At 43.6% G+C, this 144,179-nt stretch overlaps 1 protein-coding gene across 1 annotated transcript; it reads right to left on the reverse strand.

The window, feature by feature from the left end:
- Positions 1-30,469: 30,469 nt before the first annotated feature.
- FNDC1 (fibronectin type III domain containing 1) lies at positions 30,470-105,373 on the reverse strand. Its single transcript, XM_012451383.2, has 23 exons — positions 105,211-105,373; positions 102,752-102,838; positions 102,261-102,329; positions 86,690-86,896; positions 79,718-79,816; positions 77,782-77,899; positions 75,720-75,907; positions 74,898-75,005; positions 71,027-71,215; positions 67,408-69,467; positions 66,858-67,365; positions 65,050-65,150; positions 62,738-62,849; positions 61,151-61,591; positions 54,443-54,511; positions 51,961-52,104; positions 49,358-49,588; positions 45,162-45,270; positions 40,451-40,530; positions 37,226-37,255; positions 36,322-36,483; positions 34,631-34,753; positions 30,470-31,099 (listed from the first exon to the last, which is right to left on the reverse strand). Exons 1-23 carry the CDS (start codon positions 105,356-105,358, stop codon positions 30,984-30,986), a joined length of 5,499 nt encoding a protein of 1,832 aa, XP_012306806.2. The 5' UTR covers positions 105,359-105,373; the 3' UTR covers positions 30,470-30,983.
- Positions 105,374-144,179: the final 38,806 nt, after the last annotated feature.

Here is a 144,179-nt window from a genome sequence, read left to right on the forward strand (position 1 = left end):
GTTGTGTTATAACATTGTTATCACTTATATTTGGGTTCGCTAGAGGGACAGAACTAATAGGACAGAATGAATAAAGGGGAGTTTATTAAGGAATATTAACTCACACAGTCACAAGGTGCAGTCCCACAGTAGGCCATCTGCAGGCTGAGGAGCAAGGGAGCCAGTCCGGGTCCCAAGGCTGAAGAAACTGGACTCTGATGTTCGAGGGCGGGAAGCATCCAGCGTGGGAGAAAGATGTAGGCTGGAGGCTGAGCCAGTCGAGTCTTCTCACGTTCTTCTACATGCTTTATTCTGGGGGGTAGTGGCAGCTGATTAGATGGTGCCCACCCAGAACGCGGGTGGGTCTGCCTTTCGCGGTCCACTGACTCAAATGTTAATCTCCTTTGGCAACACAGACACACCCAGGAACAATACTCTGCGATCTTCAATCCAATCCATTTGATGCTCAGTATTAAGCATCACATCATTATACGAGCTCCTCGGTAACTATGGTGGTTTTTGAGACATAGGATAAGATAAGAAAGACAAGAATCTGGCTCACAGCTTGGGTAGTATCAGCCTCCTGGTTGCCCCTGTTAGGCTGCAAAGTGATGAAGTGGTCCCTGTTCAGAGCAAGTTTAACATACATACATCCCATGATAAGGAGTATGCTGCTAGCAGAGATCAGAAAAGCTAATCTGTAAATGGGACTTTTATCCCCAGTAGTATTTCCCAAGCTTGGCTGCTCATTTATTTGTTTCCTTGACCTTCACTTATTCACTTACCCATCCATTCATTTATGTGTGCACTCAACAGACATTTATTCAATACTGGGATGCCCCAGGCACCCCGTGCTGCAGAGTCAGCGAAGCAGTACTTAAGCCAAACTCTGGCAGACAAGTAGAAGTCCACTAGGCAAGATGTCAAAATAGCACGGGCAGCTTAAACACTTTTCTCTAGGACCTGCCCTCTGATATTCTCATTCAAAAGGTCTGAGGTGGCCCCAAAGATGTTTCCTAAAAGCACACTTGAAAGCTGCTTTCAGCTGTGTGCACCTTAAAGGAGGGAAGGCCCCATGACCCTGAAATGGCCCAGTGCCCTGAGAAGGTCAGACAGGGTGCTGGAGAGCTGTAAACATGTCACTCTGAGGCCACGCGAAGGGAATGCAAGTTGGAATAAATCTGGTACATTCACAACTTCTAAACTCCTCTTCCTAAGCTGGAAGGCCAATGTATGCCAATTCTCTTTTACTTTGCTCCTTTTAAAGATAATTATCATTCAAAAAATAAATGTCAAAAATTTGAATGTTAATCTCCTCCAGCATAGGTTAAAGATGGTGATGCAGGTTTCTGGTCCTGTTGGGTTTTGGCCAAACTTAGTTATCTGGGTGGACTTTCTGCCATTTGCATGCCCAGCTGAGGCCCTAGATTCCCTATAGCTGATCCCATTTCTTCAGAATCCTTGAGCTTGGAAAATTCATTGTGAGTGTTTTTCCCAGGAGGGATGTCCCAGGTTGCATTTAGCTATTTAGGAACAAGCAATCAAAAAGCAGGATGGTGTTTGATGATTTAATTTGCATTTTTTTCTTGTGTGATTACAACTTCAAATCCAGCAGGACTGAATCCATAAACAGTCAGAGTTAGTAACCTATAGACGCCTCCAGCTCTCCCCATTTATGTCAAGGCCCATGCAACTCTAGACCCTGGATGCAAGAACCACATCGACAGATACCTGTTCTTCTATTATTTGAACACAAAGATTCTGCTTCTTTTTTATAAAAATTGTCTCACCTTTACATATACCAACTTTAAATAAGTGTTAGCCAAACAGTGAGTTTCAGAGACCTGAACTGAGAACTCGATGGCTCAAGGAGGTGCAGGAGCCAATTAATCAATTTCTCAGCATTATAATAAACTTAAAGCTTGGGAAAGCTTTCAATGTGTTACTCAACTGGTGTCAAGAAGAAAATGTCAAAATACTAAAAACAGACTGGAGTTAAAAATCTGGCCTCCAATTCCATGAGAAGTTTATTCATCACTCTTATTTTGTATACACAGAGGTGATCTCACAGCATCACATGGCAGTGAGAGCAAAGTTGACATAAAATCAACCAGGCAGGCTGCACAGAATTTCCAAAACCAGGACCCCATGAATGAGGGGGGAAGTACGATGCCCTAAATGGAGCAAAGCACATTCTGCTTCCTCTGCTCAACGTTCCCCCAATATAACTGATTTCCAGAGGTTGTCATTTAATCAATGCCCAGCACAACCATACTGAATTAGACCTATCTGATTTACAATCATGAAAGTGTTGAACTGGAAGAGCATGCTAAGAATCCCTCATCTAGGGGTTTTCCAAATTAGTTCCTCAAATTGCAGATATTCCAGGGACTTCCATAAGACTGAGCTAGAGGGTAAAGGGAAGGATGGCAGTCAGGACCCAGGCTCCAAACGTCAACTTCAAGCATAGCTGTTAGATTTTCACCTATCATTTATATTAGTATGCTGAAAAAAAATAGCTTTTAAAATATTACTTACACTCCCCACCCCTACCATGAAGCTGAAATGCACAGAAGGGTGGAGAATTGCCCCAGACGGCATAATTAGTGAGTGGCAAAGTACAATGGAATCTTTTCATCCTGGGTCTCAATACAGTTTGCAGATTTATCTAAATTTCAGATTTCAAAACTCTGATTAATTTCTCAAATGCTTCCTTTGCAATAGTGTATAAATTTATGCTGTGAGTTGACTGGAAAAAATTCAGTAAAGATTCATGCTGTTTTAATTCATCCTTGACCAACGAGTCCTTGTAATTACCAAGCTACTTTATTTTCTTAAGCACAAAACCTACAGGCACAGTCCCAAAGGAAATTCTCCAGTTTGGAATCTCTCTGCGCATTTATGTAATTTATTCCAGGAATGAATAAGAGGCCTAGCTAGCATGCCACTACTCATCGATTGGTAGTGACTGAGAAAGATCCTGAAGCCACCACTGGCCACAGAGATTATGCAGCAATGATTAGCAATGTCTGCCATGGATGTGGGAGGGGGAAATATGTAATGGTTGCTCCGTGTTTGTCATCCCTGGCCTCTCCTAAGAACTATACTTTGGTTTACAAATTATTTTGGAATTATCAATTTTTTCTGATTAGACTAATATTAGTTTAGAAGTTTAGGGACCATGAATGAAATGCCTAGCAAATTGCTATATGTAAATATAGGTGTTAATAAATATTAATAAGCACAATATAATTAAGCTGAGTTTGACTGAATCAAATCAAGTTTACTCAAATTGAACCAAACGGTTTATCTCCAAAGGATCATCAAAGAAAATATGACCAGAGAATGTACATCTACACAGAAACCAGAAATATTTTCAGTAATATTTTAAAACAAAAAACATATTCTAGATTTCACTTGAGAATATTTTTCAACAAGTTAATATAAATTGACACACAGCTTCCAAAAAAACTTGTGTCGGTAGAGTATTAAAGCATAGGGTCTTGGAACAAAGTTAAATCTAAACAAAATTAAGTGTATTTTACTATTGTGCTGTCCTTGGCTGCTGGAGTTATCAGTAGTCATGAAAAATGGGAATGTAGTTAATGGGAAAATTATTCCTTGAACATTTCTAAAGGAACAATTAGAAACAGGAATAGATTAGATTACAGAAAAGAAACAAATCCAGAGATTTGCAAGCATCACGAGGATTGGGTATTATCTCTCCTAGGAGTTATTTTTGAGTAAATGACCTCCTTTTCCATGGAGCTTTGCTCTCAGCTGCCTCTGCTGCATGCACAGCTGTGATTGGGAAGCAGAGGAGAGTGTGAGAACAGGGTGGGCTGGCCTCAGAGGCAGACTACCCTTGCCTGACTCCCTGGAAGGGGGAGTGTCTGCACAGGGGCAGGCGAGGAGCTGCCACAGAGGTGGGAGGGAAACAGAACAATGCAAGCCCTGCAGTCCAGTAGAGAAGCTCACCATTTCCCTCGGCCCAGTGGAGCCAACTGGCTAAGGTCCCTGCCTGTGCCACCCGTCTTCCGCCTGATCAGTGGTGAGGCCAAGCCTTGTGGCTTATTTTCACTCACAGAGGTGCTAGGTTTGCATTACTGCTCTCCAGCATGGGTTGCTAGTACAGACTATCTCTAGAAAGAATCTTAAGAATCGCAGTCCGCTGTGTGAACAAAAATATAATTTAGATTTTAAGCCCTACTGTCCCCATTCCTCTGGGCAGCCAAAATGAAATCTCAGTTCATTAGATTCCTCCTCTCCTTTCTCTGGGGTTTTGGTTAAGCTCTATGTGGTATACATTGTCCCAAGCCATCATGCATGTGGGAGGGGACAGGGGACAGGGGACAGGTTAGCCTCAATGTGGTCATCTAGGTGGTGTCTGCCGAGATCTCTATCTTCCCAAAGGGTCTGTAGTTATGAGTCTATGTGGGTCCCTGTCTCCCAGGCCCCCTTCAGGCCCAGGATCTCAGTATAACTCCTGGGCCTCACCCTGGAGCACAGGGGTTATTCTGGTCCTAGGACATGGGAACCTTAATAAGACTTGCCCTGCCTGTCCGGACTTACTGAGGCCTCCCCAGGGTCACCATGTACATCCCCCAAGACTCCGCCAATCTGCCCTAGGCTTTGCTACCCTGCCAGGAGGCAGGACGCAGGGCCTCTCCGTAAATCTATTCCATAAATCTCTGGCTGCCCAGCATTTTGTGGATGTTTGCACCCTCTCATTCCATCCACTGGAGACTCTGGAAACACAAAGCCAGAAGAGTGTAATGGGCTCCATCGTTAACAGCCTGGTCATCATGGTTGAGATCTGTGTCCAGCATGAAGCACAGTACGTATTTGTGAAATGATTTGATAGCTGCATAAATTAATGGACATATGCATTTCACACCTCCATATCCCCGTCCTGAGACAATGAGCACAGCAGCACCAGCTCCTACAACGGAAGGGAAAGAGGGAGAAAGGAATCTTGGGGTGGGGGGTGTAATTAATATAATATTTCCAAAAGAGTATCTCGACATGTGTTCTCTGACCTGAATTTGTAAGGAACTCAAAAACAAGCGTCTGCAATTTAAGATCTGTACTTTGAAAATAAATTAGGCCCTGCTTAGAAAATGGCTCTCTTTGGGCTGGGATTTGCAGTTAGCTGAATTGGGTGCTAATCCTCCATGTATGAAATATGGGAGATTTGAGTGAAATGCTTTTGCCCCTAACCACCTGTTTGAGCCCCTTGGATCGGAGACTCCTCGTTTGTAAATAAGAGAGTTGGACTCTTTCACTTGCTCTTTCAGTAAATATTGGTTGACTGCTGAAACCTCCAGGCACTGGGCTGGAGGCTGATAGTCTAGGGAGGACATCAGACATTAAACAAACATCTCATTGCAAATCCTGCTGAGTGCCAGGAAGTTCAGAGGACGCTGAAGGTTCAACGTCCCTTCCAGCGCCAGTAACCTGTGATTTTATAGTGGTTTGTTTTTTTCCCATCCCGGAGTGTCCACATTCCGACAGGAGCTCTTTCTGGGGAGTTGTGGGTAGGCACAATGAAAGGCATGAAGAGATACTGGGCCTGGAGTCCTGCCTCGATTTTGCCATAGGCAGGTCTCAGGAGTCCTCTTGTCCCCCTTTCCTCAGAGCTCTGCAAAGAAGATGAAAGTCCTTATCCCACATACAGGTGAAGGGGAGGAAGGCAGCAAATCACACTGCCACATATGCACCTATGCAACAATCTTGCATGTTCTTCACATGTACCCCAAAACCTAAAATGCAATTTAAAAAAATAAATAAAAAATAAAAATAAAAAAGACAAAAAAAAAAAAAGAAAGAAGTCCTTATCCTTAAAATATTTTCTTGGATGAGAATGCAGTTTTCTTAGAAGTGCCGTTTGCCGTTAAATTCTTCCTTGGCTCAAATCTGTCTTTCTTGTCCCTCCTGAGATGGAGAACCCCTGGCTGGCAGCCTGCCACCACCAGCCCCCCACAAGATGCTTGAAGCCAGTCAATGTCACAGCTTTGCCTCCTCTCCCGCAGAGAGATGCTCTCATCTCCATGAAACCAACTCCACAGGTTTTCTTATCTCTTCCTTTTAGACACCTTTTCTCCTGAATTATTCCCCTGAATTATTTCGAAGTCTCTTCCAATGGGACAAAACTAGGCCCAATCCCTTGGAAAGGGTCTCACCAAGAATAAAAAGAGTCTTAATTTATTAACTCTCAGCTGTCTTTTCTGTCCTTGTCCTTTTTCACCTTTGGGGCAACAAGTATTTCTTGATCTTATTAGATCTCAGATAACATTTGTACTAGTTGGACTATCATCCGTTTACTCATACGTAGGCTCCTAGACATTAGGATTCTGTGTTTAAGACTTCAAAGTAACATTAAAAAGCATAATAACCATAATGCTAACCATAATGGGATTGGCTTGGTGAGCAGAAGGCTCTCTGGCCAGGTCTATGTTACATTTCTCAGGTAATTCATGCATGTGGAAGTTATCCTCTGTCTATAAAGCTAACCCAAATTTGCCCTCCAGAAACTTATCCAAGTCATTTAAGGTAACAAACACAAGGGACCTTGGTTCAGCACTGATTTGCTGATTTCATTATGAAATGCAACACTTATGCCTTCTTAAAAAACGTTTCCAGATCAAACAGAATATTTTCTTAGTCTGTTATTTTTATAAAATCATACTCAAAACTTGGACATTTCTATGATTTCATATTAGTCCTTTCCTAATACTTCTTTACCATTTTTCTAAAAATATTAATACTAGACAAAAGTAAAGTCTGTAGAGATTTTTGAAGATTTATTTAAGTCAAAACAAAAGTTATAAACAGAGGAATTGAAATTGAGAAGAAAGAAAGTGTCCCACTGAAACAGTCCTACAAACCGCACTCTACAAATAGACATACCAAATTTATAAACCCAGAAACCCACATGGCTCGGAAACAGAGCACTCGCAAGTTCAAGAAGCTCAGTTTAAAGGCCAAATGTCATTGAAAATGACTTCTTCTATTGTCTGATAGCTCTTGGAGGACATTCCAGAAGCTGTAAATATGTGGTTTCAGACTCTAGGATCATTTACTAAAACCCTGTGCCTAGCCTGGCCCCTCCTCCCTCACCCCTCCTCCCTCACCTCTCCTCCCTCACTCCTCCACAGCCAGACACCTCTTCCTTACCTCACTAAACAAGAGCTCCCAACTTCTGATCCTTCCACCCCATTCCCCTCTCACTTAGCACTTATGGTGCAGAAGGATGGTCTTAGGGGAAGTCTAAGAGATGGGTGCGTCTATGAATTCCCCGTTATTCATTTTTTCCCTAAGTTTTGGGGTTCTTTCAGGTCCGAGTTTCAGAAACCCAACTCAAACTGGCTTCTCCATAAAAGCAACATTACTGACTTACGTAACTGTGATGTTACTGAGGGTGTTATTTCAGGCATAGCTGGACCCAAGGACTCAAATTATGTCCCCGGGAACTCATTTCTCTCCTACATTGGATCTGTTTTCTTTTGCATTTGCTTTGATATCTTCCAGCTGGTGGCAAGATGAGCACTATGAGCATTAGCCTAGCAACCCAGGAGCACAGGGAGCACCTCTTTCCACAGCACTGCATAAAGAGTCCCGGGGGGATGCTCTTTCACCGACCTCAAATCGTGGACATCCTGAGTTTTAAAAGGATGGGGTACTCTGAGGGGCCTGACCTTTCACGTGGATCCATTCCCAGAGCTGGAGGAAAGATCAGCTCCACTCAAATCAAACTGGAGTGGGTGGGTCCCCTGGTTCTTTTTCAGGGAAGACAGAGAGGCATTTATCCAAGTTGGGGAAACAGGTTGGGCAAACCAAAACAGCAGACGGTGGTCAGGACAGGCTGGGGAACCACAGGAGCAACATGACAGGGCTGGACTGTCGTGGGCATGCTGAACTGGCTGGCAGCTCTGCTCCTGGTGCTCACCCAGAGCCCGGAGGGTCAGGGATCCTCCACCATACTTGCCTCCTAACCCCCAAAGCAGGAAAAGAGGGTACTAGAGTGCCTCTCACTGGCAGTGAGATGGTCCTGCCAGGAGCTGGTGCACATCACTTCCACTGGAAGGACAGAATTACAGTCAGACTGTGCTTGGAAAGAGAACCATTGAAAGGCCCAGGTGGGCAGATCACTGGTAGTCAGGAGTTCAAGACCAGCCTGGCCAACATGGTGAAACTATGTCAGGCGTGGGGAGGTATGCCTATAGTCCCAGCTACTTGGGAGGCTGAGGCAGGAGAACTGCTTGAATCCAGGAGACTGAGGGTGCTGTAAGCCGAGATCACATCACTGCACTCCAACCTGGACAACAGAGAGATACTCTGTCTCAAAAAGAAAAGATGAGAGAGAGAGAGAGAGAGAGAGAGAGAGGACCAGAATATCTGATGACAGTCCCAGTAACATCCCCTGCTCATTCATTAATAAGACAGCAATGTCTCCCACAGGGAAGAGCTCTACACACTATGGACATCTTTCTGCAAAGGGCACACAGGCCATTCACATCCTACTGACAGATCCAAGTCAGCCTTCACAGCTGCAGACACAACTTAGAGGGTGTGACAACCCTCAGTGGCCAAGGCTCTCCAACTGTCCCTCTTTCCTTGCCTTTATTTCCACCTGTAGCTTCCCTCCCAAGTTTCTAAGAAGATTCTCAATGCTTTATGATATCTAATTCTTCTCCTAACTCCAAAAGAGAAAAACAACTTTGGAGTGGATGTGGCTTAAGACGCTCCTTGCGATGCCTGTGTGTGGAAGGGCCTGCGTGTCCCTTACGGCTACGGCTGACAGGGCCCTGGGTCTGCTCCACAGGGAAGACAAATGCAGTCACTTGTCCTGGGACATTTGAGTTACTTCATATGTTTAATAAGCAAAATACTCTATATCTTCTCATATATGTGAAAATTAACAGTTTTATGTTTAAATGTTTAACCCATCTGGAGTTAATTTTTGTATAAGGTGTAAGGAAGGGATCCAGTTTCGGCTCTCTGCCTATGGCTAGCAGAAAGCTGGTGGATCACCTGAAATCAGGAGTTCAAGACCAGCCTGACCGACGTGGTTTTCCCAACACCATTATTAAATAGGGAATTGTTTCTCCATTGCTTGTTTTTGTCAGGTTCTTTGGCGGTCTACACAATATTACATGCATAATTATAACAGCTCAGTCTTCATTTTCTTTGACAGTATCTACAAACACCCTGAAGCAGGCATCATTAAACATAAGCACCGAAAAGTTACCCAAGGGGGAAGGCTGTCTGCATGTGTGTTTACAATGCTGAATAAAGCCGCAGAGGCATATTCACTCAGAAGGCGCTTTCCCCTAAAATACACTGTACAACTACCTCACTTTTACCACAGAAACAGACATATGTAACTTTTAATAATTTCTATAAATCTGTAAGACACTTAGGATGCTTTGATGGCAGTCACAAAATTCAAGTGGTTTTCTTTAAGGAGACTTGTATCAGGAACATTAGACAAGCCTTTTGGAAAAGGCTTACATTTCTCCTCTTCAGGAGAAATGAATTTAGGAATGTTTGGTTTGCGCTGGTGATCACGACACACACAGGGAAGATGAACTCTTCGCTATGAATCTTTCACAAGCTGAGGGTTACTCGTATTGGCCCAGAGCAAAATCCATGGAAAATTAGTGATGTAGTGTTTCAGATTGAATTAAGGTTTTTGTTGTTTTCCACTTGAAAAATGTGACTTTTGGCATTTGTTTTGCAAGAAAAAGACAGTCTTCTTGGCTCTGACTGAAGACCATTTTAGTCAATGATCTACAGCATAGACCAGCAATATAGGATCATGCTTCCATTCAACATGCGGGTGGCGTTCAAAATTGAGGAAAAGGGGCCACAAATGCATTTGAGGTTTTAATCAAACCCACAGCATTTTCAGCAATGGTTCTGTGTGATTAATGAGCCCAGAACAACACCGGGGTTTCATGCCGTGACTAAACAACTTAGCAAACAACATGCATTTATGAGTGTGGTTGTTTCTCAGCAAGCAGAGAACCAAGGAGCAGTCTGTTTGTCACGTAAAAATTGGTGTAATGTGGCCGGGTGCCATGGCTCACACCTGTAATCCCAGCGCTATGAGAGGCTGAGGCGGATGGATCACCTGAGATCAGGAGTTCAAGACCAGCCTGACCGACATGGTGAAACCCCATCTCTACTAAAAATACACACACACAAAAATAATTAGGTGGGTATGGTGGTGCATGCCTGTAATCCCAACTACTTGGGAGGCTGAGGCTGGAGGATCACTTGAACCAGGGAGGCGGAAGTTGCAGCGAAGCGAGATCGCGCCATTGCACTCCAGCCTGGGCAACAAGAGTGAAACTCTGTCTCAAAAAAAAAAAACGGTTGCAATGTATTGAATATTTACTGCACACAAGACATTGTCCTAATCACTTTAAACAGTTTATCTCACTCAGCCCTCACACTGGTCTTATGTGTAATTATCACAATTTTACCTCCAACTGTGTAACTTCGAGAAAGTTACTTAACCTCTCATGCCTTAGTTTTTGTAAACCAGGGATAAGAACAGACAGATCTCAGGAGGCAGTGCATACAAATGATGTAGATCAGAAATAGGCCTCAAGGAGAAGGGACATTTAAGCAAGGACTTGAAGGAGGGGAGAATGCTAACCTTGCAGATACTGAAAAGAAGAATGTTCCAGAAAAAGGCAGCAGCCAGTGCAAGGCAGGACTGATCTGCTCAAGGCCCCATGCGTTAGAGGCCCTCATGTATCACAAGCACACACATCAGAATAAATTCTCTGACACAACGCATGGGTGTTCAGGCCATTGAGAATCTGGGGCTCAGACCCGGTACAGTGCACCCAGAGTCTTAAACACTCACTCTTCTAAGTAACTCCTCTAGAAACATGTGTTTGTGTCTCTCGCCTACTGTTCTGGAAACTCGAGGTGACTGTTGCAAAGCCCAAAGTTTGGTCTTTGTGCTTCAGCCAACATCAGTGCAGAGAGAGTTGAGCAGCAGAAGTGCATAGGCAAGAGAAAAGACAAATTAATGAACTTACCAAATCCGCAACATAAATACATAGACTCTTGCATAATGAATTGTTTTTCTTTTCCTAGTGAAGTGAAATGTCTACCTCATTCCTTCTCTTCATATGCTAATTATTGATTTGAAGGGTGTTACAAACTGATGTGGTATTTCCAACAGTTACACATGGAGGTTGAAGAATATTTTGCAACATTAGAAAATTCGCCTGACTCAGGTTTACATATATTTAGGTGTAAGCAAAGCATGCATGGAGCATTGTACCAATTCTTTCCATTGGCACATAAATAGATTTTGAATCTTAAGTTGCAAAATAATTCAATAGTTTTAAAAATATTTATTGTGCTTTAATTAAAATCCCAAACTAAAACTTTTGGTTGTATGTAAATATTATTTATTTTCAACTGTGTATCAATAATTATATTTTATATTTTGCTCTATATTTTAATAGATAATTATAAATAATTTTTAAAAACTTTTAGAAATGTGAAAAAACTTTTAATTTTTAATTGTTTACATTTAATTTAACTTTTCAGGAAGATCTATTAAAATTTTGTCTACTTTGACTATATTCATATTTTAATTTTAATGCTTAAATTACAACTGTCAACAGAACACAAATGATGTAAAAATTATTATAACAATGATGTTTCTGAAATGGGGGCCAAAAACATGGAATAAATACAAAACAATTCATGAATGATTTTATAACGCATCCAAATATCTCCAGTCCATCAGCAGTGCACTAAGATGTCACAGGAATTGTGAAATGTTGTCATCTTTAATATTTTCCAGACGTTTAGACATGTACAACCATAGCTTTGTACATTTTTTATGTGCACATACTTATTTTTACATGTATTTTAGTCACTTTTTCCATGCCATTTTTAGTTCTGAGGTGTATCTGTCAAGGTAGGAGGAGAGAAGAGGTTTTGCTGATTATCAAGGTTATCTTGGTTTGTAAATGCACATTCGGACCCTAGTGTGGGGCCTCCATTTGCCTTCTCCCTGGACTCCCTGGGAGTTTGTGGAGGACCTGGTCTGAGACTGGGTGGTGAGGCCTGATCATACATGATGGCGAAGGTTCTCTTGGCAGGCTGCGTGGGGACAGCTGGCCCTCCCGACACCGGACTTGGTGCACAGCCCAGGTGCTGCAGTCTATCAAGGGAGCTGCAGTCAGAACTCCGGCCCCAGCAGGTCGTGCTCTTAGGTGCCCCTCTGCATAAAGGCCCAGCTGCTGGGGGCCTCTGATGGAGGCCTTCCCTAGGCATCTCTGCTGAGCCTCCTCATCGGGGAAGGGGGCTCTGAGGACACTTTTCTCCACCCTGACTGAGTACTCAGAGTTTTTTCTCTCCTAGTCCTTCCTCCTCTTCTTCCCCCAACCCCTCGCTCCATAAAATCTCAGGAGTCTTTGGCCAGGCATGGTAGCTCACACCTGTAATCCCAGCACATTGGGAGGTCAAAGCAGGCACACCTGAGGTCAGAAATTCACGACCAGCCTGGCCAACATGGTGAAACCCTGTCTCTACTAAAAATACAAAAATTAGCTAGGCGTGGTGGCAGGCGCCTGTGATCCCAGCTATGTGGGAGCCTGAGGCAGCAGGATGGCCTCCTTGGGAGGCAGAGGTTGCAGTGAGCCGAGATTGCACCAATGCACTCCAGCCTGGTGGATTAAAGCAAGACTGAGTCTTAAAAAAAAAAAATCTCAGGAGCCTTTTAAGATAGGCTCCTTCTGCACTGGTGGGTCCCCACATCTGCACCGACCCACTGGCGTGGTGCAGTCTCATGGGGACAAATGGGACAGGAGGGAACCAGTGCTTTTCTGGTGTTGCCCTTGCTTACACCATCGCACAGGGTAGCGAAAGGCTCGCCTGTGCCTCACTGCTGCTGGCTGTCTCCACCAGCCATTTCAATACCTGTAAGCTCTGCTCTCAGCTCAGCCAACTCTTGACGTTCAGGAGGTCTTGGAGATCCTGTAGGCCAGCAGTCCCCAACCTTTTGGGGACAAGGGACCCATTTCATGGCAGGTAATTTTTTCATGGATGGAGGTGGATGGTTTTGGGATGAGACTGTTCCACCTCAGATCATCAGGCTTTAGATTCTCATAAGGAGCACACAGCCTGGATCCCTCGCATGTGCAGTTCACAACAGAGAGACTCTAGTGCTGCAGCAGATCTGACAGGAGGCGGCACTCAGGTGATCATGCTCAGTCACCTGTTGCTTACCCCTGCTGCACCGCCCAGTTCCTAACAGGCCATAGACTGGCACAGTGTAGGCCACTTGGAAGCTGATGAGCAAAGAAATGACAGTATCTGACTTTCGTTGTAAAAGGATGACTCTGGGTGCCATGCTGAGAGCACAAGGAACAGAAGGAGAAGCAGGGAGATGAGCTTGGAGGCTCCTGCAGTGCCCAGGGGAGCAGGAGAGAGGCTCTGAGGGAGGTGGTAGCCATGGAGCTTCAGGAATTATTTTGAAGATAAACCAAAGTGACTTCCTGACAGATCAGATGTGGTGTGTGTGAGACAGGAGTCAAGGGTGACTCCGAAGCATGCAGTGACTTCCCAACAAATGTTAGCTGTTATGTCAATATCCTGATTTTATGAATGGAGAAAAGAAGACTTAGAGAGGGTTCCCATTGACAAAGGAAAGCAAGGTTCCCAGCCCACTAAGTGGGTCTCAAATCACAAGCGTAGCTACTCTGCTCTGAAAGTGGTTCATTGTTTATAGAATATTGTTTTGTAAGTATTTCTGAATAATATCTTGTAAATAAAACATTACAAAATTATGAAATTCCACAACTAATTTAATTCCTTCAAGATATCTTAATAGAATTTCAGCACAAACTGAGAGGTGATCAATCTCAGGTTTTTCCACGTAACCGATGTTCACGGAACAACCTTCTTTGTGCCTTTATCCTTCTTCAGGATCTGCATTCTCAAGTGTCCAAAATTCACCATCTATTCTGATGCCATGGTTCTTATTTGATGGTCTATTTAAATTAGTCCAGCCAAAGACTGTGGACATCTTTCTTCAGGGACTGTTAACAAGGGACATAGGAGTTGCCTTGGCCACGCATCAACTTACAACCATAGGCGGAATCAAAGGAGAAAATGTCTAGCCTCTTACCCTCAGATGAAGTCAATAAATTCCACAGATGCTGCTTTAGGGTGAATAACAGCTCCAAAGTACATTCACACCCGATCCTCAGAACCTGCGTATGTTACCTTACACGGCAAAAAGGATTTTGCGGATGTGATTAACGTAAGGGTCTCGAGAGGGGGTGATTTTTCCTGGATTATCTGAGTGAGCCCAGTGTAATCAAAATGGTTATCAACGGGATGCCAGTGGGATTCAGAGGCAAAGGAAAAGGCAGAAATAAAGCTTGAGAGTGTTAACTTTGCAGGTGGAGGAAGGGGCCGCAAGCCCAGGAACACAGGCAGCCACTAGACACGGAAGAAGGCGAGGAAACGGATTCTTCCTGAGCCTCCAGGAACCAGCCTGCCGACACCTTGACCTCAGCCCAATGCAACTGATTTCAAACTTTCGTTCTCCAGAATTGTTAAGAGAATAAATTTGTACCGTTTTAAGTCATCACGTTTGTGGTAATTTGTTATTGTATCCAAAGAAGACTATTAGAGATACAGAGACTGAAAAACATATTTTAAAAAATTATATGTAATCATTAATATGTAGAATTGTTGAGCATCCATAGTCAAGATTTTTAAAAATATCTCTTTTGCCAGTCTCTTCATTAGCTTTCATTATGTAGAGAAGAATAATGGTAGTGAATTCTGCATTTTAGACAGAATTACCTAAGGCACAGTGTAAGCTACTATGCCCCAAATACCCTAAAATATAACAGGCTAGCCAAGACAGGACTTCTCCCCTCTCTCACATAGCAGCAGTCCAAAGAAAGCAACCGGGGCTGTTAGGGCCCATCTGCCAACTTCTACACCAGCTTCTAGAGTCTAAAGCTGCTTTGAATTCACCATTACATTTGAGTTGCAGCTAAAGAGGAGGTGAAAGTTTCAAGGAGAGCAAATACCCATTCTCTGTTATGTCATGATCTTTGGGGGTACTTATCATTTCCGTTCCTATCCCATTGGCCATAACTTAGTGAGATGGCTCTAAGGGAGGCATGTGTCCTACTAGAACGTGGGAGTACTGTGGCTAAAGGAAAGGGGAGGGTAAATGTTGCCAGAGCTCCACCCCTCCTTGCTGCATCCTGTGTACAGCAAGGGAGTGAAAAACCTGGACTCTGAGGTCGGGCCTCCCGGGTTCAAATCCTCAGTCTCCCCTTCGCCATCTAGCATTCTGCCATTACTGTTAGTTTTGATCTCCGTAAACTAAAGAGATTAGGAGCATCCAGCTAAAGCTGCGTTGTGAGGATTAAATGAGAGTACTTAGAACAGCGCTTCATACCAAGTAAGTACCTCAAACACATTAATGATTATGAAAATCAATCCATATGTTGAAATCCTTTAACATTTTAATAAACTATTATTAATTCTTGCATTCAATGTTTTTATTAAAATTATTAAAATCAGGAGACAGTCTTGAGAGTAAAAGTGGATGCTTTTAATGATCATGCTGGGCCAATAAGCTTAAATCAGGATCCTTCGGTCAAAACAGGGACATCTGATCACCCTAATTATACAGCACAGACAAATAGCATCATCACTTCTGCTTCCTAGATGCCAAAGGAATTAAGAGAAAGAAGAAAAGAGACAGTGATATAGAAGGTATTTTGAAGAATTGTATTCCAAATACAAATTCCATCTTTTCAGAAATTCTTTAGCGTTAGTTTCTGGAGATGCCTTCCACTTTTAAGTTACAATAGTCAAATTGCTTCTCAGAGTTTCTATTTTCTGGAAACTAGACACCATCTCTAAAGTTTCCTGTTTTTTTGTTTTGTTTCTTTTTCAGTGAATTGATATGAGACCAGTCAAGAGAAACGAAATAAGAAGTAGATATCAGCAGCAATGTTTCAGTACAGCCAAAATTCACAACTCATCTTCTATTTTCTGAATTAGAGAGTTTAGTATAGCGTATAAGGCTAAGGCCCAAAGAAAAATAATTTGAGAAGATATTTAACCCCACTATGATGTGAAGAACTGAAAATTGAAACCATAGGCAGGTACTTCTTAGGCCTATAGAATTGACAAAAGTTTTATGAAAACTGAGAAAATCTAGTGTTGGTGAGATTTTCAGGAAATGAGAAGACTCACGTATTGTAGGTGGGAAAGTAAGCCATTAAAATTTTGTAGAGGAACATGCAGACCCTCTGACTCATTTATTACATTTCTAGGACTTTAAAGGGAAGAAAACAGATAAGTGAAAAAAGATGCATTAAGAGTTGTGTTTATTATGGTGAGAGATTGGAACTAAGGCTCTAACTAACCAACTCTCTCATGACAGAAAATTAAGTAAATTACGTTGCACCCATATATCAGAAAACTAGTATATGAGAAGACATTGACAATATATTGTTAATGAAAAAAAGAAGTTACAAAACAGCTTCAAGTATAGTATAATTGCATTTTTTTAAAGGAACTCAGATGCAACCATTAAATTGAACAAATCTGACTCATGGAATAAAATCACAGAGTAACTCTCTCTCTCTTTTTTCTTTTTCCTTGACATTTATTTAATAGACCTGGATCTTTCTCTTTCCTTGGATAAAAATGTCATCAGACTTCATGATATCTCTGGTCACTCTTAAGTAACAGAAAAGCATTAAGTTAGTCCTAGGAAAAGTAGCCTCAATTATTAATGAACATATGCAGTTTCAAGCTTGATTTAGAGTTAAATCCTTTCCCGATGTTCGAATCATACCTGAGGCTTACAGCCTGGAATGGAGTTATATTTCACGTCTTTTCTCTGCTTCTTGTTGCCTTCGCTCCTACTCTCCCTAAACCCCTTGCCACCTTCTGATTCCCTGCGGGTTGGAGCATAGGCTGGAGAAGGGTGGGGTGCAAGCATCTCCTGACTGAGCCACTAATAGCACAGTGGCCTAGGAGCAGAGTTCTCTGGGCTTGTCTTTGTTTTTCAGTGGCTCCTCTTCTGGACATTTCTTTGTATGTCAGGTAGTTGTGGATTGTATCCTGGACATTGTGAGGATTGTGTTGTGGAGATTTTCATTCTTATGTCCCTTTATAATTCTCTGAAGAATGTTGATTTTTTAGAGTAAGTCAATTAACCTATTTAGATTTAGACAGAAAATTCTCTCTCTCCTTCTGCAGGTAGTAGTCTTAATCTTATGCCAGTTTCCGAAATCTTAGCTACGCTGCTCTGTGTCTGTTCATGCATGTTCAGGCTTCAGATGTTAGCTTGAGACTTAGATGGTGGTTAAATCTTAGGTCAGTTTTCAAAGCCTTTGCAATGTTGCTTTGGTCTTGTGCGTGTATATCATGGAGGTGAGCCTAGAACTTGTACAGGTTTCTATAGGGAAATAAGGAAGCCCCTTCTCCAGCTGTGTCTTATATAGGATTCCTCCCACATTCTCCAGACTTTGAAATCCCTATAGTATACTATAATTTCACATTTTAAGGAAATATTTGGAATTTAGGCCAATCACTTCTAAATAACCTGAGGATCAAAGAGAAAATTCGAAATAAAATTTAACATATACTATAAATTAAATGAAAATAAAAACACGTCAGAATTTGTGAGATTCAGCTAAAGCAGTGTTTAGAGGTAAATTTACAGCATTAAAATGTTCATATTAAAAAAGAAAAATTTCTCAAGTCAATGATTTAAGCTTCTACCTTTTTAGAACAAGATAAGTAAATTAAAGCTAAAGCAAGAAGAAGACAGAACATAATAAAGATTAGAGCAGAAACCAATGAAGCTGAAAACATCAAAACTATTAAAATTAAAACCAAAGCTGATACTTTGAAAAAGTAATGAAATTGGTAAGCATCTGTTCAGACTAACCAAAAGAATGAAAGTAAAAGTTGCCCATGTCAGAAATTAAGGAGGGGACATCACCACAGACTGTACAGATATTAAAACAATAATAAGTTAATAATTTAGAAAGCTTTATACTATCAATCAGACAACTTAAATGAAATGGACCAATTTTTCTGAAAGACACAAACTACCAAAATTTATTTAAGATGAAATAGGCATGCCTGAATAGGCCTGTCTATTACAGAATTTGAACACGTAGTTTAAAAAGTCTTGTAAAAAAGTCTTCTCACAAAGAAAATTCTAGGTCCAAAATGCTTTACTGGGGAATTCTACTAAACATTTAGGGAAGAATGAGAGCAATTCTGCACAAATTCTTCAAGAAGATAGAAGAGAAGGCAACACTTAACAACTTATTTTATGAGGCCAAAATCTCACTGGTACCAAAAGAAAACCCAAGTTGATTATCTCTAGTGAACATAGATGCAAGAATGCTCAATAAAAATATTAGCAAATTAAAGCTAACAATACATTTTTAAAATAAAAATAATTAATAGTAATAATAGGTAATGCCCAAGTGTGGTTTATCCTGAGAATGCAAGATTGGTTTTACACTCAAAAATCTAATGAAGTAATTCATGATATCAATAAATTGAATAATAAAAACTATTTAGCTATCTCAATAGATGCAGTAAAAGCTTTTGACAAAATTTAATATCCACTCTTCATAAAAACTCAGAGGAAACCAGGAATAAGAAGGAACATTCTTAACCTAATAAAGAGAATCTAGAGAAAAAGCTTACAGCCAACATCATACTCAGTGGTAAAAGACCGAATGCTTTCTTCCTAAGATCAGGAACAAGACAAGGATGTCTTCTTTCACCATTCCTATTCAACATCATCCTGGAAGTTCAAGATAGAGTGATAGGCAAGAAGAAATGAGGTATGTATAGACTGGAAACAAAGAAACAGAGCTGTCTATATTCACAGATGACATGATTGTCTATGCAGAAAGTCTCAAGATGCCAACTACAAAGTAATTTCCTCATACCAATAAGCGAGTTTAGCAAGGTTGAGGATACAAAGTGCACATACAGCTAGCAATAAACTATTAGAAATCAAAACCTTTAAAAAGCACCATTTACAGAAGTGCCAAAAAAGTACAGGAAGTGCTTAGGTATAAGTTCAACAAAATATATGCAGGATTTGCATACTAAAAACTAAAAACACTGATAAAAGAAATCATTCAAGAGCTAAAGAAATCAAAAGATTATACTATATTCATGGATTGGGAGGCACTATTGTTAAGATGTGAAATCTTCCCAAACCCATTGAATTTAAAAATTCAATGCAATGCCAATTAAAATCTCACAGGAATTTCTGGTTTTTTATAAATTGGCAAGCTGATTGTAAAATTTACATGGAAAGGCAAAGGAACTTGAATAGTCAAAATAATTTTGCAAAAAGAAGAAAAAAATCTGGATAACTCACATTACCTAATTTTCAGATTTACTATAAACCTACAAAAACAAATGAACAAAAAGGACAGTGTGGTATTGGCATAAAGATGGCCCAGTAGACTAGTGGAAGAGAACAGAGAACAGATAGGCCATAAATAGACCTTCATTTATATGATCAATTGATTTTCAACAAAGGTAAGTGGGTTAAGAAAGGCTAGTTTTTTCAACAAATGGTCCTGCAACACCACTCATACGCAGGAAAAAAAATGACCTCAACTTGTACTTTATGCCTTAGAAAAAAATTAACTCAAAATGGATTATAGGCCTATAAGTAAGAGACAAAATTATAAAATTTCTGTAAGAAAACATAGGAGAAAGTCTTCGTAATTTCATAAATATTTCATCCAACTCACAATCCATGAAAGTAAAGAATTGATAAGCTGGGCCTTAGCAAAATTAAAAACTTCTGCTATATACAAGACACTCTTAAGGAATTAAAAAGATAAGCCACAAACTGGGATAAAATATATGTTGATAATATGCCTGAAAAAGAACAGATTTCCAAACTATATTAAACACTTTTACAACTCAATAATAAGAAAACAAGGAACCCAATTAAAATAAATGGGCAAAATATTTTTTTAAAACACTTCACCAAAGACGATATCTGGATGGCAGATAAGCACAAAAGATGGTTAAAATCATTAATCATTAGGGAAATGCAAACTAAAACCACAATGTGATACCACACCACATCTGCTAGAATAGCTAAATTAAAAAAAAACAAACTGACAAATCCAGATGCTGGCAAGGATGTGGAAAAACTGAAACTCTCATAAATTACTGGTAAGAATGCAAAATAATATAGCCACTTTGGAAAGCAGTTGTTTGGCAATTTTTTTCAAGGTTAAACATACATACACATAGTATGTGAAATTCCAGTCCTGAGTATTTACCAAGAGAAATAAAAACTTACGTCTATACAAAATCCTGTAAATGAGGGTTTATAGCTGCTTTATTCATAGTCACTCAAAACTGGATACCACCCTAACGTCTTCCTCCTAGTGAATCCATCACCAAACCGTGGCACATTTGTGCAATGGACTACTACTCAGGAATTAAAGGGAATAAACTCTCGATGCATGCAACAATATACAGTCATCTCAAACGCATTATACTTTTGAGAACAAAGGCAGACTTGAAAGTCTGTATGACTCAGAACTCAGAACAAAGTCAGACTCGAAAATCTATGATTCCTTTTATATAGTATTCTGGAAAAAGGGAAATTTTAGAGACAAACACATCAGTGGTTGACACGCTTGGGGTAGGGAGCAGGGATTTTGCAGGTGAGGTAACTTCTCTATTTAAATGTTAGCAGTAGTTACATGACCATGCATTTGTCAAGACCAGTACGCCAAAAGAGTTAATTCTACTCTACATACATTTTCAAAAGGAAATAAAAAGAAGAAATAAATCTGCACTTAGAAGTGTCCCTGGTACTTAGTAAGCGCTTATGGAAATTGGCTATTACTGATGTATTGGTGAATACATTAATAATATTTACCTTGTATTTGAGATGTGAACCACGATACAAACTATTTTCCAACTCAGTAATTACAGATTAACTCTGAAATATCCTGACTACAGATGAAGCCCTGAATTTTCACCAAGAAAATCTCCAGGGCTAGTGTTTTGAGAACTCCCACCTAGACTGGGGTTTTAGTACCAAAACAGCTGTCAGCAGCATCCTAGTGGGAAATGAAGGGGAGCCGAACGTCGGTGTTTCCAGTGTGCCTTTCACAGGATATTTTGTTTTTCCTGAAGAACTGTCTAATGCCTAGTCGTCCTACCTGAGACCAGGGGTCCCTTACACGGGATACCCATTTATGCTGGCAGACACCCTCATGGCTGTTGCGTGACCTGTGTCTAGTTTATGTCTTCATGGCACCGCTGTGGCACTGAGAGCCCAGCCTTGTGCTCTCCTTGGTGTTCAAAAAAAAACCTGGCCTGGGGCAACCCTTGGTTGTTCAGATGGAAGGCACAAATTTAGTACAGCAGCACAACGGGAAACAAATTCAAAGACTCATGCAAGTCAAGAATGAAGAGTCAGGCAGAGAGAGTGACAACTAGCAGTACAGTAGTCCCCCACTTACCCCTGGGGAATATATATCCAGACCCCCAGTGGATACCTGAAACGATGGATGGTACCAAACCCTAGATATATACAGTTATATATATGTATTTATATACACATACACATATATGCACCATATATACATATGCACCATAGCTGTATGCATGTGTATTTATGTATATATATACACATATAGGTATATATATCTATACATATGTGCCTGCCACCACACTCAGCTAATTTTTTGTATTTTTAGTAGGACAAGGTTTCACCATGTTGGCCATGCTGGTCTCAAACTCATGACCTCAGGTGATCCACTTGCCTCGGCTCTCAAAGAGCTGGAGTTATACTCACACACACATACAAACACACACACACATGTGTGTATATATATATATACACACACACGTATATATAGACATATATACATATGCATACAGCTATGGTGCATACACATATATGGTGTGTGTCTATATATATGTATATATACACATATATACACCATATGTGGTGTCTATATATGTGTGTATTCATAAAATAGAATAATTATTACCATTCACTATAATAAAAGTTAAGTGAATGTGCTCTCTCATGCTCTGTCTCAAAATATCTTCTACTGTATCACAGATAATGAAACTGCAGAAAGCAAGACCTTGGCTAAGGAGGGCTGCTGGATGCATAAGGGACTAGGGTGTGGACCACACTGAGTTATCCAGTAAATGCCTTCAGGAAGCGGTGGGAATGCAGGGAGCCCAGTCTGCTGGCCAGGAGAGGTGCCTCTTAGTTTTTAATCTCTGGCCACCAGCTTAAGCCATTTGGCTGTGACATAAAACTGGAAACTGTGTCAAAAACACAGCTAAGCCCTGCTTCTGGTACGAGAGAGTTAAACCTGTATTCAAAATGGAGGCTGAGGCAACAGAAAATTATAAAAATTGACTAAAACGAGTCAAGTTTTGTACCTCTCAGACCACCATTTGTTTCTCATTAACTAGAGCATTCTTGATGGATAGACAGCATTTTCCGATTCAGCATCAAAAAGAGAAAGGAGCTGTGGTCACCAAATAAATATTTCCTATACAACAGGCCAACCCAAAAATGTTGTAAATGGAATTTAGAGTCTCAAAGCAGCTGCACTTCACATGGAAACAGAACAATTGAGATGGCAGCGCACAGAGAAACAAATAAACAGAAAGTGCCCAACATTTACACAGAATTCCCCAATCCTATAGTAAGTCCAGCTTAGCCAGTCCTGTGTTAATGTCAGCTGCGAACCGTGAGATGGGCACGAGCTGGATTCGCTCATCACCCTGTGGCACTCGCTGGCTCAGCGTCTGCTAAATTAAAGGAAGGATGGGTAAAGAGCCATGAAGAAAGCCCATCAGGGCCAAGCGTGGTAGCTCATGCCTGTAACCCCAGCATTTTGGGAGCCGAGGCAAGTGGATCACCTGAGGTTATGAGTTTGAGACTTGAGACCAGCCTGGTCAGCATGGTGAAATCTCGTCTCTACTAAAAATACAAAAAATTAGCTGAGCGTGGTGGCAAGTACCTGTAATCCCAGCTACTTGGGAGGTTGAGGCAGGAGAATCACTTGAACCCAGGAGGCAGACGTTGTAGTAAGCCAAGATTGTGCCACTGCACTCCAGCCTGGGCAACGAGAGCAAAACTCCATCTCAGAAGGAAAGGAAGGAAGGAAGGAAGGAAGGAAGGAAGGAAGGAGGGAAGGAGGGAGGGAGGGAGGGAGGGAGAGGAAGGGGAAGGGGAGGGAAGGAAGAAGGAAGGAAGGAAGTGAAGAAGGAAGGAAGGAAGGGAGGAAGGGAGGGGAAGGGGAAGGGGAAGGGGAAGGGGAGGGAGGGAAGATGGAAGGAAGGAAGGAAGGAAGCCCATAATTGCTTCTGAAAATCCTCAAATGTTGAGGGCACAAGTTTGGTTGCATCCATAATCCCAACATCACCCTAACTCTGACCTTGGGGCCCACAAAGACCTGTGCCTGAGTGAGGAGCTGGTGCTGCCATCACCTCACCCCAGGGAGCTCACACGCATTCATCCCTGAATGAACTCAGACTTGGACCAAGCAGGACTAACTCTCTCTCACATTAAACTTCCCACACCCATCCATCTTTAAATCCCTCTACTAAATTCACATACTTTTCATCCTGAAGCAAATCTACAAATTTCCAAACCTTCCAAGGAGGTGACAGTGGGGTGGGCTTATTAGGGTCTTGTTAGTTTGAGCAGATGAAACACGAGCTATGCTGTCTAGGGCTATGAGGTGGCCTTGGAGAGAAAGAAAGCGCATCCACACCGAGGGAGGGGACGAGGGGGAAACACGGTTCCTCCAGAGCCAGTTCCCAGGAGCAGGTGCAGAGCAAAGCTGGGTGACGGGACCTCCCCCTGACCCTGGTCAGCCCAGGCTGTGGAGGATAGCATGGCTGTCTTTTTCCCTAACTTTGATTAAACATTTTGAAGGTAACAAATACCCAACTAGACAGCACTGAGTATGCAATAGAGGCTGACCAAATCCTTGATGAATGGAACCACAGGAGAACTTAGTTCTGAAGGAAGCCAAAATTTGTCAGCTTAAACAAAAACAGTGGACCCCCTAGGGTAGAAAACACTGATTTCCTTGAAACTATCATTCCTCCTCTATTCTGATGACATGTCATGGGTCCTTGAGTGTAGACAGTTCTTTCCAGGAATCAAAATTGAGACGTTTGCAGTGAAGACAGCAGCAGAGTGCAGAGTTAGTGAGTAGATTTGGACTTGACTCCAGGCGCTTTTCGACGAGAGAAAGACGAAGAAGTCAGTGTTGACAGGGAGGGCAAATTCCATGGAGAAAAATGGCTTGACTGATTAGCGATGTGTGTCCCAGCTCAGGGAAAGAGGAGTGAAGGCCCAGGGCCGTATTTGCCATCTCTGCGGTGGAAACGACAGGGGTCCGAAGTTCTCTTCCCAGACCTAAAACTAGCTCTGTGACTTCCATGGGTTATTTCAGCCTTCTGGGTCTCAGTTTCCCTAACTGTATACAATTGACAAGACAAAATACCCTTTAAAACTTTCTACCATCTCCGGGAAGAGAAGGGACTCTGAAGTCCCTTTCTTTTGAAATGAGCTCTCTAAACATTGTTCTCAACTTGTGTTTGCTCACAGTGTCATAACGCACTAGATGGAACTAACGATTGTGGAAAATGCATTATCAGTTCCCAGATGTGGCGGATGCTTTGATTTTGTTCCTCCAGATCTGCTCTCTTCCTTTCTCCACTCTGCTCTGCTGCAGAGCCTGATCTATGTCAGCCTCGTCCACCAGCTTCCTTGCCACCTGGCTTCCAGATGGATTTGACCATTGGAGACACTGGCAGGAAATAGGAGGGGGAGGGGAGAAAGCCAGGAGGGGTGTGGGACTAAGGAAGCCCAGACCAACTCCCTGCAGCACTGCCTCAGGTTGGTGCGGTCTCTTGAGTGAGATCATCATTTCTCTAAAACTGGACTTCTCTGTAAGACTCTCCCTCTACATTCTGACAACCACTACTTCCTCTGGCCCTTCAGGCTCCCGGTATTCCTATGGTACCCGTCCACACCTGCATACATAGCTTCCGATAACCTGCAGGTCACTTTCGGCAGATTTCCAAATGAGCCGCCTGGGGAAGGTCTTATGATTCATGGCTTACATCCCGTCCCTGCGCAGAGTCCTGTCATGAATCCATCAAATTGTATCATGAGACTTACTGACTAATATGCAGCCAGCTCACGTTGAAAAGGACACATATTTGTTTCTGAATGATGGAGTTTTGCTGACTCTCTTGCTTGTGAAGCATTTTAGCCTATCTGTTGTCATCTGCAGCCAATGATTGTAACTTCTGCATCCTACCCTCCAGTGGGCAGCCCCGATAACAGAAGCCCCTCTCCCCTCTCCTAAACTGTCTTATAAAAGCATTCCAACTTGTAGCAGATCTGGGGACGTACCCCTTCGTTGGTGTGACTTCCTAGGTCGACTCTCGCTTTTGGTTTCCAATAAGCCTTGATCAAATGGTCTCTGCCTCAATGGCCTTAATTTTGGTTGACTCTCCTTTATAAAGTCTCCCTGAATTTCCCTAGTGTGAATGGGACGTCTGATTACTGTCGGGCTGTTCATCTCCCATCACAGCACCACCTCATGTAGTTAGTAAATAAAAAATGTCTGCTTAATCTATGCGTACAAGATCCGCATCTGTTCAGGTGGTTTTACTGCCTCTGTGCAAGTGTGACTAAGGTTGTGGAAAGCAGGGATAGAGAAGAGTCACGGAGCTGACTCACTCCAGTCACTTCCAGTGCTCCCGCCATGCTCGCCTCCCTTCTCCTGGCCCCACGGTGTGTGAGGCCTCTGCAGGACCCGAGCATTTCCGGGGCCTCTTTGTTGTCTTCAGGGCCATCTTGCCTATGGTACGATCATCTGTTCTACTCACCTTCATTCATTTGCACCGCCTGACCCCTGGCACACTGGCCACGTGTTTTCCTTCTGCTCCCACCTGGACACAGTCTCCATGAAGGCAGGGGCCTGTGTATTTCTGTGCCACAGTATCTCCAAATGTGTCTGGCATATATTTTGGAGTCAGTGGACCCTTGCTCGGTGAATTAGAGAAGTAACGTGTCACCAGTTCTGTGTTCACTGCCGGAGCCTCTATGGCCCCCTGACAGAAGGCAGGCACCCTCCTGCTCCACGACAAGGGGGTGGGGAGTAAGAATAAGGATGGGGTGAGCCGGGAGCCTCTGCATGCCCAGGCCCAGCCTGAGGGGCTCACCACAGCCATCTGCATTCTGCCCCATCCCGGAGAGGCGGGAAGGAGTGGTCTACAGGGCCCCCTCCCCAGAAGCCCATCCTGGCATCCACTGCACAGTCTTCGGGGAAATGTCTCCTCGTCCACTGCTCTTTGCAAGTCTTGCCCCCACAACAACCCCAAAAGCACTCACTTACCCCAAATTCCGCCCTTACACATTCTCCTCAGTGTGTTTTGGCTTTTGAAAGAAAAGTCCAAGGAGAAAGAAGCATTCAGGTACTATGTTTTCACCCCAACGCACCACATCCCCTTAAACAAAGGGTGAGAAGGCCGGGCTGCTATTCTGGAGCAGGGAAGGGAAAAATCCAGGCAAGAGAAAGTCCAAGAGGACAAGCTGGTGAACGCTGCCAGGTGCTGCTGAAAGACCGAGACAGAACGGATTGCCCAGCAGCCACCCGATTCAGCCCCTGGGAGTGACTGGGGACCTGGGAGAGTGAGGGTGTGAGGAGGGGGCCCTGGAAGTCATGGTGCGGAGGAGTGAGAAATGAATGGAATGCGGAGGAGACGCAGATCTAAAACAAGGGTGATTATTCCAGAAGCTCAGCTCGAAGTGGAGGACAGTGTGATGGGAGCTGAAGGGGCAGGAGTGATGGGGAGACTCGAGCACGTCTGAGTGTTGGGAGAGAATCTTTAAAGAGGGAGACGCTGACGTCACAGGGGATCAAAGTGTCTGAGTCTCCCCTGGGAGCAGGCACTCATCTTGGCCTGAAGGGGCAGCTTTCTGCAAGAAGGTTCAGGGATGACCACAGATGCAGTTTCCGCCGAGGAGAAATACAATTTGGTGGCTCCAATTTGCTTTGCAAAGTGAGGTCATCTCCTGGAATTTAGAAGGGAAGTAAGGGATGGAGGAGAGGGTGACAGAGTAGAGCTGGAGGACGGGGGAACAGAGAGACAAACCCTCGTGGAAACTACAGGGAGTTGATGGGGAATCAGAGAAGGCATGGCAGGATTTTAAGGCATCCACAACACATGAGGTATGGCAGCAACATGGGCCAATTCTATGCGTGGAATCATTTTGTCATTGTGCCCAGTCGACTAGGAACTCTTTCCAAAGAGGCAAACCCATTCTAACCCACTCCTCCTCACATTCTCAAACCCCCCACCTGCTCTAACCAACCAAGATATGTAGCTTGAATAGATCAAAGGAGAAAAAATAAGTCAAAACTCATCTGGTAAAAGCTGGAAATTATCAACCATTATGAACAAAATGGTTATATGAGAGACACACGATGCCTCCAGAAGAGCCCACCACTTCCTGAGACCGCCCCTCAGGCCAGGGACCGGCCAAACAGGAACCTGGCAACCCAGGATCCAACCACGAAATGCAGAGTTCAGGTGTTCGGCACTGAGAGGTGATGGTGAAGATAAAGATAACTGAAGTAAGAGGAGAGGGAACAGACATCTATTAAGTAGTTTGTGCTCATTTTTTAATTAGGACATAGTTTAAACTTTTTTCAAACCACAAGAAAATGCTAATCTATGGGTACAAAAACTTTTTTCTAAAGGACCAAACAGTAAATACATTAGGCATTTACATTAGGCCTTGTGAATCTCACGTGGCCCTGTTGAACACTGTTGGGTTTCTGTTTAACTGCTTTGCCTACAACCCTTTAGACAGGAAACAAAACAAGAAAACATCCTGAGCTCACAGGCCAGGGGCGTTAAGTTGAAAGTTTAGACATTTCCAGTTACGGTTAGTTTTTCAGGGACAGACATCTCACTGGTTCCCAATGAGGCTCACTTGATAGTTGGATCCTTCTAAAATTCTTTGTCATATTGAGACAAATTTTGTTTTCCTGATTCCCACTTGTATCTACTTCTGACCTCAAGAGTTGGCAAACTCTCCTTTCTCACAGGCTTTTTAAATAGGTGAGGTTTTTCCCTCTTTGGGTACACTTTCCAATCAAGTTCATTCTAATTTGATACGAAATGGTTTTCAAACTTCTTACTAACGTGAATGCCTCCTTCTTGGCATATCCCTGCAAATAGACTTCCTAAAATGTGGCTTCCAGAACTTACGCAGTTCTAGAGAGTTTGATTAACTTGGGCAGAATGTTGGTCATCAATCTTACCACCTATGCTTGGATGCATCGTTTTTGTTTTTGTTTTGGCAGCTCTTGTTATCTGGGAATTATGGTAATTTTCATCTAAAATTGCAAACATTTATTTTTAATAAACGTTCAAATTTCTGTAATCAAATACAGCCTAAAGATTTCAGGCAGAGCTCAAAAATCATTGCATGAGTGCATGCCAGTGAATTCTTTGTAATTCCGTGAAGTGAGCGTAAACTTCTCTGAGGGGCGGCGAACCACAGAGGAGCAGTCACTTCTATCTCTATATTGAGCCCTAATGCTGACCTCTTCCAGTGGGGCCCCATAACCGAGACAGGCTTGTAGGACAGACCAAACGGCTCTTTTCTCATGCATTCTGAGTTATTTACACCCAAGAAAACATTTGCAGGAAATGAGCGATCTGCTGGTTCTCTTCGCTTAACAGCTCATGCTAACATCTTTTCCTTTGGCTCTGTGTCCCCACCAAAATCTCATAGCTGCCACAATTCCCATGTGTTGCAGGAGAGACCCTGTGGGAGATTATTGAATCAAGGGGCGAGTCTTTCCCATGCTGTTCTCGTGAGAGTGGATGAGTCTCGCAAGATCTGATGGTTTTAAAAATGGGAGTTTCCTGCGCAATCTCTCTTCTCTTGTCTACTGTTCTGTGAGACGTGCCTTTCACCTTCCACCGTGATTGTGAGGCACCCCCAGCCATATGGAACTGTAAGTCCAATAAACCTCTTTCTTTTGTAAATTACCCAGTCTCAGGTATGTCTTTATCAGCAGTGTGAAAACAGAATAATACAGATACTGACAGAAATTTGAAGGGAGAGGAGATGAAGGAAGCAAGTTATGTGCTTATTAGGAAATTCAGTTATATTTACAGATCTTATCTTTGGCTTGGCATTGTAAAGCATATTTGAATGTTGATCAGTGTGAAAAACAGGGCATCTCCTTCTCGAGTTCCCTTTTTATATATGAGACCCCAAAGCTGCTTAAAAACTTCTACCCTGTTTTGCAAACTAAAACATAGGTAACACATGATCTGTCTCCCTAAGGAATTCTTCTTTTCCAGGAGATCAGAATGCTTGTATTTTCTTTACCATTGTTGACTGTAGAAAGGAGATTGTAGAATGAGGAAAATACCAGACATCATGGCTCCATCCCAAAGATCCTGCAAAGTTACGTTCTCCTTTTTACATTTTACCTTCAAAACTACCAGACACATTAGGCTTCACCTCAATTCAGTGCTGCCACTGATAATAATCAACTCCAGGAGCTGGGACTGCATTCTGCAGTTGAATGGGTGGCATAGGGGTACAGCCCAAAGCCCCCAGAAAATAATGCCTCCAGCCCATTTCCACCATTGCTGCTCTTCTGCTGACAGCTTCGTGAAAGAAGATAAGCCCTTCATGGCACTGTGCCGCCCGAGGGACAGGGACCAACCATGCTTACGGAAAGGACAGCATGTTTTAAATAATCAGAATGAAATGTCTTTAAATAAACTCTCCTGTGCTATAGTCAAGAGAGGCAAGATGCTTCTATTTCAATGAGCAGATATTGAGATAAGAAGGAAAGACCAAAGGAATTCTTAAAAACAAGACTTTAAAATCATTTGGGACCTAAAATCTTTATCCATCTGGAACATACTGGATATGCCTCCATAGCAGCAACAAACATATTTTCCACGTGGATGTGGAAAGATCGTTGCCCTAGGTGGAAAGCACTTGGTGTGCAGTGGTCAATGGTGTAGCCAGTTCTCGTACTGATACTGACAGTATCTCATCCTCCTCATCATTTCAGAGCCCCACAGCACCCACAAAAAGAATATATACCTTCTGCTGTTGCCAGAGTATGCGTAGTACACATCTCTGGACAATTCTAAAAGGTGTTATTATACAGCACTTCACCCAAAAAGTCCCACACACATTTATCTAGTGAACAAGTACAAATTTAGCAATTTAATCAATATTCTTGCAGACAAGTGTGGATATGTATATGCATATATACATATATATATCAAAATTGAGAATTTACAAATAAGATTTGATACATTTAGTCTAGCAGTGGGTGAGTCCATAGAATAAATCTCAAGTAGGATATATTTATTTTCTTTGGTGGTGTTTTTAGCAATTCCATTCTACTGCATAAAAAGGAACCTAAAGCTTAAATTCAGCTAGTTTTGGAGAAATCCAAAATGAGAAAAACAGAAAGCACGTAGCATCCCATGAAGCAAGAACAGCGTGCATATGCTGTTCCTGGAAATACTGAAGTGTCCGAATTTCATGCCTAAAAAGTCTGGAAATCACACTGAGTCAGCAGCTGGTATCTGATGTCTCTGGGATGTGCTATTACAAACAACAAAAAAAAAGTGGAGAAGCAAAGTTAACAGCAAAACTGAATCCTGTTCGTTGTCCAGGCCAAGAAGTGGCACTGAGTTCCAGACTGAGATGACCAGAATGGCCAGTGTCCATCTGTGGCCTTCCTGGCACCTGAGGCAGCAGGGCTGGGCACGTTGGCTATCTTTGCTCGCAGCCCCTAGTGCGACTTAGTTGGTGGGGCTGGGCAGGGCGAGCTTGCAGCGTGATTGTCCTGTGATTACCACTTTCCAGGGATGGAGACCCCACACTCGTACCAGCTCACATAGTAATAGGGAGTTCCAAAGCCAATGTTGCCAAAGCTGACGGGTTCCTGGCGATACTGGCGATAGTAGCCTGGAAGAGCAACAGGAGAGGGGAAACGTGTCAGAGGCCCCTGAACCAACAGGTAAAACTCATCCTTACAGCCTCCTTCAGACAGAAGGCCTCTGGTAAGTTGCTCTTGGGAAACAACGCTACTTCCAAATAAACTGAACCATTTTTGTGAGGAGTTGCCACAGCCCTCTCAGGCCCAGCCCCAACCCTAGCCTGGGGTGGGGTCTTCCCCACCTGTCTCTTATGCCTTATGGGATAGCCCAGCCATAACTTGAGGGCCACGTTGGAGCTGGGGACCAGCTCAGGTCTCCTCCATAAGAACCCAGTGACTAAGCGTATTTATTTATCCCAAGCAGATGTGTAGGGATCATCCAGTCCCCACATGCGTGTGACACAGCTAGGATGGTGTGATCTCTCTCTCCCCACAGAAGAGGCTAATTTTAGCCAGTTGCTAGTTAACACTCACTGCTGGGCAGGCCCTGACCTGGATGGACAGGCTCCTGCCCCATTCTCAGAGAGCTCAGGGCCCCCAACTTACCTTTATCCTCCAAGGTTTAATTCCTGGACTCTCGGGTAGATTTTTAGATCTTTCAAGGAAATCTCTCAAAGAAATCCTGTAGCATTTCTGATCATTTATTCCTTGAAGTAGGAGGGATGCCCCAAACTTCTCAAAATTTTTCTGGAAACTCAGTAACTGCTCTCACACTTTTGGCCCTGTTTACTTTTGCCAAATAAGTAGCTGCCTGCCCTTCCACCAGTGAGTATGCTGAATACCCAAAAGCTCTGTTCAGTCAGTCCCATGACCACAGTCACAGAGAGACCATGGAATATAGATAATGCAGGCACTAGTAACCCTGGGGGACTGTAAGACCCTGAAGAAATGAAGAAAGGTGACATATTTTGTAGATTTGTTGTGATAGTTAATTTTATGTGTCAACTGGACTAGGCTACATATCTGATCCAACATTAAGTGTTTTTGTAAAGTATTTCTTAGATGAGATTAACATTTGTTATTTTCTTTTTTCTTTATTTTCCTTCATTTTCCTTTTTCTTTATTTTGGAGACAGGGTCTTGCTTTGTTGCCTAGGCTGTTGCCCACTTCCAGTGGAGCCACATAACCAAGACAGGCTTGTAGGACAGACCAAATGGCTCTTTGACCCAAAGGCAGCCTAGACCTCTAGATCACTAGGCCACCTCTAGGTCACTACAGCCTAGACCTCTCCAGTTCAAGCAATCCTCCCATCTCAGCCTCCTGGGGGGCTGAGTCTATAAGCATGCACCACCACACCCAGATTTTTTTTTAATTTTTTTTGTAAAAATGGGGTCTCACTATGTTGCCTCGGTCTCAAACTCCTGGGCTTAAGCAATCGTCCCACCTCAGCCTCCCAAAGTTCTGAGATTACAGGTGTGAGCCACTGCATTTGGCCAAGATTAACATTTAAATCACCAGACTGAGTAAAGCAGGTGACCCTCCATAATGTGGGTGGGCCTTATATGATCAGTTGAAGCCCCGAATAGAAAAAAACTAAGGTTCCCCTAAGCAGAGGTAATTCTGCCTGCAAGCAGCCTTTGGATTTGAACTGCAACGTCAGCTCTTCCCTGGATCTCCAACCTGACAACCTACCCTAAACATTTTGGACTTGCCAGTTTCCACAATTGTGTGAGCTCGTTCTTTAAAATAAGTCCATCGATTGATAGGTAGGTAGAAAGGTAGGTAGGAAGGTAGATGATAGATAGATAGATAGATATAGGTGGATGTATGTATGTATGTATGGATGGATGGATAGATGGATAAATAGATACATGGGTAGATGGATAGATAGGTAGATACATGGATAGATGGATGAACAGATGATAAACAGATGAACAGATGGATAGATAGATAGATGGAGAGATAGATATAGATAGATGATAGATATATACAAAGATACATATATGTAAGGATAGACAGATATGGATGATGGATGAACAGATAGATGAATAGATAGATGGATGGATAGAGACATACATACATAAATACATACATACATACATATGTAGATGGATTGATAGATGATAGATTGGTGGATGGATGGATGTATAGATGGATGAATGGATAGATGTGAATAGATAGATAACGGATGAATAGATAGATTAGATAGAAAGATGGATACATAGATAAATGAATAAATGGATGAATGGATAGATGATAGATAGATAGATGGATAGATATATAAATAGATGGATGGATAGATCAATAGATAGATAGATAGATATAGGTGGATGGATGGGTGGATGGGTGGATGGATAGATGCATAAATACATGGATGGATAGATAGGTAGGTACATGGATAGATGGATGGATAGATAGATGATGGATAGATAAACAGATGAACAGATAGATGGATGGATAGATGATAGATAAATAGATGTAAGGATAGACAGATATGGATGGATAGATATAGATAGATAGATAGATAGATAGATACATACATACATACATAGATGGTAGGTAGATAGATACATGGATAGACAGATGGATATATAGATAAATGAATGGATATATAGATGGATAGATAGATATAGGTGGGTGGATGGATGGTTGAATAAATAGATACATGGATGGATGAATGGATAGAAAGATGATGGATAGACAAACGGATGGATAGATTGATGTAGATACATGATAGATTAATAGATAGATAGAGAGATACATACATACATACATAGATGGGTAGATAGATACATGGATAAATGAATGGATGGATGAATAGATGATAGATAGATAATGGATGGGTTGATGGAAGAGAGATAGATGAATACATACATAGATGGATACATGGATGGATAGATAGGTAGATCGATGATAGATAGATAGATAGATAAGTAGAGACAGATAGATAATACATGGATGGATGGATAGATAGATAGATAGATAGATAGATAGATAGATCCTATTGGTTGTTTGTTTCTTTTGATGAAAGAACCTTGACTAATATGCTTATTTTACTGTTTTGTGTATTATACTGTATTTTAATTTTTTGAAAATGGGTAATTCATGTAGCTTCCTACAGTATTTTTTCCAATCTAAAAATTTAGCAAATCAGAACATCTCGTGTCTTGAAAATGCCTGATCACTCAGAGCTGAGTGCATAATGAAGAGTGCTAGACTGTATTCAGTTGTTCTGTTTATTCATTTGGAGGCCAAGAGAGTTAATAACATTGCATTGTTAACCTTTGAGATTAGTGTATTTGTCCTCACCTTATAATGCCACAATCAAACAGCTTATAGGTTACCTCCTGAAACATCACAGTGGGTCTGCATGTGTGTTTATCTTTGCCTTCCCTGTACCTTTGTTCATGCCATTCCCCCACCTCCTTGAGGCTCACCCCCTCACCCATACATAATCGGAGTATTTTGTTGATTCTTTATTTTTATTTTTATGACCTTAGGTGCTCCCAACATCAATCTTCATATGACAAGGCAAAGGCAGACCTACTGTGGATTTCCCCAACTGTTAACCCTTCTCTCCCACCTCCCAAGGTAATATATCAGGTATTTGTTTGCATTACCTTGAATGGTAGGGAGGGCTTCTACATAGGACTGAGGCCCTGTTCTTCCATCAAGGTGTGAATCCACAAATTGGCAATGGTCTTCACCTCTTCCCCAGCTGTCTCCAATGCTGTAGAATGTATCTGCATGAAGGAATTGATTAAGTCAGCAACTACGTACAGAATTTCAGAACTGGTTTAGAAGTTTGCACAAGCTTTGGAGACCGTTTGAATTGAGCATATTACTTAAAACTGTGTGTGCTACACTTCTCATGTCTGAAAATGGTGATAACGGCACCAATCTGATAAATGTTGTAAGAATTCAGCAAGATCAAATTATACTAAATACTAAATCAACAGTAAGTGGGAGCTACAACATTAACATTATAGGCAGTTTTGAGTAGACCTTTCTATTTCTTAATTCTAAAAAAAAGAATGAAGAAAACTATGGTAGTTGTAGAAAGTATCATGAAATAATTATGAAAGGCAGGAACGTTTATTCAAATAGAAGAACCTATTTTCATGCGTAACTAGGAGGGGGCGTGCCTGGCATGAGACGCTGTCCATGGTCCTGAGCCACAGTTGCACAGTAGGACAAACTTGTATCTCCCAGTCCTGGGATATGACACATGGTTATGCAGCCTCTCCTAGGAATTCTGAACCAGGGGAGGAAAAGGACAGTGGTGGAAGAGAAAGGAAAGCGCATAGAGTGTGTGTGTGTGTGTGTAAGAGAGAGACAGAGACAGACAGAGAGTGGTTGTTGGGAGAAGCATATACACAGAAATTGCTAGGATTGGGGTCAGAGGGGGGACTTTGTTTTGACACTGTTTTTAAATGATCACTGCTATCAAGAAAAAAACAAAAATTAAAAATATATTTTTGACCAATGACAAAATGTAGACCAGCTGAGGTAAAGTCTGTAAAATGTCTACACTGAAAAACTTAAAGTTGTGCAAGTTTTAAAATAAAAAACAAGTTTTCTATGTAGGTGGGTGAGTGAAAACCCAGCTGGATAGAAATCACATTTAGAAGTGTTAGTAGCTCAAGGCACTCGACTTATTTTTTGTTTTAATGTAAACCGTGATGAAAACAATGTGATTTTTATTAGGACACAGAACAAATATTACTGCTGATATATGTTCCACCATTTACATTTTTTCTCTGTAAAGCTGTGGCTCTGGTCGGGGCTGGAAAGGGAACTTTTCCTCAATTATCCCAGCTCACGCTCATACTCATTATTACTGTATTAGTGGCAAAAAAAAAAAAAAGTGCCTTAGATTTCTAACAGAATTTTGGAGTGACATAGCCAGTCACTAAGTCATTCCTAAGACATAGTGAACTTTTCATTTGTTTGTTTGTTTGTTTATTTGTTTTTAGTAGAGATGGGGTTTCACAGTGTTGGCCAGGCTGGTATTGAATTCCTGACCTCAAGTGATCCGCCCACCTCGGCCTCCCAAAGTGCTGGGATTACAAGTGTGAGCCACTGTGCCCGGCCAACACAGTGACTCTTTTAAAATAGTTTTAGGGTGCCACTGTAAAAACTAGTATCCTCAAAGTAGAATCTGTGAAACTGGTTTGTAGTTGAGGCAGAGTGAGCCACAATCATAGTTCCAGCCACCGTAAACATTGTGATGCACTGTGGTGCCAAGTTATTTCATGATAAAATCAAAATGTCCCGCACCTTCCATAGCCAACCATCCACAGAGACTTACCTTTCAAGTTGTCACTGAGGTAGATTTTATACCTCAGTGAATTACAAAGAACAACTCCCACGAACTTTCGATACCATGTCCGCTTCACATATTGCCGCCCATGGCAGTCCGTGTAGCCGGGATCGTGTTTGAAAGCGAATGGGATCCAGATAGGCTCACCGCCTTGACAATACAAAGCACAGCCGCTGAGGGTAAGCAGTCCACAGTGTGTCTTCTCACACAAAGTACCAGGAAGCTGGACTTCCTCCCTGGGCTTTCCCCTCCTTGCAGGGTTTTTTTGAGCAAAGTTTTTCCACCCTCCTTCTCTTTCTCTATCTTTTTTAGTACTAAAGTATATTTGGGGTGTTTACCTGAGCATATTTAAAGTATTTGCATATCAATAGGGGATTCTCAGAGTTAAGAAAAGCCTCTAAACGGAAGGAAAATAAGCTGTAATGGCAGATTTGGTCTTTTGAGGCATGCCATCCTGTCCCCACATCCCTCTGCAGAGACTCCACTTCTTGTCACTCAGAAGATCCGTTTTGCATTTAAGCAACAAGGCTTTCTCAGTTTGCTTGAAAAATACAGTAAAACTTGTTATTTTGCTTGTTGCCTTTTGCTATCTTTTCAGTGATTTAAAATACTCAAATGAGTCATGGAAATAAAGTATCTGTTTCATAGGACTGGCTACTCCATAATGTTTCTTCATAGATGTTGATTGCTATGGCTCTATTTAAAAATTCCCAGGTCATTCTTTCCCATAGAGTAAAGAAGATCAGGATGAAGAGTGCAAGGAAAGCACTGAAGTTGACAGGAAATTGCAAAAATGGTCTAGACTTTCTCATTGTGAGTAATCACAACCATCTCATATTCAATATTCAACCTGATTATCAGAATGTCCAGATTACCAAGAAGATAAACTTACCTGGTGGCCTCACAACTAGCAGAGGATTGTCTGTAGAATGAAAAAGAAATAATAGACTTTGTGTCATATTTCACAATCATGCAATTTTTTAAATAGTTACTGTAATTGAAAGAGCTAACTAAATCAAAATAAAGAAAAAAATAAGGTTTGATAGATGCCAATGTTTTCCTTGTTTTTATTTTCTGAACATTTCCTTTTGAGAAAACTGTTTACTAGTTAGTGTGTTGCTATTTACCTAGAAGCTGTGGATCCCTGAAAATAATAAGGTTTTGATATTGGGTATTACAAAATAATTCAGTACTCATTTAAAACAATGGCCTACCTTTAGAAAATAGTGTGGTGCTTTCTTGAAAAGGTAAGCATACACCTACTATACAATCCATTCATTCCACTCAGTCATTTATCCAAGAGAAATGGAAACATATGTCCATCCAACACACTTCCACATAAATGTTTATATCATCTTTGTTTGTAATAGTCAAAAAGCAGAAACAACACAAGTGTTTATCAACAGGTGATCTGACTAGAAAAACAAACTGTAGCACAGCCATACAGTGAAACACTGCTCACTAGTAAAAGAGAGTGAACCGCTGATACACAATGGTTTGGATGAATCTCAAAATTACTATGCTAGGTGAAAGAAGCCAGTCAAAGGAGTTCACACTGTATGATTCTACTGATATCAAAATCTGGAAAGTGCAAACTAATCAATAGTGACAGGAAACAGATGAATGTTTGCCTATAAACTGGAGAGAGAAGGGGCCTGGGAAAGCTGCATTGCACAGTAGCAGGAGGAAACTGTCGGGGAGACAGATGTGCTCACTCTCTGGACAGTGGCAATGGCTTCAGGCACAACTCAAAATATATTAAGATGTACACTTCAAGTAAATGCAGGTTACTGTATGCCATTTATACCTCACAAATGTAAAACATGTCTCAACCTTAGCCCAAGTTATGCCATTTAAGAGAATATGACACTAGCTTTTTAAGGAATTCTGCTTTAGAAAAAGTACATTTTTATAAAATGCCATGAACTAGGTAAATCTGGACCATTCTTTTTTTATTTTTGAAAAATTATCATACAGTATATTGCTCTTTTAGAGTATATATCCTATGAATGTTCATGCCTGCATAGGTTCATAGAATCCTGCCAAAATCACCATGCAAAATATTTCCATCACCCCCAAATTTCCCTAGGCTACCCTTTGTACAGATCATTTGTTCTGAAGTCCTCTGCTATCCACAAAACACAGGGGCATACCATAGCCATAAGTGTCCAATGCTTTCTTTGCTCCCGTGCTCGGAACTGAAGTTCAACAGTCTGCCGAAAAAGTCCAAAATACCCCAGGGCGGGTGGAGGGAAACAAACACAGTGACACCAGCACAGACAGCAAAACCTGACCCATGGCACAGCCTGTGTCACACACTACATTTACTTTCTATGTTAATTTTCAGATTGTTATGTTTGGCAAATGGCATAATTCACTTACTTGATAATTTTCCTGCTCCTTACCTAACCACGTTCAGCAGGGTAGCACAAAATGAAGGAGAAACTTGAATAAACTGATGGAATAAAGGAAGATGACCAGAGCAAGTAACTGTCCAGTTTTCATTTGGGTGAGGCTCCCCTGGGAGTTCACTGCAAGTGTTTCCTAGACAGATTCTTATTCAGAGGGTAGGGTGGGGCCTTGAATTTTCCTCACCCATCCCTTGAAGGCCATAAAGAATGAGTCAGAAGTTTCTCTTGGAGGACAAGGTAGAAGACAGTTGTTTTTTCAAAACTTTACACTGCAGTTCCCGAAGTTACATGTATATCACTTTTACTCTCAGAAAGATTTCAGATCGGATTTTCTTGATAGCTTTTTGGATTTGAATTTTGAAAAATTTTTTTCATGTTAATTCTGACAGCTGCCAAGGTCCACCTTGTTTTTAGGAAATGCAGTCATAATCACAGACACATCCCTTACTTTAGCAAATTAACCACAAATAATAGTTTTCTCTTGCTCTTCCTTAATTACCACAGAAATGGATTTCTTAAATAAATAGACAAAAACATGTCTGAGATCCTTTGCCTACATTTCTAGTATAAAGCATATTCTTACAGAAGATTGTATTTTTTCCATGTATTTTGACTCAGTAGATTTGTAAATAATTACACTTAAAAATATCTTTCCAGTGACCCATTTTCAGGCTGCATGTAGAAGGCAATCTAGCCAAATGGAAGCTGGGTGCAAGGCTGGCTCAGCTGGGTTGCTCTGAACTCAGCTTGGCTTCCTACATGGAAAAGTGTCTAGGCCAAGGACTATCACGGTAGCTGGCTCTGCATGTGCTGCCTTAGACCATAGGCCATAGGAACTGTGTTTTCAGAGACAAGGTCTCACTCTGTCACCCAGGCTAGAGGGCAGTGATGTGATCACGGCTCACTTCAGCTTGACCTCCTGGGCTTAAACCACCCTCCCTCCTCAGTCTTCTGAGTAGCTGGGACTACAGGTGCGCACCACCATGCCTGGCTAATTTTTAAATTTTTCTGTAGAGACAGAATCTCCCTGTGTTGCTCAAGCTGGTCTGGAACTCCGGTCTCAAGAGATCCTCCCACCTCGGCTTCCCAAAGTGTTGGGATTACAGGCATGAGTCACCACCCCTGACCAGGAACATTTTCTTGAAGGGACTGAGAGCTCTGCCCACCAGGACCCCAAAATGCAAGGGCATGCTCCAAATGATACTGTTTGTAAGACTAAATGATATTGTAATTAACTTCTCAATGATATTATAATTAACTTCTCAATATTTAATTAGATATCTAATTAAAGATATCTCTGCCTTCTACTAAAGGGGCATCCAATGACTTGACTCATTGGAGAAGCAACTTCCTGTCAGGTCACATGACGTGTGTGCTTCAGGTGGTTGCAATAATTTTTTTAAATCTCTGCAACTAAATTTTGTACAGACAGAGTCAACTTTATCTTTCCCATGTTGTTGAAATCTAGATTTTTTTCCTTTCATTGGAATTTAACCTTTCTGTTCTCAGAGAGCCAGTGAAAATTACTTTTATTATCCAAGTTTTACCCTAGCGCAAAGCAAATAATGTTTACTTTAGAAACAGATATCCAATGTGAGCTCATTAAATAGAAAAGTAAGGATTTATTCTATTGTAGCTATCATTCTAGATTATTTATTTCATTTTTTAGAAAAGTAAAACACATTAGAATGTGAAGTCCCTCATACCTGATTCGGTGACAAATGAGACCGAAGGGCTGATAGGTCCATAGCCATGAGGATTTTGTGCTTGCACTTTAAAATAATACCTGAAATTGGAAGAGAACATGTTTTGAAAGAGACATGTGTTTGATTTCTGTGTAATGAAACAGACTCCTAAACTTCTGAACACCTGAGCTGTGGCAGGCTTTGAGTTCTAATTTTTACAAACGCATACAGCTCTAGTAAGTCTTCATATTTTTTTCTGAACTTTCTCAGTTTTGAATAATTTTCTAAATAATACAATTAACATAGCAGAGACACATGGCTAATGGCAATAGAAGGGACTATATTAGCACACAGGTCACCTGATGAGCATGCGTTCCTTCACGCTAATGGCAATAGAAGAGACATTATTAGCACATAGGTCGCTTAGTGAGCATGAGTTCCTTTGCTGTAATGGCAATAGAAGTGACATATTAGAACACAGGCTGCTTGCACGTTCCTTTGCATCAGGACCATCCCTGCTCTGCGCAGGCTCTCCTGAGCTCATCCCTGGTGAGACGCTCCTCTAGCCCTGCTCTCCCTCTGGTTTAAGACTGATCTCTGCTTCAGTTCCACAGCCCAAGAGAGAAAAGGTGCCAGAGCAAAACACTACAAAGCAGAATTCAAACTGTAACCTAATTATATCCCTGGAGTCCATGTAGAAGAGCAGGACATTTGCTTTAGCAAGCATGCAACTTATGGTTGAGGGGAGAGGATGAACTGGGCAGGACGAACTCCTCAGTAGACCTAACATGACAATGGTGTCTTGGGTGCAGGAGAAACCCTGTGGTTGGCTTTGGAGCTGAGAAGGGACCACCTTAAAAGTCACTGAGTTATGAGCTTCTGCGCCTCAAGGAAAGAGAAGTCCAAGAAAGGGAAGGGGAAAAGATCCAGAGAGAGAGCCTTTTCTGTAGGGCTAAACTTTGTCTTGGAGCAGAGAATGTGTGGAAAGCACACTGCCTGAGTCAACCAGCTCATCCAGAGAGAGGCTGAGTCTTGAAGCATCTTATTTGCATTCTTATTAGCAAAAGAAAGAGAATGGTGGTTAGAGAAGTAATAAAGCCCAACACCACACTTGTGTCCCACTATATCTATTCTTAATCTTTGTGTTTTCTTCACCTCTCGATTCTAAATATTTTATATGCTCTCCCTCTGGTTTAAGGAGTGCTTAGCTACTTACAGATGAAGAGAAAGGTAAAGAATCCTGCTGGGTGAGGTGGCTCATGTCTGTAATGCCATCACTTTGGGAGGCTAAGGTGGATGGATCACAAGGTCAGGAGTTTGAGACCAGCCTGGCCAACATAGTGAAACCCTATCTCTATTAAAAATACAAAAAATTAGCTGGGCGTGATGGTGGGTGCCTGTAATCCCAGCTACGGGAGGCTGAGGCAGGAGAAGCGCATAAACCTGGGAGATGGAGGTTGCAGTGAGCCGAGATTGCGCCCGGGCAACAGTGTGATACTCCAACTCTCCAATGAAAAAAAAAAAAAAACAGAATCCCTGGTAGCTCTGTGGCTTTGTCATTTTAGAGAGTTCACAAGGGACCTCTTCTCTAGCTTTTGGCCAGTAAGAATGTCACACTTAAATGTTATAAAATTCTTTGATTAAGTCAGGCACACAGATTCCATGTGCTAATTAAAATGCATCACCTTTTTAAAAAGTGAATTATTCATATTCAGAGAGCAAAGGGTTATCAGGCCTATTGCACCAACGGCCCTGGCCTCAAGCCTTCCGAACTGCTGGATCACCAAGGCAGTCTCTGACCTCAGAATAGAGATATTTTACTTTGGGTTTGATTAAACAGAAAGCAAAGAAAAGCCATTGGGTAAAATTAGTCTTCTTAAGCCCATTTGCATCTTATTTAGGAGTATTCATTTTTTATTGCAATTTAAATAAAAAGATATGCACAATTAAGAACATATGAGTTTCCAAATCTCAATTCACTCAGCAGCTCATGTTTTCCCAATTACACATACTTTTATGCAGTGGTTGTGGAGTTATTTAAGGCAAAACTCTGCAGGCAGTTTGAGCGATGGGTTTGGCATACATCTGCGGTCCTGGGCAAACTTGACAGTTACTTTTTTTTTTTCTTAAAAAAAAGGAAATTAAAATATAAGGAAGGACGCATATTCAGGGGCTCCATGGGACACTTCTGCTGAGTAGTCAGCTCCATGGAGGGAGGTGCCTCTGTGCCATCAAGGAGGTGGCAGAAGGGTGACTGATGGGCTGAGGAGGACTATTCAGATGGATTTGTTTGTATCAATTTTGTTTTGACACTGAAACCTAAATATTCTCCAAATCTACCTTCCCTGTTGACACAATAATTCTGGGCCTCCAGAAACTCACATGTGACCATTCCAAAGACATACTCCAATTAGAACCTCACCTAAGGTGTCAAAGTGAATTTAAATATGCTGAGCTGAAAAACAACATGAAATTGTGCAAAAAGTAAAATTCCATTTTTGAAACCTACATGAAACTTTTTCGATGGACTAAAGTATACATTTCACACTTCGAATAGTCTCTGCCTCAGCCAAGTAACAAAAGCGATCCACGCCTCAAAGCTTCTGTCACCTTCTTTTGAACAGCCTCAATCGTGACAAGTCTGTGTGCTTTAAGTAAGGACTTAAAATATGCAGACTCCAAAGAGTTCTTTGGGGCTCTGTCTGGGGACTAAGGTAGTCGATGCTCACTTAAAGTCAAAAGCAAGATCCAATTGTAAATAACCAAAGCTCACTTTCATGCTCTGGCCTCTGCATTGACTCAGAAGCTGGTTTTCCAAGAGAGACCCCACGAGGACTGAGACAACCGAAGTGAGTTCCCCAGAGATGATCTACATTCCGGCGACACGGGAGAAAAGGAGCATCCTTACATCACACTTGCACTTCCCTAGCTCTAAAATTTAGCAGCTGCTCAGAAGGGTTTTGAGGAAATGCAGGAGGAGCAGCCAGCATCTCTACCAGAAGAGCACATAAGCAGGTAAGCCCCGTGGGAGAGAGAGATTAGCAGCTGCTGCTCCTCCTCTGCCTCAAGGCACTGAGTGTGTATGGAGCCAAGCCGAGGGCCTCTGGCACCGTCTGTTCCACCTCCCCTCACTCTTCCTCCAAAACAGCCTCCTTTGCTTCCTAGGACACACCCTTCTGTGAGGCATCCTTTCTGCTGGGAGTACCACCTTCTCTCCAGGATGACTGCTTCTTATGGTTCAAATTTCCTTCTCTATACCCAAGCTCAGAAAAAAATCCCCCCATTATATATTCTCAGAGCATGGTGTACGTCTCCCTCACAACACCCACCAGGGGAAGTTTATATTTATGTTGGTTTTTTAAAAATCTGCCTCTTATCAGACCGTAAACTCCTTGAGGGCAGGGCCATGTGTATTTTCTCCAGCCCAGCCCAGATATTCCACCTTGCGCTCAGGAAACGCGCAGTAAGGACTGACTGGATATGCCACGCACACTCTCTAATAATACCTATTAAAAGAATGAGTAAACCATCGCCCTACGTAACCATCTCCTGACATGAGTCAAAGCTCAACATCAGTCCGGCAGCAAAAGTTGTGGACAGAACGCTGAACTCAGCGAGTCAGGAGGCTGTGATTCAGATTCTACTGTAAGTAGCTCTGTGGCAAGGCCTCCGGAAGGCCTCTTTCAGCTTTTCGATACTGAGGCTGTGCTACAAAAGCATTGTCACTCTGTACACGACCAAAAAAAAAAGGACATTGACTCCATTTTCTCTAATTTTGTTAGTTTTGCATCTTCTAATTGATTAAAAAATCAATTTTCCATTACTAATAAGGAAAAGTAAAAACAAGCGCTTACTCAGCTTCTTGGTTTACTGCTTGCTTTTTTATTTGCCAAATCCCGAAATTCATAATAATTTATGAAAGCTCAGCTCAAGTGAGCCCAAATGGCACATTAAAATGTCTTGAGGAAAATTCACAGCTTGTTCAGAAGTCTTTCTGATTTGGTATCAACCAGGGAATTTTTTTCCCAGGAGCCAGTTTGCCAGCACACCGCTCTTGACCATCATGAGCTTGGTGCTTTCCCATGCTCACCCACCCGGGAGCTTTCAGAGGGTCATTGCCATCAGAACCAGACAGCATAAAAGGGGAGTGAACAGTCAGTCTCTTTGTATTCCTGGGAACCAATTTTGCCTATTTCATGCCAAGGGCCATAAACTCTGGCTTCCAAAATGATTCTCTGGCCAGCCACGCCACCGACTGTATGAAGACGTGCATGTAACCTCTACTAATGTGTAAAATGCATCTTTCTTGAATGATGTGAACTTCTACATCATAGAGTTTGGGAAGCAGTTCATTAAAGTGTTTAGTGATGGCTGCTGCATTGTCACATAGGAAGGTTATGATGCCTAGCGCCACAATACTGGGGACTAAAAATGGACCAGTTCTTTCAACACAGAGAACAACTTTTCTTTCCCTAATGGTAGGTAGTGTTTAGGAAAACAGGGAGGAAAATATAAGCACAATAGCCTAACAATCACAATACATACAGTCATTTCTTCTAAGAAACGTATATGAAATATGGTAAGCACGCACTGACATTCTGTTAGAGCTAAACAGACTATTCAAAGAAATCATAAAAACATTTGGATTCCTCTCTTCATTTCCAACCAAAGCATATCAGCGACCATGCACACAGGTCTCATATTGTGTTTCGAAATGACTGACACATCATACCTCGTGTTTGGCTTTAGGTTCTCAATGGGCAAGTGAGTTACTGATGAAGCTTGAGTGGACCACTTGTTCCTGATGAAGTCTTCGTAGGATGCACTGTAAACCAAGTAACCTGAAAATGGAAACAGGGAAAAACCCAATGGGCATCAAGGAACCAAGTTACACAAAAGATGTAATCCACTAAGGACAGGAGTGAGGCGAAGCTGCAGACGCAGCTCCTTGTGGGAACTGCAGGAAGGAGAGCATGCAGCACCGTGGGACAGGATGGGATGTAACGCTGGTACTTTCTGCTGAATCCAGATGGGGACGACAAAATTAAGACACTTCCTGATGACCTGCTGGCCTCCTACTTCTCTTGCTCATTCCCCAGCCTTCCCCATCACCTCAGAACTAATCACATCTCATCTTGACCATACAGAGAAAAGACAAGCAGAAGAAAAAAGCAGTGCCCTCCACACAAGTATTTAAGAACTTCATGGTGAGATAGTATACCACTGCCCTACACAGGAAACGAAGCGTGTTGCTGGCAGACGCTGTGCATGTGTGTGGGGCTGAGAGACCCCAGACTCCCAGGGCTCCCACGCCCACTAGGTGAAGGCAGTCCTGGGATTTCTTACTGTCGAGTATCTGTGCTGCCCTTGCCCTTGCTGTCTAATCACAGCAGTCAGGCAACTCTTCTTTCTATTTTCCAACCTGCTCCACCTTATTTGCTAAGAATAGACCTCAGCGGGTGCGCCCTTGGCCCTGACACCTGCCCAGGTTTTACAGCTGTCCCAGGAGGCAAAGTGAAGTTCATCCCACAGCTCAGTGCGTCCCACATCCTAGGTCTCTTATGTGTACACAGAAGGAGAAAACATTTGTCAAGCACTTCCTTCATGCCAAGCATTATGCTAACTAGGTACTTTCAATTGAATTTGACTTTGATCAATTCTCACGATCCTAGTATGTAGAAATTGCCTTCCTCACTTTGACACAGGAGGAAACTGAATAGGTTAAATGTTTTGTCTAAGTTCACATTTACTGATTCATTCAACAAATTATTGTGCAACTACTATTTACCAGACATTATACTAAGTGTTGGAGATAAAGTGGTGACCAGGAGCTCACGAAGCAGCAGGGTTGACTGAGAAACAGAATTATAAATCTGGGTTGAGCACTCTGCAGGACCAGCCCACAGGACTGTGAGAGGGTGTGGGGGGAGCTCTCCCACCGTGGAGGACACGAACAGCCTCCCTGGGGTCACAGAGAAGAAGCTGACATCAGAAGGATAGGAAGCAGGTAAGCTGTGTGGTAGGAGGTGGGACAGATTCCAGGTAGTGGGAATCCTGGGCAAGACACTGAAGAGAGAGGACCCAGGAGGAGGCAGTGTGGCTGGAAACCACAAGTGCTGGGAATGGGTGGCATCAGCTGAGGCTGAAGCAGCACAGGTGGGAAAACTAGGCAGCACCCTTGGGCCACACTAGGCTTTTGCTTTTCATTCTAAAAGAAAGGGAAAGGCATTAAAGACATTAACCCTATACAATTGGGTTTGCATATTCAACACGTCTCTTCTGTGCAGAATGCAGAATGGATTGGGTGTGGGAGTGCAGATGTGGATGGGACAGTCTGGGCAGACAGCTCTTACCGTAGCAGGTGAGAGACGGTAAGAGCTTTGATGAGCCTGGCACCTAAAGGAGAGAAATAGATGGGTTCAAGAGGAATCTAGAAGGTAACATTGACCAGATTTAATGACGAGTTGAATATGGAACTGAGATAAGAGGAGACTTGAAGATGCTTCCAAGGCTTCAGGCTTGAGCCAGTGTGTAGAAAGTGGGACAGTTCTCTGAGATGGGAAAGAGGGCCAGATTTGGGAATGGGAAAGATTGTGAGTCTGGCTTTCTGTACACCAAGTCCGAGATGCTCTGGAGACATCCCAGTGATGACATCAAGTGATTTTGCCATTTGCATCTGATTTTACTTTTTGGGGCTCAGAGGAGAGGATGCCCTGGCCTTGAGATATAAATCAATGACTCATTTCTGAGATGAATTAAAACCACATGCATGGATGAGACTGAGGGGAGAGAAGACCGAGCCAGAGGAAAAGAGGCCCTAGGACCAAGCCTTGAGAAATTCCACCACTGAATGTTGTACAAGCCTGCAGGGAGATGAAGAGATTGAGAGATCACACAAGTCAAAAAGAAAGAAAAGATCAATAGCATTGAATGCACCTACGAGGGACACACTGTTTGGGCACCATCTCGTTACACGTTGACTTGATTGCCTGTGAAAGAAGGAATGGCAAGTGAAAATGAGCAGAGCACGCAACATCCATGTAGCCTGCAGGATTCAAACACCCTGCAGGGGGGCCTGATAATGTGATGCTTTGTTTAAGTTTAGGATGTATCCACTTCATTGCTCCTCAGGTGAAAGAGCAGGTGCTTGGTTGACCAATGGATGACGAGCTGCCGCTGTTCTCTCTGAGCCTTGTGGAGTCTTTCTCCCACACCACAGAGCCGTCATGTGCTGCACTGTTCCACAGTAATCAGCTTGACAGACCTTGGCACGGCTCTGTATTTGGAGTGCCCTAAAAATACCTCATCCATATTATTTATGCTGGTGTCGTGAGTACTCTTGATTAGGGCTCTGAGTTTTCATTTTGGATGAGGTGCAGGGTGGTGGATGTGAGGACACAGGCTCTAGGGAGCTCTGAGCGGCTTGGACTGATGACCTTAGAGGGCATGGGTGTTTCAGAAGCCTGCCCTCTACAGGACAATACAGAAATCACGTCTGAATTAAGTCAGAGACATTCGTTGGGGGTTCCCTGAAAGCTCCTTCTTCACTGCAAGAACCCTTAAGGCATGTTTAACGGGGCCAATGCTCTCATCCTCCAGCCACTGCTTCTTAGAAGCCCCTTGAATCAGGGCGCAGTGATATATTTATGTTAAGTAATATCTGTTATGTAAGAGGTCAAAAGCTAAAGTGCTTAAAGTAAGGTTTTAAATTATTTTTCCTGTATGCTTTCTTGCTTGCTTTTAAAAATTACCATTCACAGAGGTGTGTTCAATTAATAAAAAGATTTTCTGGCTGTTAGATTACAAGCTTTCCTCCTTCCATTGATGGTTTCCATTCTATTCGGAACACCCTGGACTTCACGCTGGTCCATGTCGTACCTTTCTGGGACTGACTTTTAGTTCCACTAAAAATTCGAACTCCTCAATCCCACCACCTCCCTGCACCCCGGGCCCTTCAGTCTCACCTGGCAGAACACCCAGAAACCTTCTTTTCTGTGTCCCTTATTCTGGCTTTTGCGCCCCTGTACAAATTCCACAAGGGAAGATGCTCTTTGGATATTCTTGGACACATTTTTCCATCGTAAGATACAATATTGGGAACACCACGGCAAGCACTAGAAATTTTGAGTTATACAAACTGCACTAGCACAATAATGGCAGAGAATGTCGAGCTCTGACCTCTGATGCAACTGCTACCTCCCAGTCAGAGGCATTCACAGCCACATACATATTTCTTCCTCGTACACAGCTCAGAGGCCCAGAAAAAAATTTGCAACTATTCAAAGAAAATATCAATTCTCTTTCTATAAGAACTTACATTTCAAGATGTATCTTCATATATATCCTTGGCAGAGTGAACTTAAACATCTCAGAGGCCAAGGAGCCTCAAGATCCTTGGGCATCTTTTCATCACCTCCAATTCTCACATAAGGAACTGAGAAGCACCCAGATTGGTCTGGAAGCGCCCAGTGGACATGAAAGAAGAGAAAGAGGCAGAGGCACAAGCCCAAGGCTGACTCCAACAAGGGACAGCTGTGAGACACAGTGGGAGCTTCATGATCCTACAAGGGGTTAGCTGGACTCCCTGGCCATTTGCAAGATTACAGGATATTAGAGATGTAGTCATATTTTGCATATGGGGAAACCAAGGCCCAGAAAGATGAAGTACTGAGCTCAAGATCATGCAGATCAATCTGGGACAAGGATTTAGGACCTCTGACTTTCATCCAGTACTCCTTACCCTACCACATGAGGCCTCCATTGTTGTCTCTATTTCATCCTGTTGAAGGAAGACATCTGCATTCATCCAACCAATCTATCTAAACCATCCATCCATGCCTGCATCCATCCACTCATCCATCACTCTTTATTCTCCACATTTCCCACCTACACAGATCATAGGAACTCTGATATCTGCCTAGGACACACCTGTGACCACATCTCCTGGGGCGGCTTTGTCCCAGTCCACAATGACAAATGAATGGCAGCCTTCCACAGCCACCACGGTGATGTTGCGGGGAGCATGCTGCGGAGGCAGGCCACTCTTCCTCAGGTCATTGGGGATGATTTCATCCAGGCTGTCCACTTGGAAGTGATCCAGTGCATCAGTCAGAGAGCACGGGGCCGATGGGTCTTTATTTAGGTATGTCACATAAGGAGCTGGAAAAGAACAGAGATGTCCAGTTGGATTGCTGGAGGCTTCTTCTGGAGGCAGAAACATAGCATCTGCTCCACAGAGTCAGACCCACCATTCAGTCTCTCCCTGCTGGACAGAGGCTCCAACAGCCTTGCTGCCAAGCTCATAAACACATTCCCTGCTCTCCTTAATGGATCCATGTGCTTGTGTCTTTCAATCTGGTAATTCCAGAAGATCCTATTGCCGCCATCAACATCAATGACTATGCCCGAAAAGTGGTTTTGAGAGATCATGAAACTATAATTCAATATAATGTAAGCCTGCAGCTCTCTGCCATTCCTGTGCCCCAGCATTTGGAAAAGTGTGAGTCAGGCATTCTTTCAGCAAAGTTCATTCCCTTGACTATCTTGGGACTAGGAAAAAATGTATATTGATCAAGATATACAGCCTTTACCCTCAGCCCTGGGTGGCCTTCCCTAGAGCTTCATAAACCCCCACAGCAATTTGGAGCGTCTGTGCATAAGCCCAGGCCTGAATTGCCGTCTAAAACATCACTGCTCAGTATCACAACAGCTACTCACATTTACAGATGGCTGAAGATTTTTCTACACATGTTATTTCAGTGGATACAAGGTCCTAGGAGTAAGGCGGGATATGAACCAGTGGCCTCATGTTACCATCTTGCCTACCAATGCTGACAGTGCCCACTATGTAATGGTCAGACAAGAGGCTGTAACCCCCAGCCCTTTTTTTTTTTTTTGAGATGGAGTCTCGCTCTGTATCATCAGGCTGGAGTACAATGGTGTGATCTTGACTCACTGCAACCTCCGCCTCCCGGGCTCAAGCAATTCTCCTACCTTAGCCTCCCGAGTAGCTGAGACTACAGGTACACAACACCAAGCCCAGTTAATATTTGTATTTTTAGTAGAGACGGGGTTTCACCATGTTGGCTAGGATGGTCTCGATCTCCTGACCTGGTGATCCGCCCACCTCGGCCTCCCAAAGTCCTGGGATTACAGGCGAGAGAAACTGTGCCTGGCCCAGCTCTTTCTATTATATCCCACTAAATTAGAAATCTCAGGGACTCGGGATTGGGGCTTTATACATGCAAATCTCTCAAGAGATCTCAAGTAACCATGTCTGGCAGCTTCTGAAGATTCCACTGTATCTTTTGGTGCTAGGTTGTTGTTCTCAGTGGCCATTTGGATTAAATGCAATTTTTGGCTTCTCTATTTGACTTTTGGGCAAATAATGAAATTAAGGCAGAAGTCAAGAAGTTCTTTGAAACTAATGAGAACAAAGATACAGAATCCCTGGAACATAGTAAGGTAGTGTTTTCCAAAAATTAGTCTGAAGTTAGGCCTTTAATGTCCATGGGTCTTATCAGGAAGTTTTGGGGAGTAGGCTCCTATGCTTTAGAGAGTTGTAGACTTATGAAAAGAGCCAGACAATAGTAAGCCTTTGGTGTTTAGAGGAGTTCTGTGGAACAGCTAATAATAGCACTAAAAGCATTTCAATTCCCGTCATGGAACTGCCGGGAGAGAAGTCAGCACATGTGATAAAGGCAGCCAGGCAGCTGCGTGTTAGTGTTGGCCTCAGGAACGCCACCTCAAATTAATATTCTTGTTCTTCAAGTATGTGTGGTTAGACAGTCACTACATCTTGGCTGGCAAGAGTCGTTCTCTGCTCATGACAGAACAGTTGTTTTGGAAACAGCCAAGTGTGATATTAGTTTAAGCTGTTGCTTGTCTCCACTTAGTAATATATTAATCCAGCTGTCTCGTTAATGAAGTTCATTAAGGGCACGGGAAAAGAAGACTCGCAAGGCTTAATGCAGGTTAGTTACACAGAATTTCCCGCTGAAACTGTTTTAATTACTGAGAAAGAAGAGTGAAATGAATTTCTAGATCACAAATCCTTGAAGCTAATGAAAGTGATAGGAAATAACTAAAGAAAAAAGTTTCCTCTCTGTGATACTGTAAGTGCTAGTGGCTCGATTCAGTATATGGCTAACCTTTTAGGAAGAATTTAACAAACAGTACACACACAAGGCCCAGTGGTAAGTCCTGTCGCACAAAAAATGGCTACAATAAAAACATCGATGTTCCCTGATCCTGATGGTTTTTAAGAGTGTCTTACTCTTAGTCTACACAGGGCAGCCTCTCTCAGCTTTCCTCTGTTGGACACCAAATCCTCCCCTCTTCTGATTTTGTCAGAAAGCAAAATAATACACATCTACATAAGACTGACTCACTAAATTATGCCCAGTGGAAACTTCAGTCTGGGAAGACCTCTCAAAATGCACTGCCTTGGCCAGGCCAAGATGAGTTATGCTCTTCTTCAAAGAGCAAAAGTTAAAAACCCGTGTTTCTCTGAATAAAGACGTAACATTTACCAACAAATCGTTTCCTTCCAGCCAAATCAAATTCTTCTTCAGGAAAGGAACTGATGGCACCTTCTTCTGGGATGACCCTCGGGGTGGTAGCAGTGGTCGAGGGCTCGGTGGTGGTTGGCGGCCTCGAGGTCTCAAATTCATAATCTGAAATGAAATGAAGGCTCTGTATTGGGCACTGCCAGAAAAGGGGTATTGTCTACAGTCAAATGATATCTTCTTTTTTTTTTTTCTTTTTTGAGACGGAGTCTCCCTTTGTCACCAGGCTAGAGCGTAGTGGCATGGTCTCGGCTCACTGCAACCTCCAACTCCAGGGTTTGAGCAATTCTCCTGCCTCAGCCTCCCAAGTAGCTGGGACTACAGGCGCATGCCATCATGCCCAAGTAATTTTTGTATTTTTAGTAGAGACGGTATTTCACCATATGAGGCCAGGATGGTCTCAATCTCTTGACCTCGTGATTCGCCCGCCTCGGCCTCCCAAAGCTATACCTTCTTAACATTCAACTGTAGGCTAAAACCCAGACAGACAGACAGACACACACACACGTACACACACAAACACACACGAAAATAAATGCTATGACCAAACGTTATTTATTTCTACTAGAATACGATTTCTTCCCATTTCTGTCCTTGCAGAAAAGCAGCTGTAGACAGAAGAGAGGAGGGGCAAAAAGAAACACATATGACAAGAAAAATGGGGTTTTAGACTCAGAGCTGGAGAGAACCTTAGAATTCATCCTTAGCTGATGGCACTGGCCCAAGGCCATGCTCTACCTGCATAATGTTCCCTTTTAGAGGATAAAAGATCACATCAAAAAATAAACTTGAATTTTTTTCTTAAAAAATGTTTTTCAGGCCAGGCACAGTAGCTCACACCTGTAATCCCAGTACTTTGGGAGGTGGAGGCAGGCAGATCACCTGAGGTCAGGAGTTCAAGACCAGCATGGCTAACATGGTGAAACCTCATCTCTACTAAAAATACAAAACTTAGCCAAGCATGGTGGTATGCACCTGTAGTCACAGCTACTAGAGAGAGAGGCTGAGGCATGAGAATTGCTTGAACCCAGGAGGAAGAGGTTGCAGTAAGCCAAGATCATGCCTCTGTACTCCAGCCTGGGTGACAGAGCAAGACTCCATCTCGAAAAAAAAAAAAAAAAACTTGTTTTCTTCTGTGTATGAACTTTTTCTGGGAATGGGGGGGTGGGTTTAATCCTGCCAAGACAACTAATCCTTTAATACTTAAAAAAGAAAATAAAACTCTGCCCCTTTTTCAAACTGTTCAAAGATAAGATGCTTCATAGTTTCAAAGGTGCTAAAAAAAAATCTTTTGCTTTCTAACATCTGCTGTTTTTCTTTTAAGTCAGTTTTGTTTGAAAACCTTGGGATTAAACCACTACATCGAGCTTTATTATGAATAAATAACATCAAAGGTGACGTTGTTTGCACAGTTGTGATTTAAGACAATTGGAGCTATGGATAATCGCAGAAAAGGTAGAGCTCAAAAGTAGAATCCTGAGCCCTGGTGTCAAAGGCCCTCACTGGGTGTGGACAAGATTCCTTTAAGAACTTCTTCAACTGCAGAGGCAACTTCCAAATCACACAAACCAATCACAGGTCCTAAGTGTAACAATACTAACAATACCATTAGTTACCAGCTACTGAGTGACTCTCCCAGATGTATTCTTAACCTTAAAAAAAATTTTTTTAATGGGTTGTTGTTTCCTCACCCAGGTGGAGTGCAGTGATGTCAACATAGCTCGAACTCCTGGGCTCCAAAGGATCCTCCTGTCTCAACCTCTCAAATAGCTGGAACTACAGGTGGGTGCTACCACATTAGGCTAATTTTTTAACATTTTGTACAGACAGGGTCTTACTATGTTGCCCAGGCTGGTTTTGAACTCCTGGGCTCAGGTGATCCTCCCTTCTTGACCTTGCAAAATGTTAAGATTACGGGCTTGAGCCACTGGCCTATGTTCCTAATCTTAGAAACTTATCCTTGAAAAGATTTTGTGGTAAGAAATCAACAGGTCTAAGCATCACATTTTTTATGTAATTAGAAAAGAAGAGAAAAGAAAGGGGTAAGAAAGAGAAGAGCCAAGTAAGGAAGTGGCATTTGATTAAACCAAGTAAGTTTTATAAATAAAGGCTGAAAGGGAGCCCAGATGGACAACTCCAGAATTCCTTGGGCCCCAAGAGTGTTGGGAGGGAAGGAACGGGGAGCTCAGGGACCAGGAAGCACAGGGACCAGGTGGAAAGCTGCATCTGCATGGTAAGCATAATGTTTTTCGTAGATCAAATATGCATTTCGGGCAGATGTGGAAGCACGGGGTACAATCACCCTTCTCTAAGCCAGTCCTCGGCATTGCCACCAGCCCAAAGTTCTAAAGGAAACTTCATCAAGATCACCCACTCAATAGTTACAATCAGATCTTTTGATCAGGAAAGGAAGTGTGCAAACAATTTTTCAAAAGCCAGTTTGTACCTTCGTCATATATAACATAGGCCTCTTCCGTGGGTACTGCGGTGTCGGTCTCCAAACCTGAGAACTCATCTAGTGAGGACAGAGAGAAGGACTGGTCATCCAGGGCTCTTTCTCGGTGGTTCTCTCAGAAGCAGGCCCCAGAGCGTAACAATCATTCACCTCGAGTAGGTCACAAAAACAAGTCCCCATGGCCCGAGTCTCCACAACTTTTTCAGGAGGAAAATCATCAAAGCACTAATATGGAAACCAGGCTGTCTCTCCTTTGGGCCCAGAAAAGGGCGATACAAATGCCCTTCCCATCAGGAGCAAACACCCTGCTCCACATCCCCAGACTCCTCAGCACCACTGAGCTCTCTCTCACCTCCCTCCCACCAGCTCGGCCCACCTGCCTGCAGGGCTCTGATGCTGAGGGAAGGCCCCCGTCCCCTCATGCCACAGCAGGTGCTCTCAGGAAGCAATCACGAGAGAGAAAAGAAAGTGGGCAATTGGTGCTCAGGATGGTGACAAAAGCCCCTCGTGTGAACTCCCTCTTCATCAGTCTTCATTCCTCCACCCTATCCATCTTGCCTCTGGAATATTCTAGAAACAGGGCTACCTCTTCTATGTGCCAACTTGGCAAATCCTACCAACACGAATTTCCTGTGCTTCTCTGCTTCCTACTGACCTCCCACCCTCTCTCATGGACTTAGGAGATAAATCAGATTTCCTAATTTGCATCGGAAGTTTGGAAAAATATGTCAGTGATTGCAAATTTCTCTTTACAGACAGATTTGTCTGTACTAACCAATAGATCTATTTTGACTACAGAATTATACTTGAAATGTAATATAAAATTTCAGATGTGATTTTTGGAAAAGCCAGGAAACTCTAGTTAGAACGATTAAAATTCCTGTAATAACTAAACTGATATTATGAGCATGAGTAACATGTGGTTAGATGAGTGATTTAAGCATAAAAGGCATCTTTGCCTCCATTATCAGGGTAGTTTAAGCAGAAGTCTTTTGGAAAAGGTGTCATGGAATCAATTATACTATTTCTCTATTTGGAGGATATAGATGTAGCTGAAAAAAGGAGAACATCTCACTATAGCTGATAAAATCTTGAGGCAAAAGGTTTTATAGCTCAAAAAAAAAATTTTGAAGGAATTCCTTTCCTCCCTTTGACATGAAGCCCACAGCAATTATATAGAACTTTCTAAACTTAATGCACCCTTAAAAGGGAGCGAGGTGGGGAAAACAGGAAGAAGTGACTAGTGGATGGCTTCCCAGATGTCTTCTGTGCATCAGCCACTTTCATGTATATCTTGTTTGAGTTAATTTCACAACAAACCCTTGAGATACACTGAGCTTATAAATAACCGCTTCTCAGCTGATCTGGTTTGGCTGTGTCCCCACCCAAATTTCATTTTGAATTGTAATCCCCAAAATCCCCACATGTCCAGGGAAGGATCTTGTGGAAAGTGATTGGATTATGGGGGAAGTTTCCCCCATGCCGTTCTCATGATAGTGAGTGAATTCTCACAAGATCTGATGGTTTTATAAATGGGAGTTCTTCCTACACACTTGGCTCTCTCTCTCTCACCTGCCACCATGTAAGATGTGCCTGCTTCCCCATCTGCCATGATTGTAAGTTTCCTGAGGCCTCCCCAGCCATTTAGAACAGTGAGTCAATTAAACCTCTTTCCTTTATAAGTTACCCAGTCTCAGGTAGTATCTTTATAGCAGTATGAAAATAGACTAATACATCTGCCAAGGACACCAAGACTCTGGGAAGATTTACAGCATGCCTGAGACATGCAGATGGTAAAAGACAGCAAAAACAGAATGTGAACTTCAAGCTCTCTGGCTCCAAAGACTATGTATTTTATACTTCATAAAACTGCCTCCACTTCTTAAAAGTTGAGCTAACCAATAAAATTATTTGTAAACATGAAGATGTTCTATTAGAATCACCATTCCACAGTGTAATGAAGGGGAAATTGAAAGAGAAGGTATATAAACTCCTATGTCATTATTCTACCAGTCTTTTTTAGCCTAGTTTGAATGACATGAATGTTACATTGTAAAAACAAACTCCACCCACGAAAGACAATGGCAACCTCGAGTGGTCTGTCCAGCCTTCCTGGAATCACAGTCCTATTCAGAAGTCCCCAGCTCCTATTCAGAGGCCCAAGAGATGGTCCTTGAGGTAAGGACTCTGGTGTGTGCTAATGCAGCCAATGAATGTTAAGCAGAGAGAAGTTGTAAATTATCCATCCGTTTCAGGGTGGAGTGGCCATTTCATGAAAAACTATTAAATATAAACTTTCCTTCAATCATTCCAATGTCAATATGCCTGAGATCCAAGACAAATTACTTCTGAGCTTGTTCAAATCAGTTTGCAGGTTCACACCCTCTAAAGTTTGGGATTATCTTGCCATTATTTCCTGGCCTATCATTTTCTTTCCCTTGTCAATTTAACCTCTACGAATATCATCTTGCTCTTCCTCATTATCAGTTTAGTGCCATTTCTTTTCATTATTGTTTTTAGCCAGGTCAAAAATGAATGCATTGAGAGGTTTTTGCATCCCAGGGTGAATAAGAAAAGGGAAAAGTGTATCATTTCCTTCATGGACTCTGCTGTTATGGGTAATTCCTTGAGGTGCTGAAATACTCCAGTGCATGCAGCAGGCCACAGAAATGATGCTTTTACCTGCAAATGAGTTCATTTCCTGAGATGAGTGACAGTTAAGTCCTCTGGCATTAAGTAAACAACCTACTGAGTGATTCCGGCGTTCTTTTTCTTAAGACCAAAAAAAACTCAGGCATAATTTTTCTAAAATAGAACCATCTTGACTCCAAGTAAAAATAACTTCCAGATATAATGAAATATATTCACAATTTTTTTTAAAAAAGTTGACCACCTGACTTGGCCCACCTGAATGCCATTTTAAACCATTCAGAACTATGTAAAACTGGATATCTTGCAAGTCAACCCAGCACCAATGTGAAAAGCTCTTCACATAAACAGTGCCAGCCATCAACCCTAGAAGTGCAGTTTATTCTCTTCGGTAGTTTATCCATGTAGTCACAAAATAAAATAAAATAAAATAAGTGAAAAAATGTCACCAAACAAGTAAGGTCTTTGCTCCAGAGATATTAAAAAATATTTTTTAAAATTATTCTCAGTAGAAGTTTAGAGACAGAAGGTAAATGACAGCCATTTGAAACTCAAGGATATTTGCACATTGTACAGTTGGTCCAGCTCAAGCGAATTTTTCAATTTCTCAGTATTTTCTATCTGGATACCCAGCTGTGATGGGGAAGATCTGTTTTCCACAATGACTGATGTTTTTCTGTGACCTGTAACAAGGTCATGCTACAAATTCTTGAAGATGTTCATCTGGCTCATCACATTCCATATATACCCTCTATCATCAGATTTGCTGTAGAAACAGAACCTGAAAAAAAGAAAAAAAAGAGCACTGGCATTTAGGACATGGGGAATGCCTACACCTTAAGGTCTTGCTTAGATATCCGAAGTTGCATACTTAGGTACCACAAGGAATTAGAGATGGGGCAGAAGACACGTCTCAACTGCAAAGAGTTTATTATCCAATGGAGAAGTCAGATCAAGAAGAGCAAAACTAAACAAACAAAGGTTCAAGGCAGCATTATTCATAACAACCAAAAAGTGGAAATAACCCGGATGACCAGTGACTGATGAATGGAAAAAATGCTGTATATTCATAAAATGGAAGAAAAAGAATTAAGTACTGATATATTCTATAATGTGAATCAATCTTGAAAACAATTACGCTAAGTGAAAGAAGTCAGACACAAAAAGCCACATATGACATGATTCCATTTATTCAAAATGTCCCAAATGGGTAAATCCATAGAGAGAGGAAGTACATTAGTGGTTTCCAGGGTTTGGGAGGAGGGAGGAATGAGGGCTTACTGCTAATGAGTGTGGAATTTCTCCTGGGGTGATGAAAATACTATGGAATCTAATAGCGGTGATCATTGCACAGCTCTAATTATATTAAAATCCACCGACTGGTGGATTTTAAAGATGAACTTTATGGTATATGAATTTTATTTCAATAGAGCTAGTATTAGTACATTTTTTAAATTTAATTTTTTTTTAATTTTTAATTTTAAGTTTTGGAGTACATGTGTAGGAGGTGCAGGCTTGTTACAAAGGTAGTCGTGTGCCATAGTGATTTGCTGCACAGATCAACCTGTCACCTAGGTACTAAGCCCAGCATGCATTAGCTATTTTTCCCAATGCTCTCCCTCCCCCGACACCACCCTCTAACAGGCCCCACTATATGTTGTTCCCCTCCCTGTGTCCATGTGTTCTCATTGTTCAGCTCCCACTTATAAGTGAGACCATGTGGTGTTTGGTTTTCTGTTCCTGTGTTATTTTGGTGAGGATAATGGCTTCCAGCTCCATCCATGTTCCTGCAAAGGACACAATCTTGTTCCTTTTTATGGCTGCGTAATATTCCATTGTGTATATGGACCACAATTTCTTTATCCAGTCTATCACTACGGGCATTTGGATTGATTCCGTGTCTTTGCTATTGTGATTAGAGCTGCAATGAACATGTATGTGCATATATCTTTGTAATAGTAAAAATTTAATTTCTTATCACAAAAAATGACCATTTTTATGGTGTGTGTTCTTACTACAAAGAAAGAGAAAAGAATAATACTAACAATAAAGGAGTGGGAGTGGGAGGAAACTTTGGGAGGTGATGGGTGTGTCTGTGGTCTTAGTGGGATGATGATTTCGTGAGTGTATTCTTACCCCAAACTCATCCACACATATGGGTTAAATATGCAAAACTTTTTCTATGCCAAACATGCATCAAGAAAGTGGTTTAAAAAGATTAAAAGATAAAATTAACTATGATCACAGTTAACAAAGAAGAAAATGTTTAATGAATTTGTTAGTAGAATGGTGGAATTCAGAAAGGAAGAAAGGCCATATGGAAGTCTTTTTAAAATAACAAATTATAGTTCATTAAAATACAATATAAGGATGCTATGTTGCTGTTCCCAAATTTAACTTTTCCCCAAGACTTTGTGTTGATTTGTACTTATTTTCAAAATGTTATCCAGAGGAAAATTATTCTTTAGCTTGGACTAGAGAATCAGGAGACTGGGCAGGAGTGAACATATATATGTCATGATTTGCAAAGAAAATAAGAGGCAAAAATGCCAAGAAAAATATTGACTTTCATGTCAAATAAAAGTCAAAAAATACAAAGTAAATAAAAAGAACATGTTAGAAGCCCCAAATAAAAGCAGACAAAATAAAATGTGAAATAAAGCAACTGTAATTAAAACCAAATCCAAAATAGTCACTTTTTTGTTTACAGCCAATTGTTAAGTAATTACATTTTAATTACATTTCAGCCTTTAAAACTAAACACATTAATGCATGCAGAAATCAGATGTCAGGAAATTAACATAATATTTTAATACTAGAAATTCAAAGATAAATTCAAATCTGTACTCACTGGGTCAACGGACAGAGGAGGAATTTTCTTCCCATTGTTCCTCTCCCTCTGTATGTTTTTCCATGTTCTTTTGGTGTGAAATTTTTAGATGTGTCAAGTTTTCCTGTTTATTTGGAACTTTTCCACAGAAAGACTAAATTCCAACAGAATTCCCATCTTGGATACAATATTCATGTTCACACCGATTGGGCTTATCATGGTCAATAATGCTGCATAAGAATTCCAGGCTTGATTCCTGAAACGTCTTCACTCTGCCTTAGTTTTAAAAGACTTAAGCTTTATAGTTGAAATTGCAATTCATTTCAAACTGAGAGAAAGAAGATGAATCTATCTTCTCCATCCCTGATGCAAATCTAGAACGACTTTTTCCAAAGCAGCTTGAGCAGGGGACTGAGCAGAAAGGATGGAGACATATTAATATACAGGCTCCACCATGACCTGGATGAAAGTGTCCTAGCTCCTGCTCTTCAGGAAGAACAAGCCATTCTCAGAAGGAAGACAGACTCATATCAGAGGTGGCAGAATAGTGCAGATCAGCAGAGAGGGGGAAATGGTGTGTTCTCACCCAGTGGAAAGCCCACACTCCACACTCCCACAAGAAGCCCAGCCACATGAGGACTGGCATTCTCCAAAGGAGGGCTGATCAAAAAAGTGCTCAGCTGCCGAATATGCTGCCGAATATTCCTTTTCTTGGAGATTCTCAATGAGACTATTCAATGATCTAAGTGTTACAACTGTAAGAAATTTATCCAACCTTATTTAAATCACATAGCTAATCATAGAACCTTTTAAGTATATACGTATATGTTACAACCACCAATCTACAATATCCATTGGAACACATTTTGGGAAATGCTAGTCCAAACACCTAATGTCACAAGTTTCAGCTAAATTCTTGACTTGGGTTGTGATAAGAGTTGCCAGATAAACACAGGAGCCCAGTTAAATCTGACTTTAAGTGAGCAGCAAATAACTTTTTCATATAAATATGTCCTATGCAGTATTTTTCTTTGTTAAGTCTTCCAACCTTAGCTGTGACATGGTACTGTCAAACAAACCTGCTGGGATCAAAATGCATCCAGTTGCTGCTTTGCTGTGTGCAGTTCTCATCCCTACCCTGCAGGCTCCGCCACCCTGCTCTGAGCTGCGGCGTGCTAGTGTGCCTGGTAAGTGGTTAGCATTAGAACAAAGCCAGTTACCTTCTTCAGCATAGCACTCCGGGATCCCATTGGAGCCCATTATCAGGTTGCCATCATCGTCATGCCGTTCCAAGGTCCCAGGGGGACAGGTGGGGATGGGAGTGGTGGGTTTGGGGGTGGTGGTGGTGGTTGTCCGCATAGTGGTTCGGATCGTGGTTGTTGGGCGCCTGGTGGTCGTGCGGCGGGTGGTGGTCGTGCGGAGGGTGGTGGCCGTGGTGGGCCTCGGGGTAGTAGTGGTAGGCAGGGGCGTTGTAGTAGTGGTGGGCCGTGTGGTGGTGGTAGGGGGGTGGGTGGTTGTTTTGATGACCTCCAAGCCCACCAGCGGCTTTCCTCCAAGACTCAAAATTGGCTTATCCTGTGCACTGGCCAAGGGTGTGCCATGTCGCCCCTGCCCAAAGAGGGGCAGGCCGTCAGGACTCACGACGGGGGTCCCTTCCAGATCTGAAACAAAATCAACCAATAGCTACAAATTAAACAAGGTGAAACAATAAAAAGCAAGTAACAAGTGTCTTCTCAAAGCTTATGTATGAACGTGTTTTAATCAGTAAAAGGCAAAGGGATAAATGAATATTGCATCAGTATGCCCCATTATCCTGAGATAACGCTTGCGTCTAGCAGAGGAAGTAATACTTTCCTTTGCCTCATTCCTATTTCTAAGAGGGAAAAGTGTTACTTTGGATTAAAGGTGGAAAACTTCTGTAAAGGGCCAGGAAATAAATATTTTAAGCCTTATAGGCCAGATGGTCTCTGTTGCAACTACTCAATTAGCTTTTAGAGTGCAAAAAAGAAGATAGACAATACATAAACAACACATAACAAATGAGTTAGACAATGCATAAATAAGTGAGTGTATTGTGTTCCAATAAAACTTTGCATATGGACAATGAAGTGTGCATTTTATATAATTATCACATCACAAAATATTCTTTTTTCTGGCAATCATTTAAAAATGTAAAAACTAGGCCAGGCGTGGTGGCTCACGCCTATAATCCCAGAACTTTGGGAGTCAGAGGCAGATGGATCACCTGAGGTCAGGAGTTCAAGACCAGCCTGGCCAATATGGCAAAACCCCATCTCTACTAAAAATACAAAAATTAGCCAGGCTTGGTGGCGGGAACCAGTAATCCCAGCTACTCGGGAGGCTGAAGCAAGAGAATCGCTTGAACCCAGGAGGTGGAGGCTGCAGTGAGCTGAGATTGTGCCACTGCACTCCAGTGTGGGCAACAGAGCAAGACTCCATCTCAAAAAAAAAAGTAAAAACTATTCTGAGCTGGCAGGGCTTACAAAAACAGGTACTGAACTACAACCTATGGGTTGTAGTTTGTGGACACCTCCTCTAAAAGGGCCAATTTAAGAACAAAGTAAAGGGCCACATTTTCTAGCAGGTGTAGCCTGCAGGAAGAGTAGAGCCAAAGCAGTCTGGGGGAAACACCAAGTGCCGCCTCTTTTGAGGCTCTTCTTCCCACATGGGTAAAAGTCACCACACCAAGAGCAATCACTATCAATGAGGGGGCGAAGGAAGATAGATGCTGTGATTCTATAGCTAATTCAGTGGGCTTTTGTTCTTTAGAAACCATTTTCCCTTACCCACAATGGTTCGACCATCTCCTCCTAGTTTAATCCGAAGAGGATTTCCATGTGAATCTTGGAGGTACCTTCCTTCTGCATTCAATACTAACCCACGATCAAGGTCCACAACCTAAATCCATGATATAGATGAAAGAATATATTGGATGTTTTGAAATGGTCACATCAGTCCAACTACATGTACATACGTCTGAAGCTTCCAAAGAAGGAAACCGTAATGTGAGTAGAAGACATTCTTTTTGTCAATATCATTCATAAAGTCTTAAAAAATAAGGTGCAAAACAGTCATCTTTCATATTATAATTGCTTACCCATATAATATGTAAATTGTTTTAAGTTTCTCAAATCACAAAAGCTGTTAGAAATATTTTTACCATTAAGTACATGTGTCTAATGCCGGAAAGACGGAAGCAATGTGTCTCTCAGTTGAGGGAAGATATTAAATAATTTATGGCCCGTCCATATGGTAGAGTATTTTGCAGACAATTTGACATACATTCTACATATACGTGGACTCAGATTACAAGGCTGATTATTTTGCAAAAATATAAATATATCCATTTGTGTACATAGATTAAAACTGCAGAGAAAAAAATTATGGAAGGTTTACCTCAAACTGTTAACAGTGGTTATCTTTGAGAAGCAGTTTAGGTAAAGAATGTTTCTTTTTTTCATATATTTCAATATGAATTGTTTTAACTTCTTTCAATGAATGTATATTGCTAGCATATGAAAGACATAAAATCTTTCATTTTGCTGTTAATGTTAAAAATCAAAGTTGCTATAACAAAAACAATATAATTTGTAATCAAGTTGCCTAATACAGTATGCAGGCAAAAAATGTCACATTCTAAGGAACTGCAAAACTTGAAGAAAGCCATAATTATCTCGATTAAGGAACAAGCTCATGCTCTTGGCTGGTGGTTCTCAAAGCATGGTACTGAACCTGAAGCCTCAGCAACACATAGGAACTTGTCAGATACTCAAGTCACCCAGCTACCCAAGACCTGTATTTGACAAAATCCTCAGTGATCCTGAGCTGGCTTAAGTTTGAGAACCACTGCTTTACACAATCAGGCTACTGGAGGAAGCCCGAAGCAAGCCACTTGCTGTTTTGGTAATTAATACAAAATTTATATAAACCCTATTTTGAAATCTACCCCATACTGTTTCAATTCAAAATTGTTTGCAATGGCATTTTGCTTTAATGTGCATTTTTCCTATTATAAATTTCTCTTCCTAATCCCAGAACTTTGGGAGGCCAAGGCGGGTGGATCATGAGGTAAGGAGTTCGAGACCAGCCTGGCCAACATGGTGAAACCCTGTCTCTACTAAAAATACAAAAATTAGCCAGGCGTGGTGGCGGTGCCTATAATCCCAGCTACTCGGGAGGCTGAGGCAGGAGAATCACTTGAACCCGGGAGGCGGAGGTTGCAGTGAGCTGAGATCACGCCACTGCACTCCAGCCTGAGCGACAGAGCAAGACTCCATCTCAAAAAAAAAAAAAAAATAGGAATGATAACATGCATCTTTAAATCACCCATGACTGAAAATGTCATAGTCTTTTAGTATGTTTCTCTAAAACTTATCATTATTAATGGGAAGTTTTGATTGGGAATTACAATATAAATAATTTTTTTTGATTCTTAGAGAAAGTATTCTAAATTCCTGAATATTGTAAAGTTTTCTGTCTATTACTCTCAACCCACCAAAACTTCCTAAACATTTATCTTAACCCCAAGCAGTTAAAGCTTTTAGCTTAGACATACATAAAGTACTAATACATAGTTTTAGTCCAACAACAATTATTGGAAGATTCAAAAGACGATCTAATAAAAACTGCCAACATCACTCAGGGTTTTTGCTTATTTATTTGTTTGTTTTTACCCTGTGTCCTTTTAGAAAGGATTTGAGACAACTTACAGAAAATATGTGTAATGTTTAATCAAACAATACACAAAACCTAAAAATAAAATGAAGCTACCACGTCAGGGAAAATATAAGTTCATTTGAGAGGCCATAATTGCTATGGTTGGGTCACGCATTCATTTGACCTTCCTAACCAGTCAAGACAAATGAAAAACAAAGGCCCATGCCTTATCTTGGCTATGAGAAGAAAACAAGCTAGTCACCTAGAGAACCAAAGGTTTTCCTGAGTATGAAAGAAACTCTATACAAGTATATATGAATAGTTAAAATAGAGGAAAAAAAAACAAATAAAGACCACTTCATTTATCGTTACGCAATGTCCACCATCATTCTCTTCTCAACAGCATGAAAACAACGGGTATGTGTAAAGAAGTTTACCCTACCCACTTTGTTCCTTGAGGGCCATTGATAATTCTCTGTCCATTCGGTTTTCCATTACTACCAGGAAGGACTTTCCCTTCTACATTTGGTCTGCCATTATAACCTACACAGTACCAAAAATAAAAATAACAGAGCCTGGTAAATTCAGCATTTCCGGGAAGTTGGCTTCATACCAACCTATAAGTAGTAACACATCATTTTAAACAGAAGCTCTAAACAGAACTTTAAACCAATAGCTCAAATATATTAGATAATGATAGTCTTAAATTATGACTTCTCCATAACAAATACGAACATCTGTTAAGAATACAGTAAAGTCACAGCTTTCTGACAATACTGCAGGAATGAGTGTATCCAGCGTAAGGCAATTTGCCATAGAAAACTTAAGACCTTAGTAGCTGTAGCTTTATTTTAGCCATGTGGAAGGTAGAGAAAGGAAGGGTTGGAAGGATAGAGAAAATTATGTCTAGAATGTACTAGATGCTGCCCCACTTTTCTCGGCATGTTAAATTGAACACAACTTTTTCCAGCTGACCCAGGTCCCGGTCATCAATCGCCAAGTATAAATGCACGACGCTGTCTCAAAGCTTGCTGAACGCTGGGGCTGCTTGAGAACAGTAAGAAGATTTGCTCAGACAGTAAGAAGATACGGCAGCAACTTTGCGGTTGTCGTTTCTGTCTGTCTCTGCCTCACATGGAAATGTTTCTCATCAGCTCTAGCCTGTTCTGGTCCAGCCTTGACTCAGTAAAGAGCTTGGGCTTTCTGGCCACTACTTGCAGGTCAGACACTTTGTTCTCTCATTCCTTCATTTATTTATTAAATATTTATTGAGTTCCTGCTATGTACAAGGGAAAGCTGAGTTTTACATCTATTATCAGGGTGTTAGGTTTGCTTAAAATAGTCAATTTTCGTGGAAAACTGACTTTGATATGGGGCATTCTTCTATGCTTTTACATTGTACAATGCATTGTACAGATTAGCAAAAAAATATATATTCATTCAAGCGTGTTCTATAATGCCCCAATTACACGCAAGAAGATTTTAAAACACCACTGAACTGAATGCAAATTGATGGTGAATACCTCAGACCCTGCCCTGGACATAGATTCCAGTTCATAGCTGACTTCCTTCAATCCTGTTACAGACACACAAGGCACACCTCTGCCTGTGACTATTCTTTGTGACAATGATTTTTAACGTGCGTTTTGTGGAGGTTTTAGACAACATTCACTAATTGTGCTGAGCAATTCATACCCGAGATGCTGAGTTTGTTTTGGGGTTTGGTTGAGAGTTTTGCATGCAGAAGATGAAAACAAGAACAAGGTAAGCCTACGTATGTATCTAAACAGCTACTACGGATCCCTTAAACACACGTGGGCACATGAACAACTAAGAAGAACCTGAGTTTGGCATCATGGTTGTGACACATTTTCACAGGTTAAGAGTGTATACCAACAAATTTAAAGAGGCAAAGTGACAGTGAAATGACTGTGGAATTACAGGGAATATGGGTTAGTCATGGCTGTGAAATTAGGCCGTTTGGGATTGGAATGGTAGCTCTGCCACTCTCTAGCTGTCTGCCTGAGGGCAAGCCTCTCAGATCCTGAGCCCCAGCTTCCATCTGGAAAACAGGGATAACAATGCAAACCCTAGAGACAGTTCAGAGGATGAAATTATGTCACATGTGCAAAGTTCTTAAAGGTGCTTGGACATAGTAGGTGCTAAATAAAACAGCATAAAAACCTCTCCGGCATTGCCAGGAACACTACTGAGCACCTTAAAGAAAGACCGTTTGAAAAAATAAACTACCTTGTCTGTAAGAGGGTCTGGCAGGCTGGCGAGAGAGAGGGTTTCGGAATCTGGCGTGCATCATCCGCTGGCGCAGGGACAGCATCGGGGTGGTGGAGGAGTGGCTGGGTGGGGAGCGCGTGGTGTACCGCGGCCAGGGGTGGGTGCCCGAGATCGAGCTTGCGGTGGCAGCGCTGCGAGGCGGCGGTCGGGAAGGGAGGTGGGAGGCCCTGGGGGAGCTGCCTGGAGGTGAGGGGAGAGGTCGCTTCGCAGGAGCCAGGCTCCCTCCGCGAGGGGCAAGCGCGATGGCAGGCTCCCTCTCGTCCTTGGCGAAGCTCCCATCGGCGTATTTGCCGCCCCTGGGTGTGGAGGAAGAGGGCCACTTCCGCACAGAGGAAGACAGAAGGTCTTCCTTCCCGCCTTTAAAAATCCCCGCGTCCTCCTCCTCCTCCTCCTCGGCCGAGATCGACTGCTGGGATTTGGAGGACAGGGGCCGCTTGGAAGGAGGCTCCGACTTTCCGGGTATGGCCTGGATCGCGCCCTCCTCCTTATGCCCTGCGTAGGGCGATGCCCTGCCGGGGACCCGGGCCCGAAACTGGGGTCCGCTGGGCCGGCTGGGCCTAGCGGGGGAGCTCGCATGTCCGCGCTGGGATCTGTCGTCGCCACCGGCACTTGCGCCCGTCGGAGACTCCAGCTGCTGCTTGGGAAGGGACGCGAGTGCATCCTTGGCGCGCGCGGCGTGCGCGGGGGCCCTCACATCCTGGGCCTCGACTTCTGTGCTGTCGTCGTCATAGCCGCCCCGGCCGTCCTCATCCCGGTTCTGGAGGGCCGAGGGGAGTACCCCTCGGGAGCTCGCCGTGTAAGGGTCCGAGGAGTGGGAACGGCCCTGCGACTGGGGGATTGGCCGCCCGGCCTGGGCCTGTGCGAGCCTGGGCTGCGAAGGTGACCGCCCTGTGTCTCTGCTCTGGGGGCCCGGCTGATTCTGGGACGTGGAGTCAGGAGGAGGGGGCTGCTGTTCTGGGGCCCGGCCGGGTGTCGTCCTTCTGGGAACACTGGGCCCGGGGTGGTGTTGTGGCCGTGGGGCGAGCGAGCGAGCAGGGGATGCGTGGCGGCCTGTGGACCCCAGCTGCGCTTTGGGAGAATGTCCCTCCGTGTCCACGTCTGTGCTCTGTTGAACGTCCTGAGCCTTGGAGGACAGGGTGGAGTATTTGCCCTGAGGATGCGCATCTGCCCCTGCGGATTTAGGGTTCTCTGGGATAGGCTCCTTCCGATGCAGGCTGGCTCCTCTCTGAGGGCTCCTCCTTAGGGCCTCCCAGCCCCGGGAGATGGGCTGCCTGGAGAAGGAAGGCACGTGGTCATTGACAACGGTGGCAGGAAGCGGCTTCTCATCCTCCTCGTCTCCATGGATACCTGAGCCAAGCCTAGGGTGGGAAGCGGGGTGAGAGTGAACCCTGGAGTGGGCTCGGGAGGGCACAGTGGACTGTGGGGAGCTGGAGGGCTGAAGCCGAGGTGTCCGCCCAATGCCGAACCTGCTTGGAGCCCTCCCGTTGGCAGCAAAGGGCTTGTGTCTGAGCAAATGGAAGTGTCCAGAGGCAGGCCGCGTCCGCTGCGTCTGGGCCGTGGCCTCCGCCTGCCTCCCGCTGTCTTCCGTGTCACTGTCACCGTCGCCCTCGCCATCAGAAGCCTCCGCTCCCTCAGACACCTGCGTCCTGGAGGAGAGACGAGAAAAGACCGAGGAGGACGTGGCGGACCGCGATGGCGAATTGGAGTTGGTGGCTGGGGCGTCCTCGCCATCCTTCCCGCCCCTGGAGAGCGGAGGGCCCAGGTGTGGCTGGGTGGGCAGCAGCCGAGATGATCCCCCATGAGGTGGAGAAAGTCTTGAGGGTGAGGCCGAGGCACTGGAATCTTCCTCTGCGGCCCCTGAATGGGGGGTCCTCCGTGCCGGCGAGGCTGGCTTTGCGCCGGGGTACACGGAGCTTCTGTCGCGCAGAACGCTGGAGGGGGACAGGCGGCTGGGGGACAGGGCTGGCCGAGGCTGGGCAGAGGCACCTTTGGGGTGGAGGGAGCCCACAGCGAGTTCATCCTCGTCTGAGTCCACCGAGTCGTTGTCATTAAAGCGGGCACGGGGGGAAGGACGGTGGGAGGTGCTCTGGGTGGCCGCGTGGTGGGCAGGAGAGGCCGAAGCGGCGGGGGCGGTCCCTGGGCGGGGATGGGTGGCTGGGGAAAAGCCAGGCTTATCGACACCTTCCCTTCGGGGCAGGACTGGCATCCGGGCCCTCACCGCAGTCCTGCCGGGAGCAACCACTGAGTGGCCATGTCTACTCGGCGGTCTCAGGGGCCGTTTCTGGTCTTGGGTATCCGAGGGTGACGTGGGCGAGTCCTCCTGGGAACCCAGCTCCTCCTTCCCGGTGACTTCTGTCGACTGAAGATCCAGCTCCTCTGCCTTCTTAGCACGAAGCTGGGGTTTTCGGGGCGCCCCACCATTGGCCAAGATTTTGTTCTTCAAGTCAAGGAGAAGGTCCTTGGCATTTCTCCCTGGAGAAGCAGGAGGTCTGGGTGAAGGTGAGGAAGGCTCGGGTTTTTCGGGCTTCCCATTGTCCTCCGTGTTCTGCTGATCATCCGCCTTACTGGCTGCAACAGATTTTAAAGAACTGCCTGTCAAAGAAAAAACTCAAAAGCCAAGGCAGAGGTGATACAAAGTATTTGAGACAGTGTATGAAGGCATTTCAAATCAGTAGTCATAATGAATAACTTCTAATTCCTTAGAACACTGGAAACTTATTTTCTCAATGAAAGCATTCTTTTTAAAACTTATATTTTGCTTTGAATAACCAATACAGTCCTAGAAAATATACGTGAATTGAATCTCTATTAAACTAGGTTATGTCACATCTTATTTGAAGAATTTCTGAAATGAGTACTTTGAAGTAACTCATTTATTTTATAAATGCAAAATCTTATATAGGATTTTCTTAATATAACTGATTGTCAGTGTATTACAAATGCATTATAAAATAGCTGTCCTTAATAGGCAAGAAATCGAAAAAACCTGGTGCAAATTGCTGAATAATCTATACTCAAAGTGACAGGGGAACGTGTGAGGAGCAACCCATCTGTAATTTTTAAGGCATTACAAAAAGTTCCCTCTTCCCGTAACACGTCCTTGCCTGCTTCCTCCTTCTTGTTTAAAATTCCATTAATAATGGACACAATTTTAATTCTAAAATAAGGCTTAAAAAAAAAGACTCCTGGGATAAGCAATCATATTAAATGTACTGTAATCACCCTGTCTTCAGCACAGACTGACTGAGGGAAGAGATTCTGTGAGGGGAGAGGAATCTGTATTGCAGTGAGAGAGCCAGAGGGGACAAATGTCATCCATGTCACAGATTTTTCCATGACAAAATTGTCTAATATTGCAGCATACCATGGGTCTCCACAGCACAAAATGAAGGAAAAGCTGCCAATATCCAGCATAAATGTGAGGAAGTAGACAAGAAAACACGGTCCAGAAGCACTCCTCTCCAGCTGTGGATCTTGATTAACTTGTTGGGTTTTGATACTGATCAGGTAAGCTGGACAACTGAAATCCTTCTGACTACCGCTGCATTTCTCAATAATGGAATACAAACCAAAAATTTTACTTTTAAAAAAAAATTTAGATTCAGGGATTGCATGTGCATATTTATTATGTGAATGTATTGCATCGTGGTGAAGCTTGGGCTACTAGTGAACCCATCACCCAATCAGTGAATATTGTACCCAGTGGGTAATTTTTTTAACCCTCACCCATCTCCTGTCCTCTCTGCTTTTGCAAACTAAAAATTTTTAAATCTATATGGAAATTGAAGAGCACTAACAATGAAAATGTCACATTACATTTGTAAAAATGTTCTTTGCCTCACACCGCAAGCCCAAAATTAAATAGTGACATCACATTAATCCTGTAATTAATACACTAATAATACTGCAATAATTATTAATGTTATCAACAATCAGTAACATTTTAGTCTTTGAGAAGACTAATTTCCAAAGAGAACACAAAAGTATTTTAAAAATCAATATGCAGCTTAGCCTGGAAAAATCATCTGTTGAGCAGTTCCAAACCCAAGAGCATGATTCAAAGGAACACAAAACAAACAGCAGGAATGGAGAGAGAGAGAAGACAGCCACAGACACACGGTGCTTACTTGCTGGCATAGCGACAATGAAGGCTTTGGAGTGAGGTCCCAGGCCTCTCCTGTTTGCGGCCCGGATTTTGAAAAGATAGCGCTCCCCAGGCTGCAGGCCATCCACCAGGGCAGAAGTCGTATCTCCAGGATAGGTGAGAGACTTTGCTCCAAATGGTTTGAGAGCCGGGGCATATGAAAGAATATATTCTGAAATGATTTGGCAGATGGTTGGAAGGAGGAAACTGAAAACAGTCCTGCATCCAGCAGACAGACTGTGGGCAGGATGAATTAGAACGTGCATTACTAAAATTCATACACTAGCAATGCACGCCAAGTCACCAGCTGGAGCATGGAAACACAGCAGAAGGTAAACTCACATTCATTCGGGCACCCAGACAGGGCTGTATATTTAATTAGCTGACACTGGCTATTTTAAGCAATTTAAACATATGACAGGCAGGAGGCCGGGCTTCATGCAATTTCCCCCAAATTTCTACATTGTTGGGTTTCTAAACTTTATTTACTAATTTGCTATGATGGAATATATCCTGATAGAAGAAACTAAGGAAAAAGAAGGGACAACTGCTAGGAATCGATCCTGAATAGCTCCTGGCACCTTCAAGAGTTTCACTTTATTAACCTGGGTTATTTTTATTGGCACGTTTAGCCAGAAAAATTCCATATTTGAAATATAATTTTATTTTTGTAGGAATTATAAAAGCTCTTAGTCAGTATAAGCTGATAAAGATATTTCACAGTATTTTAGAGCTGTGAAGAAAAGTTGCTAAGTAGAAGATTTATGTGATATTGAATGTTTCCATCTTTAATTGGCTCTATCTATAATCATATAATAACCCTGAATTTAGAAAACCATAGCAAATTCAGTCCAAGGAAATAAAATATGTCTATGTTCACATGAAGTTATTATAACATAAGGGAATCATATTTTAAAAATTAATTTTCACCTTCAACTAAAAACTGTCATGCCTATTTTCCTCTCAATGAACTCAAGATTTACAAAACATCAAATTAATACAAGTAAGGGCTCTGCGCAGTTTCTTGCGCCTGTAATCCCACCACTTTGGAAGGCTGAGGCAGGCAGATGACTTGAGGTCAGGAATTCAAGTCCAGCCTGGCCAACAAGGTGAAACCCCTGTCTCTACTAAAAATACAAAAAGTAGCCGGTCATTGTGGTGTGTGCCTGTGGTCCCAGCTACTCGAGAGGCTGAGGCAGGAGAATCACCTGAATCCAGGAGGCTGAGGTTGTAGTGAGGCGAGATCGCACCGCTGCACTCCAGCCTGGACAACAGAGTGAGACTCTGTCTCAACAAAGAAGGAAAGAGAGAAAGAGAGAAGGAGAGAAAGAGAGGGGGAGACTCTCTGAGAGAGGGAGGGAGGAAGGGGGGGGAGAGAGAGAGAAAGAAAGAGAGAAAGGAAGGAAGAAAGAAAGAAAAAAAAGAAAAAGAAATGAGTAAGAGCTAGAATCACAGAAAAGTCAAAAATTATCAGGAGCATGGATGATCTTTTCTTTTCCCTTAGCTCCAATCTTTAAAAAGTATATTCATTAAAAAAAAAAAAACTTTTAACCAAAAATGCTTTTGCAGCATTTGTCTGGAAAAAACACAGCATTCATTTCTCATTGAAAATCGACAAACTTGTCATTTGTGGTGGTCAAAAGTAAGAATTAAGAAAGCCCATTGTCTACAAAATGTTGTGATTCCAATTTTAAAATAAATGAAATCCATCTGGAGAAGAAATTTAGCTATGTCAAAGTATATTCTCGATTATGTTTTATATTTCTTGTACATAGAGAATGCCCTGATGTAATTATCAATTTTAATCTCACCACTACACCCTTCTGAAAACTAAGCAGGATTAAGATACATGAGTTCTTTGGGACATAAACTCAGTAGCTGTTATTATTTCTGGCAATATTTAATTGACTATCATGGAACTTCCGTCACCAAGGAACTGTAAATATAAACTAAGATGAGGCGAGAGAAAGGGTACGTAAGTAGCATGGTAATAAAGTCACTAGAGGTGCGATAATTACCTTTTTATTTTTTAACTAACAAAAAGCAGTTAGCCAGAAAAAGTCTTTATTCAATTTTCAGAGGTCTTCTCAGCAGCACAACAATACTTAATACGGAGGGAGTTAAAGTTCAAATTGTTGAAAAAAGAATGATTTAAAGCAAGCTTGTTTGACCCGTGGCCCACGGGCTGCATGCAGCTCAGGACAGCTTTGAATTCAGCCCAAAACAGATTCACAAACTTCCTTAAAATATTATGAGATTTATGCATGGACCTTTTTTTTCAAAGCTCATCAGCTATCGTTAATGTCAGCGTATTTTACGTGTGGCCCAAGACAATTCTTCTTCCATTGTGGCCCAGGGAAGCCAAAAGATTGAACACCCCTGATTTAAAGGGACCAAATTAATATTTTTCTCTTCACTTGTTGTGGATTTATTCCAATGACAAAAAAAGAAAAAAAGAAAGAGAGAGAGAGAAAGAAGAATAGTATGATCTATTCTTTAAAAAAAAAAGTGAAAAAGTATTAAGTATAGAAAATACCGTTCCACATCTACCTTCCTTAACTTCTATTATTCCACAAAAAGGTATCCTAGATGGCAGCAAAGATAGCTTTTGGATGAATATAAAAGAGAACCATGGGCTGGGTGCGGTGCCACACACCTGTAATCCCAACACATTGGGAGGCTGAGGCGGGTGGACCACAAGGTCAAGAGATGGAGATCCTGGCCAACATGGTGAAACCCCGTTTCTACTAAAAGAAATACAAAAATTAGCTTGGCGTGGGGGTGCACACCTGTAGTCCCAGCTACTCAGGAGGCTGAAGCTGAGGCAGGAGAATTGCTTGAACCTGGGAGGAGGAGGTTGCAGTGAGCGGAGATCACGACACTGCACTCCAGCATGACGACAGAGCAAGACTCCGTCTCAAAAAAAAAAAAAAAGAGAGAACCACTCAGTTTTTTCAATTAAAAAATTCTCAAAGGCGATTAGTAGTAATTTTCTGGATTTCTTTAAGCTTACACACACATTTTATAGATTCTGGACATATTAGACTTAGAGTTGCCCCTCAAATCTAATGACAATAAAAATTATTTCTTTCTTGGATAAAACATCCATTCCTTCCTACCCTTACAGTACACCTGCATAGGTAGTGCCAGAAGAAACTTCAGCATGGCTGTTTAAAATGTCTCCAAACAGATTCTGAAAGGTTCTTAAATGCTTTTACATTAAAAATAAAAGATTTGTGTGTTTATTTAGTATTCTCAACAGACTATCTTAAAATTTAATTAGTTGTAAATATTGTACTCTATTTTTATTCTTTAAAATATCTAGTTTCTTTTGCTATTTTGGTGTTATGTTTTCCTTGACATCAGTAAGTACATAAACAAACAAATGGTGACAAATAGGGAAATTCATTTTCCAGCAATTATTACTTGCGTTTTTCAAACCCATTAAATGTATTTATGGTCCCATTAAAGATATTGATGGTTCTGCAGGATTCCTGCTGATTCCTGCTCTTGTGATCATCCTAGCACAATGAAAAGACCCATAGCATGAAAACCAGGGTGCCGTTCAGATGGGGAAAGGTTATGCTGTCACACCCATGCAATGAAAAACATACTTCCCAACAGCAACAGCAAAAAGCCTTCATACTTTATAGGTGGATGAAAATAATAATCACATTCTTGACTGCTTGGATCTTGGGCAATGAAAATCTTGCATGAAATATTCTTATCCCTTGGGTGAGCACCTCTTGGAAGTATGTTGCTTCCCTATTTCTTTATCAGTCAACAAAGCCAAAAACAGAAGCCATGTTTATCAGAATCAATGCATCTTACAGTTTAGGGGATGAGATTCCTACCTTTCACTTTCCCCTCAGTCTCTGGTAGCGCGTCCCAAGATGCAGTGACAACTGTAGGTTTGCCATTGACCGGCCAGACGTTCAAGTTTTCAGGAGCTGTGGTAGGAGCTACAAAATAACGAGGAATGAAACATTTTTAAATGCCTTAGTGGATGTTCTAGATGTAAACAGCACATGGTCTCCAGGTGCACATTTTTATTATTGAAGAGCTACTGCGTTTATTTTTGTTATACGTGAGAGAAAATCCCACACTGGTTCTTTGTGATTTATGTCACTGCAACCAATTCATTTAGTGAGTTTAGACATAGCTAGGGAAATGCTCTTAGTAATTCAGAGTTTCTTTCATTGCCTAACGTTGAAATATACAAGGAAGATTAAGATCCAGTTCCAACTTCTTCTTAGGAAAACTTTGGAAGACATAGTTTAAGAGAAAAGAATGGTAGCCTTGGATACAGACCAAAATTTTTCCCAGAATCAAATGCCACCTCAGCCTAGGAAAGGAGAGGCTCTCCTACATACGAGAGTCATGCATTACCCAGGGGCATTCACACGTACGGTGGGGACTGATGCATACTACACACTGGGACGCAGTGTGCTCCACACATCAAAACAGCACGAATAACGTGCTAGTGGAAAAGACCAACAGATGGTCCCTTAACTTCTTTGCATTTATGCACAGACACTCTACCAAAATCTAGGCTTAACGTGACTCAAAAATACCCATGCTGGCCTTTGTCACTATTGGCATCTTACATTGTCTTTAAATCTTATTTTGGGTGTAATTTCCAAACTGAAAATTCAAAGGCCATTTCAAATACAGACCAGATTCTGGTGTTCTTTGGAAGACTGATGTGCTCCATTTGCCATCTCTTTCACCCTGTGAAATACGGACTGCAAATTCATACACGGTGTCTGGAATCAGGTTCTCAATCAGCACCCGCCTGTTAGTGATCTGCTTGTAATCCCACCTGGCCAGTTCTCCCTTCTCTCGATAGCGCACGGTGTACTGTCTATAAGCAAACACAACACAACGGTCTATCCAAATTCTCTGCATCTCAACACTAGATATCTTGCTGTTTTTCGTTCCTTGTAAGTGATGACTTTGGGAGGTACATAGTAAAATCAAAGAGGAGAAAAATAAACTTTTGACTGTTATTGGCTCAGAGAATCTGCTTAAGTTCCAAGCAAAGTTGCCTAAGGTAGGAGAAAAAAAAACAGAGCTTAGTGTCTTTTTAAGACCAAAAACTCCTACTGCTCAAAAGAGCAAGCAGAGATTATAAAAGGAAAGGAGAGAAGGGAGACAGTTTTCATGAGGCAACTACCTTATCAGGGATGTGTGTGTGTGTGTGAGTGTGTGTGTTTCTGTGTGTGTGTGTGTCTGTGTGTCTGTAAATGTGTCTACTCAAGGCACCAGTAGGGACCAGAACTGGCCCAAGGTACCTCAGCTCTCCAGAAAAGAAAGACAAAAAAGACTCATTTCATGCCAAATCAGGCATGTTTTCCATAGGTTCAGGTGGGACGGAACATGTGGTTTTGAGTAGACTTATTACCATGACAAGGAGCAAAAATGCGAAACAAACAGAGCAGGATGGAGGAGGCTGCTCTGGAACTGTGGTGCATGATGATGGGGGGAGAAATGCAGTCTGACCAAACATGGACAGCCTAGCAACCCCAGACAGCAGACACCCTCAACACACTAAGAGCGGCAAACGCCATTTATTAGATTCTCTTTCAAAGAAATTGTCTTGTGGACTCTTTGCAGTAGAAAGCCTTTGATGCATTAAAAATGTGCTTTTTTGTCAGAAGATTTCAGTTGAAGATGTGGCACACCAATTAACACGACAGTTCTGCTAAGAAAACTCAAGGCTTCTGTGGTTTCAGCAAGATGTTGGAAATCAAAGTCCAATGGTAAAAGGAACACTTCGTGTTGAAGAGGACCATATGGCTAGGGAGAGAATTGCCATGAATCTTCTGAGGTCTTTCAAAAAAAGCAGACATCATTTTCACTAGCAGACAGGAAAGAACACTATATATCTAATATGAATAATCATTTATATATATATGGATGTATATAATGTCACCATTATATCCCATCCATTTTAAACTATATTCCCCTTTCCTGGTTGCAGAGAGGTTGAAAAATTAATACATAATAACCAGGCCACCACATCTGTGACTTTCTCTTGGTTATATAATGTATTTAGTCATTGAACAGATAAAATTTGGGTGCTATATTAATCTACCACTAACAAGAAATGGTGTTCACTAGTGGCCTTTTAACATAAAAATATTTGAACCTTATGATCGGTTTGTCTTTTATTGCTGTTGCAAATGAATATAAAATCCAGAACAGCATAACATCATGGTTTAAGAGAAAATAAGGTACATTTCGTTATGTATAAAATGAGCCAGATATGAAGCAAGTCAGTGTTCAGCAAAGCCTAATGAGGAACTACTAAGTGTAAGGCATTAGACAACTGTCCACACTCTACATAAAGTCCATCCTACAGTGACTCTTCCTGGATAACAGGAGGGATGGTGAGACTGGGCCCTGTGCATGAACAGAACGTCAGTGAGAGAAAGCGAAACACAAATGGGGTGAGGAAAGAAAAGGAATCTAGGAAATTTCCAGACACAGGATAATCTCTGAGCACGTGAGATGTGAGTTCCTGCTGTGTGTACTACACACAAGGCCCTGGTCACATCCGATTTGTGGGAAATGTGTGACAACACTTAGGATTAACTAGGTTGTCATAGAGTGTTTACTACTCAGCTACAAAAGAGGCCAGCATTCACATCAGTCAGAAAATAAAATCATGAATCTTTTCAGGGCCAGAAAAATCCCATCTCTCATACATAAAGACAAATAAATAAGCAAAAGCACCTTGATGCAACAACTTTCTTCTGTTTTTCCAGAACAGGATCCACCCAGGACACAAGCACAGACTGGGATGACATGACCCGGACACTGATGTCATCAGGAACATCCAATTCATCCTCTTCTGAAATGACAATGGACCCCATAGAAAGGCTTTCTCTCACAATGGGCTCTGCTCTGAGCTCCTCAGACCTTGACAGGCCATTATTCACCCTGCATAATTTTTAGATTGCTTGTGTGTAATGTAGACAAAATGAAATTGATAGAAAGGCAAACAATTATTTGATTGATCAGTGTAAGAAAAATAAAAATCTCCATCTTGCTTTTCTTAAATACAGGCTGAAAAATGAGCATTTCACTTAAAAAGGTGCCCAACCCAATCGACACAGCAAATAGTACAAAGGGGATGCTTTGCCCAGATGAAAGATGGTCCAAGTAACTCAGTGTTTTCTCAAGGTACACTGTAAGTTTCTGGAAAATAATAACATTTTTATGGGAGGCAAAAGTTTAGGAGAAGGAAAGTTAGCTCACATTTCCTTGATGATCATGGCATGAAATGAAAATTCTGGTTCAAGCAACCACAAGATTCACATTAGATTTGATGTCCTCACAGTTTAGAATATATGAGTCCAAGACAGATTAAAACATGTTCAGATATGAACTAGAAGTCAGTTTGCCAATTTCTTAGAGAGATTTCTCTTTGTCATCAACAGAACATATCACAGTCACAAAGCTTATAGTCTTAGTTCAAAAGACTCAGAAGAGATCTTCGATATTATTCTACGGTTTCTTGGGTTTTTTGTTTGTTAGTTTTTTGTTTCATTTTTTCTTTTCACTTTTCAGGGACCATGTTTCAAAAAAGATGTGGGTTTTACCACCAGCAGGGGAAGGTGAAAATATTTAGCCTGCTAGAAATGTGATACAGGGACTTATCCTATGGCAGCAATTCATCAATAATAAGAGTGAAACATTGTTATTTGTGGAACTTCATACAAGGTAAAAAAGTATAACTTTCATTTTATGTTGTGAATTCACGAAAATAATTATGTTGTAGATTGCCTCTTTAAATTAAGATAGGTGGTCCAGAAAAGGTACCTGTCATTCGTTAATGTATCAGGAATACTGATAATGTCTGTGCAGGGATATGGGAAAACGTAACTATGTGGACAACGATCAGGCTATCAGCAAACCACTATGATGCTTTTTCTGAGGATTCCCAATACCATTTTAATGCAAATATAGCTGAAATAACATTTGTGTGTTTATCTTGCATGCACCACCTCCCACCTGCTCTTCCTTCTCTCTCACTTCATTCAGTGCATTACCCAGGGCAATTTATACTTGAGTCAGACTGCACCTTTACTGGAATGAACTCTTGGCTGCTCCTATCGTGGCAAATCTACTGCACAGTGAAGTGGCTCGAAATATACAATGAGATGTATTCCATCATAAGAGCACTCCAGCCTTTACATATGAAAGCAATATGCTAGGCCGGGCACAATGGCTCACGCCTGTAATCCCAACACTCTGGGAGTCTAAGGCAGGCAGATCACCAGAGGTCAGGAGTTCGAGACCAGTCTGACCAACATGGAGAAACCCTGTCTCTACTAAAAATACAAAAAATTAGCCGGGTGTGGTGACGCATGCCTGTAATCCCAGCTATTCAGGAGACTGAGGCAAGAGAATCGCTTGAACCTAGGAGGCGGAGGTTGTGGTGAGTCAAGATTGCGCCATTGCACACTCCAGCCCGGGCAACAAAAGTGAAATTCCATCTCAAAAAAAAAAAAAAAAAAAAGCAGCAGCATGCTTACACCCAAAATGTGACCATATCTGCCCTGTTATTTCTTTTAGCCTCAATAGAATTTATGTAATTCATCATTTGAAAACAGCATCGCATTCACACCAAACTATGGTTTGATCAAATGCATCCTTAGAAACATACCTGAAATCTTTCGCTTTGTTAAGGCAGCCCTGTAGACTGGTTGGCTCCGGCCCTGGGAGTTCATGGACTGCAGGGAGACCACATACACGGACTCCGAGGCTGTGGACCAGGGAGTGAGGGATGAGATTCTGGCTTGGATTTCTCAGGAACACACATCCCCTGGGGGTGGAGGCAGGGGATCCTCCTCCTGCCTTCCTCCCCCACTTCCTTTTTCCCATTTCATCCTTCTGGGGGCATTCCCTCTTCTTGAGGACAATGAAAGGTGAGCTCAAGAACTGCAGGAATTAAACTCAAAAAGAACACTACTCTATTAGAAAATGGGCAATTGATTTTTACCAGTACTTCCCGGAAAATGGGTTTCTATCTCATCAATGTCAAAAAGAGGTAAACAAAAATAAAACAAACTCATCAAAAAGAGATACATGCTTTAAAAAAGAAAAGAATAACACGTTGGCCGGGCGCGGTGGCTCACGCCTGTAATCCCAGCACTTTGGGAGCCCGAGGCGGGTGGATCACGAGATCAAGAGATTGAGACCATCCTGGTCAACATGGTGAAACCCCGTCTCTACTAAAAATACAAAAAAATTAGCTGGGCATGGTGGCGCGTGCCTATAATCCCAGCTACTCAGGAGGCTGAGGCAGGAGAATTGCCTGAACCCAGGAGGCGGAGGTTGCTGTGAGCCGAGATCGTGCCATTGCACTCCAGCCTGGGTAACAAGAGCGAAACTCCGTCTCAAAAAAAAAAAAAAGAATAACACGTTTACCCACATAATTTGCCCAATTTCTTTCTACTTCCAAAATTGAGAAGAGAGGGTTACTCTGTTTTTAGCTGTTATCAGAAAGAAAGAAGAAAAGAAAGAATAGCCAATGGTGCGTCATTAGTAGCCCAGGTCTTTGCTTCCCTGTGGAATGCTGTGCCCTTCAAAACTAAAATCCTCAAAACAGAGTCTCTGAAGATTTGCTAACAGCAAATGGAAGACTTCAAATGCACCCCTTATTTCTGGAAGGTTCTTTCAGTCAGTTCTTGCCCCACCCTCCGAGGGTCCCACTAGCCTGCAACTTAACCTGAACTTGAAAACTGAACAGTTGGTCCTTGAACAACACAGGTTTGAACTGTGCAGATCCATGTTATATGTGGATTTTTTTCAACGAGATGCAGATAGGATTGTATTCCAGAGACGCCAAACCTGCGCATAGGGAGGGCCAGCCTTTGCTATATGTGGATTCTGCAGGGTCTCGAGTCTGCACGGATTTGGATATACTCAGGGAACGCTGGAACCAATCCCAGTGTACACCAGGGACCGTTGTATTTGGAGAAAAAAAATGCAATGATGGAACAAAACTTCTCCCCTCAATTACTATGGAATCATAAAGTCTGAGACCAAGGTGAAATCTTTTTTATTTTTCTATTTGACCTTCTTATCTTACATATAAGGACGTAAAGCCCTAACAATTGAGTGACTTGCCCAGGGTCACACACTTACTCATAATCTACCCTGAATCCAAAACTACCAATGCCTCACTCCAGACTCTCTGAACAAGGCTCCTGTTGCAGCTTTAATTGTTTCAAGAATAAAAATGCAATCTGGCCTATTTCTAGTGCTGATAGTTATATTATCAGGTGAGACCCAGGTAAGTTAACAGAGGTGACGCTAAGATTCTAAGGGGAGCTAAGAGCACACGTGTCTCCTTCAGGCACTGCACACATTCGGACGGCAGCAGGAAATCACCCTTTTGTCTTTACAATCATGTCGTGCTAAACATGAAAGAAGACTTGTGTTCAAAATTCTCACACCGAGGGACTGTTTATGGAGAGTGAGCTGCTGTAGAAGGATCAGAGGTTTCAAGGGAAAAGGATAATATTTGACAGTCTGCTTTCTACACAGAGAAAGTGAATGACACTCTAGCCATAAATGAGTAAATTATTTATACGGAGGCACTCGGCACTCACCTCTTATTCTACTAGAAGATTTTTAAATGCACGTTTTATAAAAGGGAGGGAATAGTTTGTAACACTTGGATGCACAGAGCATCAGACTAAGCTTCTATATGGAGATGTCACTTCAGAGCTGTTCATGACTCAGTGCTGTTGATGATGGAATCTCACCAGAAGTAAACAAACAAATGGCCATTCAACCTCACAGTCCAGGGACACATGTAAGTAATTAAACCTGGAAAGCAGTGTCCCATCATTTCTCAAGAACCACCAAGAAACGAGTAATTTCCCAGAACTGAAATTTGTATATGCCTTCAATGTATTTCTTAAAGTTCTGAGTTTTTTTTTATGTCCAGATTTCTTGATTTGCTGCACTCTTGAAACTAAAGTTGGCCCAAAGTTATCATTAAGAAAAAGTTTTATTCGGCATGGCAGTAAACACAATGACAGCTCTCCCATGTGCTGAGTTTCTCACATGCACTTCTTCACTGAGTCTTAACAAAGCCCCACGCAGAAGCTACTGTTGTTGTCTTCGCTTCACAGACAAGGAAACAGGTCCACCCAGGTCTGCGGGTGCTGAAGCCTGGCTCTCAATAACTGCAGATGAGGCCCTGGCCCCCCAGCAATCTGTCTCTTCCTCATAGAAATATAATGAACGTGCAATGGTGTTAACATGCACCTCTTTCTGTGCCCCTGATTACTGAATAAACAGGGGAAAAGGGCTGGATGAGTTGGCTCATGCCTGTAAGCCCAGCACTTTGGGAGGCCAAGGTGGGTGAATCATTTGAAGTCAGGAGTTCGAGACCAGCCCGGCCAACAGGGTGAAACCCTGCCTCTATTAAAAATACAAAAACTAGCCATGCATGGTGGCAGGTGACTGTAGTCCTAGCTACTAGGGGAGAATCACTAGCTACCAGGAGAATCACTTGAATCTGGGAGGTAGAGGTTGCAGTGAGTTGAGATCGTGCCATTGCACTCCAGCCTGGGTAACAGAGTGAGACTGTGCCACCAAAAAAAAGAAGATGAGGGGAAATGAAATTCCCAAAATGGCCTGAACATTATCAACCCAGCGACCACAGGCAACCCCAGTCAGCGCCATCACATATGCCCACTTCTCGACCTCAAGTGTGTAATGGATGCGGCAATGGACATGGCACAAATATGCCCCCCAACTTCTACAGCTCCATGGTGACTTGCAGAAGGAAGTCTCTTGCTCCCTCTCAGCTCCCGTCCTGCTGTCTCCTCTCCCACTGACAGTTCCACGGCCCCTCCAGCTGCAAGTCTTTGCTCAAACGCCACCTTCTCTGTGGCACCTCCTTTGATGGTAGGTTCAACAGTGGTGCCTCCTGGGATCACATCTGATGCATGAGATGCCCAGTTAGACGTATTCAGTGACAGAGAGTGGCTCACAGAGCGGTGCTCCACTGCAGGACCCAAGGCCCACCCCTCGAGGTTCCTTAGCATGACACCACTCTGTGTAGTACCACGGGTTCCGTGGCCTCTCTGGTATAAACGGCTTGAAAATCCCATGCAGGATAAGTGGGTAGACAGGCTTCCCATGACACACCAGTTCCATTCCAACACTGCCCGGAGAATCCACTTCATCCCCATCCTGCACCCTCTTTTCCCTGCGATGGGGCAAGCTTCCAGGAGCCCTCCTCCTCGCGGCACCTCTTACATCATTCACGGTAGCAAGTCCAGTGCTTTTTATGTATGAAAATTTAAGAGCTAACAAATTTTACCAGAAGCCCAAGAGGCTGCCCTGATCACCCAAGTGGGGACCGGAGCCCACCCCTTACCTCAGGTCCAATATTTCCTCACGTACAGGCAGCAAAAAACATCCTTCTACTATGTTCAAGTGAGTCGGTGATTCACTACTGAAGAAATAAAATTTAAAAAAAAAAAAAACAGATCCAACCAGTTGAAAAATTCGTTCATGCTAAATGACACTTTAGTGTGCGCTGTCCCAGAAAGGCTCAGAACAAAGCAATCTGTCCGTTTAAACAAAGCTCCCTTACAGCAGCGGAAATGCAAAACCAGGGACAATACTCTCCTGCTGATGTGCGTGCAGGGTAGAGTTTGGCCTGCATCGCCAAAGTAGAGCCCACTTACCTGTGTATGGGTGGCTCAGGAAGGAGTGACTGAAGGGTATACAAATTAGTATGCAGCGTCGGGAGCTTGAGTCTCTAATTCAAGGTCTTCCTGCTAATACTACCGTCATACTTGACAAAGCACGTCCAGCTTGAATTTCTCCTTTTGCTTCCTGCATTTCCATGGCATTTCACGTGCCACTGCAGCAGAGGGGTGGCTGGTTGCCTTTTTGCTTAAATAGGTCTGGAGTCCGTACTCTGGGCTGGCTTTGATGCTGTGCCTGACTCTCAGCTGCCTATGCCACCATGTGGAGACCACGCAAAGACACAGAACACCATGCGGCCAGCCTGTGCCTGGAACACCCACCAGGCAGCAGAGCTCCTCCAAGACAGTCTTCAGCAGGTGGCTGAACAGCAGCAAACAGAACAGGGACGCCCTGGGCTGTATCAGGGAAGGGATTGGATGTGACCATCCACCCAATGTCTCCACCAGATCAAATCCAAACTGCTGATATGCGGGGTAGAATTTGGCTGGCATCACCAAAGTAGAGCCAGCTTACCTGTGCCCAGGTAGCTGGCCTCAGAGGTCCTGAAGAGCACAGAACTGCTCCGAAATGAATGACTGTGCCTTCTGCAGAGGAAGGCGCTCTCAGAGCACTGAGGAGTGTGGGCTCGCCAGGCTCTGTCCAAGCACGTGCTCTGTTTCCATACAGCAGCTTCCTGCCTTGGGCTGTTTCCTGCACCCCCTGTTCCTCTCTGTGCACTCCGCAGATCTCCTCCCAGGCATCTCTACTCTCTCCTCCTTTCCCACTCCCTTGCCTGGTCTCCCCATCTCAGTCTCACTGTCTGCCCATTCCTCTCCTTGTCTGAGGATTTCACCTTTTAAGACTAAATAGACCCCAAGCAATGGGTGCCAGGCTGCTGTCTTAGCAGCGCCTCCCCACATAGCACACACACCTGCCCCACCGCGCCCACCTCCTGCCTCCACACCATGGGGCAGGAAGCTGAGACGCCTGCCTGCAGGCAACAAAAGAGACCCCTCCAGGCAAAGGAAAAAGCCCCTCCAGGTGGGAGAAGAGACCCCTCCAGGCAAGGGAAGAGAACCCTCCAGGCAAAGGAAAAAGCCCCTTCAGGTAGGAGAAGAGACCCCTCCAGGCAAGGGAAGAGAACACTCCAGGGAAGGAAAGACACTTCTACAGATATAGAAAGACACCCCTACAGGTAAGGAAAGAGAGCCCAGGTCTTGCTGGAGTCTTCCAGAGGGCCCAATAAATCACGTCCTTTTCCTTGCTTGAGTACTGAACTGATTAGGAAATGCCAGCACAGCCAATTGGGGCTGAAAGCCTTATGACAGTGGTAAGAAGCAAGTTGGAGAATATGGGGCAAATGTACTTTACATGAAACCCAGAATTAGGCTCTCCACCCAAGCAGCCCTGGGCCCCGTGTGCGCTCTCTGAGGCCCAGCTTCCCCACGAGGGGCAGAGAAGAAGGGGCCCAGCCACGCTTACCCTATGCTCCTTCCAACTCACCTGTGAGAGAACCAGGGAGCAGGGGTGAGATAGCTCTCGCACTGTCTCCACAGGCAGGAGCCATCAGGCCTGAGGGATGAGTGTGCCCCTCAGAGCCAGGCCTATGTCCGCTACCCAGGCTTATGGATGAATAAGGCCTGCAAAGATCAGGACTCCCTCCAGGCCAGAACGAGCAAAGGTTTCCATCAGCATTCCCTGGCCAGTGCTTCCTTTACCCAATAAGGGGTTGGAAAAAAGGGAGGATGCCCTGAGTGATGGTTAATACTGAGTGTCAACTTGATTGGATTAAAGGATACAAAGTATTGGCCAGGCAGGATGGCTTGTGCCTGTAATCCCAGCACTTTGGGAGGCTGAGGTGGGTGATTCACCTGAGGTCAGGAGTTCGAGACCAGCCTGGCCAACATGGTGAAATCAATCCCATCTCTACTAAAAATACAAAAATCAGCCAGGTGCGGTGGCAGTGCCTGTAATCCCAGCTACTCGGAAGGCAGAGGCAGGAGAATCTCTTGAATCTGGGAGGCAGAGGTTGCAGTGAGCCAAGATCATGCCATAGCACTCCAGCCGGGGCGACAGAGTGAGGCTCTGTCTCGGAAAAAAAAAAAAAAGATACAAAGTATTGATCCTGCGTATGTCTGTGAGGGTGTTGCCAAAAAGAGATTGATTACCATTTGAGTCAGTGGGTGGGACAGGCAGACCCACCCTTAATCTGGGTGGGAACAATCTAATCAGCCGCCAGTGCAGCTAGAATATAAGCAAGTGGAAGAATGTGAAGAGAGACACTGGCCAGCCCAGCCTACATTTTTCTCCAGTGCTGGATGCTTCCTGCCCTCAAACATCGGACTCCAAGTTCTTCAGTTTTGGAACCTGGACTGGCTCTCCTTGCTCCTCAGCCTGCAGACGGCCTATTGTGGGGCCTTGTGATTATGTGAGTTAATACTTAATAAACACTATATGTATTCCATTAGTTCTGACTATTCCATTCACTCTCTAGAGAACTCTGACTGCTACAGGCTAACTTGCAGCTTCACTCGGCTACCATGTCTCATCTTAATGGGACCCAAGGCCCGGTGTCCTAAAATTCTAAGACAAAGCTTCAAAGAACAAAATGACAAAAACAGTCAAGATGACGAGATTAGCCCTAAGTCCAGAAAAATGGCCTGACTCAAGGAATCTGTGCTGTTGCGTCAGGAAGCCACTGACCAGCACTAGGAAGGCAGCCTGGAGCTGCCACTAACAAAAGGTTAAATGATGGCGTCCAGGATGGGCCTGGAGAAAACAGTAGAGATTCAAATCGTTGTAACACCCGGCAAGTGGACATTCCAACTAAAACACAATGCTCTTTGTGAATGAGCTTCTAAATAATGAAATGATCTCAAAGACCAGAGGAACCCTGAATACCAATGCATATGAAACTCACCTAGCTTTTTAATTTCGTGTGTCCGCTCATCTCTCGTCAGTGGAACATAGTTCATCTTCCGGCCACTCTCCCCGTAGCCCAGGAGAAAGCCTCGCGATCTGCGTGGACTCTTGGCTCCAGACAGGCGGGGCGCCTTCCACGCAACGGACAGCCTGTCATCTGAGGACCGGACACGCACACGCAAGGGCTTGTTGGGCACTTCCTTTTCTTAAAGAGGACAGGACACGGAAGTGGTTAGACAGTAGCCCACTTGGGGTTTGCCATTACGCACATGAGGTCTCCAAACGCTGGGCCTCAACAATGAGCTGCTGGCTTCAAACGCATTTTTTGGTAACTAATTCTAATAAGGACATTTTCCCCCCAAGGGTAGCAACACTCTATCCGCTTATTCCTCCCACATTTCATACCAAAAGGTCTCAAGAAATGTCAAAACTCCACGTGTGAGACCACCCGCCAGAAATCTTGGATGTTTCACAATGTCCCTTTTTATCCATTTCCTTTTGTCCCCTTTAGGCCAAAATTGTATATTCCCTGGCAAGAGCTGAAGGTCACTATAAAAATATAGCAGAGCGACATTATGTACTATTTAAAACTCTCCTCCAGAAAGCTTTTTCACTGTGATGTTGAAAAGATGGGCTTTCCTCGCTTTCACAATGAATCGCTAACTGATTCCTATTTTGGGTCTTAATTTTTCTTCCATATTTAAGTCTTGCTCCTCCAGACAAAGCCTGGTCATGCTACACCATCGCTGCTGTTCTCAATGTCTGGTTTTGTTTTTTCTTGCTACATCAATCAATTTTGAGAAATCCTCTTGCTAAGCCAATTAATCTTAACAAATGCTCTCACTGTGAACTTTCTCAAAGCAGTGCATTCTGGTGATCAATATTTAGTGTTTAAAATGTGCTTTTATATCAAGTAAGAGCTGGTATATTTGGAAACAAGGGTTATAGATCATGTGATTACCACCTTCCCTCTCTTAGAATATGCGACTGACCACGTTCTAAGCCCTCCTTTGGGGATCCAGTTAGGCTAAGGAGCACCTCTTTAACTGTGTAAGGCAGTTACTTCCCAGGCATTCCTCCTCCACTATACACTAACCCTATCACCAATTCTGACTGCTTTTATTAGACTGGAAAATTCCCAGCTAGGCTAACATTTCAACACTAAGACATAAAAACAAAATCTAATATCACAAGCTAGCATGCGCTTCAAGAACACATAAATAATAACCTTTGGAGAGGCTGAAATGGCAGACACCTGGTTCCAATGTCCTGAATCTAACCCAAAGGAATATCCACTTGTAGATTAGCTGGAGCTACCCAACCAATCACTAGGCACCCCTTTCCTACAGGCCACTAAGAGAACACCACGTCATGCTCAACAAATACTTTCCCCAGTAATCAAAGTAGTAATTGTTTTAAAGTTCTTTTGTTTTTAATCCAAAAGTATAGTCAGTAAAATGAGCAGATCTACTGAGAACACACACACGGGTCTTATGTGGGTCAGCTGAAACATAAATCATTGAGCAGAGACAGCATCCTCTGCCCTGAGCTCTGCTCCAGTCCCAAGACCTTCCCAGCCATGCGTCTGGGGGTGGAACCTGCTCCTGGGGGCCACACTGTCCCTGCTGGGCCTTGGGGAGGATGGCAGTTCTCTGCTACAGGACAAACTGATTCTGACTCGCAATCCCTGACACTCCACAGTAATAAGCAGCAATAAAAAATTTTTAAAGGGCCTTTGAAATTTCCTGAGGTGGAAGATTCCCTGAGGAGTCAGGAGTGAAGTTCCAAGGACAAGAAGCCTGGTTGCAGATGGCACAGCTTGTTGCCTGCAGTGACTGCAGGCGGCTCTATCCTGAACCATGCCAGGTTCACTAAACAGGCCACACAGCCCAACAGCAGGGACAGCGGCTTCCCACTTCCAGGCTCTGGCCTTGCATATGCTTCCCTCTTCCAGGCTCTGGCCTTGCTGTCCATCCTAGAACGAGACCAGGCCCACTGAACAGCCTCGGGCACAGGGCTGAGGCTGGCTCTTGCAATCCCCCTATTTTACGGAATGTTATGATCTGCAGCAAGCTCTCACATGGTTTATTTAGTGGTCCCTACAACAGCTCCAAGGTAAGTAGGATAAATATCATCACCCCCATGAGAAAACTGTGGCTCACAGAGGGGAGGTAGTAGCTGACGGACGGTCACATAGTTGTGTAGGGCCAGGCAGGGACCTGAGTTCAACCATTCTGACTCCCAGTTCCATTCCCTTTCCATGATGCCCCTTTCATTTAAGCTCCCCTCACCCATGGGCCATCCCCCCAACCTCCCAACCTCTTCTAATGAGTGTGAAACTAGGGTTTTGAGCCAACCAGCTCCCTTCAGAGTATAAACACACTACTGCCTTGCCCAGTAGGCATTACATATAGCAAAACAGCATTCTCAGCAGGCAGCAGATGGACAAGAGAAGGACTGTCACCAAAGACCCCCAGGGAGGACTGTGCCCTAGACAACATGGCACTCGCTGTCTCTGCAAAAACCAGAGTGAAGTGAGAATGTCCTCCCTCTAAACACAATTGTCTCTCTTCCAAATCTTTGGGTTTAGAAAAACCAACCCCATTTTTTTCAGGTATTTTGAAAATTTCCTTTCTTTAATGCTCTGGGTTATGTATACCATCAAACATCTTTTATAGATCATCTGGTAATCCTCTTTTAAACTGATGTGCACATTAAGAAAACTAGCCATATGGCTCAAATTCATCTGCAATTAAATTATTTAAGTATTTTCTCTGGGTTGTATGTGATAGCTTCACCAAAGCCTTCTGAAATTCTCTAACAAATCTCTTGAAAACAGGAAGTCACAACCACCAAGGGTACTGGAGCTCGCATCCGCCAGCTCTGAATGTACTTCAAACCTGGTGGGACACATTCCCTCAACTGCTCTTGATACAACAGAATCAGGTTACTTGCACCCAGAACCGGCTGATAACAGAAGACCTGCAGCAACTAATTACATATCACCCACTTGGCAGGTCCCCTGGATGAAACAATTACCATCGGATTGCAGTAGACCTCAGAAACCAGACAGGATTCGAGTATTTCTCCTGATTTGTGCCACCGGCTATGCCAATTGGCAAACATTCTGAAGTTGTACAGAATCAACATCTCTTCTTTTTATGAAGAAAAAAACTCTAAAATTCAACACGATGTTTTACCCATTCTATGCTAGCTAAACTTGGTAGCTTCTGGAGTGGGCTTACACAGGTTCTGAAGTCAAAGTGAATTGAATCTATTATGGGCTATGTGGCTTAGACTTCTCTCTGCACTCCAGTTCCTTCTGTGAAATAGTGCACAGCACATGGGCTTTGTAACATAACCATGTAAAGTGTTCTGTGCCATGCCTGGCATGTGTTGTAGTAAGCACACTAGCTGTCTTTGTGGCCCTAACAAAAATCAATTCCCTCATTTGTTAGATTCACTACCTGAGTGGGTAGCCCCCTTCAGAATGGGAGCTGTAAATGAGCTTACCACCATGTCTTGCATACAGGAGCACTAAAAAAAAGTGTTTCAAAGAACCAAATGTAAGCAAAAGAGAGGGCTTATTGCCAGTGACCCTTTACATTGAAAATCTTTTCAAATACGAGGTTGCCTGTAGTCAGATGAAGAGCATTATTCATCATCTTCATCAACATCTAGCAATTATCGGTGACTCCAGGTCCCACTCTTCATTGGTGTAAAATGCATGACCACAGCTGTCTGGTGGTGACTTTCTCTTGGCCCAGGACTCCCCAATGCGAGGTCTCCACATGCTCACTTCCAAGAAAAGGTGAGGTTTCATTCCATCTGCAGCCTTGAAGAGCCACAGTTTGTCTGGTTTGTCCCACTGACCAACCTAATATCCCACTGCGCTGACCACCAACTTCACAGAGATAGCCCTGATTCCTCTCCCCGTGGCCTGAAAGAGCAGGCCTGGATGCTCACAAGCCTTCAAATACCCACCTCACCCCAGGCAGCTCCCCACCATCCCCAGCACCAGTCTCCAGTACAACTGTGGACGCCAATCTGCAGGCAGGGGCAGGGGTGAGGGGCTGTCCAGCCGTTTAGGCCAGAGCTATGGTGCTCAAAGTTCAATGTGCACCAGAAGCACCTGGCCAGGTAAAAACACACCCCAGCCTCCCACCTCCATCAGGACCAAGCCTTCTGCACACTCTTGATAAAGAAGCTTGATAAGGAAAAGGCGAGATGCCTGAGAGGAAGAAGAAAGACAGGGCAGGGAAAGGGGAGGGAATGTGTATCCAGGAGCAGTGATAGCTGGATGGGGGCAGGACATCAGCTTTGCTGGCCACACTCTGCATCTGAACTCCCTGACCCCAGCTCAGGCCCAGGGCTAGTGCTGCCTGGCATCTCCAAGGTCGGTCAGTGCCAGCAAATGCCTCCCCAACCTGCATCCGCCACAGGCTCGTTCTTCCTGTGCAAGTTCTAACACATAACCCTCCTGAAACGCCTTTGAGTTGATTTCCAGTTCTCCTTTCTACATACACAATATTTGCAATACTTGCTGTAAAGTCTCTCTTTAATGCCATATTTTCTCTCCCATAAACAGCCTCAATACTTGGAACTATTTACTGGTTTTCTGTGATATTTGGATAGGCCCAGCTAGTTAACAATAAGCAGAAGGGGCACTTGGCAGCCATCCTTGAAGTCACCCAATTGCAGCTCATTTACTGATCAAAGAACTGAAGCTCAGACAGGCTAAGGGAATATCTCAAAACAAGAAGGCAGGAGGCTGAAGCCAGCATTGGCACCCTCGTCTGTCGATCTGTAGCCCTAGCTCTCTCCATGGCAGCTCTTATTGAAGAGCTCATGGTGGTTGCAGAGCTGGTGTCACCAGTAGCCATGAGAGGCACAAGCATCACACCTGCTCTGGGTGAAGGTCCTCTTGGTGCCTCCAAATCCCACTGGTGAAGGATGTGGTGGGCAGCACCAGGATGCCCTGGCAAGACATGCATGTGCCCCACTTACAGAGAAGCTGGCACAGTTCCCAAGGACCTTACTGCTCTTTCAGGGGATGTCAGTGCCATCTATCCCATCAAAATCTGCTCGTTGTACTATTCCTCTTAAATGTGTAAGTACCTAGTGCTCTGGGAAAGACCCCTGGTGAAGAGTCAAGCACCTAGCCAGCACACTAAGGATCTGCTTCCTTCAGAGATGCCAGAGGAGCGCCCCATGGCCAACCTCTGCAGTCAGTAAACTCTTGCTGCATGTTAAGGTATTGGGAGAAGAGAAGAGGTCTTAAAAGCAGGGGGAAAAAAGGTGAAAAAGGGAAAAGAAAAAGAAAGAGGAAAGACCTTGATCTCCCCTGAGCTAATCAATGTCAATTCGTAATGGCATGGATCATGGAAGCCCAGAGCATTATAAAGGATTTACACTAATTTTCCAAACAAATCAGACAACATAATCACCTTCAGTTCCAGATTTCTGCTGCCCACAGCAAGTGTCAAATATTTCAGAGACTCTGGTTTCCTGCTTTCCAGGATCCTGAATGACATCCTGGATGTCATCAAATAAGGAAGCCCCAGGAAATGCCACTTGATATGAGTAAAGAAAGGGATGTTGCTGTCTGATGCTGATGCAAAGCTGCCGGCATCTGTGTTCCCAAGTGTGCCACCCTAAATCCATCAGGACTGTCTCAGATGCAAAGTAAACTCTTCAAGCCATCCTGGGGCCACTCCATTTCGAAGGATTTCAAAGAGTATGTGTTGTCTGTTTCACAGAAGTGCTGAATCACTCTATCACTCAACTAAACTTTCTTCCAACTTCTCACCAAAGTTTATCTAACAGCAGAGAGAATGAACCCCTCCCCGGAAGCCTGGAGCATGGAAATTCATTCCTAATCTTCATTTTTATCTCAAAATTGCATTTACATTTTATAGACTACACTATAATATTTTGGTGCTTGTTTTAAAATTAAAAATGACATTTTGAATGCCTGGCCATCGGGAAAATTCTTCCTGTTGGATGGGGCCCATTGACCTTAGGCCTTCATGGAATCTTGGTAGCATCATGTTCTCCCAAGTTCTGGGGACCCCAGTTTGAGAAGCCCTGAGAATCACTGGTATGACAGTGGCTTCCAGATGTCAGCCAGAAATGTCAGTCAGTAGCTGACTTTGGTACTGACCCTAGTAGAGTGCTATGAATGTCAATAAAAACCACTTGGTGCCGTCAGTTTCACAGTACAGGGCTGAGGCTGTGCTGCGCTCCAGAATGCCAGGTGGCCCTGAGACACTCGTCATCTGCTGCATTAGTGACATTGCAGAGCTCTACACAGGATTGCTGTGAAGCCCTTACCATGACCACAAGAATTAGAGGTTCTACAGTTGCTTGGGTGGATATGGCTCTCAATTTGTACAGATCATAAGCCTTTTGAGGAGAATCTTTCCCTTATCCTACTCTGTGACCCATTTGTGACAGTGGCTTCTCTCCCGGCCCAGAAGACCGATACCAGTTGCTGTCCTCAACCATCTCACGGTTCTGATGTAGACATCGCTGTGCCATCTGCAACAGCAGCTTGGGGTCAGCCCTACCCTGAGCCTGGCTCACTCACTCCCCATCCCCAGCCAATCCCCACCAAAACAGTGTGGAAGGATCAGGCAGCTTCCCTGGGGGACCAGCTATGAAAGTTTCCTCCATTATTGGTGTGGGTGTATGCTTTAGTTTTCAGCCATTCCCACAGAGGATTCATGAGGGCCACAGAAAGCAAAGAAAGCAATAATCCTTTTCTGATCTTAATGGCTGGAATGCAGACATCTGACATTTCTGGATGCCTACAGTATAACACAGAGACGGCCTCGTAGCCTATAAGCAAAGAGGAGTGTTCAATATTCTAGAGAAAACTAGACCTCAGTTCAAAGGGTTTCAATTTGTCGGGAGTTGTTTGTTTTAGTTTAAAGTTCTGTATTTGTTTCCTTTGGGAATAACACAGTTGTTTTCTGGCAATCAAAGACCTTGTTTTGTTGAACGGCTATTGGTTACTTCAATTTTTAACTGGTCTCCAACACACACACACATTTGCTTCACTTGCAAATGAAAGATCCAATTATAATATATGAGTAGGTTGATAACTTTAAAAAAAAAGTGCTTCCTTTCAGGACTAATACCTGAAGTTGCAAGGATCTACTTTCCCCCTCAAAGTATCACAGACCCGCACCTGCCCTTTTTCTCACAGACATTGGAGAAAAGCCCAGCTATCAATCAGAAAGCAGCATCTGAACCCCAAGATGCTGGCCTCATCAGAAGTATTAGGTTTTATTAAACTACCATAGGGTCTTCCAGAACTTGAAGGCAAGCACTTCATACAAGGCCATGCAGGCAGGGACCACCCATCTTCCAGCTTCCCAGAGCCCCGACCCCTGCCACTCATCAGCCTCTGAAATAAGCACACACGCTGGTGTCTTAAGAAAGGGTCTCACCCCCACTGCTACATCCTCACATGAAATGCCTGTGGTTTCAGCTCAAAGGTAGGAGAAGGCTGCTTGCAGTCATCATCTTTTCTGGCCAGCTAGCTCCTTTCTACCTCCCTTCCACGGCATTTCTGCAGGGGCTGCCAGCAGGGACTCCTGAGGCCTTTGCTCCTCCCCTAGGACATCTGGCTAAATGGAGTCAAACAGCTCCACACACAAACCTCTGTCTCCCACGTCTTTACTACCTAAGGAATGGGCTCTACAATTAGCAAAGTCTAGCTATATTTTAACATGAGAGGCGGCTTTGAAATGAACACATGGATAAAGAGATGTGAGCCCTTAGGACGGAAGGGCTCATTCTAGGGCAGTGCTTCCTTGGGAGGGAGTAGTGAACAGGCAACCTCACAGCCCATGGGTCTGGCTGTGCAAATACCTCATCTTCACAGACCAGCCAGCCCAAATAATTCCACTCTACAGATGCACACTTTTTTTTTTTTTTTTGCCCAGGCCCTCAAAGTGGAAAAAGGCAAGACAGAACCTCTGACTAAAGTTAGCAGCAATCTGAGTTCAACAAACTGGCTTCCCCAGAACCCCCCTGAATCAACACTGAACTAGGCAGAGGTGACCCCGATCTTCTCACAGGCACCTCTGCGACATCCAAGCCCTAGCTTTTGTCAACACTCTTGTCAATGCTCACCCCTCTACCAAGCACAGGTACGGGGCAGAAGCAACTTCCAAATGCATTTCCACTGAACAAACGTCTCCTGAGCACCCATTGTGCAATTGTCCCAGGCTCTGGAGAAACGAAGATGAGTACATCAAAGCACTCTGCCCTTGAAGAGCTCACCATCCCGGCCATGAACCAGAAACTTTTGCCCAGTGAACTGCACACTAAATAAAACTAATAGTTGCATGAGAAAGCTACTGCGAAAATAATGCCACAGACATTATTCATTCCCCGTTGGCCAAAGACTTTGAAATTAGCATGTGGAAAGAAGGCAGTCTTTGGTCCGTAATTAATTCCATGATTTTGAACTGGGGTACATGTTAAGTATGAGTCTGGTTCACAGCAGCTCCATTACCTGGTTGCGGAATTATCTGGTGAAGCCCTTGCTTTGCCTATTGGTTTACTGTGCCAGCACCTTTTTCACTGAGTGCCAATGATACATGTCAGTTTAAATAAGTTGGCGTGGCCAACTCCACTGGTTCATTTGGCAGAATTCTGCCATTGCAAACAGAGGGGAGGGCACCCAACAAGAGGGCCCTTGGAGAGGTGCTTTCCAGCATATCACTGGGGACAAGTCTTTCTTCTGTGCACCTTTGGTGTGTTCAGGTACGTTCTCAAAATGCAGAAATTACAGTTCAGCATTTCTTCCTTCACTAATGTGACTTTTGAATGCACTGACCTAAAACATTCAAAGTAGGGTAAAGAAATCGGAAAACAGCCATTTGTTCAGTATGACAAATGGTTTTCTACTGCTCACAAAACTTAGCATCATTCATTAAAAACGGAATCAGTCCACTCAGCATCATAGACTCACGACATTTCAAAGCTGAAAGGAAACTTAGAACCTTAGAAAGAACTTTGGAGCCTAAGAAAGTTCTCAGAAAGGAATCTAGAAGCTTCTTGTTGAATCCCATCATTTCACAGCTAAGAAATTTGAGGTGCTGGGAAGACAGGGGTTGCTGATGGCTGAGGGCTAGTCAGAGCCAGATGTGCATAGGTGAGCAGAGTTGAGGTATTTGGTGGAATCATTATGCTCTTGAATCAGTAGGTTGAGAAGAGAGCCATCTCAAGACTCTAGGTTCAGAGTTTTCAACTGCCACATCAGTCACATTTAAATAAACTGGCAAGATAATATGCCTGAAAATTGGTGTTCATTTTGATGAAATACTGACAGAAAGGGCCAAAATACAAGTTTGGGGTATACATTTCCCGTCAATCTGTAGATATGCCCATGAAAAGAGTGCTAGATAAGAAATCTTTACAATGCCAAACTAGTTTTTTTGTGTTTTCATTGTTTCATTGTTTTGGTGTCAAATAATTAGTTCAACAGTAAGTATCAACTTTCTGAGCCAAACACTGGGAGAGATCCAAAGCTGAATCCCACCCCAGAGCTGCCCTCAGGTCTATCATGCTTTCCAAGAAACTGATTAGATGAAGTCAGCCTTAAAGAGAAGGTGACAGCAGCCCTTCCTTAGAGCCAGCAGGAGGAAAGGCAGCAGTGAGGGTGCAGGAGGAAGAAGAAAGGAGGGAAGCGATGTCAGCTGAAACCTTCATCACCCCCCAGGGAAGCAGGAAGCAAGTCACCTGCTAGAAGTGAAAGGAACTCAGGCCAGGAAACAGGCTGGAGCAAAGTGGTGACATTTTGGACTAGCCACTGTGGCAGAAAGAAAAGAAACTGCATGAGTACAAACAGGAAGTTGCCAACTTTACGAGCTCAGCCTGAGACCTCTGTTATTTGGCCTTGACCCCTAGATGAAAGTCAAAAAGTGAAGCCCAGTTATGTCAAGATTAGCATTTTCAAGACTCCAGGAAATATATATTTTCTAGCTTTTTGTTGGAATGGTCAAAAACAACCTGCAGACATAGTAAGGGGAATATTTGATTGTGAAAAAGAGAAAATTTTGTGAAGCTTTATGGACTGTGGTGAAGATTTCCCATATGCTAAATTTTATGAGTTTCATTGACATTTCTTATTATTTTCTGGAGATTTTCATTTGGAGCCTCTAATGGGGAAAGATTATTAGTGGTGACTGACAGTGTATGTTCAAACACCTATTTAGTGGACAGGGAGTTCCTGTTTCCTACATGGATTTCACATTAAAGCCCTCAAAAGCTCTTTTTGTTGACTGTTTATGACTCCAGGTTTATTACACATAGCCTGGATGAAGTGAGAAAAGCCACTCAGATGAGCCAGAGTCAACTCAGATTAGATCAGCATTTCATCTGTCTCACAAAGCCCAGCCCTCAGCATGGCAGACAGAGAAAGCCAGGTAGCTGGGGGTCCTGGCAGGGCCAAGGGCAGAGGCAGAGGCAGCGCTCTAGCAGCGAAGCCACTGAAAGGACAGTGAGACCTGCCTGTGGAGTATGGTTGGAACGATGGGACCTGGATAAAGTGAAGAAGAAACAGGACGGTGGCAACTTCTGGACCCTGCAGCTGGGAAGGGTCTACAGATCCAAAGTCTGCTACAGTCCGAAATTAAGCTCATGACACAAGGGCATTGAGGCAGTGAGATGACGGTGATCAGATGTGAATTCCATGATTCTAGATTTTGAAAGGATAAACCCTGTCTCTAACTCCATGAGGGGAATGGCAGTTAGAGCCAGGAGGCGAGAATATCAAATGGGTCTGTGTCATGGATGCCTGGCATGGAGACCCACTATGCACCAAGTGCCTGAAGGTGCTGGATTTAGGGAGCAACCTGGAAGCCGGGAGGGGACTAAGATAAGGAAGGGAATGGCTGGACAACAGGTGAGTGTCACGCAGCATTCACTGGAAATGTCCAAGGAGTAACTGTGGTCTCTGTGCTGAACTTGAGTCCAAGCTATCATTTGTCCAAAAGAAAGCAAGCATCGTGAACTGAAATATAATGTAAAGAAAAACAAGGCAGAAATCAGACTTTGATTTCAGTACTAGGCCTAGTTTAGGCTCCAAAACTTGAGAAAAACACAGAGGACTTGATATTTAGAAAACCTTAAAAATTATTAAACAGATAAAATCATATTCAGAACTAAACAGAATCTCACACTGTTTCCCAGATGAAGTTTGACAAAAGCTGACTGACTAGCTTGGCTGAGGCCCTAGGCTGGCAGGTAGCAGAGTGGGGACGTGTCTGTGTCCCTGTCCTGACCCCCAGGGCTTGGCCCTGCACTGCCAGGTTACCCAGATTCTGTTACAGAGAAAAGTCAAAACAACTTGCAGAAGTCTGCAGAAAAGCTACATAATAGTATTCCAATACATGAACAGAGTTGTGACATGTCTTCCCTGGGGACAGAACAAGAGGATACAGATTTACACCGCAGCAAGAGGGATTCTGCATCAGGTACAAAGAAAGTTTGCCGACTGGGAGGTGTGAGATGAGCAACAAGGAGGAAGTCAAAACCTCCGGCCTCGCACTGCACTCTCTCAGTCCTGTCATTTTCAGAGTCCCAAGAGGTTTCATATTTGGATGAGTGACCAGTCTGAGAATCGCTTAAGTCCTCCCCAAACTCCAGGACTCTCTGGCATGGTCCTCGTCCTCCTCCTCCCCACGTGGCTTCACCCTCACAGTCCCTCACAGTCTCAACTTGGTGCCACCGTCTTATCAGGGTCTCCTAGCCTCCCAAACCCGCACTCCCATCTGCTTATTCTATATTATAATGCCGTTTATTTTTCAAAGAATTTATGAGTTTGTTATGGGCTTCATTGTGTCCCCTCTGCCAAATTCATATGTTGAAGCCCTAATATCTGACCATATTCAGAAATAGGGTCTTCAAAGAGGTGAGTTAATATGAGGTCATTAGGGTGGGGCCTCATCCAATTTGACTGGTGACCTTATAAAAAGGAAATCTGGACACACAGATACCAAGGATGCGTACTCACAGAGAAAAGGCCATTTGAGGAAGCAGCAAAAAGGTGTCCATCTACAAGCCAGGGAGAGAGGCCTCAGGAGAAATCAAGCCTGCCAACACCAGGACCTTGAACTTCTAGACCCAATAATCAAGACAAATAAATTTGTGTTGTTTAAGCCAACCAGTCTGTGGCATTTTGTTATGGCAGCCCCAGCAAACTTATAGACTACATGCATCATTTTGTGCTATTTGTTTATCTTTCTTTCTCATTAGAATATAAGTTCCATTAAGGTGAGCCCTTGTCTATCTTGTGTCTCTAGCACCTAGAACTCCACCTGGAATAAATGAATTAAATAATTAAAGTCCTATTTTTAGGTACAGACAATTCCGTTGAGATGGCAGTAAGCCTGCAAAAGGGGGCCTTCTGGAATCAGAACTGCAGCCACTGTTTTGAGCAGCATAAAAAATGGATATTCCTCTGGTTTCTAATAAAACACAGGAAAGACACGAGACCCTATCAGTCAAAGCACTAAAGCGAATCCCTCTGGGCCTTACACCAGGTCCCAGTGCTAATGTCTGTATTTTTGAAGGCAAATTCCTTTCTTTGAATGAAGACAGGGAATTCTGAAGACTTATTTTGTTTGGCAAGATTATCATATATATTTTTTTTTTTTTTTTTTTTTTTTTTTTTTTTTTTTTTTCTTTTTTTTTTTTTTTTTTATTGCATTTTAGGTTTTGGGGTACATGTGAAAAACATGCAAGGTTGTTGCTTAGGTGCATACGTGGCAGTGTGATTTGCTGCCTTCCTCCCCTTCACCCATATCTGGCATTTCTCCCCATGCTATCCCTCCCCAACTCCCCACCCCCCCGCTGTCCCCCCCACTCCCCCACAACAGACCCCCATGTATAGTGCTCCCCTCCCTGTGTCCATGTGTTCTCCTTGTTCAACACCCGCCTATGAGTGAGAACATGTGGTGTTTGATTTTGTGTTCTTGTGTCAGTTTGCTGAGAATGATGGTTTCCAGGTTCATCCATGTCCCTACAAAGGACGCGAACTCCTCGTTTTTAATGGCTGCATAATATTCCATGGTGTATATGTGCCACATTTTTCCTGTCCAGTCTATCATCGATGGGCATTTGGGTTGGTTCCAGGTCTTTGCTATTGTAAACTGTGCTGCAATGAACATTCGTGTGCATGTGTCCTTATAGTAGAACGATTTATAATCCTTTGGATATATGCCCAGTAATGGGATTGCTGGGTCAAATGGAATTTCTATTTCTAGGTCCTTGAGGAATCGCCACACTGTTTTCCACAATGGTTGAACTAATTTACACTCCCACCAACAGTGTAAAAGTGTTCCTATTTCTCCACATCCTCTCCAGCATCTGTTGTCTCCAGATTTTTTAATGATTGCCATTCTAACTGGTGTGAGATGGTATCTCAATGTAGTTTTGATTTGCATTTCTCTAATGGCCAGTGATGATGAGCATTTTTTCATATGCTTGTTGGCCTCATGTATGTCTTCTTTTGTAAAGTATCTGTTCATGTCCTTCGCCCACTTTTGAATGGGCTTGTTTGTTTTTTTCTTGTAAATCTTTTTTAGCTCGTTGTAAATTCTGGATATCAGCCCTTTGTCAGATGGGTAGGCTGCAAAAATTTTTTCCCATTCTGTTGGTTGCCGATTCACTCTATTGACTGTTTCTTTTGCTGTGCAGAAGCTGTGGAGTTTGATTAGGTCCCATATTTAACAATTTCTCAAAATAATAGCAGATCGTATTTTCCAAGCCTCATCAAAAGATATAGGTACATGGTGATCACTGATTGATAATTTCACAACAATTATGATTTTTATTGACAATGAAATGTAATTTGTGGTGTACTATAACCTGGTATGTGCTTTCTGGATATTCCTAATTTTTTTTTCAGTTCTGCTTTATATTATATGTTTCAAGTGGTTTGAGCCAGCAATTTCTTCTGATATCTTTTTTAGTCATCATGTATGACAAAGGAAACATCATGTATTATAGCAGAGTGCTTTAACCAGGGCCTACAAAGCCTCCTGCAGAGAGAAGTTCAATAATCTCACAGTACATACAACCAGTAATGAGCTGGAATATGGCTGCCTGACCCCTGGTCCCCAGGGCTTCTGCTTGCTTACTCAGAAAGGTCACAGACTTGTGTGCACACACACTACTAAAGAGGGCATAAGAAGTTAATTACTTCTGAAAAAGCAAGAAAATCACCTGTTCTAAAGCTACTGTCATTCAAAAAACTTTATCAGGAAGGATGCATACATAAAACGCTTATTTAAAACACAAAATATAAGATTCAAATGCAAGGCACAAACATCCATCAGTAAAAGATTCATGTGTGTTTGTTTAGGTGTGTGTCTTCGGGGTAAACAACCTCTGAAAATAAACAGCTTTTCTTCTTTTGCACACTTGCTAGGTGTAGTAACTTGTTGATCATTTGACTGTCAGTATTTCCATGGTTTGATCCCCAGCCTTCCGCTCTTCTCTCTGCTAAACCTCAGCCACTCGTGTGCTCTCTGCTTTAACTCTTGCCCCAGAGCATGACTCCTAAATCCATATCTCATTCTTACTTCCCTCTTCCAACTTCCATTCTCTCTTCTCAACTCACCTACAAGACATTTCCATTGCAACACCTTGTAGTCACTCGAACAAGGACACTTCTTAGACTCTCCCCAAAAGCCAGTTTTCCTTTCTGAGTGTTTTATTATTCCACCCCCTTTTCATATTGCGTACACCCTTTGAGAACCACCTACACCCATCAAATCTGGTCTGAAAAGCAGATAAATGTCCTTGGTTTCATCATACTCACCTTCCTGTCAACAGTAACACCAGATTGACATATTTAAACACATAATGCATGAAAATAAAACATAGCTCTTCACCATAGTGCCTTTGAGATATTATTACCCAACCGTACTCTGAAATAGCTGCATTCATTTTACATTATTTTTTCACCATCAGTTAAATATATTCAAGAAACACACAAGAAATGTCAACACTTTTCTCAGTAATTAAACAATATGACCAGACAACATCAACATCCAAATGAGAAAACAAACAGATACACAAATATGGAGCAGAGATGGAAGGTAGGTCATCTAACATATCACAAAATATCCCAAGGTCGTAAGAAAAAAGCAAGACTTGAAGCAACATGTTAGCCCATAAAAGCCACTATTTTTGGGGAGCCCCATTCATGGATTCACAGGTAGAAGAGTTATAAATATCCTGATCTGGTCAGTACTGCCATCTCAACCACCATATTTGCCTGTGAAGAGGGCGACAATATCCCCAGATGTGGACGCAGACACCTCCGCACGCGAGAACATGAAAGAACAGTGAACAGTAAGCAACACTGGTTACAGTCTAGTTCATCGGATGCAGAACAGATAGACCAAGACTGTGTGGCGTGTGTTAGTTTAGCGATGGGAACTCGATGAAGGTTTGTGAGCACATGTGTGTGACGGAAGCACAACTCTCTCGCGAGACGTTGCTTCAGTGGAGACATGAATCTGACATGAAGGAGCAAGGAGTACCTGTGACGGTTTCATTAAATGGTCCTGGACCCTTAATGGGAAAACCATCAATCTTGATCCATTCACCTCCTAAATTAGGGAAATGCAACTTGATAGTTAGAAACGAGGACCATTGGGATTTCCACATTTCAGTGCATCCATAATGTATCATTAAATGATCTTTTCAACAATCTTCAAAAGAATCTGCTCAGCCCATATTAGTGACTCGACTCCTCAGCTTTATGGACAATACACATTTTTGGTCTTTTACACATGGTTGATTCAAAACATCTGGATGAAATGCTAATAATCTACATTAAAACTATTTTAAAAGAGAGGATAAGTCTCTTCCACTTTTCAATCTGTCAGCTTGCTATACAAGTCTAAAAAGTTCTTGCTCAGAAATTATTTAATAACTCTATATTTACTGGAAGAAGCAAGGGAGGCAAGAAAGGATGTCTCTCTCAATCTAAGTAACAACACTACAGCCTCTGATTCTAGATAAGACTTACCAGGTGGGCTTTCAGCTCTGTAAACAGGACGGCTCACTCCACTGTGGTTTTCTGCAGTAAGCAGCACAAAGTACACTACCCCCGGCTCTGAAACATATGGTTCATATCAAGCCACCGATTCAGATCTCCAAGAATGACACAGTTTCACTCACTAACCATGAATAACCATCTTCCTTATACCACTTATAACCAAATACAAAACTCCAAATTAAGTGACAAGCATAATGATAGATGTCTCTTTTTTAAAATTAAAATCACTAACATTCTTCTCATGCAACGAAAAACCACATGACCCAAAGAACATAAACTTTATTTTATACAAAGCACATGCTATGTGTAATAAACCTGGAGTCATAAACAGTCAACAAAAAGAGCTTTTGAGGGCTTTAATGTGAAATCCATGTTGGAAACAGGAACTCCCTGTCCACTAAATAGGTGTTTGAACATACACTGTCAGTCACCACTAATAATCTTTCCCCATTAGAGGCTCCAAATGAAAATCTCCAGAAAATAATAAGAAATGTCAATGAAACTCATAAAATTTAGCATATGGGAAATCTTCACTGCAGTGCATAAAAGCTTCACTAAATTTTCTCTTTTTCACAATCAAATATTCCCCTTACTATGTCTGCAGGTTGTTTTTGACCATTCCAACAAAAGGCTAGAAAAATATATATTTCCTGGAGTCTTAGAAATGCTAATCTTGACATAACTGGGCTTCGCTTTTTGACTTTCATCTAGGGGTCAAGGCCAAATAACAGAGGTCTCAGGCTGAGCTCCTAAAGTTGGTGGGATGGGAAAGGAAACCAAGACCTGTGTTATGAGGGGAGTGCACCCTGAAAGTGTAGCTTTGCAAAGTAAAACTGTAAGTGCTGGGTTTCCTGAAAATGAATCATTCTCTTGTGACAGGTAAGTGGGGTGCCAATTCCTTGAAGAGATGAAAGTCCGTGGGTATTTCAGGGGATGAGGTTTGGAGAGGTGAGAGTTAGTTCTGTCAAAGGTCATAATGATAATGACATTTCTCAAAGTAGGGAGCATTGCTGTAACAAAATTTCACTCAGTTCTCAAGCCAGAGGCCCAGGAACAGAAGCCTGGCTGACACCCTCTGGGACGTCTGCTGTGATCAAGACTGGTGTGACTTCTGTCTCACTGTGGCAGGGTCTGGTGGCATTTAGGGTTTGGCACGACAGGCCAGGCTAATTGGGAAATGCCCTGGGGTCAGGCAGAATGCAAAATCATGCTTCACCAGACACTTTCTCTCTTTACTCTGAGCTTGTTTGTATTTCAAAGACATTTAATCCACATGTGTTTGATTCCCATTCAGTTAACTCATCAGAAAGTTGTCTGGGAGATACTATTTGTTTTCTAGTGAGCTCTATGACTCTCTTTTCACATGTTTTTCTTCTCTGCAACCATCATAACAACCCAAGGTTTGGGCAAGCAAATATGATCTGCTCATGCCTTTGATCTGATAGAATCTCCATTTAACCTCACAGCTGGACTTGGAGAGCCAGGGTGATGTGGAAGAGATTCAGGGAAACGGACATTTAGCTGAAGCCATGAGGAAGGGAATCTGTCTTCCTTCATCTCCCTTTTATACACTTTCTGCTCTGTTACCCAGGGAGTGTGATGTCAAGTGCAGGAGGTGGAGAAGGAGTAAGTGTGGTCAGCTGTGGTCAGGGGAACAAAGCTGAGGGGCCCTCAGCTGATCATGATCCACTAAAGGATCAGAGTGCTAAGGTGGCGCAAGGGGAGACCTGTTTCCTAAATGCCAACTTCTGTTCTTTCCTTATGATCCATTTTAACGTTGGGCCATGACATGGGGCAAGAATCAATGGGGCTTTAGGTTACTGGAATCAAAAAGTAGAAGACAGAGGATTCAGAGGCAGCTCAAAGCCTAAGCCCAAAACCAAATACATCTGCACTTGAAAGATAAAATATATTGAGGCAAGATCTCAAATATTCCAAACGTTCAGAATCAAGTTAAAATCAAATTTAAATAGGGCAAAGTGCTACATCTTTAACCAGACGTGGCTAGGCATAAGATATTCCACATTTACAGGGACGTACAGCTTGCCCAATCCCTGTTTATAAAACGGCATATAAGTTAGAAGTCCCTAGGTCAGCCCTCTTGTCTAGCAGGTAAGTTCCTATGAAGTAAAAAAATGACCAATCTGCTTTCCGAGAGCACCTTCAGAAACTAAAACTCATCTGCTGCGTCAGTTTGGAGACAGAAATACTTGAGTTCACATGCACGGATGGAGAAGCCCAAGTGCCCAGTGCCAGCTGTCAATCAGCAGCCTCCCACAAGAGTCTTAGAACTCAGCTCTCTATTCCCGAAGAACTGCAAGGGACCTTGAGCCAAGCCATGGGTTGTCTCACAGTCATCCTGAGAATGCAACTGAGAACGTTGGTGCACAGTTAATTCTGACTGGTAACAAGATCAGAGTGTCACTTACCCACATCCTCAATAAGGAAGGAGTATGTCTCCGCATTCACCTTGATGTATTTAAGACTTTTCAGTGACTTCCCATAGGCAATGTTGTAATGCTCCACAGGTCTACTGGTAGCATCTTTGGGTGGGTCCCACGTGACTTTCAGGCCCATTTTAGTGGACAGCAGTTTCACGTGCCTTGGCTTCAGTGGGTGGTCAACTATGTAAACAGCGCAACTATCAACTCGTGGCAATAACAGATTGGGAGAATGATTTTTTTTAATCTTTGATATTGTTAGGAAAACAGTAAATGACGTTTAATCAGTATGATCCGAAAGACTTTAAGCACAGTCATGTATTTGCACAGCATTACAGTATGGCAACAAAACAAATATACCAAACCCAAAAGCCTTCATGCATTTCGGATAACTGTGGGTGGTAAATTTAAACCAGAATGGAAACAAATCAGAATAAACTCTAGGCATTGTCTGGCTTGATTACATTGCCTCGCTAGTGCAAGAATAACAAATTAGTAATTTGCCATATTCTCCGGTAGCATTATATAGTAAACAAGTTAGTATGTTGTGTGATACAGTTGGACAATCTTTAAAACACCTCTGAGAAAACAACGTAAAACTGTCCCAATTGAGAAGAATATCCGTTGTATTCTAAGTGAGATAACAAAAGCATTCATTTCCACAAAGAAAACAAACCAAGATCATCAACAGCTTAAAGGTGCGGTAAAACTCCAGTTCTATCTGCATATATCTAATTTAAATGTTTCCATATTTTGTTCCAGAAGAAAAACAAGTTAGTACAAAGTACAACCACTTTTTTATCTTGAGTTATGAGGGTCGAAAGAAATTCACTTCATTTTCAAAATTACTAAAATGAAACATAACATTTTGTCAAACAAAATCTCTCGGCTCACGATGTAACTGATATTGTAACGCGATATAATATAAATGTATCCAAAATATTCAGGCGACAGTCAAACAAATCTGGGGCAAACCTGGAACTGAAATTGACTATTGAGTAAAGCAAGGCGTGCTGCAGGAAAGAAAAAAGGAACCTAAAAACAAAAGCAACAACCTTCAAACTTAGTAACATTAAGAAAAACACACCTGAAGTCTCAGGGAAGAAGAAAATAAAAGGAGAGTGTTGTGTGATGACACGTGTGCGTTATATGTGATTTTAATATTGGATGAAAATTCTGAACAGGATAAACATAGAGTATTCTAACACACATCACTCTTTCCAAAATTGCCCATTGCCTCTGGAGTAAGAAGATTAGCATGGGAAAGAACTCGTTAGAGAAAAGCAAGGGATGAAAGAAGAGTATGAATTTGAGGGTTTTGAAGCATTGGAGAAAGAGTGTCTATTTTGGAGACAAAAGCATGATGTGAGGCTACGGACACACGCAAAAATCTACAAAGCATTCCCTCCCGACTCTAGAGGTGAAGTTCCTGTAGACCTGTGAGGGAGAAATCACAGGTAAGTAGCCTCGTGCTCTCTGGGAAATTTTGAGTTGGGAAGACTATGAAGACACCAATCACTTTCTGGGCATTTAAAATTAGCAGTCGTGGTTACTCTTCTCTAATTTTCATTTACCTTTGCTTACCTACAAGCAACTTCAGCAGGAATCATTCCCAGGAATCCAACATGTCACACGGACCAAAAGGTGTGTAAAAGCAAAACAAGATATTCGAAAACTACAAATGGAAGCTCATGGTTGAGTGTTTCTCCCAAGAAAATGAATGAATGAATATACAAATCACATTGTTCTTTATTTAATTCCAAATATCCCTCAGTAAAAGTGAGATCTTGAACAGACATTCTAAAATGTGAGAACTGTGAAACCCAAATACTGTCACATTTTCTACCAGGCACTTGTGATTCAGTCAGTACACAGCTACTTAGGCCAGAACATGATTTACTTTTATTACTGACATGTGAAAAGAGCAGTTTGTAAATCTGTTCATTGCTCTTCCCTGCAATACCTTGTGTTTATCCTCGGACACAGCACAGAATAATTTCTAACTCACATGAGAATCCACATTTCAAATGGATGCATCAGCCCAGCGTAAGGAGAGCCATTCAAACCCATCAAAAAGCTCTGATAAGACGAGCAGGGTAAAGAAGGGAAAGGGGAAATTACCTCTGGTTGCCACAATCTCATGCACACCGTTTCATCTGCTCACTCCATCAGAGTGTCCAAGTGTGTCCACACATGACCGTTTGTTCTCCTCTCACCAAACACCAAATACCATCAAACTCTGTGTCTCAATAACTGCCTGGGCCAGCATTTGCATGTTAAGAAAAGGGCCACATGATGCAGCTTTAGCCTAAAACATGAAAATGGGAACCTGTAATGAATGGGAAACGGGCTCATGGAGAGTCTACCATGTGCTCACTGTTCTAAGCACCTAAACTTACACTACAAGAGGAGCTCACAACACACACTCCCGGGAAATATTTCCTCCCTCTGGATTACAGATGAGGAAATCAAGGCCTGGAACAGAGAGGGTGAGTGAATTGCCCAGAGTCACACAGCTGTACCAGGGATGGAGCCTACCACAAACACGGCCTTATCCAGCTCCAAAGCCCAGCTCTTCCAGAAGTTCATGGGCCCTCGGAATTGGTCTCTTATCAATGATCAATGACCATATCCACGGAAACATACAATCCTAAAAGAAACTGTAGGACCTCCAGAGCTGTTTACCACTCCCGCCACCTTCCACCCCACCTTCCCCCACCTGCCTGTCTTCGGGGCACTCTTCCTCCCCACTCACACAATCACTTCACCTTGTGCTGCGTGTCCTCATCGTCCCCTCTCTCTAGAAGGAATGGAATAAGTGAGTAATGTTCACTCTCAGGGACATTTGCATTCTTATGACAAAACTTTAAACCACAGGAGTGACTTTCTAACAATGACTATTTAAGCCTTAGAGAGTTACCTAATGAAGTTTGTTTTTTATCACAAAGGCCTTTTGGGGACCCTGAAATCAAACCTTACAGGCAACCTTATGGTCAATCTCCTTACAAAGATCAATCCTGAATTTAAGGTTCTCGAAATGCCTTAGGCCAAATATCATGACCTCTTCCTCCCACCCACCGCAACACACACTGGGCCAGTTAAACAAAACGTTCAACCTGACGAGGAAACATTTTCATTTCCTGGAGTCCCATCGACTTCGATATTAAAATTGATTCATTGTTGGTGCTTCATGCCTAACTTGTCCATGCCTAACTCAGAAAGACCTGGACAAAAAGATAAACAGGAAGCCCATATAAAAAGCAATCCCGCCCATCATTCCAGCCCGGCCTCTCACCCCCCGTGCCTCAGCTCTGAGTGAAGTCACTAAACCAGCGTCTAACAAAGGAACAATCATTTCAGCAAATGCAAATCAATGTGCATGAGCTCAGATTGACAGAAAACTTACTCTTGGGGTTAGAAGTATGACAGTTTGTTCCATTCCTGATCGTTGTTTTGAAGGCCTCATGAGTGCAATCCTTCAATGTGAAATAAAGGTATAAGGAATGTGAATGTGGTTTCAGGTTCTGTTGGTTGCATTCTGAGGTCTCAGTTGTGGAATCAGCACTCTGAGAGCACCAAGATGAAATATGACAAAGTGAGTCCTTATTTATTTTTAAGAATTCTTAGAAACTTGAAACAGACCATCCTCTCTGCTAGACAAATGAATCATAGAATCTTTGTAATCATATACAGTATTCTCATCGAAGGAAGATGATACTGGATACATTCTTTAAAGCTATCTATCCCATGCACTGTGCCTCTAAAGAAAAAGGACAAACCCAAACATCAATTCAACAGGAATTACAGAGTCCAATAAAGGGAACACTGGGAGGTAACTTCACAGTCCCTGCTTGACAGGTAGGGCCATGACAAGCTGTTTTTTCTCTTCACAGGATCCAAAACGAGGAAATGAGCTTAAGTTGCAGCCTAAGGGACTTGGGTTAAATAAAAAGAATTTCCTGTCTGTGTCCTCCCTCATTCAAGGCTGTCCTTCAGTGGAGACAGATGGTAAGATGCTCCAGACAGAAGAAGAAACCCAGTAAAAGCCTGCTATGACTCCAAAAATTTCATAACACAGCAAAATCATTTCCAAAGTTCATACCAGTAAGCTTTATTCAGATTTAAGAATGTTTTGCTGGGGACTGAGTGGCAAAATAATATTTGGTGGTCTTTCAGATACCCAGCAACTGCCAGGCTAGACACTTCTGCACCATAGCTCCCATGGGGAATATGACCTCTATTGGTTTGTTGGGGAATGAAAAGTAAGGGCATGGTCAGCAACTAGATTTCTCACTTTGCTCTAGCATCAACTCCTGGTCTTATCCAAAAGAGCCCAAGGAGGCCAGTTTGGTTAAAGGGTCAAAGTATGGATCCATGACTGCTCTTAGATAGATGGCCTCCAAGATTCCAATGGCTCTGCAGTGTCTGTCCTTGAAGGGTCTTCAGCTTGCACAGACAGACCTCCAGAGATTTCCCCAGGGCTGCTGACACACTGAGTCCAGAACAAAGCCTGAGTCCAGAGGTAGGTCCCTGGGTCAACCTGACCAACATCTGCAGGGTCTGCTCATCATAGTGGACAGGGCGCCATCTCACTCAGTGCTGCCCACACACTTGGTGCTCACTTAAATGGTTTATGGGTTAAAGGAAAAGATGTCAGATCATCGAGATCAACCCAGGAGTCTCCAAAGACCATGCCTACAAGTCATGAAGACTATGAAATGCCTACAAGGACCATGAACCTCCAGCAAGTGACATCTGTGGAGAGTATATGCTCCATCTAAGGCACAATTCAGTTTAAGTTCCTGCTGACAAAAAGAATTTCAGACAAAAAGTGTCCAGGCTCCACATTGTCAGACATTCTGAGATTTTTTCCTAAGAAGCTAAAAACTCTGATTTTTGCGTGAAAAGTCCCAATTGTATATTAATTGGTGATTAATGCCATTAAAAAACACACACACACTGTATAAGAACACACACATACACACGAGCTGGCCAGACTCAGTCCATTGGCGGCCAGTTAGTGACCTCTACCTTGACCCCAGATCTCTGCTTTGATCCTTTAGTTGCTGTCCCAGACAACATCCTCAGGTCCAATTTCAATTCAGAGACTCTGTGAATCTGGGTCCATGAGGAAAGTCTATAAATCAAGATGAAAGCTAAAGTCTGGATAGGAACTAGAGTGATCCCAGCCCCTAAAGGCATCAGGTACAGATCTGTCCAATAAATTGCATCACAGCGCCAGACCTTCTTCCCTTCCTCGAGAGACTGCAAGGCTCTGAAAAAGCTGTCCTGGGCTCCAAGAAGTAGGGAGACGCATCCCAGGAAGCCTTCAGGGAGAGGAGTGTGGGATGCTACACAGGCTTCAACTATCAGCAAAATCATTGACTTCTGCATGTCTAATTCTGGCCTAACCATTCCAGACCAATATTCTCCTACTGTCTATATGGTCCAACATGAGTTTCAAACTGAATATATTCAGAATGAAATTCAACATCCAATTATTCAAAATCTTGGTTCAGACATCACCACCAGTCCAAGCACCTGAATTAGATGTTCAGAGTCATCCCTCAGTGTCCAGGCATATCCATGGTGGACAAAAATAAACATGCTTCCTCTTAAGGGAACTCTATCAAGTACTATTTCTCAGAATTAAGAGAAGGAAGGCTCAGAATCAGTTAATAAAGTGAATCAATGGTAAAAACGATGCCACAATGACACAATTAATAGAGAAATTATGCTGAAAAAAATTGTGATTTGAAATAGTAACTGAAATTTTCTGGATTAAAAGCATTACTTTTGCTCTTGGTTTTGTTTCCATTTTTTTAAATCACATATAGTTACTTCATTAAGTTCTGAAGGTAAAAGGAAAAAGATGAATGGATGGTAGATTTCAGAGTGTGGCAGGGGCAGTTATAACAGCATGACATGGCTGGGCATGGTGGCTCATGTCTGTAATCCCAGCACTTTGGGAGTCTGCAGCAGGTGGATCACCTGAGCCCAGGAGTTTGAGACCAGTCTGGGACAACATGATGAAACCCCATTTCTATAATTTAAAAAAAAAAGTTCACTGAGCATGGTGTCTTGCACCTATAGTCCCAGCTACATGGGAGGCTGAGGTGGGAGCATTGCTTGAGCCTGGGAGGGCAGGATGCAGTGAGCTATGATTTATCATTGAACTACCGCACCCTAGAGTGAGACAGACAGGGTCTCACTCTGTCACCCTGTCAAAAAAAAAAAAACAGCACAATTAATCTAGGGAGAAACAAAAAAAACATCTTCTATCAGGCACAAGTCCCTTGAATATGCTCCATTTTAACTCTGAAACTCACGGAGTTTAGCCAAATGTGCTACAGCACTGAAAATGCTGGCTCAGAGTCAGCATTCAATAAATACTGGGTGAAGAAATGAATACTTTAAGTTTGATTTACAGTCAGCCTACCATTTAGAAACACCTTCAATAAATATTAGGTGAATGAACTAATACTTTAAGTTTGATTTACAGTCAGTCTACTATTTACAAACAAAATAGCAGCTGATAAACACGCTTACATTTTTAAATTCTGTGATTGCACTCAAACAGTGCTTACCACTCACATAATCATTATATATAATGCAGCCAAAATCCACAGCTGAGGTAGAAAAATCCACTAATAAAATGTTGAATAGGTAACCAAATATTTTCTGGGACAATGGGTGATGGAACAGTTGCATGAAAAACAAATGCTATTACTTCTTTGATTTTTCTACCAAGTATTTCCTGGAGAAAATTATTCAAGTAACTAAAAATCCATTTGATTTGATTTGAAAATCAAGTCTTCAAAAATAGATTTGAGTTCTCTTTGGATCTCATAACTCCTGGTCCCACTGTACTTACACAGCTCATTGATTCCTAGGACCCATCTCTTATAACTCTTGGTCCCACTGTACTTACACAGCTCATTGATTCCCAGGACCCATCTCTAATAGTGATACGGTTCAGTTATGTGTCCCCACCCAAATCTCATGTTGAATTGTGATCCTGAGTATTGGAGGTGGGGCATGGTGGGGGGAGTGATTAGATCACGGAGTGGTTTCTAATAGTTTAGCACCATCCCCCTAGTGCTGTCTCATGATAGAGTCTCACAAGATCTGGTTATTTGAAAGTGTGTGGCACATCTCCCGCTTCACTCTCTCTCCCCTGCTCCACCATGGTAAAGATGTACTTGCTTCCCCTTCACTTTCCGCCAAGATTGTAAGTTTCCTGAGGCCTCCCACCCACGCTTCCTGTACAGCCTGCAGAACTGTGAGTCAATTAAATCTCTTTTCTTTATAAATTAACCAGTCTCAGGTAGTTCTTAATAGCAGTGTGAGAACAAACTGATACAAATAGCAAATGTAATACATTTGGGCAAGCAATAAAAGGGCCTATATATTTCTAGTGTACTGATCAACAACAAATTACATTTCAGTTTCATTTCCCCAGGCTAAATGTATAAAGCAGGCATTCCTGCATTTGAAGCGTGGGGCACAAAAGTCCTCATGATGAACATTTGAGTTCAAAACAAAATTGAACAAACAAGAGTCAGAAAGCAAAATATTGGGTTCATCGCTGACAAAGCTGAATTGAAGAGTATGGACTCTAACGTGTGGCCACCATTGTGCTTTCTACCTCCTCGTCTCCCTGCTCCAGTTCTGGACCATTGAAGGACTCAGAAGGAGCCTGCAGGGCAGACTGCTCAGCATGCAGCTTCCCAGGTGTGACAGAGAGCAACCGGCCTAGACCTCACCCCATGAACTCCCACAGGGTTGTGGGAGTGTGCCAAATGGAGCCTTCCCACAGGAAGGCAGGCCTGAGAGGAGACATACATGCCTGTGGCTTCTAATCCATTCACGCCACCAGGTAAAGAAAGAAGGCCGACCAGGCTGTACTCCTCCCAGTAGCACTCGGCTGTAGAGTGGAGCGCGGGACAGGGACAGGCCAGAAACATTCTCTCTTGTGTTCCTCAGCACCACAGCTCCTCTCCTTAGAGAGGAGAATGGAAGCTCCCTGAACATCCCCAGCTGGTTGTCCCTGACCCCACTGGGTGCAACAGTCAACCTGCGGTCAGACCGTGGCTGCCCCTCAGAATGAGGATGAGGACAAACTCACCCCACCTTTAGGAGATGCCCTGGATTCATCAGTGACGTGCCATGTATCTTCCTGGGATTAAATATGGGAATACCACCCCTATCAGGACCCCAGAAGGCTTTGGAATGAGTGTACTCATTCTTTAGCCAACTCCAAAGTCAAGCTGACCTCCGGGCTAAAAATTTACTGCTGTCCTGTCCTATTTCAATGCCAAATTTTGCCCAGTTCATGCAATAGTCCAAAAGAGCCCAGCATAGACCCAGGAAAGAGACGACGTAACGGCATGACCATCTGCTCATAACACAATACAAGCAATACAAAAACACCCAGATTTTCACAGAAATCCCTCCCATCACAAAATTCCCAGGGGAAATTTAAAGTCCAAAAGTACTACCTTCTTTGTTTTATAGCTTAAAACCAAAAGAAATTAAAGTCCACATAGCTTTCCTCCTTTACGTCTTATAGTATTCAGCCTCAGTCAAGAAAGATTCTTTCCAATGCCCAGGAGGGATGAGAGTTCCCTCAGCAACTGTGGCCCCTGCCATCATTCACTGAAATTGGTGCCATTTCTTCAGGATTCCCTAAAGTAAGAATAAGTGGATCCAAAGCCTCCCACTTGCCTAAATTCTTAGAGTCTACCACAAAATCTCTATAAGGAAGCCAATCCATACTGTATCATGGAAAGAATACACATTATTTCTGTCTATCCAGTAAAGCTCCCCTAATTCTTCTGGTAATGGACCTGTGACCCCAAACTCTTCAGGGAACTTCCCAGGAATTGTCCTAACTGGAGCTGGACCAGAGTTGTGGCCTGTGCTTTCTGCTCATGAGGCTGTGGAGGAAGAATCCTGGTATTGCTGGTGACCAGCTCTTGCTGTCACATGGAGAAGAGACCAGAGGTGAGGAGAGTTCCAATGATGCTTACAGCCATAGTTCTAGGCATCCCAAAGGCCAGCTGGACCCCTGCCCTTCCCATGGTGTAGCTCCAAGAACCAATGAATTCTGGAATTTAAATGAACTCAAGTTGGATTTTTGCCATCTGTAGTCAGACCCTGATGGGCTAGGACATTATTATTATTATTATTATTATTATTATTATTATTATACTTTAAGCTCTGGGATACAGGTGCAAAATGTGCAGGTTTGTTACATAGGTATACATGTGCCATGGTGGTCATTATTAATCAAGATCTTCTATGAAGGTAAACATTGGCTGAGTGCAGCAGCTCACACCTATAATCCCAGCACTTGAGGAGGCTGAGGTGGGTGAATCACCTGAGGTCAGAGTTCAAGACCAGCCCGGCCAACATGGTGAAACCCCATTTCTACTAAAAATACAAAAATTAGCCAGGCAGGTGTCATGGTGGGCGCCTGCAATCCCAGCTATTCAGGAGGCTGAATCAGGAGAATCGCTTGAACCTGGGAGGCAGAGGTTGCAGTGAGCTGAGATTTCACCACTGCACTCCAGCCTGGTGGTCAGAATGAGACTACACTTAAAAAAAAAAAAAAGTAACATTTTTGAAGCTACCCCTGCAGCCAATGTATTTGGACACACCCAAAGAAATTGAGGCAGATCCACCTGGTACGACAGTCATTCCTAGTGGAGCATTCACGGCAGCCCACCCAGCCTGCAGCAAATGCCGAGGAGCCAGTGAGGACAGCCTAAGTTACAAATAAACCCCCAAAGGAATGTTAAGGGCTTTGGAAATACACTGGTCCCATAAAACCCCCAAAAATGCTGAAATTATTTCTTAAGTATACCAAAGATTGCTCTTCAATGCAACAAACCCTTGATGCTTACGTAAGTCTCCCTACTTCATCTTTTTTTGAAATTCAAGTTTTACTTTCCACTGGAAACCGCCAAATACTTCCCAGACTCTGAAATGAAGAAAACACAGATCTCAGTGTAACCACACATCTTGGACCAAAAAGTCAATAGATAATAAGCCAGAAAAGGTTAGGATATACTGCAATAGAGTATAGCTTAGAGGTAGGAATCAATGTAATATATGACATAGAGACTACGATTCAGAGGAAAGGTGGAAAAATTCAGCTGTTATTCATATGATACCAGACAGCACAGAAATATTCAGAAATTCAGAAACATCAGATGGTTGACAACACATGGACAAAACCCTAGAATCGCTGAAATGACTGATCAAATTTTAAATATTTTTTCAAATCAATGTTGGAATTATATGTGCCAACTATTTATGACCCAGCCCCACCCAGAAAAAAACCCTGAAAGTCCAGGTTGTTTTGTGGCTGTGTGATGAAAAATTAATACTAATAGAATTTGCATTTGGTGGACTGGATTTTCCCTGAGGAAGCTGCTGTTGGGTAGACACAGTCTGGGTATGAAAATAACCACCTGCGTCCCCTTCTGACATTTCTCAATATGCATGGGGTTCAATAAAAGTATTTTCCACGGTGGGCATTGATTCTTTAAGGATAACTGTACAGAAAATAAAATCAAACCCTAGCTCTTCAGAGTCTGAACTTACTATAAAACATGCAAGGGAACTGAAAGAGCTTTACAAACAAAACCTCCGATGCCACACGGTGCTGTGTCAGGTCAGAGAGGAACATCAATGCAAGCAGGGGTCCCAGGTCCCACGGGAGATGGGGGACAGCCATGGAAGCAGACTGTGCCCTACAGACTTCATCCCTGGTTCACATTCCTCACTGCCTGGTCAATTTCCCCATGAAACTCTAATTTACTGGAGTCTACTCCAGGCCCAAAAGTGTCCTTTTGTGTTCACCTGTGGAGGGTGGACACTGATGGAGTGAGGAGCCCTGCCCTAGGCTGCAGGTCCCCATCACTGGCTGCAGCCAACATTCACTCCTGAGCAGAGGAGCCAGCTGCACCCTGGGCTCACCACTCCAGCCACCCCAGCCCCAACTAAACTCCCCATGGTTGTCACTGGCCAGTCTTTCAGCATTTTGATAACAGCAAAGCATCATTTTATTCAGATTAAAGGGCCAAATTTTCATGCATGCATGCCAATGTGCTTATAAGGGTACACTGGATGATCACTGAATACGGTCGTGAATCACATTTTTTTTTTCATCATCTCAAAGAAGCCAAATGGTGAAGCCACCCAAATCTCCAAAGAAAAGCCACTGGCCAATCTTTAAATGGCATTTGTCAGATCCATTTCTACCCCCTCCAGACTGTCAGCACCATCACCACCTCCACCCGTTTCTGTGCAAGTGCTTTCCACCTCTGGTGAGTTTCAAGTGGCCATGTGTCAGGGTGATCCTCACATCCAGGCTTCAGTAGACTGCATCCTGTGCCAGAGACCCTTGTGTCTCTGGGCTCTGCCTGGGGGCTGCATGTAAACTGTCCATGCAGGGGGTTGCCAAGCATGCTGCCTCACATGAAAAGGTCCCAGGAAAGAGCTTTCAGGGTGCCTGGGCAGCCCACTTTTGCCATTAGGGATCTAAGGCTTCCAACCTCCAGCCAAGGTTGCCTGCACCATTGCACGATGCTGGCAAACTAAGCCTTTCATTCAGAAGCACTCTCATACCTCAAGGGTTAATGGCTCCTCATGGACAAAGTTTGCCTAGAATGTGTTAGATTCTAGATTGTTTATTTGCGTTTCAGGAGAAATTGAAGCGAAGAGAAAGAATATTCATTAATATAGATTATCTTTCATTATTCCCTTTCATTATCTTCCTACTTTACTTCCTCCTTCCCCACCACCTACCAACTTGGAAAAGATCTACAAAGCAGAAAAATACAAAAATGGAATAATAAAATGAAGCATGAAGAAACTCTGTTTCAAAATAAACTTCAAGTAGCAAAACTGAAATCAAATTCTCAAGCCAATAGGAACTGACTGTAATTTTCCCAGAGAATATTCTTAAAATAAATCTCCTTTATCCCTCACGATGTTTCTGAGACATTCTAAGCTAAATTTTTATTAGTCCCATTCAAGTCTAGTTTCCCAACTAATATATAACAGTCTAGCTGCTTGCATTAAATTCAAAAACCACCATCATAGACACTATGGATTGGCTGCCCAAAAGCTATTCCCAGCTTCTTTCTCCCTTGCCTTCTACTGCAGAGGCTGGAATACCAAACATTGTCATGACTTTTCAGCTTCCCTTGCAGCTAAATTGGCCACATGATCAACTCTAGCTAAGGACATAGAGAAGTCAGTCCTGCCATTTCTAACAAAGCATTTTAAAGGAGTTAGGTTTGGCTGTTATGGGCTTGTGGACCTTTGTACCTTCCTCCTTTTTTTCCCTTTGGGATGTCAAGATGATACCCAGAGATGCAGCTGCCGGCTTAAAAGATGGAGTGACAATCTTGAGAATGATGACAGCAAAGTGGAAAATGGAACAAGACTATGTGTCCATAACCTTGTTAAACCATGAGACAGTTCTGGTCTCCCTGCTCCCAAGTTTACTGGTGAATGAGATGAACAATTCTCTTAGCCACTGTTGTTCAGATACCATGTTGTTAGCCACCCAATCCACTGCTACCTAACATCACGTCTGGATTTGTAAAATCAAATAATCTTTCGGATTTTTAAATGAGAGCTGCTTTGGTTTAATTTTCATTACTTTCTGTTTGTTATTGTTAAGGGATCCCCTCTGGGAATTTAATTTTGACAGTTTCAATGCTTATTTGACACTATGCCATTGACTTGAGTAATTACATCTGCCCAGAAAGCGATGCAGCCATAAATCAGACTGAACTTCACCATCAGATCTGGCTGAATCCAGTCATTAGCATTTGAGGTTTTAAAGTTGTTGGCCATTTTGTTTAGAAACCAGTGTAAGCAAAAACTACTGTTTCAGAGAAAAAAACAAGATTCCCCCCACCCTCCATCTAAACCACCAGCTTTCCAGAATGGTTTAGGGAAATGGACCTGGAGGGATTCCATAGATATATTTATTTATAACAATCATAAAAGAAAACAGGCACTAAAGAGCAAATGCCCATACTTGGGAAGGACTCATGCCTTCCGTTGACAGGCATCAGGGATCCAACTAGAAGCCAGCACTTTCCAGGTTTTTGTGGAATTTTTTGCACATTCTTCAAATTCAATTTGTGACCAAGAAATAGTTTCTTAAAGAATGACCATTGTTTGCTAGTCCGGCTGGTCTCAGCCTACTATAAACTGCTTGGCATACCAGACCAAAAACACTCCCTGAAAATTTATTCCTTTTCCCAAAATGTGAAAGTCATTGTCTAACTATGCTAAACACTTGGGCATTGCTGTATCCAAAATCACCACTCATATTACTCAGAAAGCTCCCCGAAAAACAGCCTTAGAAGAGAAGACAAGCAAAGGTTCTGAAGACGTAGTTTTGAAACAGAATGAATGAGACAGATACGACCAGGAACCAATGACCACATACACCCAGGACTACCCCACTCACTAATGAGCCATTTTAAAAACATTTCAGACAATAATAACTCATTTAACGATTATGAATGGGCATAGGTAAATTATCAATAAAGAGGGGGAAATACACAACACACCAAACAAACTAAGAGTTTAAGTTTTGGATCCATTCGTGATATAGAAAAAATATTTAAGGAAATAAAGAAGAAAGGAAAGGAACACTTGCTTACCACCTACTTAGTGCCAGCCATTTCATTCATTATGGAACAGATACTTACTGAGTGCCTACTGTGTGTCAGATTCTAAGTGAGGAACTGGCAATACAGGAGCGATTTAAAATGAGCTGTGTATTATCATAACTATTCTCTCTTTGATTCCCATTTCAAACTTTTGCACTGCACTTTGGTATTCACATTTTTATATATGAGGAAACTGAGTCTCAGAGAGTTAAGTGATTTGCCCAAGGGCACACAGCTAGTAAGTGCCAGCCAAGCTCAGACCCATCTGAAACCATAGACCATGCTCTTTCTACTATACTTTGTTCCCTCTCAGCTATAATTATAATTAAAAGCAATAAATATAAACCTGGAGAGAAATCAGAACCAAAGATATAAAACTGAAAGCCAATGGTGGCAGCTGAATTCATGGGGACACATGAGCTATTGTCCTGAATGAGACCTTGTGAATGTCCAGATTCCATGCTGCCAAATCTCCATCTCTTGCTCCTCAACTTACTCTATGTTCAGCAACAGTGAGCATCTCCTCCTGGAAACACCTCCTCTCGGGTCCTCCCTGACCACTAGACTAGCTTCCAGGACACCACACTCCCTGGTTCTCTTCCACATCATTGGCTACTCCCTCTTGGTCTCCTTTGCCAGCTCCTCCTCCTCTGCCAGAACACCATATGGTAGAGCCCTGCAGAGCCCAGCTCTGGCTTTCCCTCTTCTCTACTGCACTCCTGCCTCCTCCTCTACTCATGTAGTACACTTGCTGCTATGACTGCAAAGATCATCCACATGTGGAAGACTCCTGGATTCCCAACTCCAGCCCTGGCTTCTCCTCTGACCTCCAGTGTGCCCAACTGTCTACTCGACATCTCCATCCAAAGAACGTCTGAGGGATGACAGTTTAAATCTGAAATTTTAGTGGTAGAAGAACCAGAAAAAGTTCCATCACGGAAGCAAGAGAGATTTTCAGGACGAAGGGAATGTCCATCAATGTCAAGTCAAGGCTGAAAAGAGCCCATTTTTCTCCTCTTGAAGGAGAGTGCCCATCACCATTCAAGGCCCCCAAACAAAGCAAATATGCCACTGAAGTTTCTCTCTACAAATATCAAACTCAGTCAATTTTCTATGAATGGAGCTAATCCTACCTACCTCATAGTATTGATGCAAGAATAAAATATAAAAGGAAATCATAAAACACTCAACACATGCGAGATAATATCAACATGAGGAATAAATGCCACAGAACACCTGATACCACCAATCACAACCCAATACAAAATGACCCAGCCTGATTCCCAGCACCTCACCTGATATTGCCAATCACAACCCAATACGAAATGACCCAGCCTGATTTCCAGCACCTCACCTGATATCACCAATCACAACCCAATACGAAATGACTCAGCCTGATTCCGAGCACCTCACCTGATATCGCCAATCACAACCCAATACGAAATGACGCAGCCTGATTCCCAGCACCTCACCTGATATCACCAATCACAACCCAATACGAAATGACCCAGCCTGATTCCCAGCACCTCACCTGATATCGCCAATCACAACCCAATACGAAATGACCCAGCCTGATTCCCAGCACCTCACCTGATATCACCAATCACAACCCAATACAAAATGACCCAGCCTGATTCCCAGCACCTCACCTGATATCGCCAATCACAACCCAATACGAAATGACGCAGCCTGATTCCCAGCACCTCACCTGATATCGCCAATCACAACCCATACGAAATGACCCAGCCTGATTCCCAGCACCTCACCTGATATCACCAATCACAACCCAATACAAAATGACCCAGCCTGATTCCCAGCACCTCACCTGATATCGCCAATCACAACCCAATACGAAATGACCCAGCCTGATTCCCAGCACCTCACCTGATATCGCCAATCACAACCCAATACGAAATGACCCAGCCTGATTCCCAGCACCTCACCTGATATCGCCAATCACAACCCAATACGAAATGACGCAGCCTGATTCCCAGCACCTCACCTGATATCGCCAATCACAACCCAATACGAAATGACGCAGCCTGATTCCCAGCACCTCACCTGATATCGCCAATCACAACCCAATACGAAATGACGCAGCCTGATTCCCAGCACCTCACCTGATATCGCCAATCACAACCCAATACGAAATGACCCAGCCTGATTCCCAGCACCTCACCTGATATCGCCAATCACAACCCAATACGAAATGACCCAGCCTGATTCCCAGCACCTCACCTGATATCGCCAATCACAACCCAATACGAAATGACCCAGCCTGATTCCCAGCACCTCACCTGATATCGCCAATCACAACCCAATACGAAATGACGCAGCCTGATTCCCAGCACCTCACCTGATATCGCCAATCACAACCCAATACGAAATGACCCAGCCTGATTCCCAGCACCTCACCTGATATCGCCAATCACAACCCAATACGAAATGACCCAGCCTGATTCCCAGCACCTCACCTGATATCGCCAATCACAACCCAATACGAAATGACCCAGCCTGATTCCCAGCACCTCACCTGATATCGCCAATCACAACCCAATACGAAATGACCCAGCCTGATTCCCAGCACCTCACCTGATATCGCCAATCACAACCCAATACGAAATGACCCAGCCTGATTCCCAGCACCTCACCTGATATCGCCAATCACAACCCAATACGAAATGACCCAGCCTGATTCCCAGCACCTCACCTGATATCGCCAATCACAACCCAATACAAAATGACGCAGCCTGATTCCCAGCACCTCACCTGATATCGCCAATCACAACCCAATACGAAATGACCCAGCCTGATTCCCAGCACCTCAGCTCTTGGCCAATTCTCCCTCTGCACACAGCAGAGCTGTTGCTGGGTCCTCATTTCCTTCCATCTGGGAAAATATACTTTTAATTGGAATTTTAAAATCTTGATAGTTGAAAGAAAACTTAGATAATCTGATTCAACTTCTCCTCTTCCATCTGCCTATTGATTTTAAGTCCAAAATAGTCTTCAATGATTTCCTTGACTGGAAGACCCAGTCAAATTCCAACACATTTCCCTACCTTCAAAGATAAACATCTTTGAATATGCTATTCAGTTGGATGACATAGAGTTACTAAGCAAAGCACTCCCCTGGGAATACAAGTGAATTAATTTGGAGACATATAAGAAAGGCAATGGGTTTCAGGCTACTGAAGGAAGCACTACATTGGCACATGAAAGAGGGAGGGTATCAGACATTTGCTATCAGCTGAGTGCCACTAACAAGAAACATTCCCAGGGCCCAGAGGAAAGGAAGTCCTCCCAAAGCTAGGATAATCAGAGAACAGAGTATGGCATTAATGGAACTCAAGGGGTGCTTTTACTAGAAATTTCCCCCATGTGTGGGAGCCCTGGGCCACTGCTTTCCAGGGCTTGAATTCCAAGAGGACATGTAGTCAATCCCTCGCTGTGGCTGTGACCCAACCTATCCTCGACCCCTCAAAATGCTGAGAATTACTTCCTGTAATGAAACTATATTACATTCTCAGAGCAGCAGTGGACCCCACGGAACTCATCCCAAGGACCCCAAGTCAGATTCTGCATGCTTGGTAAGAAGGACACACAGTCTGCTCCGATGATATCTAGTGTTTGTCGCCTGAACCTCGTCCTCTCTAGGTGCCAGCATGGAAAGTGCAGTCACGATGCAGCTGTGAAAATAAATCAGCCCAAAGCCTGACTTCCTTTGGGTGTGGTCTGTTTGTATATCAGTAGGTACATGTGTGGATTCTGAGAATTATTAGCCAAAACAAGATGCTTCAATTCTCCCAGTCTATCAGAAAGCAGTAGAAGAAAATTGTTGGGTAGGGTGGAAAATGGTATTAAAAAACAGACTGGAGCTGGGCACACGTTACAGAAAAAGAGAACGTGGTGGTTTTCCACAGCATCAAGGAGGCCAAAGGCTGTCAGATCCGTGGACCATGGACATTCTGTGGCAGAGAAAGGCTACCCTCATCTCATGACCTGGAAGTCTCAGCTAGAGAATACAATCTAGACAGAGAAAAGAGAAAGGTACATCCCAAATTTTACAGAATAGGAAAAAAATGTGTTGATTTTTGGAGTTTCGGATTGAGTCAACACCAAAGTGTGCCCGCCAGGCAAAGTCCTCAGACAAGTTGGTGGTTCCTCTTCCTGATCTTACAATTCTCTACGCTTCAGTGCAAAAACACTGCCTCTGGCAAGTAGAAGTTGATTAGAACGTCTGAGATGATCCCATATGGCTACATTTATCACATTTGTCTGTCATTTATTGGCACAGCAATCCCAACTTCGTTACTAAATCTTTGTAACCCTAGAGCCTCGCACAGGGCCTTGCCTACAGAGGCTATAAGTTAATTACTTACTATTTAATCTATCAGTAAAGGACCTAGCCAGGCTTGATCAAACAAGTAAGACACTTGAATGTCCATAGGTCTTTGGAACGCCACGTTGACAGTTCAGCACACGATGCAGCTTTACCTTCCTCATCTCAGCTATGACCCAGTGCTGGAAGCTGATTGACTATTTTGTCAATTGAAAAGGAATCGTCATTGATCATTAGAGAAATGCAAATCAAAACCACAATGAGATACCATCTCACGCCAGTCAGAATGGCAATTATTAAGAAGTCAAGAAACAACAGATGCTGTCGAAGTTGTGGAGAAATAGGAATGTTTTTACATTGTTGATGGGAATGTAAATTAGTTCAACGATTGTGGAAGATAATATGGTGATTCTTCAAGATTTAGAACTGTAAATATCATTTGACACAGCAACCCCATTACTGTGTATATACCCAAAGGAATATAAATAATTCTATTATAAAGATACATGCACACATATGTTTATTACAGAACTACTTACAATAGCAGACATTAAATCAACCCAAATGCCCATCAATGATAGACTGGATTTTTAAAATGTGGTACATACACACCATGGAACATTATGCAGCCATAAGAAAGACTGAGATCATGTCCTTTGCAGAGACATGGATGAAGCTGGAAGCCATTACCCTCAGCGAACGAATGCAGGAACAGAAAACCAAACACCGCATGTTCTCACTTATAAGTGGGAGCTGAACATTGAGGACACATGGACACTTGCGTTATCACTGCCTCATTGACTGTGGTACTGGAGGGGAGGACAGGAGCAGCAACACTACAGAGAGATCGCTGGAAACATAACTAATCCATGCCAGGCTTAATACCTGGGTGAGGCGTTGATAGGTGCAGCCAACCACCGTGGCACACATTTACCTGTGTAACAAACCTGCACATCCTGCACATGTGCCCTGGAACTTAAAATTAAAACTTAAAAAAAGAAAAGAAATCATGTTGGTAAGCACACCATATGTTACGAGTTAAACTGTATCCCTTACAAAATGTACTGAAGTTCTAACCCCTGGATGTGTGAATGTGACCTTATTTGGAAATTTTGGAAATACGGTCTTACAGAGTTAAGATGGCCAAACCTAATTCAATATGACGAGTGTCTTTATAACACAAGGAGAATGCCACATGACATGGAGGCAGAGGTTGGACTGATGTGTCTAAAAGCCAAGGAAACCTCAAGAAGCTAGGAAAAAGCAAGGAAAGGTTCTCTTCCAGAGAGCATGACCGGCCCTGCAGATTCCAGACTTCCAGCTCCAGAGCTGCAAGATAATACATTTCTTTTGTTTAAAGCCACTCTGTTTGTGGAACTTTATCACAACAGCCCTAGGACACTAACACACTGTGTAAATACAATTCTTCTCTCCAGCTGAAGACGGACTTCCAACGCAAAGCAACTCTCGAATGCATAGGCTGACACCACACAGTTAGGGTGGGAGGGAAGCAGAGCACCGTCACACACTCGTCACCACCCCGTATTCTGCTGGAGGCTGGTCAACATACATAAATATATTTAGATATATCATATGTAGCTAATACCAAAGAAAGCACATCCAGTCATTTAGTAAGCAGTCACTGAGCCTCTGCTATTTATGGGCAGCATTCTAGACACGGAGGCTACAGCAGGGAATAAAACCAACAAAATGTCCTGCCCTCATGGAGCTTACATTCCAGCAAAGGAAGACAGCCAAGTGTGAAATAAGCCAGTAAAATCATGAAATGACGGGTGTTGATGAGGGTGTGGAGCAAAACAAGGCAGTGACAAGATGTGCTGGGGGTAAGGATGAGATCACCCTGTTAAAGGCAGGGAGAAGTCCAGAGGCCTCAGAGAAGAGGCTGCACAAAGAACCTGAAGAGGAGAGCCATCAACCCATGGATGCTTTTTGTTTTTGTTTTTGTTTGAGATGGAGTCTCGCTCTGTCGCCCAGGCTGGAGTGCAGTGGCGCAATCTTGGCTCACTGTAGCCTCCACCTCCCAGGTTCAAATGATTCTCCTGCCTCAGACTCCTGAGTAGCTGGGACAACAGGCATCTGCCACCAGATGGGGTTTCACCATGTTGGCCAGGTTGGTCTTCTACTTTTTAGTAGAGATGGGGTTTCACCATGTTGGCCAGGTTGGTCTTAAATCCTGACCTCAGGTGATCTGCCCACCTTGGCCTCCCAAAGTGCTGAGATTACAGTCATGAGCCACTGTGCCCAGCCATCAACCCTTGGATGTTTATGGAAGGTTATTCAGGCAAAGGGAACAGCTAGTGCAAAAGCCCTGAGGCAGGAAGGGGCCTCGTACATCAGAAGATCAGCCAGGAGGCCGGGGCGGCAGGGAGGGACGCAAAGCAAATGGCAGATGGCGAGGAAGGATGTGGTGTGGAAAAGATGATGCATAGTCTGGAAAACTTGTTGGGACCCTGGTTTGTATCTGAGGGAGTTGGGGAGCTACTGGAAAGTTCTGTGACATTGTACGTCATTAGACTCACTGCAACTGCGATCCTGAGACTGGAGTGCTCTGGGAGGGGACAGGAGCGGAGAGACTATAGAGAGGTCACTGCAAAAATCCAGGTAATACAGCTTGGACCAGGGTGGTGGCCGCACTTCCCTGAGATGCCAAATTGCATGCCAGGACTTCTCCATTTACAAAAAAAAACCACTTTGCAAGCTAACTGCAGTGATCACAAGCAGAATGGGCAAAATACTTTTTAAAAATAGGCTTCGGCCAATCCCAAAAGGTGACAGTGTAGAACTGCATTTATATGCCATTCTTGAAATGACAAAATCATAAAACGGGAGAACAGATTTGTGTCTGGGGTGGATGGGAGGAAGGGAGGTACATGTGGCTACATTAGGTCGCTCCAGGGCCTTCTCACAGTCCTGCGTCTTCACTGTCCTGGCTGGGTTGCCACATTCCAGCCAAACAAATGCCGCCTTTAGGGGAAGCTGGCGGAGGGTGCATGGTACGTCCACCTTACTTCTGTCAACCGAAACAACAGAGAGGGAGACTCCAAGAGAGAATGATGTTGATTCAGGAGTATGTATCGCAATGGGAATTTGTATGCCACAGTGAACTATATGCGTATTCAGGGAGTTAAAGGAAGACAAAGGTTTTAAAGGGAAAATAAGGAAGACAGTGATTGTCCTGAGATAATTATCCTTGAATACAAGGATCCATGAAGAGAGCAGCACCAGTCTGAGGATGGACAGGAAGTTGCTGGGGAGATGTCAGGTTGTCATGGCCTTTTGCAAGCTTGCAATTTTTCAGTCTTTGGCGAGAGTTCTTGGAACCAGTCATTCGTGCATGAGAACCTTCCCTTCCTGGCCTTTCCTGGCTCTGTTTGTCAGGGTTTTTAGCACAAGTGACTCCATTTTGATCCTGACAATGTTCATGCTTCTTATCATTGCACAGGAATCTATGACTATCTCAAAATTAAAACTTTTTTAAAACATGTTTTGAAAAATAGCATTTAAGCCTATAGTGAAGTCCAAAACCCCAACCCTTATGTCTGGGGGTGGGAATGGGCACGCCAGAATCGGCCGTGAGAAATCATCACTGAAAGCTTTCCATGACGTGCACTGAAGTAAACACAGCACGCTGGCTTCTCTGTGAAGGACACACCTAAGCTTTCTGTCCTCTAAGTGTGACTGACACATCATCGCCAGCACACATCCATCACTGGAGAGAGAGCCTTCTCTGCACGGGGTTTTATTTCATATGTGAGTCTGTGCCACCATGGCGGCTTTCCCCACTCTCTGCCAGAGCACCACAAATTTCATGGTGCTTTTGTCAAAAGAAGCTTCTCCTCCTGATTCTTCAGAATGAGCTCACAGTGAGCCCGCCTGCCCTGGGTCCTGCCCTCCCCTGTCTAGCTAGAGTGGCTTCTCCCGAGCTCCTAGGACACCACACCTGTCCACACCTGTCACACCCCATCCAACTCCTTGAGTTCTGCCATAAGTGACTTTGGATGAGGCTTTATCTCCAGACAAATGTGGGGTCATGATAAATGAGGAGACATCGCTTCACACCCTTCTCAGATACTTTATTAAAATGCTAGCTAACTCCAGCCACAGCACTAGCGCTAAAAGTCACTATCCACACTTCTTCAAGAGCAGCACGTGCTCATCTCCACTCTGTTTGCAGATTTAGTAGAAGTTTCAATAAATTATGTCCATTCATTTCCTCTTTTCTTTTTTTAGACGGAGTCTTGCTCTGTTACCCAGGCTGGAATGCAGTGGCATGATCTCAGCTCACTGCGACTTCCACCTCCCAGGTTCAAGTGATTCTTCTGCCTCAGCCTCCTCAGCAGCTGGGATTACAGGCATGCACCACCACACCCAGCTAATTTTTGTATTTTTAGTAGAGATGGGGTGTCACCATGTTGGTCAGGCTGGTCTTGAACTCCTGACCTCGAGATCTGCCCACCTCGGTCTCCCAAAGTGCTGGGATTACAGGCATGCACCACTGCGCCTGGCCCATTCATTTCCTCTTTAAGCCAAGTTACTTACCACTCCCCACCTATGAACTAAAATTACACAAGGTCTTTCCTTGGGAAACACACTGAATTCTACCACAGACCCACCCTGACCCCAAAGCCACTATACTCAACTATTCAAGACCTGCACTATAAATCAATCCTACCAGACTGCCCACGTGTGAATACTTGAGACTCATGCCACCCTGGAGCCCTTTCCAAAATTGGACTGATCTAGAACATGTGAGCCATTTCAGAAAACATGGAACCAAGATGATTCTTCAAATGAGATAAAACAGGAGGTGACACAATATAGGTATTTGGTCTACATTGTAATAAAGAAAGCCCCAAACAATGAACAAAAGCATCAATGGCCCCTACCGACCACAGCCCCATGCAGTACTGGGATTGGCTGCTACATGACCTCCCACTGACCCAGAGACGTGTCACCTTATGGCACTCCCTCAGTGGCCACCAACACTATGGATTCAGGTCAAACCCCAGGACCTTCTTGAGCTGGCTGCCTCCTAAGCCTCCAACCCTGAATGCCACCATTGACCCAGAGCAGCACTTAGCACGAGCCACCCGGAACGTTCCTGGTTCCTCGCATGTGCCTTCACACGTGCAGCGTGGTGTGTTCCTCCACCTGAGATGTCCTTCCTCGGCGTCTTTCTCCAACTAATGCCTATGCCCTTCTCAAAACCCAGCTCAAATATAGCTGGCCTTGACCTCCCAGTCAATTCACCCCCAAGACACCTGTGGCACCTTTGTCCTAGCACATATCACCTGTCTGCCTTAACCTAATCCAGCCCTCCCTGCCTGTGTGTCCTCTGACAGGGACTATGTTCATCTGACTTTGCGTCTTTGTCTGACTCCTGGTAACCCTTGCTGAATGAATGAATGAATGAATGGACATCCTTCAAATGGAGACTCCCACAAAGTTAGAGCTAGAGGGCCCTTCACAATATCTAGGTCAATCCCCTCATTTTGCAGATGAGAAAACTGAGGCCTGAAGAGTTATGACCCACCCAAGGTCACACAGCCAAATCAGTGGCTCAGCCAGGACCTAATAAACCAGATGAAGGGACATGGCACCATGAAACAGTCCCTAAATAAAAGAGCCCAGCACTTAAATGGCACATTTCTCCTGAGAAGTTCAAGACATTTTAACGCTATGAGTATCAGTCTCACCCACCTCTGTGAGACACAGGGAGTTGTCAACCATGTACATTAGCCACTAATGTTTCTCAGCACCGTTCCTTGGTCCAGTAAACAAACCTGAATGTCTTAGCACAAGGTGTGGCACTTCCAGGAGCCTTCTGGTTAAATACAGTCTCAAAGGTTCAAAGTTGTGATTTCCATGGTAAAGATCAAGCACTCACAGAGAGCCCCTGATGTTAAGTGGTGAAGAGCTGGGTAACAGGTTAGACATCCAGCAGCGGCTTCGAGGAGCTGACAGGCGAGCTTTAACAGAACCACCAAGGAAAGGGGGCTTTCCACAGTGAGGACCCTGCTCATATTCCTGGGCCAAATCTCGGGATTTGATTCACTACCACTCCGTCTTAAGTTAAGCCCTACTGGAGTTCCACACATTTCAGTGCCTGGCAGAATCATTTCTCAACAGCCAACAGCAATGTTACAAAAGTAAACTCACTTAGGAAGGCATTCTGAACAGATCAAAATCGTGAGTGCTGACCCTCACACCCAACCTAGAGAAGAAAACAAGAGGATACAGTAAATGTTCAAACCAACCAGAACAGGGGTGTCTGCATGGAGAGTGTGGGACCTGGGTCCCAAAGACTGAGTATTAGATTACAGACTTTGGGAAAACCAGTTAACCTCTCTGACCTCAGTTCCCCCAGTAGCAAGATGAGGATGTTACTGACTTCCCAAGGTCACTGCGAAAATTAAATGAAATAACAGAGAGAAACGGTAAACTCCATAACACTTTAAACTTCCAGTTATTATTAAAAGGAAGTGAAAATGTACACCTAAAAACTCCTCATAAAACCGAAAACAGAATTATGTAGATTGTACTTTATAGAGCATGAGGCTGCCATAATTAAATCATTTCCTCCACAGATAGGAAACCATAGTAAAAAAAAAATGCGAGCGGCATCTACTTTGTAATTAACACAAACACCTCTCAAGTTATTTTTGTACATTTATAAGGGTAGCATTATTATAATAATTAGAATACTACATAATCATCATAATCAGACATTATAATTGTAATATTACCCTCCCTTGATACAAAAATTAACCCTGAGGGTGGAGAGGAGAGTCTGAGAGGGGACCCATCAGGGCAAAGGAGGCAGTTACGGAGTCTGGCACCCTTGTGACATCCCTTAGGCTCACCCCATCTTTCAGCTGCTGCAGCTTTGGTGGCGGCCTGCAGAGGCACCAGCGCACCCCAACAGCCACCGGGCTCCTGACCCCAGCTGAAGGTCTAGGCAGTTTCCTTTCTCACCAGTGCTTATTTCAATTTGCTAACACGCAGTCATTTCGACTCTTAATGAGTGATCTGTCCTTTCCAATGTAATATTTGCAGGAAGCGCCAACGAGCAGAAAAGTTGCCAAAAGGCAAGCACTTAGGGAGAAGCAAGGCAGATAGCTGGATGTTTGTCCTATTTGCTTATCTCTGTAAAGCCACAGCTACAGCTAAGTGCTCCTCTCCAACCAGGGCCGCACGGAAGGGCCCGCGGGCGGTGGCTTCGTCTCCAGAAGGCCAGGAGCGCCCTCTAAGGGTCTCAGAGCGCAAGTGCTGCCCCGGCCAGGCCAAGGGAAGATGCAGGTTTTTCATAGACAAGGATAACATTTAGGAGGAAAAGAGGGTGCCCACGAATGTGAATAACCAATACATCCCTGATGCCAAATGCTCTAACATACATCTACGAAGGTTGGTAAAAGAGATGGATGAAACAGTATCCACCACTGTCCCCAGCGACCCAGTTCTCCTCCCCAAAGTCACCAAAGTTTGCAGTTTCACAGTGTTCTAACAGACACACCCCCTTTGCACTCACAAGTAGACACGTACACATACATATTCTCTTCTCTCCATTAGTTTTATACCTTTAAATACCTCTATTTTTAACTGAACGAAAAGCTCCAGATAACAGTTTAATTATACCTCAAGAAATCCCCAGATTCCACGGGGCACGATGAAAAGAGGTCTGCTCCTTAATCAGCCAAAGGTGACGAAGCCTCTCCCGAAATGTTTGCTTCCAGACTCCCTGCCCCACCCTCATCCCTTGAGGTAGGCAGAATGGTCCCCCAAAGATGTCCTTGTCCTAGTCCCCAGAACCAAGGATGTAGGCACCTCTGGAAGGTGGAAAGGGCAAGCAAGGCAGCAGGTTCTCCCTTAAAGTTCCAATGCAGACCTTGGTTTTAGCCTAGTGGGGCCCATTTTGGACTTCTGATCTCTAGCACTACAATAAAGCTAATACATTTCTATTGTTTCAAGTCATTAGGTGTGTGGCAGTTTGTTACAGCAAAAGGAGATGAATGCACTCCCCTTCCCCTCCTGTTTTCAGGGAATGGGTCTTTAGAACTTAAATATGATGTGAATGGTCTTGGTAGGACACATTGATCATGCTCTGGAAGTGTCTGGTGATAACTTTCCAGGGATGTGAATTGTCACTCTGAAATCCTATTACAACCTCTGATTCCACAGGAATAAATTTCATGATCAGCTGATGAACAAAGAGGTCTTCCATCTGCCATTGGCGGGCTCCAATATACAAGATAAAAGGTGAGAGGGTCTCACCACATTCTCTCAAAGAGGACTGAAGTAAGAGGGAAACCCCAAAAGCCTCACACGGGTTGAGCCACAGGAAAGCTTCTAAAGGTTACCAGAGATGGAAGGAGTCTCCTTCAATCGGTCTATTCCAGAGCAGAGACTAGCCCAAGGCCCCGGGGTGCAGGACAGCACTGCGACTCATGCCCAGGCATCCTGATTTTTAACCTACTTCCTTCCGTATATACCAGTGTGTCGCAAACATTTTGGCGCCTGAATTATCTTCTATTCTTAAATTTAAGAGGATGCCATGGAGGTTATGTGTCTGTGGGTTTTATCTGTCCTTACTGACTCTACTGGGAATTAAAAATTAGAAAAGCCTAAAATATGTACTTACTTATTTTAAAATAACAATAATAAACCATTACATGTTGACATAAAAATGTATTTTTATGAAACATAACTGTTTTCCAAAACAAAGAGAAATGAGTGAGAAGAGTGGCATTGTTTCTACATTTTGGCAGATCTTTTTAATAGAATATCTCTGATCTGCTTATGCATTCAATTGATTGCAGTATGTTGTTTTGGTTGGAGAAAATCCAGCCTCACACATGTAGCTGGACAACTATTTCAATAGCCATTTTGGATGATTTTGAAAAATCTTTGATATTACACCAAAACTCATCAAGTAGTCATTTCTTAGAATCTGAAATCACATGAAGAACATTTTGTATTTTGTTACATTAAAAATCCATTGTGTTATCATGCTCTTTGAATACATCTTTTACTCATGCAAGATTGTTGTAAGGCTATACACTGGTCATTTGGATCTGTCGGTTTATTTGGTTATGCAGATCAGCCAAATGTTGACACATTTTGTAATATGACATTTACAAGTCACATTCATTTATATCACCATTGATCTCACTAAAAAAAATGCAAATATTGGGACAATTTCAAGCTTATAGTGATGGAAATAAGTTGGCAAATTCTAATTTTCACTTCAAAGCTCAAAATTGTATCACTGGCAAGAAATAATAGCAGTTATTTTACTAGAAGTAGCAGGCTCCCTTTGTTCATTTTTGAGAAAACATCTGCCAAATACCCAAGTCAGAATAACTCTAGTTTGTTTGTTGTCATTCTTTGTGGTAAATATCACATTCCATTTAAAAAAAAAAAATCAGCTAGCTTAATGCACAACTCAAGTGATCACACCAGTGCTTCCGCTTCGGGTTGCCACCGAACTCGGTCATCAGCAGCAGTACCTTATGTATCCTTCCCGTTTATTTACCTATTAAAGACACACATCAAAGATACAGGGATTTGGGAAAATTAATAATTTTACCGTGGCATCAAGGGCATTCTTAACGAAACTGGCAAATATTTTTTTAACTGCAAAGGCCCCCCCAAAATTCAATGACTACTAGTGCATGGTGATGTCTCTGCCTTGATTCACAGTGAGGCACCTGCAGTTTACCCACCAAGCTTTTACACCCTCAGTGCAAATGTCAACTGCGAAAAAGGAAAATAGCATCTTAGCAATCTTAGTATTACTTTGAAAATAGTTTTGACATGGAGAATTCCCCAAAAGCTTTTTTGAAGAAGAAAATAAAAATCATCCGTAACCACCCTAAGATATCCACTGTAAATACTGGCATGTGTGAGTTCATCCACACGTGTTTAGAAAAATGGATCATCCCAGACTAGCAAGCCCATCATAATTTTAATGTTTGCATAGTAGACTATTGTAGGGATGGATGCGTGTGGGAGGGGGCACTGCTTGCTTATTTTGTTTTATGTTTAATTGACCCTATGCTGAAGGGTTTATTCAGATCTTCAGTGTGCCCTGCTTTAAACAAAGTCCCTCTGGAGCTACCATATCTGTCACTATTATGTGGCCCCGGGTAATTTCCTTACACAGATTCTGGCCCCAAAAAGGTGGGGGCGGGGGGGTTGGGCTCGACACAAGCAGCTCGCTTGGTCCATGCATGCATTAATTCAGCCAGAGAAAGGGAGCAGTCTGCCCACGGTGTTGCTGTCAAAAGGAGTCCATGAAAGAAATGACATACCCCATGATTTCATCCACAGCATGGGGAGCTATCTACAGGCTGCTATGTCTGTTTCTATCCTTCTGTTATTTAATTTAAATGTGGTAGATGTCATTCTGAAATGTGCTTGTCCTCCTTTGCCCGCTTCTAGTCTGCTCATCATTTTACTGCAGCTCCCACGTCAACACAGTACAGAGAAGGGCTGGGAAGCGGTCCAGCTCCAGCATTCCTCAGCTCAGTGATCCACAGAGCAGAAGGCGAAAGAAGCAACAGTGCTGATCGCGGTGGGTTTCCGGGAGCTCTCTCAAACAACCCTACTCGGACCCCACTCGCGTGCAACCCACGGGCAGGTGGCAGAGGAATCGGAAAGGCAGAAGGCTGGAATCGCCACAAAGCCAGGACAGCACTGGTTCCAGTTTCAGACCATTTTCAGAAACAAAAACTCTTCCAGCACTCGGAAAATTTTAACTTAGAAAAACAAAAGCCAGGAGTTGTAGGTGGGGAAGTTGGAAGACTTTAAAATAGTTTTATTCCTCTCAAGTACTGTGCAAAATAGTCAGTGAATACTTTCTTAGAGATCACTAATGGGAAGGAAACGGCAGCCACTGCCTTTTATGAAAAAGTGACATTGGCATCAGAATACCTGGTAAAACCTGAACCAAGCACTGGGATGATGTATCTACCAAAAAGTCACAAAGCAATGTGACCCCCAACTTTCCATCCTTTACCCCTGAAGTAAGAGAACAATATATACACTAAATAGCATCCTAAAGCAAGTGCCCTCATTGGAATAGTATCTGACAATCATTGTCTGCTTCTTGGAGTTCTACAAACCAAGGACCTAAAAACCACAGTTTCAAGTTTAAAAATGCCTGCACGGGAGGTGGGAACAAGGGCCGCCAAAGGCTTAGGAATGAAAACCCCGCCACAAACTTGTCTCTCTCTGCGGGAAACTTGCAAGAAATCTGACAAGAGCTCGCTAGCATTTTCTGAAAAGCACTGCTCCCAAAGCAAGCATCCATCCTGGCTGTATCTCAGCCGTCGGGGAAGGGCGAGCTTCTCTGGACTCGACTTTCTCATTTCCCTCTCCCTCCTCTCAAGACAAACATTTTTCTCCCAGCTTGAACGTTCCCCCGGGCGCGCGGGCCTCTGCCGCCTGGAGCGCGGCTGGCACGGGAGCGCGGCTCCTCCCGAGCGCAGAGACACCCGACGGGCTGCGGCAGCTCTCTGCCTTTCCCTGCGCCCTTCTAGAACAGCCCTGCTCTGCCTCCCTCCGGTCTCCCGAGTGCGCCCGTCATCCAGCCTCGGGAGAAGGGAACATGGGGAAAGAACCTACACTCCCGGGAAATTCTGGGCAAAAAAGGCATTCCCCCAGCCCGCACGCCGGAAGTCCCTTTGCCCTTCACAACCCCCTACCGCCGCCCCTGTGCCTGAATCTCCCGGGACACTTAGACGGCTGGAGCCTCCCGACCCCAGGGCGGGCGACGGCAAAGTTAAACGCCAGCGCGCTGCGCTCCCCGGGCACCGAGGCGTCCCTACTCCCGCCTCCCACGCAGGGCGCCAAGTGCCCCGACCCGCGAGTGACGAGGACGCACAGGTTAGTGACACGATGAGCAGCCAGCGCGGAGCGGGACGGCGGGGCCCCAGTGCAGGCGGGGGCACGGGGAGCGGAGGAGCGCCGGGGGCCTGGCTGGACGCGGCGCGTACCTGGGGCCCCCGCCGAGGAGGCGACGGGGAGCAGCGCGGCCACGAGCAGCAGCGCCGCCCAGGGCAGCTGGCGCGGCGCGCGCAGGGGCGCCCCAGCCTCGGGGGCCATCGGGAGCCCGGGCTGGTCCGGGGCTGGGTGCTCGCGGCTGGCCGGGGGGCGCTGGCCGGAGTCTGGGGAGCGCAGAGGCGCCGCCGTCCGTCTGTTCTGCGCGCTCTGCGCTGTGCCCGCCGCGCCCCGGCCCCGCGGCGATCGCTCCCGGCCGCGCACCGGCAGCCGCGCTCCACCACTGAGGCCGCCGACCTCCCGCCGCGCCTTTTAGCCGCGCTCGGGCGCCCCCTGCCGGCGGGCGGGGCCGGGGCCGGAGGGGCCGGCGAGGGCCGGCGGGGGCGACCCCGGCGATGGGGGCGGCGGGGCCAGGGCCAGAGGCGGGCGGGGCGCGGGGCGCGGGGCGGAGGGGTCGCGGCTCTCCGGACTGACTGAGCGGTTCTGAACTTTCGGCGGTCTCTGTGCCGGGCCAAGTGGCTGGGGAAGTTCCTCCCCTCGTCTAACCCTCTCATTTTCTGGCTGGGGAAATCGCCCATCGCGCCCAGGAATGCCCTTTGTGGGGACCCGGGCCAGGACCCCTCACCCTGCCCGCAGCGCTGTGGCCAGCCTGGTCCTTCCACGTCCCTCCCCGCACCCAGCGCGCCCACGTCAGGGGTTTTCAGCGTCCTGAGACCCTGCTGCGTCTGGCTGTGATTTCTGGGGCGCGCACGATGCTGGTCGAAAAGGAACCGTTTTCGGTGCGCTTTGTCGCCCAGGCCAAGGACTCAACTAACCTCGCCTTTCCCTTTCCTGTAATTTTAACGCTGCCCCAGGTCTCTCTATTCCTCCTTCCAGCCTGGAAGCCTCGCAGCCCTCCAGGCGGGCTCGGAGCGCCCCTGCAGGCGACAGCGACCGGAGCGCTAGGAAGGCCGGGTCCTGGGCGCCGCGTGCTGCTGTCCGCGGACCGGTGTCCTCGCAGAGCTGACCCAGCTGAACTCGCCACCCAGCGCTGTGTCAGCTGTCCCTCGGGACAACCCAAAACTTGACAGGATTCGTGTTCTGCAGAGAGAGAGAGAGAAAAAAAAAAAAAAAGCTGAATGAATTGTAAATAGATGAAAACTAGAAATACAGTAAGTCTTTGAATTTGAGCATCCAGTAAAGGCATAAACCTACCGCCTTCCTTTCCAGAAAACTCTCCTGCTTCCCAGCGATGGTTCTTCTTTATTAATCTTTGCAGCTCGGTCAGTTCTATGGCTCTCAAAGTTTGCAAGCATTTTACTGTTTAAAGACATACTATTGTTTGTTTGTTTTTTGAGACAGAGTCTCCCTCTGCCTCTGCCGCTCAGGCTGGAGTGGTGCAGTGGTGCGATCTCGGCTCACTGCAACCTCCACATCCTGGGCTCAAGCGATTCTCCTGCCTCAACCTCCTAAGTAGCTGGAAATACAGGTTCCAGCCATCATGCCCAGCTAATTTTTTGTATTTTTGTAGAGACAGGGTTTTCCCATATTGCCCAGGCTGGTCTCGAACTCCGGAGCTCAAGTGATGCGCCCACCTCAGCTTCCCAAAGTGCTGGAATTACAGGGGTGAGCCACGGCGCCCAGCCTAAACACATGCTTTCCGGCATTACTCCCTTATGTTATCATGTTTCCCCACATGGAGCTGTGTGGTTTCTGTCTCACCAGAAGCCACCCGGCTCTGCCTATTATGGGGGAATAGTGGCTCCCTGCCCAACTATAACCAAGTGACAGGCCCCTTCCTTACTCCCACTCCTTCCCAAAGCCCCACTTCCCCACTGCCTCAGGGCTCTCCAGTGGCCTAGATAGGGTCACTCAGAGGCAGAACTCTTCTAACAGAGACTGGTGGAAAGGTCTTTTTCTCCCATTATTCATGAATTTGGAAGAATGGTATCAGCGGCAGGCTGAAACACAATCCCCCAAAAGGTATTCCTGTCCTAGTCCCTGGTCCTGTGAATATCACTTTACATGGTTTATTAAAAAGTGATTAAGAACTTTGAGATGGAGAGATTATCATGGATTATCAGGGTGGGCCCTAATGCAGTCATGTATGTAACTTATAAAACAGAGGAGAGGGAGATTTGACACACACAAGAGAAATCCAGGTGAGGGCGAGGGCAGCCGTGGGAGCGATGCACCCATAGCCCAGGGATGCTGGCAGCCACCAGAGGCTGGAAGAGGCTTCTCCAGTGCCTGTGTTGGACTTCAGTCCAGTGGAAATGATTTCGGACTTCTGGTCTCCAAGACTGTGAGAGAGCAAATTTCTGTTGTTTAAGCCACCCACCCTGTTTGTAATTATCTGTTACAGCAGCCACAGGACACCAGTGCAGTAGCCAGGATGGGCCTATAGCTCTGTCTCCAGCCTGGAGGGATACCAGCCAGAGAGAAGGAAGCCATGCATAGAGAGCGGCCAACCAGGAAGAAAAGCGCCAGGCAGTTGTGGGAGTCTTGGGCTCCAGCCTCACCCCTGCGCTTCTGAACGCTGGCTCTGGGGACAGCACATTCCCTTTTGCTAACTTGGAATGAGATGTCTATTTTCTACAAGCAATGAGTCTTGGTTAGTGCACTCCCCCCTATTCTTCAGAGGACAAGGTTTATCTTTATTGCTAATCTGTCACCCAAAAGAGGCCATTACAGAACCAAACACAAAGTAACATCCAGGAAATGCTGAGGTTAATTGCCATTCATTCATTCATTCAGCAAATACTTATTGTGATCTACTCTATGCCCAACACTGCTCTAGACCCCGAGGATTGGCAGTGATGAAAAGCAGATGAATAGCAGGAGTAAGTTACAAGAGGTGGAAGGGAAGCAGCAGAGAGGACCTTACAGGCTGCAGGAAGGGTTTAGGCTTTCTCTCCAAGAGGTGAAGGGCGATGCTGGAGAATTCTGATCAGAGGAGACACAGGTAAACAGGCTCTTACAATCCCACTGGGGCAAGACGGTACTTGGACATGACGGATAGCAGTGGGGCATGAGAACCAACGAGGTTCTGGATGCATCTTAAAGATACGGCTCAGGTAATTTTCTGACTCATTGGATGTGGAGATAAACAGGATTTGCAATATACCAAGTCACACTATTCTCACGCTGCTCATTAACTCTCCACTGGGACTTCTGTGATTTCAGGATGTCACTCGTTAATTTTGTTTTAATGAACTAATCGCATGCCATAATCTGTAGAGGCACACAGTGAAAGCTCATCAGATATCAGTTTCCTTCCCTGCATCCTCATGAGATGCATATGCGCTTATCTTCCTCCCCAGAATGATACTTACCAGAGCACCTTTCTTAGGGGTACATTTCAGAGTGAAGCACAACGTAAAATTACTTCCAATTTTAGAGTTTCAGAACCCTCAACCATAGGCTGTTTGATATTAAATGAAGTTACTAACACTTACCAGTCCTGATTCTGATTTCATTACAAATTTGAGAGTGTGTGTTTAATCAACAATGTCATAAAAGAGACTTTTAAGGTATCATTACCTTTAGGTTTAAAAGATCTTAAGAAAACGGAACTAGGAGTCAGTCATCTGTCCTGAACGTGGTCATCTCAAAAGTAGAAGCACACTCAAGTTTTCTTCCTTCTTGTCAGTTTCACTCTGTCAATACTGTTGTCCTGTGAAAGATTTTAAGATTTTACTATTTTTTCACATAATTTCCTGATCTCCCGATTGTTGCTTCTAAAAATAGAATAAAAGTTCATCAAAACCAAACAGAGCAGAGGTTGCTCTGAGGCTAGATGACCAGTCGTTAAAATCGATGCCTTATTAGCCTGCCTTAGTTCTGTGGGTTTTTTTTTTTCTTCTGGTTTTACAGATCAGCCTATGTTCATATACACTATTTCTGGTTCTAGTTATTTTTAAAGTAATTGTACATCCAAGGAGTTCAGCACTCTTTATACACATTGTTATGACATTCCTATGTGACAGGGTAAATTAAAATGCTATTCTTGTGTTTCATATGGATAAATGGGAAGCATATTCAAATGACCTTTCAGTACAGACTCGAGTTGAGTTTTGAAAGTGGGCGTCTCATATTATTCATCTGACATCAAATTTCGTTCAGTCTTCAGTTTGGCTCGCATGGCTCTTTAATTCCTTTTTAAGCACTGCATTTGAATATATCTGCGTATTTTGACTGCAGCAGGACATGACACAATACCCATTACACAATAGTGATGTGCTTTTAGAAGACTACATAGGAGAACAAAAGGGAGTGTACCTGCAGCGCTCGTGGTGATTGTGGGGAGCTCAACACACCAGACAGAGCAGATCTGGAGGAACACATCAGTCCCCGGGAGTCTATGAACAGAGGGAAAAGGGAAAAGAAACCAGAGGCAGGCAGGTAGATACTGCCATCTCAATTTCACCTTGCCCTGGGAGAAGGATGATAGAAATAGCTTCTCACTGGGAATAAAATAAAATAATAAAATAATGCTTTACTACTTTTTTTGAACAGTATTCATCCTGTTCTGATTCTCACAACAACTTTAGAGGCACTATTCTGATTTTGCAGGAGAAAACCAAGGCTCCAAGAGACTGTGTGGCAAGCGCTTTGCCCTTTAACTGGTGAGCCTGGGAGTCCAGTCCTAGCCTCTGACCTCAAGGGCACATCTCTCTCCACCACATGACTCTCAGAAGGTCCTCTCCCTCTCTCCCATGTTCATTAAAATACAAGGATCAAGGGAGAGAGGACAAATAAAGGTCTGTTTTGCACTCCCCATGTCCAGTGCAGATTTATCAGAGACACTTCCTTACCATCCAGATAGGGACCAATCCCTCTTAGCAAACAACTACATGAGACCTCAATGTTACATCATTCATGTTCTTACAGTTTCAGAGATGCAGGAAAGAAATGGTGCTTCTTAAAAAACCCTGCCGTGAATCCATCATTGCCCAAAACACACTTCCTCTGCACAGAACTTCTAACGTGTTTCCACTGCAAGCCACTGCCAAGGCAATTCTCTTCTGTTGTACAAATCTACTGGCAATTAGTGAAACATAAAGGATTCAGATGTCAGACACCAGCCTCACATATGGATGGCTGGCATGATTAAATAAAAAACCACACAGATTTGTGTTCTAAGTTTCTGTCCAATGGCCTAGGTCAATCCTTCTCACATTCTACACATGGCAGAAGGTATTCCAATTCTGCCAACTACCGCTTGTCAGTGGGGACAAGAGAAATCATTCATCTATTCCTTTATACATCCTTTGTTGAACCCCTATTTTTGTTCCAGACCATGTGGTAGAATCTGGGGGTGCAAATGTGACTAAGACACAGCCCATGCTTCAAAGAGCTCACAATCAAATGCAACATATACACAAAAAAACAAATGAAAACAATCACAATCCAGTGTGACAAGTGCTGTGATCTTCAGGCCATGGAGCTTAACGGAAAATTTTCATGAATGTTGCCCAACACTTCCTTTATTTTACTTATTTTTCAACCAAGGAAATTTTTAACCCTATGTGTGCTTCCCATAGGCTGACATCGGGATACGTTCATTCTAATCACACTAATCCTGTGGAATTAAAAAGAGCACAGTTTGGGGAGGAGACGTTAGTAAATCCGAGTGGAACAAGAGCTCAAACTGTCGTCTTCAAGTTGCAGTTGGCAGTTTTAAAAGTTGGCCCGGCATTAAGCTAGAAAAACATATGTCTGGCCACCTTCCCGGGATGCATTTTTCTGACTCCCAGCCTCTTGTCAAGAGCAGACCACAACGGCTAGTCCATGAGCACTGCAGAGCTGCCCACCTGAGCCCATGCTGGTGTGTACAGGGCGTGCCACTGAAGCCCCTCGTGCCTCAGGTAGCATAAAGACAGACAGGCGTTCACTCTGGAAATGGGGACATTCATTATTTGTTCAGTAGACTCATAATGAACCCAACCTGTGTACCTGGTCCATAAATGGAGCACAGACCTGTGGTTCACCTATGAAATGACATCTGCACCAGCTGACAGCTGGTGAGGGCTTTGCCATCTGTGCAATGTGACTGGCTGGAGGAAGTGATGAAGTAGACAGTTGGCCGGAGGTGACCCCGGCCCCTTTCCCTCCTAGGTGGCGTCTCCCTCTCAGGCACCTACCCAGGCACATCATGGCCTTTCATATTGCACCTTCTCACCACCCATCAAGCCTTCCTTCAAGGATCCAATCACCTCCTTCTAACTGGGATGTAAATAAGTGACTGTTAAGGCTTTGTGGTTTTCTCCATAAGGATATGGTGCTCTGCAACTCGCAAAGCGTGCACTCATTCATCCAAGTGAACCATCACCAAGGGAGACACGTTATTATGCCCATTTTACAGAGGCAGAAACTAAGGTTCTGTGTCCAGCCAGTGTTCATACAGTTAGGGGATAGCATAGCCAGGAGGCAAACCCTGACACTCCACCTGCAAATGCAGTGCTCTTTCCACTACAGGCCATCAAAAGAAGCGTTCTCCAGTGTGGAATTAGTAACAAAATGTTGACAGGAAGGCATTTAGGATGAGGGCCTCTTATTTATAGTTAGATTTTCCTGACTTTAGAAAAAAGCACCATCTTCTGCATCCACAATATAACCATTGCTCTCTGGCCACACTTGAGAAGTAAAGTCAAATTTCCATACATTCTTTAGAGTCTGCCCAAAAATATCCAGGAAAAAAACATTCTGTGATTCTGTAGCATCCAAATCAATGTGCTTCCCTAACACAGCTCACAGGTCATACCTAGTTGTTACTCATATGATGCTCCTGAAATGAAAAAGTAGGCTTGAGCTGTTTTCTAGGTCACCTTCACTCTGTGAAAGGACCTTACTCTCTGTCTAGATTTAACCAGGATTTTGTGAGCCCTCAGCAGCATTCAGCCTACAGGCCTCTTCCTCATTCTGGAAGCATCTTTCCCTGACTTCTGACACTAGAGCCTGTCCTGGCCTGTCTGCTGCTTCTCCTGCCTCTGTTCCTCCATCTCCTCTGCAGTGCTGAGCCCTTTTCCTTCGCTGCTGTCCATAGAAGATCCCATCCACGATCCCCCAGGCACCCTGCCCTTCAGTCTCGGGGTCATCTTGTCGCCTCTTCATAGGGTTCTTGCACCAGCTAATCTTGTCCCCTGTTCCCTTCTGCCTTTCCACCTATCCTTCAAAGCTCAGCTTTTATTAGTTTCCCCAGAACCCTTTGACCAAGTAGAATCTCCCCTTTCTATTCACTCACAGCACCATAGAATTTGCCTTTGTGGTCCTTCCCATGGCTGAATTTTCATGCTTATCTCCATGGCTACTCATCCATCATCCAGCTTGACTGTAAGCTCCATGAGGACTGGGATCACATCTGCTTTTGCTCACCTTGTATCCCTACAGCCTGTCACAGGACCTGACTCATAGCAGAAACACAATAAACAATTGTGAGTTCACGTGTGCATGCATGCATACATGAAGGAAGTTCTTTATTCAGTAGCACAAGCTTGGTAGAATTGGTGATACGGTTTGGATCTGTGTACCTACTCAAATCTCATGCTGAATGGCTCTGTGTCCCTACTCGAATCTCATGCTGAATGGCTCTGTGTCCCTACTCAAATCTCATGCTGAATTGTAATCCCCTGTGTTGGAGGTGGGGCCTGGTAGGAGGTGATCGGAACATGGGGTGATGTCTAACGATTTAGCACCATCCCCCTAGGGCTATCTCATGGGACAGTTCTCATGGTACCTGGTTGTTTAAAAGTGTGTAGCACCCCACTTCCCACCCTTTACTCTCTTCCTCCTGCTCCTGCCATGTAGACATGCTTGCTTCCCCTTTGCCTTCCACCACAACTGTAAGTTTCCTAAGGCCTCCCAGCCATGCTTCCTGTACAGCCTGTGAAACTGTGAGTCAATTAAACCTCTTTTCTTTATAAAGTACCCAGTTTCAGGTATTTCTTGATAGCAGTAAGAGAATGGACTAATACAGTTGCCCTCTGCAAGAAGTCAGTGTAAGCTTGGACCTATTCCCTGCCACAGCCCACTCACACCCAGACCCTGGCTGTGTGCAACACCCACCATGCATAAGCAGCAACTCAGTGGACAGATGTCCTCAGGCAGAGACACTCTAGCAAACACAGTTTAAAAATTTTTTAACACATTTTAAAATACAGTTAGATTTCTCTACTGGTACAGTGAGACTAGCAATTTGTAAGATATTTATATATTGTTTCTAAGGTGAAGGAGGAGAAGTGCAAGTAATTTTGTAGCAAATTCAATTTTTTTATTGATTAGTGACACTTGCCCTGTTTGTTGTTTCTTTCATTCATTCAACAGTTAGATATTGAACGCCTTGTAATTTGCCAACATCATAACTTCTTTAATCAGATTGTGCAGCTGGTTTGGCAAATGCAATATTCATTATTGCTGCCAGGGAAAACTCTCTAAACTCAAATAATGTCATCAATCTCTTTGGCCAACAGGTAATATTAGAAAGGCACTGACTGAGGGAGACTTCCCGTACCATCTCCTTCATGCTTGAACAATTACCCAAGTATGTGACAGGTTTTGTTTGTTTTCAGAAAATGTGTGTTCTAGCTACTCCAAAATATAGTGACTAAAAGCAGTAATTGTCCATTATCTTTCTCGGTTTCTGTGTGTTGGGAAGTTGGAAGCAGCCTAGTTGGGTAGGTCTGGCTTAGAGGTCCCTCCTGAGTTGCGTGGGCTTGGGCTGCCATCATCTGAAGGCTTGACCGGGGCTGGAGGATCCACTTCCTGGCTAACTCACTTGGGGCTGACAAATTAGTGCTGGCTTTGAGATGTGGCCTTAGTGCCTCTCCACAAAGCTGTTTGAATATCTTCAGAGCATGGCATTGGCTTTCCCTGGAGCAAATAATGCAGGAGTCCAAGGCAGAAGTAGC

This window comes from Aotus nancymaae, unplaced genomic scaffold (assembly GCF_030222135.1).
Source record: "Aotus nancymaae isolate 86718 unplaced genomic scaffold, 86718_ANA_hifiasm-v0.15.2.pri h1tg000040l, whole genome shotgun sequence".
Taxonomy (NCBI): domain Eukaryota; kingdom Metazoa; phylum Chordata; class Mammalia; order Primates; family Aotidae; genus Aotus; species Aotus nancymaae.

Excerpts from the sequence above, each read along its gene's own strand:
- FNDC1 (XM_012451383.2), bottom strand. The coding sequence starts at position 105,358 with ATGGGCCTGAAAGTCACGTGGGACCCACCCAAAGATGCTACCAGTAGA. Across the intron at positions 67,366-67,407 it reads GGGCCCGGGTCCCCGGCAGG|GCCATACCCGGAAAGTCGGA; the intron begins GCATCGCCCTAC and ends GGCGCGATCCAG. Across the intron at positions 62,850-65,049 it reads GCCCTCAAGGAACAAAGTGG|GTTGTGGACCTTGATCGTGG; the intron begins GTAGGGTAAACT and ends TCATGGATTTAG.